Source organism: Pan troglodytes, chromosome 8 (assembly GCF_028858775.2).
Source record: "Pan troglodytes isolate AG18354 chromosome 8, NHGRI_mPanTro3-v2.0_pri, whole genome shotgun sequence".
NCBI lineage: Eukaryota > Metazoa > Chordata > Mammalia > Primates > Hominidae > Pan > Pan troglodytes.
The window spans coordinates 15,316,955-15,461,133 of record NC_072406.2 but is presented as its reverse complement, the minus strand read 5'-3'; the positions used below and the strand labels follow the sequence as shown (position 1 = coordinate 15,461,133).

The 144,179-nt window shown below is 39.7% G+C and overlaps 1 protein-coding gene and 1 long non-coding RNA gene across 2 annotated transcripts; one reads left to right on the top strand and one right to left on the bottom strand.

The window, feature by feature from the left end:
- Positions 1 to 42,770: 42,770 nt before the first annotated feature.
- Positions 42,771 to 109,262, bottom strand: LOC134807122 (uncharacterized). Its single transcript, XR_010146768.1, has 3 exons — positions 109,126 to 109,262; positions 50,374 to 50,490; positions 42,771 to 43,759 (listed from the first exon to the last, which is right to left on the bottom strand). It is a non-coding gene; the product is annotated as an uncharacterized LOC134807122 (long non-coding RNA).
- LOC134807121 (uncharacterized) lies at positions 108,966 to 114,943 on the top strand. Its single transcript, XM_063781299.1, has 2 exons — positions 108,966 to 109,620; positions 109,810 to 114,943. Exons 1-2 carry the CDS (start codon positions 109,168 to 109,170, stop codon positions 110,410 to 110,412), a joined length of 1,056 nt encoding a protein of 351 aa, XP_063637369.1. The 5' UTR covers positions 108,966 to 109,167; the 3' UTR covers positions 110,413 to 114,943.
- Positions 114,944 to 144,179: the final 29,236 nt, after the last annotated feature.

Below are 144,179 nucleotides of genomic sequence, written 5' to 3'. Positions count from 1 at the left end.
ATGATTAAGTGGAAAGAAATATTTTTCCTTCTTTTGTTCTTTCATCTTTTTTTTTTACTTCATTCACATAATACAGTTAGTGTTCATCACATTAGTCTAATTTGTCAACTTTGTCCTTGCTTTCAATGTGTCATATTGAGATAGCATAGAGTTTGGTTTTGTTTGTTGAGTTAATCTCTAATTTTTCTTCTGTTGGAAGCATTTATATCATTTAAGGTTTTTTGGTGTTTTCTTGCTGTTTGTATTGTTTTCCATTTGCTGCTAATGAGACAGATTGTGTTTGCTTTTCTTTCCTTTAGTGAATTTAAGGCATACAGGTAATTTTTTATATCATTTATTGATTTTTAAAATTATATGCTATATATTCTACTTTCAAGTGCAAGGAAACAGAGAAATTGGATCACAGAATTCTCTTCCCTTCTCTTCATCCCAACCAATCCCTAAGGGAATGAACGTGACATAAATTTTAGAACCAATAGAATCAAAGAATGGAGCACTGAGGGTTCAATGCCATTGATCTCCAAAGTTCAAAACACAGGCAACAATCAAATAAGAGTGTGGAGCTGGCAGACCTGGCTCACGACCTGCTGTGAGCTCACAGAGCCGAGGTCCTTAACCAAACAGGTTCCAACAATTACTGTGGTTCTCCTCATCGTATTCCTGTTTCTATTGGTCTAGTAGGAGGAGCTGCTGAGAAAAAGCAGGCAAAATTGATTTAAAAACACAAGTTGCTGACTAGGGACATACTCCTGAGTAGCGGCATGGGCCGTGGCTGTAGACATGTAACAGAACTTCAAAAGTCAGAAATATACTATTTTTAATTCGTCAAGTTCTGTAACATGGTTTTCTTTCTATGGGTATAATTTTGCCCTTTTTCACCTTAGAACTTGATTTAAATGTGTTGAATGCTCACACAGGGGAATACCTTTTTTGTTCGCCACAACTTCTTCACTCCTGACTGCTTTTATTCTTCACTTCGTTTGTCAGTGTGTCTTAAGTTTTTTGCTGGTCAAAGGAGCCTTGTTTATTGCTTTAATACTAAAATACATGGATGGGTTTAACTGCTCTACCTTTTAAGGATGTGTAGCTATTGGTTTAGTTTAGCAACAATTGCTGCTGTAGAGAACAGGGAGTCTCCCTGAAGTGTCTCTAGAAACGGGTTTTTGGCCGGGCTTGGTGGCTCACGCCTGTAATCCCAGGACTTTGTGAGGCCAAGGCGGGTTGATCACGAGGTCAGGAGATCGAGACCATCCTGGCTAACACGATGAAACCCCGTCTCTACTAAAAATACAAAAAAAATTAACCCAGCGTGGTGGTGGGCGCCTGTAGTCCCAGCTATTCGGGAGGCTGAGGTAGGAGAATGGCATGAACCTGGGAGGTGGAGCTTGCACTGAGCTGAGATCGCGCCACTGCACTCCAGCCTGGGCGACAGAGTGAGACTCCGTCTCAAAAAAAAAAAAAAAAAAAAAAAGAAAGAAAGAAATGGGGTTAGAATGGCCAACAGAATGTTATTCCTTGTAGGTGAGTATTTTTTTTTCCTTTACTTCCAGGAATTCTACATAAATCCATGTTTATTTATAAGTTCAGCTCATTCTGCCCCTCCCAGCTGAAGCTTGGGAATGGGAAGTTGACATCTGAGTGTGCAGCCTTGGGCTGTGTGGGGCTGATGCTACACATGGCAGGGGGTAAGCTGTGGCTATGACATGTCACCACCTTCCCACTGGAAGGTTAGTTACAAATATCTGGATTTCCATTGCCATTGGATCTGCAAGTGCAAGAAACTCTTCAACCTCTGTAATTTGGTTTCTTGCAATTTCTATCTCATTATGAAAAACTAAAATAATACCATGGTATGATGTAGTCCAATGAAAATAAGAATTTCTGAGTTTGTCACATCCTACAGTAACCAGCTAATTCTCCTCTACTGTCTTTTCTAGTAATTATGCAGGCATCTCAATTTTGACTAGATTGTAACCATATGAAGATTAAAACACACTTCTTATTTTCTTTCAGGCTGTCCCTGACAGCCTAATACCTGTCAGGGACTCAGAAAATATTTGTTTGAAAATGACAGGATAGTCCTGTTTTATAATTCTGAAAGTTTAAGTGACACGTTTTAGTACACCGTATGTTATCGTACAGTCATTATTGATCACTCACTATTTGGAGTAATTTGTCAATTAAGGTCAGTGGATAATCTTAATGTTTACAGTAAAAAGCATCTCCACATTTTCAGAGGTGAATCAGTGGAGGCTAAATCGGCCTCTAAGCAGATTTTCGCCTTTGTGATGTCTTCATTAATAGGATCAGAAGAACGGAACTCAGAAACAAGCTGACCACCGAATTTACTGCTAGGAGCAAGGAGCTAGTGAGTGCCCTTTGCGGAGTTGATTAGGATCTTGATTACAGCAAATGCATGGTCTTTCAAGCATGAAGAGTAATTACACTATCTCATTATAAGTAGATGCTCCCCGAAGGCAGGGGAATCTCACATTTCTTTATGCTTTGCACTTATAGAATTTGAATTAGTGGTAGGCATTTGGTAAACATAATTTTTTTTTTGAGACGGAATCTCGCTCTATTGTCCAGGCTGGAGCAACTCTCGGCTCACTGTAACCTCCGTCTCCCATGTTCAAGCGATTCTCCTGCCTCAGCCTCCTGAGTAGCTGGGATTACAGGTGCATGCCACCATGCCAGGTTAATTTTTGTATTTTTAGTAGAGATGGGGTTTTGCCATGTTGACCAGGCTGGTCTTGACCTCCTGACCTCAGGTGATAAAAAAGTGTTTGGACTAACCTTCAAATAATAATTGAGAGTGTGATAAGTCTTTATAATAATTAGATTACTGTGTTGCTTATTTGAAATATTATTTTGTGTTTTGGAAGTTTGCCACTATACTTTTTCAATTTCTTGAAATTGACCCACTGCTGGGAAGTACCCGTTGAAGAAAAAGCATAAAAAAAAGGTGTGCTGATTATCTCCTACCTTCTCTGGGATCTACATTTTTAAATCTGTAAATAATTTTTAATCTCAATGTGCATTTCTCATCTGTTACTAATGTGTTAGTTCTGACTGAATAATAATATATTTACTTAATAACATTAAATTTCCTAAATATATTTTTCTTTGAAATAGATACATTATTTCAAATTTAATCATGACTCAAGTTTTAAAGTTTTGTCTTAAAGGAAACAATCAATATTCAATATTTTCTATTCAGTCCTTTAAATAAAATATCACCGTATATATATTAACTCCAACCTTTTCACTCTGCAGGCATGCATAACACCTCATTGTGTGTGGGGTCTCTGTAACACGTAGACCTATATGGATGTGTCTCCAGGAATTTATCTGCATAAAGAATGGAAGGCTCTTCTAGGAAAACACTCTTCAGAAAGCATGAGAAAGAGATTGCAATGTAGAATGGTTTGAAGATCATGAGCCAGTCTTCTGAGAGAATGGGCACTGGATTTGTGCGCATTGTGTCTTCCCTCAGATTCATCCTCAAACCCAGCTCTTGACAAATACTGGATCCTACATAGAGACAGGCTGTCTTCACAACATGAAAGGATGGCTTCATTAAAGGTCCTAGAGAGCCCTGTAAATGCAGAACAGTGGTGCTTTGAGACCCACTTGGCACCGTACAAAGTAGCTATGAGGGCAGAATTCTCCAGGTGTTAGTGGGAAATGAGTGTAATTTTGTTTTGTGTTGCTTTAAAGGAATACCTGAGGCTGGGTAATTTATAAAGAAAAGAGGTTTATTTGGCTCACAGTTCTGCAGGCTGTACAGGAAGCATGGCGCCAGCATCTGATTCTGGTGAGGGCCTCAGGAAGCTTCCAACCATGGTGAAAGGAAGAGGGGAGCTGCATGTACAGAGATCATGTGGCCAGAGAGGAGCTGAGATGGTGGGGAAGGCACCAGGCTCTTTTTAATCAATGAGCTCTCAGGGGAACCAATAGAGCAAGAACTCTCTCATCACGGCCAGGATGGCACCAAGCCATTCAAGAGGGATCCACCCCCGTAACCTGAACATGTCCCACTAGGCCCCAACTTCAACCTTGGGGACACAATTTCAACATGAGGTTTAGGGGACAAACATCCAAACTATAGCAGGCTCCAAAGCTTTTAAAGCTTCAGTGATCCCAGCAAGCCTTGGGTGGCTGAAGGCTTCAGTTCATGAGTGGCAGCCCTTCTGTGTTCTTGAGAAGAGGGCAGGCTCTGGTGTGGTCTTGGGGGCTGATAGAGGAAACTCACCTGGTTTCAAGGGGGTGGAGGCCTCAGGTGTAGACCACACATTGTGGGGCAGAGTCGGAGAGAAGTCACCTGCAGGGTGCTGCTTTGTTGGTGAGATGTCATGCTTGTAAGCCTGAAGATAACACCTCCCACCTCCATAAAACCCAGATATTTTGGGGGAGAGCTTTGCCCCCAAATGGAAGTTGATTTTTGATTATTTTAATTTTAAAACTATACTGAATAATATGGTTTGGCTGTGTCCCCACCCAAATCTCATCTGGAATTGTAGTTCCTATAATCCCCACATGTTATGGGAGGGACTCAGTGGAAGGTAATTGAATCAGGGTGCAGTTATTTCCATGCTGTTCTGGTGGTAGTGAGTGAGTTCTCATGAGATTTGATGGTTTTATAAGGGGCCTCCCCCTCTTCAATCTGCACGTCTCCTTGCTGCTGCCATGTGAAGAAGGACATGTTTGCTTCCACTTCTACCATGACTGTAAGTTTCCAGAGGCCTCTCCAGTCCTCTGGAACTGTGAGTCAATTAAACCTCTTTCCATTATAAATTACCCAGTCTCAGGTATTTCTTTATTAGCAGCATGAGAACAGACTAATACACTGAGAGATCTGTATGTTAATATTGTCACCTGTGCTGTCTATCAAATGTTCTAAAATTGCAGACCTTGTAGTCTATTCCAAGCCATGCCATCAGTCAGTGAGATATTTCAAGACAATTTTCCTTTGATGTAATACTTTGGAAGAAATTATTTAGTGCTCCCTCAATAAACAAACAAACAAAAATAAATAAATAAATAAAAATCAGTAGAAACTATGAAAACACCAGGAAAATGAAGCCCCTGGATGACAGTTGTGCCTCTGACATGTGATGGACCAGAGGAGTGAGCCAGGGACCTACGGAGAAGCCGATAGAATTGACTCAATAAAACAGAAGTGGAAAAATATTGGTGATGTCATCAATCAAACAGTCCCTTTGCCAAGTTCAACAAATGCTACAGAAACTTTATGATTACAATATAAAGGAAAAAATATCTCAAGAGAAATTTAGTTTATGTGAACAGGGACTAAGTGGGCACAGTTTTGAGAAAATGATGGATTTTCAAATGCTGGGAACATTTACCCTGGAGTTTGCAGGGTTCTTGACAAAGAATTCATGGACAAAGGAGTAATGGTCCCAGCATGGAACTAGACCTTGCGCTGAACGATACTCATGTAATTACCATACTATAATGCACTCTTACATTTTTAACCGTTGAGACTTAAAAGATAAAACTAAAATGTATTATATTTGTTATCAATAAAACAATGCAAAATTAATATGAAAATGTATATAAAGAATATGTTTGACAATACGGGGACAAAATCATAATTGGCAGAAAAAAAGATAATCAAAAAAAACCAACTAAGCCAAATCAAATTGAGGAAAAAGGGCTCAAAAATAACATAACTGAATTTAATTCTTATATTTTATAGCAAGATATCTATCTATCTATTTATTATCTATCTATCTATCTATAGTGGTATGTGTTCATTATTTACTGTTGGGAGAAAATTCTGGAGAAACAGAGTTAGAAACACTTGAAGTGTTGGCCCCAGCACAACAGCAAAGGGAATGAGGTGCTGTTCTATTGCCTTCATAGCATTTTTTCTATATTATTTTATTTTTTAGCACGATAAAAAAATAAAACATGACAACCTGTTGGTACAATCTGTTCCCTGTTTTTTTTTTTTTTAATGATCTTGGCTGTCCAGAAACAACAATAAGGAGACAGTTCCTTCGTCACCCCGACTTTCCACGCAACGAGTATAGACATGGAGCCATGAAGAGAAACCTCCCAGCACCTGGACTTGGGGCACCCGCACCGAGACGGGGACCATGCACCCTGTCTGACTGACTCTGCTCCAAGTAGGTCAGGGCCTGGGGCACCTCACTTCACTTTTCTGAGCCTGATTTATTCTTATTATGAATAAAACTCAGAGTTTAATGAGATTTGTGGTTTCCAAAATATTTTTGCATGCAGAAACATTTCTTTAAAAGGAATTATGAAGCCTACAGGCTGTTTTTCACTGATGCTGCTACCCACCACAGTGATGAGCGCAAGCCTTACAATAAAAGTAATTGTTAAATTTAATTTAGCTCATGGTTTATGTGTTAAACAAATATTACATCTTTTTTATGTACAGGTCATTTTCTTATTGAACATAATAAACAGTAAACAAAATATTTTACAGAAATTGCTATTGTACCTGGGAAGCTCTGTTCAGATAGAGAGTTTTTTTTCCTTCCTATAAGTGATTCAACTGCTGAAAAAACTAGCTACAAATTTATTGAAGACATGTTTTAAATAGCATCACATAAAAGGCGTGATGGACATCAGACTTGGTAACTGTAATTAAAATTGTTGTTCATATATTTATTTTCTAAAGTGTGTATATTTTTATTAAAATGTAGATTATTAATTTCATCTGTGTAGGTCATATTCATCTGAATTATTAAGCTATATATAGTTTCATTCAGCTATGGACTGTTATACTGGATCTTACTAATAGCCAGTTAATAGGAGAACGTGAAAATTACATTACAAACAAGTTAATGAGAAAGTGAGAATTCTGCTACAGAGATAGCTCTGAATGTTTGGAAGCACTGAATAGTTGTAACGACTTTACTTTATTCTTCAAGTGTAGGAAATTATCTCTCATGTATTCCTTCTTTTTTCTTTAAACAACAAATAAAACCAGTTACTCTTCAAACATCTTCGTATTCCAGGAACCCTCTATTTACCATACATAAAGAACTGCTTTAGGTGATTGTCCCAGTTACCGTGACTGTATGTTTTCAAATCAAGCTACATATAATTAATAATAAATTACACACCTACAGTAGGTATGTTTTCTCACATGATGCACAACTGGTTTAAAGCTATTTTAAATTCTATGTTATATATATAATATGTGTATATAATATATATATAACTATCTTCAAAACTAAGTTGACAATGTACCACTTTAATTTCCTTAATTTCTGGCCTGTCATCATTTTTGCTTGTCTACCATTATCCCAGGAGTTTGCCTCTGTCTTTCCTTCTTGGTTTTGCACAGACTTTTTTCCTTTGTTTGAGTCATGTCTAATTTCTACCTCTGGATGACCTATCTAAATGGCAATGGCATTCCTTACATAGCTGGATAAGCCTTCTTCCTGTACAATGTCAATTCTTCAAATAATCAACAGTAATTCCAAGTTGTAGAAAGCTGGTAGCTTTACCAAAGTTTGTTACCTTATGGAAGGGCAACCTCTGAAACATGTGGGCAGCAGAGAGATGGAAATTGATCTTCACTGTCATCTTGGGTGTGAGACAAGTGAGTGGGAGGGTAGGAGCTCCTGGTTCAGCAGATGATGGTTTCTTAATCACCGATTTTGAAAGGTTGGAGCTCTTTATAATTTCACACCCTTGTCTCACCTCCCAACACATATGTCATTTACTACTTTCTCTGCTACCATAGATTCAATTTTTTTCACTCATATCCGAATACCGATTACTTTTCTTCTAATGAGTGGGAATATTTAAGCAAGAATATGATATTATGCCAATTAAATTTTACTTTATTCTGTTGAAACCACTCTCACATAGAAAGAAAGAAGGAAAGAAAGAAAGAAGGAAGGAAAGAAGGAAGAAAGAAAGAAAGAAAAGAAAGAGAAAGAGAGAGGGAGGGAGGGAAGGAAGGAAGGAGGGAAGGAAGGAAGGAAGGAGGGAGGGAAGGAAGGAAGGAAGCAGGGAAGGAAGGAAGGAGGGAAGGAAGGAAGGAAGGAGGGAAGGAAGGAAGGAGGAAAGGAAGGAAGGAATGAAGGAGGGAGGGAAGGAGGGAAGGAAGCAAGGAAGGAGGGAAGGAAGGAGGGAAGGAAGGAAGGAGGGAAGGAAGGAAGGAGGGAAGGAGGGAAGGAAGGAGGGAAGGAAGGAGGGAAGGAAGGAAGGAGGGAAGGAAGGAAGGAGGGAAGGAAGGAAGGAGGGAAGGAAGGAGGGAAGGAAGGAGGGAAGGAAGGAAGGAAAGAGGGAAGGAAGGAAGGAGGGAAGGAAGGAAGGAGGGAAGGAAGGAAGGAGGGAAGGAAGGAAGGAGGGAAGGAAGGAAGGAGGGAAGGAAGGAAACACAATAGCAAAAAGGTAACATCTCGTTACCTAACTTTCAGAATTTCCATCGTCACCTCATCAATTTTCTTCCCTAACTGAAGTTAAATAATTCAAAATTTCCCTCTCTTTTATATTTTAAAACATTTGGCTACTCTCTTTATTACTCTGTAATCTTTGAAGGCATCATGAAATAAATAATATTTCCCACTGGCTTTTGAACCAACGAGCATGAACCTGTGATGGAGAGAAAGCTTTACCATGTTCTAAATGTATTCAAAAGGGTTTATCAAATACCTTCTGGATGGACCACACTTCATGTGACTGGCACAAGAGTTAAATATGTATTCTGAACTGGTGCTACCTGGAATTTTAGTATTTTACTCTCCTTAAGTGTATTCTTGTGAAATTCTAAAAATTATCCAGGGTAGTCTATACACATTTTCAATCTTTAACATAATCTCGTAAATAGAAGATGCACATATAAGTAACAATAAATGCTAATGCTCGGCACTGTGGCTCACGCCTGTAATCCCAGCACTTTGGGAGGCTGAGGCAGGTGGATTACCTGAGGTCAGGAGTTTGAAACCAGCCTGGCCAACATAGTGAAACCCCATCACTACGAGAAATACAAAAAAATTAGGTGGGCATGGTGGCGTGCATCTGTAATCCCAGCTACTCAGGAGGCTGAGGCAGGAGAATCGCTTGAACCCAGCAGGTGGAGGTTGCAGTGAGCCGAGATTGCACCATTGCACTCCAGTCTGGGTGACAGAGAAAGACTCTGTCTCTCAAAAATAAATAAATAACAATAAATAAGTAAAATAAAATAAAATAAATGCTAATAAAAAGAGTAAATGATTTTCTTAGCCGAAGACAATGTCATCTTTTGGAAAAATGGCAAACTCTGAAAAGCAAAGAGGAGTGCACAGGACGAGGAGAAACTGTACACAAATATGGCATCATGTCTGGCTGTAGCCATGTGTAGAGATGATCAGAAGTCAGCACAGTGAAATTCTCTGGGGATTAGGTGGAGGCATCTCAAATGAGGTAAGTCCTAGGGGTCATTTTCGGTCAGTTATAACAGAGCAAAATGGGGCAGTACCCCAGAGAGAAAAATAGACTCCACCATTCCTAGATACCTTATCTTATTGCTGTATTTTTATATTGGGAGATGTCTTTCCATGTCATCTTTCTGCCAAAAATGCCTTAAACAGGTTTTATAGTATATCCGGATGTTGATAAGGCCGCCATAAAAATCACTCAGACTATCTCCAGCATGTTACCCCCTCTCCCACCAGTTTGTTCTGATTGGAGATCAAAATCCATTGTCATTTGAAGTTGTGGTCTCTTCAAGGAAAATGTCCTATTTCTGTGGCTGCTTTCAATATTTATTTCCCTTTTTTTGCTTTTGGTTTTCAGAAGTTTAATTATGATGTGTTTATCACGGGATCTGGGGGTTTATCCCCCCTGGGGTTCACTTAGCCTCTTGAATTGCAGGAGCATATGTTTCTCCAAATTGGAAATGGCTTCAGGCATTATGTTTTCTAATACTTTTTAGTCTCCTTTTCTGTCAGAAATTCCCATTATATAAATGTTAGCTATTCTGTTACTTTTCTTTAAATTGACACAAAGGTCCTAGATACTGTTCATTTTTGTGGTCGTTGTTCTCCTTTCTCTGCCATGCAGCTTATTTGATAACTTATCTCAATGTGTCCTCAGAGTCGCTGATTCCATCTTTGTCGTCTCTGCTCTACTAGCGAGACCATCTAGTGAGGCAATTTTCTGCTTTTTAGGTTTTTTTGTTTGCTTTTTTCCTTTTAATTTTGGTTAATGTAACTTTCAGTTCTATATGATTTCATCGTGGGTTTTTCTGGTTATAATTTCTATGTTTTGCTGAGATTTTCTATTTTTTAGTGTATGTTAAGTAGACACATCTTCTGTTTTGGCAGGTGCTGCTCTCTGGAGGTGCAGGAGCAGGTCCCGTTGGGCGAGTGTGTGTAGCTTCCCACTGGGGCCCTGACACCTCCCTCCCATGGTGGGCCTTGACTCCTAGCGTCTCCTTGCCAGGCATGAAACTCAGCCTCCCTCAGCCGGGTTGACTCCTTCCCAGGGAAAGTGGGCAGTGACATGGTTGCCTCGAGTGGGTGGAGGCTCAGCCTCTCACTGTACCCTGCTGTGATCGGGGTGGTACAGTCAAGTGCAACCAGCCCTGCCCGCTGCCGAGGGGTGTGGATGTTCGGAGTTCGCTGGACCCATCTGCAACCTGCTGCTATACCCACCTTGGTAGGGACTCAGAGCTCCCTGCCTTGCCCACCCCCCAGGTGTGACTGTGCTGCCACTACCTGCTGTAGCAAGCAGGGATGGCTGGGAGAACCGCTCCCTGCTGGGCACCCTTGACACGGAGTCGGGTTGTTGTTCTGTTGCAGTCTGGCTGAAGCGGGCTGGGCATTGTCTTCCTTCGGGAGGTGGTCCTTTTCCCCGTGACCTGCCTGGGAGCAGGCGCTCCTTGGAGCTCTTTTGGTCCATGCCTGTTGAAAGTTCTGGGTGGAGGCTTCTGAAGCACCTTGTCCAGGATACGTGAGAAGCCCCCAGAAGCCCAGGGACCCATTGCAGCTGGTTCCTCAGCCCCAAGACCCCCGGGTGCCTCCTGCTTCCACCCTTCAGGGGCCCGCATGTGTGCTGTGCTGGTGCTTGTCCTGCGTGTATGGAGGGCCCAACAGGAGTGGGGCTGCTCCGTCTTGGCTGCAAACCAAAGTCGGCTGATTTTACCTGTAGTCATGATTTATACGGAGACACCATAGTCAAAAAAAGTGTTTTCTCCTCAGGTTTCCTATCAATACAATTAAAATGAAACAAAAATAAATGTCACACTAGAGAAAGGGATTTCTCTAGAGAAGGGCATTTCTCTAGTGGGAAATAGGGAAGCTGATCTAGGGAAGGCTGAAAGAAGATTCAAAGAAGATCCAATGTGCAACTGGGCTCCTTTTGACGTGTAGTTTTGTTTTCACACTATATTTTCAATGTCATACTTTTAAATCTGAAAATATTATTCTGTGAAAATCATCTCTTCTTTTATTTTGACCTTTATTAAAATGAGGCAGCAATCTATTGCTTAAAAGGTGGTTACAGAGCATCAAATAACCCTAAATAACCCAATTTTTGTGCCTTCTCTGAGAACCTACGAGACAAGACAGCTCATGTAAACACTCAGCTATCAATTGTGTAAGCTCCCTGGGAAAGCCCCTGTCCCCATGCTGACCATGGTCTCTAGGAAGGTCCTGATTTTGGCTCCATGGAGCCAAGTCTTCATGGACCACTGTGGGCTGCCATGTCATGTTTTACCTAGAAGTCATGAAAATAGATCGACATACATAAAAATGTGGTTGGTGCTATTATTTCTCAGTGTAATCTGAGCCGCAGATCTCCAGTTCAGATTTGAAAGAGCAATTCCTCTTGTGATTATTCTGAATTCCTTTAAGTCACTGTTCTCGAAGAACGAGTGATGGGTAGGAGGAACTTTCAACTTGAAAACACACATAGAAGCTAAATTAGACAAACATTTGTATTTTAGAATTGAAGATGATTTACGTAGAATTGCAGTTTCAAATATAGATAATACAGAAATGGCTTCTAGATGCTATTTTCCATTAAATAATGACAATTTTTTCCTACCTTTGAATGGGAAAAACAGATATATGCTGATAATCTTTAAAAAGACAATATGCCTTATCACCAATGAAATAAAAAGAGTATGCTTATATTAAAATAGTTCCTCTACCACACAAATATAGCATTTCCCAATAATTTATTTTATGCCACTAAAAACTATTTTTTTTGGATTAAAAGCATTCTGCAATTCAAAATTGAAACTTACTGTTTGATACAATGCTTTTTTCATCAACTCTTAAAAATAGCTCTTAAAATAAAAAGCAACTTTGACATACGTTCTCAAGTCAATAAAGGAATTTTTTTCTTCTCCTTTTATTTGTGTTCAGAGACTATGTCCTGAATTAAAAAATCTTAGTTAATGAGAATGCAAATAACCCCTATTTCATGTGTCTCTTTCAGCTGTTGTTATGTGTTTGGAATCTAGCTTCTCACACTAAGGAAGCCCTGTCGTAGTTCTCATTTTAGCTGTTCTTCATGCTCTGTTCAATCTTTTCCTGAGCAGGTTCATCCCAGGATACTGTGCAATTCAGTTCAGCAAGTATTTACTGAACAGAGATGCACCATTGCGAGGGGTACGGAACTGAGGACTGTCTTCAGAAACGCTAGGGAAATACTGGGGACATGCACACTAAATCTGACTTGATATTAGAGAGATTTTGGAGAAAGTTTAAAATTGAGCTGGGCTTTGAAGGATGGTTGGAGTTGAGGTAAATGGAAGTGCAAATCAGTGTATTCAAGATAGAAGGTAATACAGGAGAAAGACAAAGTGTGGTAAATCCTGGATCAAAAATCATTTTCAGTGGAATAGAGATGAATAGCAAGTAGTCTCAAAATACAAGCTTGCGAGGTTGAGCTTGTGTACAGACGACTTCAAATAGAAGAATAATGACTCTGTAATTTATTTAATGGACACTGAAGAATTATGAAAGCTTTGTGAAAGATAGAAACAGATGTTATTTCAAAGTATCATCTGAGACATGTTTTAAATAAAACCACAGTGATTATTGGGCACTGACTCAGCTCTCACCCACACCAACAATAGAAAACCAGAAATGCTAGTCAAATTCAAGATCATGTCTTTCAAACTGTAAGTAGATAACTAGAAATCAGTAAAATGAAAAACAATAAGAAGTGACTATTTTAAGCATTTTACTTTTACAAAAGAAATATTTCAAAATCAATTTGTTAATTTCTGCCAAAAAAAATTCTTTTAGGATTTTTATTGGAATTGCCTTGGGTTTACAGATCAACTCAGGGAGAACTGAATTGTTAATAATGTGAATTTTTTCAATTAATGAATGGTTCATCTATTAATTTAGGTCTTTTAAAAGTACTTTCATAAATACTTTATGGTTTTCCATATGCAAATCCACAAATATTTTCTTAGAAATGACCCTCGATATTTTATGTTTTTAAATTATTATAAGTGTTATTCTTTAAATTTTAATTTCCACTGATTCTTTGCTGACATATAGGAGCACATTATTTCTAAACATTGACCTTGTATCCAGTGATTATTTATATTCATCGAGATTTTTATATGGGTGATCATGTGTTCTGCAAATAAGAACAATTTTAAAACATTTTAAATCTGTATTCCTATTTTTAATTTTAATCTTATTACATTGACTAAAAGCACCTGTACAATGTTGAATAGAAACCGTGAGAGCAGGAATGTGCGTTTTCTCCGTCTTTCAGGGGAAAGCATTCGGTCCTTCCCCGTTAGGGGTGATGGTAGCTGCTGGTTTCTCATGGATGCAGGGCAAGGGGCCAGGTTGTCTTTCTGGTATGTGGATGTTCACTTTCTCCAGAAACATTTGTTGGAAAGTTTATCCCCTTCCCACGGATTCATCTTGGTCTTATTGTTGAAAATGAAGTAACCCTGTATGCATGACTTTAAAATGAGTATTGATTTCAGCTTGTCAAGGAAATTTATCATTTCTGAAATAGTGCTTTTCTATTCCAATAATTCATTTGCATGCCCCTTTTGAAAATAATTTCTATAACTATGTTGACAGTCCCCATATGTTTATGCAACACTGTTTCCATTGGATCTCTGACATATTAACCCTCGGTTTTACAGTTCTGATTTCACAGTTCTAGCATCTGGGCCATTCCTACATATGTGGCTACTGATTGATTTTTATCTTAAAAATTAGCAGCTTTTATTCTTTCTGTGTGTGGGAAGATCGCTTGATATTTAATTGAATTCTGGACATTGTGTATGGAAGAACAGTAAAAACTGTGGAAAATAGCCTTTGGGCCTAGAAGAGCGAGCCCCGCTTCCTATCAGGCCTTCAGTGGGAGGCAGGGCTGTGCCAATCCAATGGGCATTGTATTAGTCCATTTTCACACTGCTGCTAAAGTTGCTGGGCCCAGAGGTTTCCTACCAAGCCCTCAGGTCAGAGTAAATACCTGAGACTGGGTAATTTATAAAGAAAAAGAGGTTTAATAAACTCGCAGTTCCACGTGGCTGGGGAGGCCTCACAATCATGGCGGAAAGCAAAAGGAACGCCTTCTTTTTCTTTTTTGAGACTGAGTCTCGCTCTGTCACCCAGGCTGGAGTGCAGCGGTGCAATCTCAGCTGACTGCAACCTCCTCCTTCCAGATTCAAGCAATTATCATGCCTCAGCCTCCCGAGTAGCTGGGATTACAGGCATGCAGCACCACGCATGGCTAATCTTTTGTATTTTTAGTACAGATGGGGTTTCACCGTGTTGGCAAGGCTGATCTCGAATTCCTGACCTCATGCAATCTGTCTGCCTCGGCCTCCCAAGTGCTGGGATTACAGGTGTGAGCCACCACACCTGGCCGAAAGTCACGTCTTACATGGCGACAGGCAAGAGGGAGAATGAGACCAAGTGAAAGGGGATTCCCCTTATAAAACCAGCAGATCTGGTGAGACTTAGTCACTACCACGAGAAGAGTATGCGGGAAACTGCCGCCATGATTCAATTATCTCCCACCGGGTCCCTCTCACAATATGTGGGAATTATAGGAGCCACAATTCATGATGAGATTTGGGTGGGGACACAGTCAAACCACATGAGGCATTGAGCGGGAGCGGGGTTGGGTTTTACTGTTGCAGGCACTTCATCCTTGCAGGGCAGTCCTGTTACTCCCCTTGTGTGTGAGTGGCTCTCACCTCATGCTCATCCTTGAGCCTGGGATGTGGAAAGGTTATTCTCATGCTTCCTCTTCTGCCTTCAGCTCACTGTGGTGGCTGTGCTGCCCACCATGGGGTCTGTCTGCACCCACTCCTGAGCTGTGTGTGCACTGGCCCATGCAGGAGCTGTCCCTGCTCTCCTGACACAGCCTTGGCCGCAGGTGGCCTCGAGCTCCTGGGTCTCAGGGCAGAGCCTCCTCAGCATCTCTGTCCCTTGTTCCATCACAGCCAGACTTCCACTGTGTCTGAGGCTGGTCGTGGGCAGCCTTGTTCCTTTGGCTGGGCTCAGAGGATTCGTTTTGTGTGGTGGTTGTCAGGAAAGTGAGGAAAAGCTGGCTGGTGCCATGGTGGGCACTTGTTGGGATCCCATGAAGATGGCCTGTGCCCACGAGGAGCAGAGAGCAGCCACATCTGCCAGCCAGCCCCGAGGCTCCTGGCCGTAACTGCCTTTACCATTCCCCAGGCTCTCAGCGAAGTCTGCTCCATGGAGAGCTGTGGAGTGGTGCTGGTCTGAACCCATGGACAACAGGGAGGCCCAAGACCAGAGCGTGCTGAGGCTGGAGGTTCAGTCTTTCTTCTCCTCCAAGAGATCCGTCCTTCACTTCTGCTGCCCCCACATGGAACCTTTTCTGTTAAAGAAGCCAAAGTTTCCTCAAATATGACCATGGAGCATTTTGGATAAACATAAAGTGTGGCTGGAAAGTCAGAGTCCACAGGGCCCCTGAGCGTTGGCCCAAAGAGGTGGAAGAGGGCCGCCCTCGGTGGCTCAGGCCTCTAATCCCAGCACTTTGGGAGGCCAAGGCGGGCAGATCACGAGGTCAGGAGATCGAGACCATCCTGGCTAACATGGTGAAACCCCGTCTCTACTAAAAATACAAAAAATTAGCCGGGCATGGTGGTGGGCGCCTGTAATCCCAGCTACTCGGGAGGCTGAGGCAGGAGAATGGCGTGAACCAGGGAGGCGGAGCTTGCAGTGAGCCGAGATCGCGCCACTGCACTCCAGCCTGGGCTACAGAGCAAGACTCCGTCAAAAAAAAAAAAAAAAAAAAAAAGGGGGTGGAAGAGGTGCCCTGGCAGGAAAGTCACAGTGTAGGCATATGAGGCAGGAAATTCACATGGAAAATGCAAGGCACAGCACTGCCTATTGCTGTCCTCTGGTCATTTGTGTCTTTGCTGGCTGTGCTCCTGTGCTGAGACAATAGAACCCAGGATTGGGGAAGAAGGTGGATTTCTTGGAGGGAAGAGTTACCGTTCAGAGGTTGAGCCCTCACAATGGAGATCAGGAGTAAAAACAGAGTAAAAGATGTCATCTCTCTCTTTTTTCATCTGAAGAAGCTCAGGATATGTTTTTGCATGACAATGATTATTCTTCCACGATTTTGCAGAGTTCTCCTCCTGCACTCTGTCTATCTTTACCGGAGAATGAAACACTGTCGGTGAGTCTCTGTTGCCTGGAAATATCAGCCATGATCTGGGGAAATACTGGATATCCACATGTGTAATGACACGTTACTTCAAAACTGGAGATGAAGTCAGGATGCAGTTTTGTTAAAAACATAAGGTTACACGGACGCAGCAAAAAGTCCGGCAAGAAGCTAACAAATAGTGATGCTGTTGTTTGTACTTTCCGTACTTCGTGTATTTCCTACAGTGAATATGAATTACCTTTCTAATCAGAAAAACAAACAGCTGCAAAAGCAAGCTGACTGATCATCTCTGTGTTTTTACACCATGAGGTTTAAAGTGAGTTAATCTCATATTAGTCCTCATTGTTTATTAATGATGAATCACATTTATCTGATATCTCTTTCACAGGAACATGTTTGCATTTTTAAAAGGAATTTCTGCTGTCTCTCTTCTTAACCTAAGATCCTGGTTGAAATTTCAGTGTAAGAAGTGTTTGGCTCAATCATCACATTTTTTGTTTTTGTTTTTTTACAGGACTTCTTTAAAGAACAGTAGTTATTATTCTCTCATTTGATGGTTATAGATTTGAAAGCACAAACAGCAGAAGCAGCATTGAAAATGAGATTTAGATTTTCCAACTTTTAGCTCCATCTTGCCAACTCTTAGGAGTGTCAGCCCTCATCAATTTTGTTATGATTTAAGAATCACAGAACAATCTAGCTGTCCCTTCCAACAAACATAATCCCCAAATGCCTGCAGTCTTTCTTTATCATTAGCTCTCCCCATTAAAGATGTAGACACTGTCAGTGTTTTCTGCTTAACACAGCCATCAACTGAGCAGGGAAATGAATGTGGCTGCCTTTATAAATCTGCCTGTCTAGATGTGGGCCTGGCTCTCATCCTTCTTCCTAAACTAGGAGCAACGCAGAGCTCGCTGCAACCTACAGAAGCAGGATCTGGAAGAAAGGGAGGGCAGACATATTAACTGCTGCCTACCTCTCTCCGTATCAGTGCTCTAGAGAAAACCCAAGCTGAACTTTAGCTCATTCTTAGGGCAGAATTCCCAGAATTACAGAAGCCGTGTGGAGAGGTAATTGAATATACTTAGATTTAGGTCTTAATTACCTTTTGGATGGGAGGTTATCTTTAGCATGGTATTTTGATAATACAGGTTGACCAATTATTTTCTGTGATCTGCCACCATGTTAAGGAAATACAGACTGTAATTTTGAGATAAGTGAGTCCTGTGGGTATAATGTTCTAAAAGTGTACCAGTGATGGTGGGGTTTTAGTTATATTTTCACCGGTATTGAAGCACTCCCAGATGACTGGCTTTGAACAATGCCTTGCTCATCTTTTGCTTCTGTGTCTGTTGGATGTAAGAGACAGTCATGTGATGTGGGAGGATAGGGAAGGCTTTAGCACTTAACTGTAGGAAAACTGTGCATTAAAGCCTTTAGCACTTAAATTTATGGGAACTGTACTTGAAAACATTTTTTTAAGAAACGAAAATTGAACTAATACCACCCATCTTTAGTTATACACACAGAGCATTAAGGTGGAAATAGAATGCATATAGAAGACATTCACAGGCTGGAAAAACACAAAAAAAATGCTCCTGCAAGCAAGCGTTAAAAGCCAAGGCTGCGCCCCGAAGTGCCCAGGTCTCCTGCCGCACTCCCCTCGGATGGTGAGAGTGTCCACCCTTACAGCTATGCGATGCATCAGACACCCAGTGTGTCCTTGCGAGGCTCAGCAGACCAGAAAGGAGGCCCTCCCAGGCCTCAGAGAGTCCAGAACCATGTCTAGGACATTCTTTGGCCAGGCAAGAAACCTCTATCATGGGAACAATGCAGGAGAATTGTCACACTTCGGATGAAAGTAGAAACACAATCATGTTAGCCTGCTGACAGTTTCCAACACAGTGCTTCATGCACTGGGCTGTTGAGGTCCAGGCCACATTCTCCTTTCCTCTGTCCCTGCAGTTCACCTTTCTGCCTGACTCAGCACTCTCTGGTCACTGGGTTTGGCTGCTGGAGTCTGTGATGCACCCTGTCAGGGTGGGAGGATCAAAGAGTCATGGTGTGAAGTCAGGTCCTGTGACCCAGCAGAGTGACAGTCTGGCACATACCCTTCCCTCAAGAAGTGAGTGGAGATTATATTAGTCCGTTCTCACACTGCTAAGACATACCTGAGACTGAGTCATATATAAAGAAGAGGTTTAATGGACTCAGTTCCACATGGCTGGGGAAGCCTCACAATCAAGGTGAAAGGTGAAGGAGGAGCAAAGGAAGGTCTTCCATGGCAGCAGGCAAGAGAGTGTGTGCAGGGGAACTGCCTTTTATAAAACCATCAGATCTCGTGAGACTCGCTCATTATCAAGAGAACAGCACAGTAAAGGCCCACCCCCATAATTCAATTACCTCCCACAGGGTTCCTCCCCCAACACATGGGCATTATGGGAGCTACAATTCAAGATGAGATTTGGGTGGGGACACAGCCAAACCAGATCAGAGGCGATGGCTTCTCACATGACCCTTGCTTCACCCTGAGCGGGGACCTCTAAGGAGAAGTTGTGCCCTGATGGGGGCAGGTGCTCCACCTTCTGCAGGGGTGTACCTTGGCTTTCGGTGCTCCAGAAACGTCACCAGGGATTATATTTTATGGCACATTCAATGCACGGGTTTTGTGTAGTTTCATCTGTGATCTGATTCCCTTTCCTCTTTTAGTGATTTTGGGGAATGTTTACTGTCTCAGGTCCTCACCATGTTTGGATTTGTTTGATAAGCGTAATGAAGCTTTACGTGTATGGCCCTGAAATAACAAACTGTTGCCGAATCACGTTTCTTCCAGGATTGTTTCACTGGAAGGAGATTCTGTCACCTGTTCCATGATCTCCACGACTGGGTCTTGAGATGGATGAGGTGAAGTAACAGGTGAGGGACAGCCTCCCATAAAAGATGACTTTATGCTGAGTGTTGAAGGATGAGTAGAGGTTGGAAAGGTAAAGAAGGAAGCATCGGACATGGAAAATCCTCCAGTGAAAGGAAGAATATCTTGCAGTGAGTTCTGGAGGTGGGAGATGGTCCCGAAGTGGCACGTGAGTGTCAGATTCAGAAAGCTTTTCCCATCTCCTTAGGAATTGGCAGATGGTCCTGAAGAGGCATGCAAGGGTCAGATCCGGAAAGATTTTCCCACCTCCTTAGGAATTGGGAGATGGTTCTGAAGAGGTATACGAGGGTCAGATTCAGAAAGGTTTGCCCGCCTCCTTAGGAATTGGGAGATGGTCCTGAAGAGGCATACGAGGGTCAGATCTGGAAAGATTTGCCTGCCTCATTAGGAATTGGGAGATGGTCCTGAAGAGGCATGCAAGGGTCAGATTCAGAAAAGTTTGCCTGCCTCCTTAGGAATTGGGAGATGGTCCTGAAGAGGCATACGAGGGTCAGATCCAGAAAGGTTTGCCCACCTCCTTAGGAATTTGGACTTCCACCTGAAGGCATGCATTCTGTATTGTAATTTGTTTCTTCAGTGTTCCTCGCTCCAACAAGATACAGAATTCCCTGAGAGGATGGGAGGTTTCTGCTTTATTTCTGTACTAATTGCAGGTAGTGGAGAGCTGGCACACATTAACTTGCCAGTTTTTCTGTTATTTAAACAAATATTTGTTTGATTCAAAGGGCTCAGCAATAAGATTATTAGTTCTTCATATAAACACTGTAAATATGGGGTGAACAAGAACTTGCAGGGGAATGGGTTTCCCCCAAACACTAATCTACAGTAGTTTTCAGAGATGTTGTAACAATCTCAAATTTGATGGGCAAACATTGAGATTTTAAGACAAAATCTATGTTAGGTTTTTGTGTTAGGTATTAAAATGTCTTTATTCATTGCTTTCACTTACTACCTATATAACTTATGTTACATTTCTGGAGAACGTGAACCATAAAAGTTCTGATTATTCTAAAATTTGCATTTTTCATTTGTTCATTTGCTCCAGGCACTATTGAGGTTCTATCAGCTCACTGCTTGACTATGATATGTGTGTACAACTGAACATCTTCCTGGTGTGCAGCTGGAAAAACAACAGGCAGGGAATCCCCAAATGTAGTTTTCTTGTTGACTGATGTTAAAAAAAATGAGAGATAAACAAAAGTCAGAGTAAGCTGTATAAATCTGTTTTCATACCTTAGAATGTTCCATCTCAACCTAAAGAATCTTTAGAATTCCCATTCATCATACATTTATACCTTTTATAAAATATTTATTATATTTCATACAAGGCAAAATAACTTCAAGTTAAATTTATTTATTTGAAAAAAATTTATTACATACATCACAAAACCCCAGGTTACTTTAAAATCTAAATGGATAATGGAAATGAAACTGACTCAATATGGTTATTTTAACAGAACCATCTGTTCTTCTTTTACTATTTTTACCGTGTTTCCTCACTTAGAAATGTTTTCTGGGTTGGAAGAATGTTGTGCATCGGTTCATTTCACGTTCTTGCTCCTGACTTCCATGCAATCACTGATGTGCTATTCCAGGTAAAGCGTATCCACCTCCACGAACACTGTCTGTGGGTGTAAAGCTTCTGGGCTTTGGTGATTATCAGACAATCCAATTTGGTCGTGAATCCACTGAGCTCACTGTTCATACAGAATGACTTTTCTTGCAAAATGAAAACTCTCCCAAAATTATGTTCATAAGAAAAATTTAGAATCCCCAGGACTTTCACTGGAAAGACCCCAAGAGATTATCTGTCAGTTGTCCCAATTAATCAAGGAATTCCCACAACAGCCTTAGGAAACCAGCTACTTCTAGACAATGACTTTGGGTGACACCCTGTTTATTTGTCAATAGTTTTAACTATTCATCACAGGGTCTTCACTATTGACCACTGAATTTGATAATGTTACAAAAGTGTGGTTTCTCCTTTAAAATTCACCAGAAGCAACAGAGAATATACTTGGCAGAACATAACTGTAGGAATTTAGTCCTTGGAATTAACTTTTTGCACAAGGTTATGCAAATAACTTCACAAAATGAAGCGTTTGCCTATGGGAAAAAGATGTTTTCATAGGAATTACTTGAAAGAAAAAGGGCTTCCAAGAGCAAGTTTTTCCATCTTCTTCCATTCTCCTCTTCCCTCCCCGCAAATACACACACATCACAGGGTGGGACCCAGATTTGAAATTATTTTCTCTTCTCTTGTTGTGTATTTACATATTGCCAACACTGTTCACACAAACAGTATGTAAAGAATTAAAAAGGACCAGGCGCAGTGGCTCACGCCTGTAATCCCAGCACTTTGGGAGGCTGAGGCAGGCGAATCACCTGAGGTCAGGAGTTTGAGACCAGCCTGGCCAACATGGTGAAACCTCATCTCTACTAAAAATATTAAAAAATTAGCCAGGCATGGTGGTGGGCTCCTGTAATCCCGGCTATTCCTGAGGCTGAGGCAGGAGAGTTGCTTGAACCAAGGAGACAGAGGTTGCAGCGAGCTGACACGGTGCCACTGCACTCCAGCCTGGGCGACAGAGTGAGACTGGCTCAAAACAACAACAACTACAACAACATCAGAAACAATACTTGCAGCTTATTGTCTGTGCTTTTCTTCAGTTTTTAATCAAGAGAGAAAGCTATTCATTTCTTCTAAGACTTCAAATCATGGCCATCATTCTCTACATTCTATGCAGAATATGAACACTGCAAGACTAAGAGTTTTAGTATGAATTTGATATCCAAGAAAGCAGAAAATATAAAGTATTAAATAGAGGCAGGGAGACCAACAATTATAATATTCCAAATATACTGTGTGAATTTATACCAAGGTCTTGACTTAAGTCAAAATCTTTAAAGAAATTATGTATTTTAAGACATTTTATTTCAAATTAAGTTTTGAAAACACAAGGGAACATACAAGTGAAATTCTAAGAAATAATCAAGCATCACTTAAATATGATAATAATCCTGCTAGTATTGATTATGATGATCTCACCCGCAGAGAGATTGCTGGGTTCTAGCTACTCCTCTATGGAGGAAATTTTGTGCTATAAAAAAATGAAGCTAACTATAAGTTACATAATCTTTTATTTACAAAGAGTTGTGGGGTTTTTTTTGGCTTTGTAAAATGTAGTTTGTTCAGGAAAGTAAATAACAAAGGTTTATCTTGTATTTTTAATGGTGAAGTGTCCATAATGTAGGGATGGTTCCAGGTATTTAAACCCTGATGGGTCTAGGGAGAATTAAATTATCCTTATGGATTACAGCCCAGAAAAATAACGCAAGGAGAAAAAACAGAAGAGGAGAAATAAACATGAGAATAGTCCTAGACAAAAGGAAAGAAGTGACCAGGCCTGGCACAGTGGCTGACGCCTGTAATCCCAGCACTTTAGGAGGCTGAGGTGGGTGGATCACTTGAGGTCAGGAGTTTGAGACCAGCCTGGCTAACATGGTGAAACCCTGTCTCTACTAAAAATAAAAAAATTAGCTGGGTGTGGTGGCACGCACCTGTAATCCCAGCTACTCAGGAGGCTGAGACAGGAGAATCACTTGAACCCAGGAGGCCAGTTGCAGTGAGCCGAGCTCATGCCACTGCACTCCAGCTTGGGCAAAAGAGTGGCACTCCATCTCAAAAAAAAATAAATAAATAAAAATAAAAATAAATAAAATAGAAGCGACCAAAGCTGGGGCTGTTCTTCAGGAAAACAATTTATCCAGAATAGTTTTTGTGTATTTTGGATGTCTCTTACTTTTCATTTAATAAAAGCTTATTTATCATATTAAATTGAGACAGTTTGGTTTTTAAGATGAAGTGTTTACTAACGTGGGAAACATTTTCAACATAAGGGCTCCTCCATCATGGTCCACTTGAGTCTTCTGGAACATAATTTGGTACCCATAGGCCATCTATTCTTTTAAAAAAGCCATATAAACAAACTTTTCACTTTCTTTTAAACTTGCCATGAGAGTTTTCACTTAAGAACACGCTATTGCATGGTTTAAAAAATCATTTTGTTCTGGTCAATTGTAATGGAATTTGTCTACAAAAATGTAGGCAAGTTGAAGTGGGATTGTTTCCGAAGGAAATTGCTGGATTTCTCTGCATCTATCATGAGCTTGATTCTCTTCTTTTATAGGAACCTTCATAGGAAAAAGCATATTTCACTACCCCCATCAGCTTTGCATTTCATGTGTGTGTCATAGTGTGACTGAGGTGACTGACTCCACAAATAGCATCAAAAGTACATAATGGAACGATTCTCTTCAATGCCAAAATTGTGTGGCTTGCAAAATTTCTAAGTCATTTTCTAGCTTGCTTATTGATCATCAAAGATAAAAGAACACTCAACTTAATGTTATTATGGATGTCTTTTACTTTATTTTATTTCTTCCACAGACTTCAAAGAATGTAGCCTTTTAAGTTTTGCATAGACGTGTATATACACACATATACACACATACATATACATATACAATATATGTAAAATCAATTTTAGATGGAAATCAGAATAGTTCAGACTTGGGACTTTAGCATCCCTGATAAACTTTTATAAAACAGAATCATATAGCCATTTCACGTCGACATAAGTAATGACAAGATAATTAGAATAGAAGTATCTAAAGGAGCTCCTTTTCTTTTGAATGGGAGAATTCTGAGTAGTAACTTACTAAAGCGTTTGGCTAAACATCTATATGCAGGTAGAAAAATCCATACATGGATGTAGAATTATTAATAATACTGATTATAACTTATAAAAGCTGATACATATAGAGTATATATAATACGTCAAGCATTCCCAATGTCTCTTCAAAATGATCACCTAAGTCACACATCATTAAGTCCCCCTTAGAAATAAAGGTTGTGAGACTTAGGATGAGTAAGTCCAATGCTTTACTGTGTAGCTACTAAGTGGTACATCTGGGATTCCAACCATGGTGTGTTTAACTAGAAATCCCATATTCCTTTCTTGCTGATGAAAATAAGAAATCTTCTAGATGGACTGTGGAAAAAGAGAAGCAATCTGAGATAGCAAGAACCTATTCCACAAAAGAGAATAGAACAAGGAGAGAAGGCACCACATTCCTAGTTTAATTCTCACTCCTTCTCAGGGGATGATATGACTCCTAACCCTAAATGTGCATGTTGGCCATTTCTTCTGCAATTTTCCACTTGTCTACGAATATTAATAAACTAATTTACAGTCGTTTTAGTAACCGATGAGTAATTTACATGTTAGAATTTGTTTTTTAAAAGCCACTATAATGGCAATAATAACAAAGAAAACAAGCATTGGCCTTTGGACGGGGAGACAGATGGTAGCAGCAGTTTCTCTGACTCTCTTCTACTTGTTATTTGACAATGAATAAACCTCCATAAGCATTCCACTGCTAGAATATATGGCTCCTGGTGTAGGGAGATGCACACAAAAGACTCAGCACTGTGTTTGGCATGGAGGAAGTGTTCAATCAAGGTTAGCTGGATGCAAACATTTCCACATCAGACAAGCTAACCAATTATCCACTATTGGAGAAATATTGAATGCCTAGCATCAGGCAGTCCTCTTGATTTGGACATCGGAATTTTATGAATGCATCTCTGAGGTTGCATCATCTTTTGATTTTTTTACATGCTATGAGCTTACAATATGATTTATTGTTCCTATCAAAACTTCTAGAGAACTCTGGCACATAAATTGCTGTTTGACTGAGTCTTCCCTGACTCTACATGTGTAGTGTTTTTAGTTTCTGTCTAAATTATGGATTTCATTTTAGTTTTTCTATTGTCAGTTGAAATGCTTATTACACAAAGAACACATATGCCAATGCATTTTCCTTGAGAAAAACAGCAGACAATGTCCTATGTGCCCTCCATTCCCCATTGTGCCCCCACGTACACTGACATGGACTCCTGTTCCTTCCCATTGCTTCTTCTGGTTGGGTATTCTCTGCCCATCTTGTACAGGGTCTCACATAAAGATGACCTCCCAGAGAATTTATGGAAATTACCTCTTTAAAATTAAGAATCATACACTGGCTTGTGTGTTGTTTTGCTTTTTGGATTTGCTTTAACTAATAGACTAATTTTTAGAGATGTCTGAGATTTACAAAACAATTGAGCAGAAAATATAGAGTTCCCACTTACTCCTTAACCTCCCCACCTCATCTTCACACAGGTTCCCCTATTCATCACATCTTCAATGCAGTGCATTTGTTACCATTGATGAGCCAGTGTTGACACATTGTAGTAAAGTCCATATTGTACATTAGCGTTCACTTATGTGCTGTACACTCTATAGGTTTTGACAAGTATGTACTGACATGTTCTCAGTATTGTACAGAAGAGTTTCACAATCCTAAAAATCCTCTGTGCTCTGTTTATCCATTCTTTGCCCTTCCCCAACTTTCCTGGCAACCTCTAATCTTTTTACTACCTCTATAGTTTTTCATTTTCCAGAATGTCATATTGTTGGAAATTGACTGTATGCCTTTTCAGATACACTTCTTCCACTTAGTAATGTACATGTATATATATTTATATATTTATTTAATATATAAATTTATATAATATATATTTATTTAATATATAAATTTATATAACATATATTTATATATTTAATATATAAATTTATATAATATATATTTATATATTATATAAATTTATATAATATATATTTATATATTATATAAATTTATATAATATATATTTATATATTATATAAATTTATATAATATATATTTATATATTATATAAATTTATATAATATATATTTATATATTTAATATATAAATTTATATAATATATATTTATATATTTAATATATAAATTTATATAATATATATTTATATATTATATAAATTTATATAATATATATTTATATATTATATAAATTTATATAATATATATTTATATATTATATAAATTTATATAATATATATTTATATATTATATAAATTTATATAATATATATTTATATATTATATAAATTTATATAATATATATTTATATATTATATATATTTATATATAATATATATTTATATTATATATATTTATATATAATATATATTTATATAATATATATTTATATATTATATAAATATATATAATATATATTTATATATTATATAAATTTATATAATATATATTTATATATTTAATATATAAATTCATATAATATATATTTATATATTTAATATATAAATTTATATAATATATATTTATATATTTAATATATAAATTTATATAATATATATTTATATATTATATAAATTTATATAATATATATTTATATATTTAATATATAAATTTATATAATATATATTTATATATTTAATATATAAATTTATATATATATATTTATATATTTAATATATAAATTTATATAATATACATTTTATTTATATAATGTATATTTAAGGTTCTTCCATGTCTTTTCATGGCTTGATAGCTTATTTCTTTTTTGCTGAATAATATTCCACTGTAATATTATTTTTAGTATTACAAAACCCTACAGTTTGTTTATCCATTCACCTACTGAATGGCATCTTGGTTGCTTCCAAATTTGAACAATTATTAATAAAGCTGTTGTAAACATTTGAATGCAGGTTTTGTTGTACACATAAGTCTTCAGCTCCTTTGGGTAAGTAACAAGCACTGTGATTCCTGGTCTGACCAGGAATTCTAACATATCATGTCTCAGTCTTCTTTTGAGGCTTACTGTGTCTCTTCAACTTGTGGTTGTGTGTGTGTGTTTGTCTTTTAGTATGCCTTAGAAATTTGTTAAAGCTGAGTAAACATTAAATGTGCAATGTGTCTCCCTCCTAACTCCTCACCTCCACTTCAGCAAGGCTCTCTAAAATAGTAGGAGAACATGACTGACAAAATGGCATGTCTCAGACATTATTTAAGAAGAATTCTCTAGGGAAACCCAAAGGCAATGGAGGAGCCATAAACAAGGACATCATAGGGAATTTTAGCCTCTAACACATACAGCTATAGCAAGAAGTAAGCACAGCCTCGCCCCTAGTCAGATTAACACAAAACCTCGTGCTAAAGGCCTGTTTACCTCAGTTCTTGTTACCAAGTACAACTTATTCAGCTTTTAAAAATTTCTAAGGCATATTAAATACTAAATTTTCATGAAGGGAAATTATTTTATTAGAGTTTAGCAGACTGGAGATTTACAAAAGTCTAACTGATACCAAGAAAGGAAAACACATTTTCATGTTCTAAATAGATCTGCTGATCTGTTTGTCTGTTCCAAACAAATACTACCCCCTTTAATTAAAAAAAATTTTCTTATACTGTACTGTTATATCTGCTAGGATGAATCTCAACTATTTGTTATATTTGTTGTATATTATGGTGTCTGTGCACATTTATTCCTCTATATTAATTTTAGAAGCAGCTTGTCAAATCCCTTAATGATAAGGGCTTGATTGGGAGTAAATGACGAAACATTTTGGATTTTAAAAAATCAAGAAAATGGATATTTTACAAAATTGAATCTTTCATTGAAGGTGGCATGTATTTCCAGGTACTCAGCTTTGTTTTTAACCTTCCTAAACTTAGATTGTTTTCGGAATCTGGTATCCATGTTTCATGGCCAAAAACTAACAAATTTCTACTACATTTGCTTCTTTAAATGTTCTAAGTCTTTTACAAAAATGTTCTTTCTTCATGAGACAATATTGCTATAAATATATATTTTCCAAGAATCACTTATCAAATAATAAATAATTACTTACATGTTGTAATAATAAACTAGACTTTTATTCTTGTCATTACTTATTGAACCTCACACAGTGCTTCTTGCTACAGCCTTTCCTTTAGTAATATTCTCAGAGAAGGTCTGAGTTATTTAAGCATCTTTATCATTTTGCTCTCAATTTAAGTGATAATTATTTTCAGTATGGGAAATGAATCCCAAATTTCTCCCCATACAGATATCTTTTATACTTTTAATCAGAATACTTAAAATTATTAAGATAATACAATATTCAAAATATTTAACATACTTCTTATAACTATCATATTTGATCTAAAAACCAATCTTACAATAATTTTATCAAGGTTGTCTGAACGCAGAGCAGGCTTGGATCAAAGACTTCACTGTAGCCCTCCCCTGGAAACCTACACTCCACTTAAAAATGTTTTATTCACTGAAATTCTGGCCAACTGTGTTCTAACATAGAATACTTCGCTTAAATATAGGCAGATTTTTCCCCAGTTGCCTATAAAGGTACAATACATTTTTATACAGAAAACAAATAATGTACTCAATGTCTACAGAATTTTCTTGTACTTCAGTATAGACATTCTACTAAAAAGTAAGGTGACTTTAGGATAGGTTGATTATTTTCCTGCGATACAGTAATGATTATTTGTTGCTTTTTCCCCATGCCTCTTAATATAGTTTCAGAAATATTCTGATCAAAGTTAATTTAAAGTTCTAAATGATCATTCATTTAAAGTTCTAAATTATCATTCTCATCATTTAGAGTTCATGTGGTCAACTCTACTTCTGCCCTTTGAAAATGAGAATATATATATATTTGTTTTCCATTTTACACATGATTTTAAATTGATCATTAAAATTATTTTTCTAGTATTATCTGTATCTTTTTAGTGTTATAAGAATATATTAAATCTACATTAATTTAAATTATTATTTTTTCTCTATCTCTTCATCTAAGCTGGAATTCAGTATCCCTTTAATAACGTAAGGTCTGGCCGGGCGCGGTGGCTCACCCCTGTGGTCCCAGCATCTTGGGAGGCCGAGGCGGGCGAATCACCTGAGGTTGGGGGTTCGAGACCAGCCTGACCATCATGGGGAAACCCCGTCTCTACTAAAAAATGCAAAAATTAGCCAAGTGTGGTGGCGGGCGCCTGTAATCCCAGCTACTTGGGAGGCTGAAGCAGGAGAATCACTTGAACCCTGGAGGCAGAGGTTGTGGTGAGCCGAGATCATACCACTGCACTCCAGCCTGGGCAACAAGAGCAAAACTCCGTCTCAAAAAAAAATTAATAAAAAATAATAATAATGTAAGGTCTACTGTGAAAAACCTAAAGAACATTCTTCTACATAAAGATGAGAGCAGGATAGTATTGATAATCATATGTTGTTTATTTTTACCAATATTTCATTTTTTTTACAACAACCTCTTGGAATAACCATGAAAAAAACCAGCTATCTATCTATCATCTATCTATCTATCTATCTATCTATCTATCTATCTATCTATCATCTATCTATAAAGGTGAGGTAGAGAAGTTAACCAGCTTGATTCAGGTCATATAAAGCTTAGAGCATGACATCATGAACTCAAATCCATGCCACACCTACAATATTGTTTTATTGTTTGGGTAACTAAAAGAATATTGGTTGTAGAAAAAGATACATAAACTTCATATTCTATTAAGCAATTTTTCCCATTCAGTTAAGTTATATAAACCCCAATAAATGGAATCACTTTTTCCTTTCTTTTTCTTTTTATTGTCTCTTTAAAAGCTTTAGTTCCTTTTTAAAAATCACACTTGGGTCATTATCAATGCTTTTTGCAAGCATCAGCTCTTTCTGGGTTTTAATTTGATGTACTTCATTAGTCTTTCTGACACACCTTACAGGTTTGCACCACTCTCTGAAACTGCCCTTGATTGAGTAACCTCCTTGTTCACTTTTCTGACTTATTCTTCTAAAACCTGAGCTCTCCAGTGATTTGGGAGATTTACCCTGACTGGTGACTTGAAGTTTCTTCTTCTTATCTTCTTTGCTAGAATAACTTCTTGTTAAAAAATCAGAACTCATTGTGTTTCCTCTCTTCTTCCTGAATCCTATTGGCTTTTATACATTTTAGGAGCAGAATTGAACTAAAGAATAAAAACATGTATTTTTCATGGGAAATTTTCTCTTGGTCCTTTTATTGACTTTGAAAATGGAAAGGAAAGAATGAGAAAGAAAAGAAAAGAATAGCAAAATAAAGAAAAAATTCTTTTTAAAAAGCCCATAGTTAATGATTATGAATCTACTATACATTTCTTATTAAGTTCTCTTTAAGCTCTACTGTAGATACATGATCCCATTTTGGTTTTTCATATGTGAGTCAATAGACCATAACATTAAATGTGTAATTTTCCCCAGAGTAGTGGAAAGCTCAATTCCGTATTACCAGTATTATTTTGCAATCAGACTTCTAGATTTAAGTAGCACCGGGGTGAAATTATGATGTAAGATTTAGCAAGCAGAAGTGAAGTGCAGGGCACCAACTTTTGTTCCAAATGGAAGGAAGTTTGGAGGTCTAAGTACAATTATTATATTCTGTCTGGATTAAATTCCTATGTCTAGTTACCAGCTTTTAAAATAGAAAGATCACCGTGATTGTAGCAGCAGTTTAATTACCAGGGACCGAGGTACAGCAAACACAACATCATGTTTCATGCCTACATCTCAGTAATTCCAAATGCAGTGAGCTTGGGATGAATGAATGAAGTGATCAGTGTTCTCTCCTTCTCATCCTGCAGTTATCCTGCCCATTCCTAAGCATCTAATTTCCAATATTCAATTCCTTTGTGTTTAAAATCTTAGTTTCTACGATCTGCCCTGAACACTGGCATTCAATGAGTTTTCAAACTCAGCAATGATTACTACTTATTTCTAGAAACTCTGTTTTGTTATTTTGAAATTCATCCTTTTCCCAAATGTTCTGTTCTTTTCTTAGGAATTCTTTTTATATTGACATACACAGTCATTTTTAAGAGGTATTTTGTTGTATTACCACCTAAAATAGTTGTATGTATTTTATAGGTAGCATGCTCTTTCATTTCTGCTGCTGTTTTCTCTGGCTTACCTTCTGGGTGTGCTGAGATGGAGAGCGGCGGAGTGGACAGTGACACGCGTCTCTACCGCACCTAATCCTGTTGAATCTCTCCCGCACCTAATCCTGTTGAGTCTCTCCATCAGTGGCACGTCCTTGTGGCCCTCAGGAGGTCACGGGTGAGTTCTGCAGGCCCACTCAGGAGCCTCTCACTGCACAATTCCGTAACTGGTGGGTCTGCTCGGGCGCCATGGCTCCCAGTTCCCCTCAGCTCCAGCCTCCCCTCTGTGGTTGGAAGCTCACTCACTACAGGCTCCTTCGTTTCATGCTGGTTCCAGCAACGTGGTTCAGGTCTCCTGGTTCATGGGATATCTCTGCTTGGTCATGTGGAAACAGCCCAGGTCACTCCGTGACTGTCCCATTGACATCTTGCTCCAGCTCTGGAGTCTGTCTGCTCACACCGGCACCAGGAGCGAGTCAGCGAAACTGAGAGGCCAGCAGATGTTGACAATGGCAGGAGACCCTGGACTTCTCATTGTGCAGACGTGGTGACTTTTCTGGAATTCCACTTGCGTGTTTTTTTGTTTTGTTTTGTTTTTGAGGCGGAGTCTCGCAATTTCGCCCAGGCCGGACTGCAGTGGCGCGATCTCGGCTCACTGCAAGCTCCGCCTCCCGGGTTCGGCCATTTTCCTTCCTCAGCCTCCCGAGGAGCTGGGACTACAGGCTCCCGCCACCACGCCCGGCTAATTGTTTGTATTTTCAGTAGAGACGGGGTTTCACCGTGTTCGCCAGGATGGTCTTGATCTCCTGACCTTGTGATCCGCCTGCCTCGGCTTCCCAAAGTGCTGGGATTACAGGCGTGAGCCACCGCGCCCGTGTTTTGAGGAGGAAGGTCAGAGCAAGGCGCCTCCCCGGACAGAAGAAGTGCGAGACGCAGCCCCTCCCGCAGCAGGTGTGCAGCTCTGCCCGGGTTCTCCCTCCCTCTGCTCCGCTGCGCACAGCGGCTGTGGTGGGAGGACGCCCAGGCCACTCTCATTAAACGCTTTAGCACTGTTTAGAATTGTCGTTACAGAATGACTTTTACCCTCTGTTTTGCACTTTGTAGTTGTTTTCTTAGGGTTCATCTTCACCGAGTTAGGTGGTTTTTCCATGTAAATCCCATGGGAATTTAGGTAATTTACCTATTTAGAATTTAGAATTTGCCTGTATGCAAATCAAAGGGCGGGTTATGAGAACCCAGGCAGGTTTTGCATTTTGCATCTGTTTTGTTAGGTGCATTGCCCACTGCTAATTTTTTATATTAATAGGAGTCTTGCCTCACAACGATACATATTTAGAATTCTCCCCTTGAGGGAATTTCAAGACTGTGATTTTCTTAAAAGCAGTTTACTATTTTTTTATTTATTTTCTCTCAGAGCCTAGGCAGTCAGACACACTTTCTTGTTGGACTCCTGTATTGATATGGAGATGCGTTTTTCCCTGTCAACATTTTGCTGAAAGTATAGCCTTCTATAGTCCTGGGTTAATACAGGTACTGCAGGACAGCCCAGCCCTCAGATTGAGGCTTAGTCCTGAGTGTTCTTGGCTTAGCCCCAAAAAGAATTCAAAGGCGAGGCAATGGTGTTCAACAGGAGCTTTGACTGATGCGGCTGTGCTCAGCCTCAGCGGAGGTCCCACTCCTGGCAGAGCAGGGCTGCCCCACAGGCAGTTTGTCCAGAGAGCAGCTCAGAGGTGGGTCTGCACTCATATTTATGCCCACTTTTACCTATACTCAAATCAAAGGGCGGGCTATGAGCAATGTCTAGGACCCCAGTAGTAGAGTTGTGTCCATGGAAGTGGGTGATAACTTTCCGGTGTTGCCATGGCAATGGTAAAATGACATGGCACCCTGGTGGTGTGTTTTACAGAAAGCTGCTTCATCTGGGACCTGTTCTAGCCAGTCCTCAATTTGGTCCAGTGTCCCAGCCCCACCTCCAGAGTCAAGTCCTGCCTCCTACCTCATAGGGTCTTGGGCTTCAGTTCCAATCCCACCACCACATCTTCAGGAATATCAATATATATGGAGTGGCTCTTCTGTGCCAAGCATAGTTCTCCCTCTGGCCCCAGGGCTCTGTTCTTGTCCCTCAGGGAATAAAACACCAGCCCTTGAATTTATATTCCCAGCAATCTACCCTGTCCATCCAGGTAACTTTCCCTCTCAGAGCATCTGCAGCATTTTACCTTTACTTATGAAACATTAGGGATTTCTTCCTTTGTCTTTTGTGCTCATCTGAACATTAAAAATGTTTTATCTGGGGGTATTTAAAAGCTACAGGAAGATTTCAGGTAACTTAGCTTGGCATTTTATGATCCAGAAATCATTATTTCTTTGCAATTACATTCTCATAAGCATATTTTAAGTGAAAGATGGGCATCCATGATGTAATTAGCAAATGTTAATGTGGTAAATTCTTATTAATTTTGATTTCTAAATTCCGATATAGAGTTAACTCAGAAATTCAAACTCGGAGGTTATTGCTGTTTTTCCATGTGTGAATAAAGATTTTACTCTGAGAATTAATGATATAAACAAGACTATATTAATACACTTACCTAAATAAAGAAAACAACTGTTTGTAGAAGCACTTAGAAAGCTCTATTTATGTAAAAATAGTGGTGTGTTAATTACTTATCATTCTTATCTCTTTATTAAAGCTTGTCTAAAAATTAGGAATTAGGAAAACCTTTTATTTTATCATGTCTTTATTTTATATATGATAATATTACAGATCTTTGAAAAATTATCTAACTCACATGTTCAATGATTCTATTCTCTTCAATTAATCTGAATTTATAGGTTATTATTCTAAGAAAATTAAAATACAAACTCTTAATTATACATATACAGACACGTATATCTATGTATATAAATACATTTTTTACATAAGAAAGATTTTTTTCTCCATCCTAAATTGTATTTAAAAAGAAATATTTTGAATCACAAGCTATGTTCTCCCTAAGGGTCCCTTCCTCCTCCTGACTCTCTCTCTCTACCGCCCATCCTTTGTCACCCGTTATCTCCCTAAATTCAGTTGGGAACATTTCAGAAAGCTATTAACTAACTTTTTAAACTTTGATATTATGTAATATTGATTGAGTTAAATAAGATTTATGCAGAACTTTCTATAGGATTTTAGATTCCTGACCCCAGCATTAATTTGAAGTTCCTTATCATTGAAAGAGCCTCGGTATTGATATGGAAATAGGAACGCCAAGTTCCGATGTCTTCTGCCTCCTGCTGTCCTTCTTTCAAAAGCCTGACCATGGCCGCAGTTCTGCTTTGCAAGCAAAGATAAAGTTTGTCCAAGGTCACACGGAAGCATGTGGCCTGGTTTGCACCTTAGCAGTTACAGCTCACTGATTCATTGATAAGGTGAAATATATTATTAGTAAAATAAGAACCAAGACTACCTCTCCCACTCCCACAAACAAAGTATATGATTAGTGTAATATTTTTTTAATTTGTTGCAAAACAGAATTTTAATTTTAGTAGTACCAGTAAATATTTCAATACCTCCATTTTGTGGATGAGAAAAAAAGTTTTGTGAAGTAGAATGATCTCATCAATTTATAGTGATAGAATTCATGGAACTGAGGTCACTGCACTCCTAAATGAATGTTCAATCTTGTTATTCTGGCTCAATGAGTGAATATGTTCAGACATTCACTCCATTCAAGATATGAAAAAAAAAAAACATACACAAGCATCTCTCTCCTGAAATATTTAAATTCTAGCTAGAATATACTTACATAAAATAACTAATAATATACACCTGTATTTGTTGGAATCTTTGGTGCAAGTATGATTATGGAAGTTTTCAGCAAGAAGATGGGAGTTTTGATATGCTTACATTAACAAGTGATGGGGAAAGGGAAATGGAGCTAGAAATTCAGGAGCTGGAAAACTGAAGTATTAAAAGATGTATCAGCTACTGCACCACAGTGAAGAGCCAGGCTTTAACATTGTTGCAGATTCCAGACACTCAGACTTACGTCCTAGAACATAGAGAGAATTGGCAGCTCATCACTGCAATCCTATTTACTGTTTCTTTATACCGAATGCTTTGCTGCAGTTTTCTGGAATCCAAGCTCTTTCTAATGACAAATTTATACAAATGCTACTGTTGTTAGACACACTGAATAAAAAGAAATGTTTCTAAAATTCTAACCACCACCACCACGACACACACACACACAGAGATAATAATTGAATTGCTGGTTCAGGAAGGCCGATTGAACTATGTTTAAACATAAACCTAACACAAGGAAAAGAAGGTAAGCATCAAACATATGTAGGATGTAAACCAATTTCTGTAGATGAAGATGTTGGTAAAGGATTCTAGACTGAAGCCACGCCTCTCAAAGTATTCATGGAGAAAGAGTACTTTTGTTTTGTTTCAATGTATGTTTTATTTCATTTTTGCATTACAATCTCTTGCAGATCAATACTTTTGTATAATATAATAAAATGGAAATAGTGGAAAAATAAAATGACATAAAAACTCAGGAACAGCATTTTTACTATTACATCCAATAGACATAAAATTACTCTGTGAAATTGCTATAGAAAATTCTCAGTTGTTTCCCTGAATATCTGGTCTCATCCCATCCTAGAGCAATAACTCACGGTTTGTGAACCTGTGGACCTTATTTGAGCATCACCGGTTGCAAGTATGTGGAGGAGGAGAAGATGCAAAAAGAGAAATTGTTTACTTGCAGAGACACAGAGCGCCTGGGACTCAGGAATGCCAGGGAAGACAGGGTGTGTGGCTCACAGTGCTCCCAAATTGATAAAACTATAGAAGCCCACCATCCTTTCCTTCCTTGCTTTCAAAATGCCCCCTACAAAACCTACTGTACATCACAGTGACCTGGCAAGCCAACAAAAAAATGACTTACGATCCCTGCACATTTTCTAGGAAGGCAGGGAGGCTGCTGATACACGGTTCTAAGGGTTCCTTCCAAAATCATTAGCACACCTACTATTTATTATAAGCACATAGCAGCTGGGCATGGGGAGACTCCAACATCCAGAGAAGCTGAGATTTTTTTTCTGTTATTGTTGATTATTCTGGTTGGAGATTTATTAATTTTGTTGATCTTTTCAAAGAATCAGCTTTTGTTTTCATTGATTTTCAATATTATACTTTTTTCCCATCTTATTTTTGCTCTAATTTGTATATTCGTTTTCTTCTGCTTAATTCAGAGTTGCAGTTCTCTTCTTTCTCTAGTTCCATAGAGTGGATGTTTAGTTTCTTGATTTTAGGCCTTTCTTCTCTTCAAATATGTGCATTTAATTTCATAAATTTTCCTCTAAGCAGTGCTTTAACTGTATTCCACTAATTTCGATATGTAGTACTTTCATTTTTATGTAGACTAGATATTTCTAGAATTTACCTTGAGATTTTTCTTGACCTAAGTATTACTTAGTAGCGTGTTGTTTAGTTTCCTAATATTTAAATATTTTATGTCTTTATTTCTGTTACTGATCTCTAGGTTAATTTTATTATAATTTGAGCATATACTTTGTAAGCTTTATATTATTTTAAATTTGTTTAGTTGAGTGCTGTGACTCATAACGTGGTCTATCTATCTTGATATATGTTCCATGTGAGCTTGGAAGGATGTGTATTATGTTTTGGTGGATGAAATATTCTATAAATGTCAATTAGATAAAGTTAATTTAAGTGAGGTTATTGGTGATAGATTCCTTCAGGTTTTGTTCTTCTGAGAAAAAAAATCATGTTTTATTTTTCAAGGGTAATTTCAATGGACATAAAATTCTAGTTCGAAGTTTTTATTTTCTTTCAATACTTAACTATTTAAACATCTCACATCACTGTATTTTTGTTTGCATGATATCTGATGAAAAGTCCACTATAGTTCTTATCAAAGTTTGTTCTCCATCTATGAAACACTTACCAGTTCAGGAATGTACACTGTAGGTGCTGTTCTAAAGCAAAACTATATTATCACTATTCCCTTTAGGATATGAATATTTTATTTGGAAACCATCATGAGATGGCAAGAAAATTGATAAAATTGGTAAGGATATGTCTTCAAATACAGACATAAGTGGAAATCAAACTGACTCAAGACTCTATCTGTCACACGTAATGAAATGTTACAAATGTTGAGAATGTCGAAACCCTCACATGTGAGGCTAGATCAGCTGACCAGACTGATTTTGCCTTGTCAGATCCTGAGCAGGGAACCCAGTTGAACCCCTGGGTATCTGAACTCTGTGGCTTAGTAAGTGGCTGCTGCTTTAAGTGGTAAGTGTGTGGTGATGTGTGATGCAGCAATGGACGCAAACACAGTTTGTTGAAACCACATTCCTCCTACTGTTTCCAGTTGTATCAAGGCAAGCTATACCTGGGACAATACACTTCATGCTAACTCACAATTTTGACAAATTGATCTTCTTATATATCAGTATTGGAATATTTTTAATATAATCATGGTAATTTAATTTCATCCAAAATATTAATAGTGTAAAATATCTATTTTTCTGAATTTATAGTTTTGTGATTAAATAATGATTAATTCATATTTTGGGAATTTTGATTTTATAAGTCAGACAGAAGATGGGCAGAATTTGGTCTTCCTACTGACTACCTGTAAAACTTAGTATTTGATAACTAAATTTAATTTGATACTTTAAAATTAAACAACATGATAAAAAGATTAAATAGTTTAATAGGAAACACAGCTTTCTGAAGGTGCTAAATTTATAAGAATAATGTCTTCTTGGCACAATTCTTATGCTAATTAAATATGACAATATATCTGCCAAAGCATAATGCAAAATGTATTTATAATAATACTATTAAAACATACATTTTATGTTGCAATAAACATGAGAGTTTAAGTTGTAATAAATTAAAGAGTCTAAATTGTAATATGTTCAAAAGTAATAACAGTTTTGTTTTTAAGCATTCTATAGTTAACAGTATTGGCTAATCCAACCTGAAACTCTCTTATTGAATAAACATTGTCAAGCTCATTAGATAATATGCAAAGCAGAACTCAGACTGTTAGATTATGCATTTGATGTCCCTTTAATGTAAATTGGATGGTCACATGCAACTACTTTCATCTATACTGTATGTCAAATATGGTATTCCCTTGAGGTCACGTCAGTCAAATAAGTCAAATCATATACTTCAATTAAAATATTTTTTCAACTTTCATATTATTTTGTGACACTTAATGTTCAATTACAAGGCCGGGCGCGGTGGCTCACGCCTGTAATCCCAGCACTTTGGGAGGCCAAGGTGGGTGGATCACAAGGTCAGGTGTTCAAGACCATCCTGGTTAACACAGTGAAACCCTGTCTCTACTAAAAATACAAAAAATTAGCCAGGCGTGGTGGCGGGTGCCTGTAGTCCCAGCTACTCGGGAGACTGAGGCAGGAGAATGGCGTGAACCTGGGAGGTGGAGCTTGCAGTGAGCCGAGATTAGGCCACTGCACTCCTGCCTGGGTGAGAATGAGACTCCGTCTCAAAAAAAAAAACACAAATATATATATACATATATATATATATGTATATATATATTCAATTACAAATTTTAAATTATTTATTTTTATAATGTGGAGCCATTTTATACTCCATAATATCTGGAAGTTCCTTGTCAAATGATTTTAAGTGGTGTTGGGAATAATCTAAATTTGAAGCAAAGGCAGTATGTATATAAACATCTATAAAACACTCTGGACCTCCACAGCGCATGCTCTCACACACTCAGAGTAATGAGTTTAGGAATTCTTGCTGTAATATATCAGTGGTGAGATCAGGCTCCTTTCTGCACTGTGACACTGGAAGGTCTATAATAACTATTGAATAAAATACAGAGCTGGTTATTTGGTGTTAATAGGATTCTACTTTTGGGAAACATGCTGGGAGATTTAGAATAGGCTACAAAGAAAGGCAGATTGATACAAATTGGATTTAGCTACTAGTTACATATGAATTTATGGGAACAATAAAGCAGGTTAAGTTATTTTTGACAGGTTTAGAGGATTGAAACAAGGAAGAGCCAAGGCAAAGGCTTATAAAACACTAACTTAGTGGCCCAGGAATCACAAACAGCAACAGAAAAATGGGAACTTACTAAAGAAAATGGTGGTCTCTTGGGGTATTGCATTTTTCTAAAAGACATCTGAATAAGGAGTTTCGCAAACTGGCATTCCAGGAAAATTAACATTTTACATGAAAGAAACTCTACACACATTTTTACATGAAGGAAACTGTATTTGTTTCACTGTCGTTTTTATTCTTGCTTAATTCACTGACTACATAATTATATTTGATAATCAGTTTTAAAAAGATGCACATATGATTTTGGCATCATCTGAGCAAAACTACATCTTTTAATCTAAATTCTTATGGAAATTGAAGAATTAAGAACTACTAAAAAAGGAAACACATTAACTAAGGGTCTACTGTGCTCTTATCAGTTTGCATAACTTGTCTTAGGGAAACAAGCAAAACTCACATATCATCCTTAGTTTACGGATGCAGAAACTCAAGCTCAGAGAATGAGTGACTCACATAATTACTTATTTTCAGAAAGAGAATTCAAATCCGGTTTGGTCGGCTCACAAATTTCCTGGCTTTTCCACTAGAATGAACAACAAAAAAAACTTTTTGTGACTTAATTTTGTAAGTTGTTTACACAAAAATAAAATTAAGAATATAAAGTCATCGTTAAGAAAGTCAATCATTTTTAATTACCACAGACAAAGCCTCGTGAAGGATTCCAGCCTTAGCAGTGAGGCTGACCATCCCATCCTGCTGAAGAGGGCAGGGCGTTCACGCTGGTAGTTATGGAGCACCCATAAGATAACTTTTATGAATGTATCCCCTTGCTTTCTTTTTTTTTTTTTTCTAGATCAAATTTTCTAGCACTGGCAACACAGTCCAGCCTTATAGTTGGCAATTTCTTTGTGACGCCAAGTTCTGGAGTCAAAAATCACTGAACATATAATGCCATCAGACAGAATAAACTAGAGTCACTGCCCAGACTACCTCTAATTCCAGAAAATTCATTTAAAATGTTCTATTGATTGAGTTTATTTTCTAGAGTACACAATTTGCATAAATAACATGCCCGCCCTCCTTAAGTGGGTTTCATCATTCCTTATGGATTAGGAATCAGGAATCAGAATGGAAGTAAATTTCCCAAAGTTCAAACCATTACTCGGTAATGTTGTTGGGGATTATAGCCAAATGTGTCTCTTTTTTTTTTTTTTTAGACTGAGTCTCACTCTGTCGCCCAGGCAGGAGTGCAGCGCTGCGCTATCTCGGCTTACTGCTGGCACGCGATCTCGGCTTACTGCAAGCTGTCTCCTGCTCAGTCTCCTGGGTTCACACCATTCTCCTGCCTCAGCCTCCCGAGTAGCTGGGACTACAGGTGCCCACCACCACGCCCAGGTATTTTTTTTTTTTTTTTGTATTTTTAGTAGAGATGGGGTTTCACTGTGTTAGCCAGGATGGTCTCGATCTCCTGACCTCGTGATCCACCCACCTCGGCCTCCCAAAGTGCTGGGATTAAAGGCATGAGCCACCGCGCCCGGCCAAATGTGTCTCATTTTCAAAGGGATTTTCCAGTGCTCCGTGCTGTTTCCTAAAGGTCACTCTAAACATTAATCAGTTGTTTTATGTTGGAGCTCTTCAAGTAAATATCGAGAGCCTCTGTAGATTCAAACCCATTTCCTGGCACTTTTCCAATGGCCAGTAGGTACCTTAGGCTGCGTGAGAGGATTAATCAATGTTCATCTTCAAATGCTTCAAAACAGCTTGGTGATCTCAAAAAATACAGACCTCTGATAGCTAAATGCATGCTCTATTATTCAATAACTGACAGCCATAGCCACATCTCTGCCTTATTTTTTTAAAGCAAGTTGCATGAAAAAGACATTGTTTGAATTGAATTCATACAGCACCAAACATTTTAATATTTTGTTTTCCACTTTTTATTATTATTATTATTATACTTTAAGTTTTAGGATACATGTGCACAATGTGCAGGTTTGTTACATATGTATACATGTACCATGATGGTGTGCTGCACCCATTAACTCGTCTTTTAGCATTAGGTAGCATGCATTAAAAAAATGATATTCTCATTTTATGAAAACTGCAAGTAATGGAAATAGCCCGTGATATGAAAAGACTACAAACATAAGATCCCACCACATAAATTTTAGATAACAAAAGTTTTTCTGGAAAAGAAATTTGAATAGAATTGTGCCACATCAATTGCATGTGTTAATAATTGGTAAAATCAATATAAAAAAATAATGTGTATATTGGGAAAATAATTCTTCATTGCTAAGTTTGAATCAAAAATATTCTGACCTGGCCAGGGATGCTGAGACCTGTTTGTAGCTATTTTTTATAATATACCAGAGAAATAGATATTTGCGATTGCTAGTGGTTGCTAGGGAAGAAAAATACCTTTTAGCTCAATGGTGTGAAATTGAATTCTCCATCCACTTCTTTTGCTGTACTAGGCTATTGGAGTTTGGAAGTGTCTTCCCTATCCAGTGTGTAAATTAAAATAATGCCTTTATTTTTAAGCCACATCACGGTTAATATACATGGTATTTTCTTCCACAGTTAAGGCATTTAAATCTCCTCTTCCTCTCCCCATTTATTCAAGACGTTGAGCAGCGTAGAAGGTTGACTTCCATGACAGATTCCACAGAGACACTGCCACTGGAGCGCTTCATTCCAGAGCATTGAGACCACCCAGGGTCTGCTTGTAGCTTTTTTGGCTTAGGATGGCACACTGCACTGGAAGTCACAGCTGTTTTCCTTATGAAACTCTGTGATAGATGATGCGAATGACCCCAATTTCTCACCCTCGCTCCCACTTGCACATTCTTGCTCAGGCCAAGATTTGTGACATTGTATCCAAGGAGCTGTTAGGAGAGATAAAGGAAGTGGAGGCCTTGAAACGCACTTGAGAAATCCTCCTGTCTCTGTTGACCTTTCCCGCGATTCCAAGAATATATTTGGGTTATCAAGGTGGACGACAGAGTCAATTTCTCCACTCTCCCAGCTCTGGCCCTTCTAGACTGGCTCCCAGGCAGCCCCTGACATGCAGAGGTGCAGATGGGTGCACAGAACAACCCGCAACTCACTGCAGGGGCGTCGGTCTCCAGCCAGACCAGCCCCTCACTGGCCCACTCAGCCACCCACAGGCTGTGAGTTCAGACCACCATTCACTTTAGTATGCCTCTGATGCCTTTTGACGGTTGTTGTGAAGAATTACTGTGTGAAGAACCGATGCTCGGTACACTTTGCAGTTTTATTACCACATACGTGACCAATATATTTTTTTCTAACTGTGAATAGTAATCAATTGAATGCTTATAAACACTTTCTGCAAAAGTTAAGAGCTGGGATTAAAATGCGTTAGAAGTAGCATAGTTAATAAAGTGTTGCTTTTTGAAGTGCTCTGTGTGTGTGCACATGTATAAGTGTGTCATTTGCATTGCTAGTTAAGATGAGCTTCCCACGGTGGGTCACAGTCAAAAAGCTGGAAACAACCAGCTGAACCAGCGGGACTCTATGGATGGACTCTGTTGACCGTGTTGCAGGCAGGTGCTTTTTGGGGTGACAGGATAACATGGGGAGATGGAGACGCAGGGAAACAAATGAATTGAGGGCCCCTGGAGCTGCGATCACAGGCTCTTCCATCCTGGGTCAGTGGGACCATCTCTGAGCGCAAAGGACAGCAAAACCTTCAGGAATAATGATTCTATAAATTCAAAGCTACATAGTTTATAGGTTTTTCTAATCAGAAAAGACATCTAGGAAATTGGAATGAAAGTGCTCATAAAATGACCTTACTTTTTTTGACAAGTAAATCTAAGGTCGGTCTATTGATAGAAAATAATTAAAAGGCCAATGACACCCAAGAGTGAAATCTGAGTAAGTGTCCCATGTTTTCAGGATATGCATTCAGAATTAGTTTTGATTCCAGAACACAAGACATATGTCCAGGTAACTGAGGAGGGGAAGGCGGCTATGAGTAATTGGCCTAAGCTACTTCACAGACTCTAAATAAAACGTCAGATACAGAACAGTCAGCTTCTACATTACACGTAGATCAGAAATCTGCACGTCGGCGATCACGCTCTGGCAGTTCTTCAACCCAGTAGCCTGAGCTGGGCTATTTCTTACCCATCCTGTGGTCTCTGGTCTCTCACTGCCCATCCCGCTCCAGAGCATGACTGTCAATGGGACATTTTGTCCCTGGTCAGCAGTGTCAAGATCTGAGGAAAGGAAAAGGAGCCAGTGATCGCTATCATATAATTAAATACATTAAACCAAATAAATAGAGCTCAAATCATAATGAAAAGAAAATTGATAGGAGAGGCAAAAGTTGCTTGAAATATTTGACAAGGCGGTACAATGACCATAACTTACGTTAACGTAGTGCTTGAAAGTTTACAGAAACCTTGCGTGTAAAGTAAATAGATGTAAGTGCACAACTGAGTGGAATAACATGGTGCATGACACTTCTTCTATGTGTGATTTTGTTGCTCTCATTTTACAAGTGAGGCAAATACAGCTGAGATAATTTTATTGCGTTGTGTGATAACTAAGAAGCTGGGATTCCAAATGAGAGTCTCTTTAGTTGCCAATACAGTTGCCACTACAGTGAAAGTCTCTATATGCCTCATACATACTAAATGGTTGTCCTTTTCAAAGACATTGGAGACTGATTGATAAACTCTCAGTTCTAGGCATTTCTTTTCTGTAAGGCTAACAAAAAAAAACACAGGCAAAATATGGCCATTTATGTCTCGACATACGCTGTGAATGGTCTTGTCAAAAAGGAAAGAAAATATTTATGAAAGGTGATTCTTAATAATTGGAAAATGTTAGGTGCATATACATTTAAAACACCCGTATGATTTCTATTCATAAAAATGACTAAAACAATTAACTCTGATTAGGTTATAAGCTTTGAGACTTGGCCTTTGAAGGCTGTTGAAAGCTTTCATTTATGCAAAGACTCATTTATCCTGTGTTTCCAAATTCAGACTCACTAACATTACCCTGATATATCAATAATCTTTTCCTTCATGAGGCTGTGTAACAAACAGCCAGGAATCTTCAGTGCTAAACAACATCAAGCATGAATTGTGCTTGCGTCCGGGGACAGCGGCTGGGGGAGCCCTGCTGAATGTGTGGAGTTCCCTCACCGGCCAGAGTGTCAGCTGGCTGTTGGCCCATTGAGGAGGGCATTCCCTACAAGACCATGTGGATGCTCGCACCTGTCATTCTCCAAGGCTGGGCATTTTCCCGTAGTGATGGCAGGACAGGGTGCGAGAGAGAGCAAGTGAAACACCAAGGCCCCCAGCCAAGGCTTGGACCGGCTCACTGCTATTTATATCACATTCATCATCCAACGACAGACAGGGTGAGCCAGTTTCAAAGAACTGGAAAACAGAATCCACATCCTCAGAGGAAATGTGGGGTTATCTGGCATTGTGGTTCCACGTTAGGGTAAGGAATGAGGTCTTCAGTGTCGTCGTCCACTCCTTTGATATCGGAATGGGAAGAGCATTCTGCTCGCACTGTGGCCCATGTAGACCCAAACGTGGGGCCCTACATTTCCTTTAAGCATAACATTTTTAAAAAAGGAAATAAATTGTGAGGGTTAAACATGATTGAATTCCCAGGTTTCATAGTTAAAATGGTACACTTAGTCTATTTTCTGATTATGAAAACTATACATATTCATTATAAAATATTTGGGAAAATGTTTAGTTTCTAAAGATCCTAAAGGGTATGGTTAGGAATATAAACAAAAGATACACTAAAAAATGTTCTATGCATGATTAAAGAGTAATCTAAGAATTTTAAGTTGTACATTAAAGTTAATATTTAGAAGAGATAGATTATTTGCCTAAATTCTGACAAATATTCCTTAAAATATACAAATATGCAATCTGACAACTCATTTGCCATAAGAAGTCTGAATGTACATATATGCTATGGTTAAAACTTCTATGGGGAAATCAGATCATGGAATTATGTGGGAAGTTAAAAGTGCTTCCTACAATCAACCATTCTGCTACAAGTGTAGTCCGTTCTTTGATGGAGATCACAATCATATAATTTAGTAACACAGTTGGCAGTGCCGAGTTTCATAATTTACTTATGAAAAGGAATAGTGCCTACGAAAAGGAACCAGAAAAATAACCTGATACTATTCTTGGCATAGCTTTTTCAATAGGTAGAAGCATTTTTAGAAAGGTGGCATGAGATTAGTACATTCATAATATAGAACAAGCTACAGAACATCATGAAGATTTTGGGCTTTGTTGTTGCCATTTTTTTTTTTCAATTTCGATAAGGCTACATTTGACGCCATATGCATGATGATTACAATACTGGCTCTGATAATACCTGGTGATTTTCAAGGATTTTTTAAAGCCCATTTTGAGCCTTCCTGTTTATTGTTTCTTCTTCATTGGAGGAAGATATTAAATATGTGAAACACATCTGCAAATGGTACTTGAAAAATGAAATGAAATGCCTTTGTGCTTCTTGCAGCCCATTCTACAATTTATTTTAACTTCACAGTTAAAAAGTGTATATTTTTTATTTTCTACCTATCTAGTTATAGCCTAATTGAAAAAAAAAAGATGAAAACCTGATTGTTTACTAAGTTTACAGAAAATGTAAATGAACTGATTTCTTTGGACAGAAAAAGAAACACATTCAGTAGACAAACTTTAGGTGAATGGAAATTAGTCCTGATCTATTTTGACATAGCTCTTTATTTTTCATGTATAACACAGCTTGCCTTCATGGGCAGGAAGGTGGATGGGGAAGCCGCACGTGCCTGGCGTAGTGTAGATCTAACAGCGGTCGTGTTACGAAGATTAAATGAGTTAATGTTTGGAAACCTGTTGGGACAGAGCTGGCAAACGGTGAATGTGTTGCATGCATCAACTGTGATGATGCATTCCAGTGTAAATAAAAGATTGAAGATGATTTTTAATACATATATTAAGACTCTGGTTTTCAGGTTAATATTTTATCAGTTATATTCTTTACCATGGGGTTTTATTCCTACAAAATGATGTTGGCCTTTTTATAATTTTGGGGCCCTTGGGGTTGAATTAAAATCCTTCATTGGTAGCTGGAATAGACTAGTTGCTTCAATATTGCTATTTCTCAAGCTTCCCTAGCTATGTTGTTGGCCACGTGACCTTGTGGTCCCTCAAATTAAACCGTCACAGTCTCCTCTTTGTTCTAGAATTTGGCCCCGTAAAATGGCTTGTTTTGGCCGAGACCACCCAGCAGAGTGGAGATGTCCCCATTCCAGATCTGGGCCTCTGAAGGCTGTGCATTTGCCTTAGGATCTGTAATTGGCTGGGGACGGTTGCCCACACCTGCAATCCCAGCACTTTGGGAGGCCAAGTTGGGCAGATCACTTGGGTAGATCAGTCTCCTCTGCCATTTCCCAGTAGCCTGCGAAGGCCTTCTGGAGCAGAAGAGATGAGAAGAATGGAAAAGGACTTGGCTGCCCATCTTTAAGGTCAGTCTAGGTCAAAAGCCAGCCCAACCTAGACATGTGAGCCCAGCCCAGACCAGGAGGACCACTCAACCTTGCCAGTCACTGACCCTCCAACTCATGCACTAAGTAAAGGCTTATTGTTTAAGACCACTGAATCTTGGGATGGTTTGCAGTGAAGCATCATCAAGGCAAATGTGGAGCTAAAAACAGTAGCACAATAAAGAGTAAATATATTTATAACAACCAGTGGTCCTGATGTAAAATGTTATTAGCATTGTTTAGTTAAGGACATAGAAATGAGAACATTCTAGTATATAAGAAGCATGCATAGTGCTTTATGCAGATAAGTTAAAAAACAGACAAGTCTAGACAGGTGTTATAAGCATTCAGGAAGTCAAACCTGACTTTCTGTGTGTGATTAGGTAAGAAGATTTAACACACGATTAAGCAGGAAGATGTGCATGGGTAGGAACTTACGAAGCACATTAAATTGCTTTATTCTCCTTTGATATTTTAGAGCATCATATTCTCAGGAGAAGTGCTGCAAGTTCCCTTTTAGGAATACATATGAGATCTGCTTTGTCAAGATTCAAGGATGAAAAGAGAAGAAGAAAAAAGTATCATAGTCGATTTTTCTTTTATATATATGTGTGTATATATATATATATATGTATCATAGTCGATTTTTCTAAAATTTTTCATAGTTCATTTATTCATTCCAAGACAGGAAAAAAAGAAAAATGAAAAAGAGCAAAAGACTAATGACTTCTTAGCCCCGCATTTTCCACTTGATTGATAAACCAAATTTTCTATTTGAGTTAATTCTGCAAAATGTTAACTCAATAACACTGCAGCCTGATTTAGATAAGACTAGTCATTCAAGGAAAGTCCAACCAACTGACCATTTCTTCTAGTGAATCTCCCATTATTTGGATTCTAATCTTTTAGAAACCCCATTCTGAAGTAGAATTTATGCTTCTCGATGAACCAGCCAGTCAGTGAGATTCACTTTTGTTTTTTAGGCTAGGGAAGAATTTCTTACCTATAAGTGCCACTTGCTGACAGGCAACATTAATTAAGATAAGCATGAATTAAAGGCAATTAAATGTTGTCTGACCAGCTGTATTACAGAACAAGCCAGTGAAGTATTTTTTTTATTTAGTAGAAATTCAGAATCCATATCATTTCCTTCTGCTCATGTAACTGTAAATCTTAGGAGGGTAGAATGATCTTCCTGTCCTGATACTGTCTGCAGATGAGCTCCATGTAGCCTGCATAGCCCTAATCATAATACGAGCCTTTGACACCAATGAAAGGTGGAGGACCCAGGAACCTCCCCTTGTGTAAGTTTTGACACCATTGAAAGGTGGAGGACCCAGGAACCTCCCCTTGTGTAAGTTTTCAACACCAAGTGGTAGCAAACTCACTTTTTCCAATTATAAATTAAGTAAGCATCTTTTAATTAAAGTTTCACACCTTATGCTAAGGGAATTGTTGTATTTTATTAATGTTTCTGAAGTTACAACCCTTCATTGAGAAACTCAGATGTGAGTACGTCAAATAAATCCTATTTCACATGGGAAACATAAAAAAGGATAACACTCTGGCCCCGGCAAGAATGAAGAAAACTAATTGTTAAAATGATACAATTACAGGATTTGTTTTTGCTTTTGAGATGGAGTCTCTGTCATCCAGGTTGGAGTGCAGTGATGCGATCTTGGCTCACTGCAACCTCTGTCTCCCAGGTTCAAGTGATTCTCCACCCTCAACCTCTTGAGTAGCTGGGACTACAGGTGTGTGTGTGCCACAACACCAGCTAATTTTTTATATTTTTAGTAGAGATGGGGTTTCACCATGTTGGCCAGGCTGGTCTTGAACTCCTGACCTCAAGTGATCTGCCCAACTTGGCCTCCCAAAGTGCTGGGATTACAGGCGTGAGCAACCGTCCCCAGCCAACTACAGTATTTTTATAATTGATATCCTGATACAAAATGATCTATTAATCTGCTATTTATGGTGTTGGTATTAAGGTTCATGATTGAAGAAAGGAAGTCTGAAAATGCTAAAAATCAATGAGGAGTTGGCTGATAGTTCACTACCCGATTTCTTCTTTCCTAAGTGGCAGCTATAGTAACAATGCCCAACTCCTGGGCCTTCCTTTTCCTATCTTTTTTGCTATACCACTCATGTATTGGTCAAAGTGGTTTATTACAATACCATGTTCATCTAAGAGTGGGGCACTAGGACGGTTGTCCACCTGCACATTTATGATTTGGCCAAGGGTTTTCCAGCACTTTTCTATATTCTAGTATTAAGAGCAAATGTTTTGCTTAGATTCAGGATTAATTGTTTGAACACAAAAGGATTCATAGGCAAGGCTATGAGCTTTCCCTTTCATCACATTATTTGCCATGGTTTCTGATTGTCCCACTTTACTGATACCAAAGTTAAATCAGTGTGCTCAGCCTCATATTCCTAGTGGAAAGTTTCACATCAAAGTTTTGATTAATGGTGATGCTCAAATAAGGTCCACAGGTTCACAAAGTTTTGATTAATGGTTTTAGCAGCTGTTTTTGATAGTTTCTTTTAAAAAAGATTTCATCGGGGATTGTAAAATTGTGATGTTCTAATATTGTTGGTCCTTCTATAATTAATTGGAATTTGTCTATAATGAAGGATTTCTTTCCCATCAACTATTTGAATGCACTAAAGTAATAGCTCAGAGAAGGCAGGATACCTACTAGCTTTTCTCTCTATTTGTCAACTGTAAGAATAACGATTCAGTACCCTTGGGTCCACCACAACATCTTATAACTCATATAAACTAAAAATGCATGTGCAAAATTATATTAAATTTTTATTTTTTGCTAAATTGTTTGCTAAGCCTCTAAAGCATTTTTTGAATTTCTTCTATCTTCTTCCTACTTAATGATTTCATTTTCACATGAATGAGTATATTCAAGATTTTTCTATGTGATTATATTTTATAAAGAACCAGACTTTTTTATTATTTTCTTACAACTTTAACTTAACATTTTCTAATATATTATTTGTTTTTAAATTTTTATTTTCCTTTTTTCTTATGCAACTTTTACATAAACTTTTTAATTTTAGAACAATTTTTAAGAAAAAAAAACCAGTAGATTCCTATATACCCCACGTTCTCTTTTCTTACATTAGTATGATAATTCTTCACATCAGTATGGTACTTTTGATATAAATAATAAATCAATACTGACATGTTATTGTTAACTAAAGTGCATACTGCATTGAGATTACTTTGTTGCACACCTAAGGGCCTTTTTCTACTCCAGGATCCTATCTATAACTGTGATGCTGTCTTAGGCTCACCTTGTCTGAGACAGATTCTCAAACTTGTCTTTGGTGACCTTGTCATATTTGAGGAGTACCGTCCAGGTGTTTAATACACTGTCCCTCACCTGGTGTTCGTCTGCTGTTTTTCTTATACTAGATTGGGGTTGGAGAGAAAAACTAGAGAGTTAAAATACCATTTTTTTAAACTCATATCAACAGTACAGACTATAAATATTGTGTTTTGCTTGACTTGTTTTTCTGTTGCTGTTGTTTTGAGAACTTCCTTATTTTCTGGCACTACAAGATGCTCTGGAATTATCTTATATTTTTTCTGCTTCAGTCCTAGAATCTACCATTTCTTGAAAGTGTGCTGGTTCATTTTATTGGAGAATGGTCTTAGAAACCAAGATGGGTGTTAAGTGTGTTTGCTGCTACTGGGGTATTGTTGCCACTGGGTACTTTGGTTTTTATTTAACATATTTTTGAACTTAAGAAATATGAGGTGAAGGCTTAGATTGTTTTTATTGCATAAAAATATTTGAAGCTAGAACATATTTCAATGAGTTTCCTATTGCTGTGTAACAAATTACCGTAACCTTACGTCTTAAAACAGCATAAACTTTATTGTCTTACCGTTTTAGAGCTCAGAAGTCCTAAATAGGTATCACTGGGATGAAATCAGAGTATCAGCAAGGCTGTGTTCCTCCTGCAGGTGATAGGCAAGAATCTGTTGACATGCATTTTCCAGCTTCTGTTAGGTTGGTGCAAAAGTAATTGAGCTTCTTGATGCATTAAAAAGGCAAGAAGTGCAATCGCTTTTGTACCAAACTGATAGAAGTCACCTGTATTCGTAGACTTGCAGCCCCTTTTTCAATCTTCAAAGCCAGCCATGTCTGTTCAAGTCCTTCTCAAGATCCCATCTCTCTGGTTCTGTCTTTTGGTTTTCTCTTCCACTTTAAGGACCCTGTTCCTGACATTAGGCCCACCTGGATGATACAGAACTATTTCCCCTTCTTACTGTCAGAGGCTTAACAAACAGTTTCATCTGCAACCCGGATTTCCCTTTGCCACGTTTCCTAACCTAGGAGTAGGTTTTAAGAATTCTTTCGATAAACATATTTTTGGTAGCCATAACATGCCTGCCATAACTATGTTGGGTATATATTGATATATAGAGATTTTTTTCATTGTTTTTCAAATACTTTGATATTATTTTTCTGATTTCTTTGACCAAACAATTATTTTGGATCTTTTTAAAAACTTGCTTGTATTTGTAGAAAACTCACTTATTAAAGAGCTGCAATTAATTTCCAGATTTATTAAAATATGATCAGCAAAAATTGATTTTTCAGTTTGTAAACATTTGGATTGATTTTATTAGAGCCTAGTATAGAATGAATTATTGGTGGTTGCCTTAAACATACTTTCTACCTAGGAACAACTTTTAATAGCTTTAAAAATATTTTTATTGTTTATTCGTATTACTCCTGTTTTGTCTGCGTGATGATTATTTGTGTGGATATCCAGCGAACTCACATGAAGCTTAGGATAAGCTCAAAATAATTGTGCCAGAAGAAAGATAGGCAGGCATCAGTGAGCAACTCTGCTGCTACACTAAATCCCTGATTTTAGGTTTGTGGATTGCGACAAAATGCAGTTATGTTATTATTATATTAACAAGCTCATAAAAGTTTTGGTGTTACCTTTAAATAATATGTCTTGTATGATGAATTAGATACTGAATAGAGAAATAACTGACTTGAGGGGCAAATGCATCTCATTCGGGATTGAGAGAGCTGCTGTATGCCTATGTGCTTATTTTCAGTGGCATAACATCAGCAGTATTTTCCTTAAACGTGCCTACTCCTACCAAAGCTCAGAGACAGAATAATACAAGAAATGTTGTTTCTAAAAATTGGCATTAATATTTATGATAAATAATTAGTCAAAGTTAGTACTTTTTTTTTTTTTTGAGACGGAGTCTTGCTCTGTCGCCCAGGCTGGAGTGCAGCGGCATGCTTTTGGTTCACTGTAACCTCCACCTGCCGGGTTCAAGCAATTCTCCCACCTCAGCCTCCTAAGAAGCTGAGACTACAGGTGCACACCACCACATCCAGCTAATTTTTATATTTTTAGTAGAAATGGGGTTTCACCATGTTGACCAAGCTGATCTCAAACTCCCGACCTCAGCTGATCCTCCTGCCTTGCCCACCCAAAGTGCTGGGATTATGGACGTGAGCCACCACTCCCAGCCCAGTACATTTTTATAAATGTACTTAAAGGAAAAATCTCTTTTGATTCTAATTTTATTTCACAGACATTGATATTAGAGGTTATTTCATTATTTTGTTGGCATTCCTATCTTTTGGGACATATTTCTATTTTTGGAAATAAAAAAGGAATACAGTTAATGGAGTTACAGATTCAAGATAATAAAGTTTCCAGAGAACTGAAATATACTCATATTTATAATTTACACAGATAATATGTGACTAAAATACTAAAGCACATATGCTAAATGTTTTTTTCTATGTCGTTGATTGCCTTTTAAAAAGTTAGGACTGTATACCTTAATTACCTTGGCATTTTTTTGTTAACTAAATACACACAGAAATAAAAAAAATAGGGCCAAAGGAAGAAAAAGAATAAGAGAGAAGGAAGGAGGCTTAGTTCAGACATCTTATTTCACTGAAAGCAGTTGCTGCTGTTTCATATGATAATATCCATCAACTTCTATAACTTTTTTTTGCCAAAAAGTCTTGATGAAAGTTGAGTTTACTTTCATCTTAGGGTATAAAGTCTGTGTGGCATATTTGTTTTTTTAAAAAACTACCGAAAAGTATCCCTGTTTCTTTTTTTAAAACTAATATTAGGGGCTAAATACTCATGTTATTATTCTCACTCAAACCTAAGCACAGACCCACACACATGTGTGCACACACACCCCACTGTTAATGATTTCTGGCCATGTTCTTTCACTTCCCTGTATACATAACCAATAAATAGAATGCACAGTGCACCTTTGTGTTACATTATGAGCCTGGGCTAATTTGATTGAAAAATGGTCCATTTCCTATATAACTTAATTTTGTTTAAGTAAGGATATTATTTCATAAAAATCAGTGACTAGTAAGGCTTAAACTCTGGAAAGGGTTAAAATATTCAGGGAAAAAATTAATTGACATTTTATTTGAAGAGAAAAAATTAAACAACAGTTTACATTAATATGCTCATGTGTTTTTAATGAATCAACATTCAAATATTAAAACAAGAACTCTCAAAATTTCTCGTAATACACATTCATTGCTATCACTGTAACAAAACATTTGGCAGATGGATGAATATATAATTTCATGATTTTTTTTCAAATTAAACATTATTGGGCAACTAATCATCTCTAACTTCAGCATAATTTTAAATTATTGCTATTTATTGAAGAGTTCTGAATTTTCTCTTATTTTATATATAGCTTCATATAGTGAAAAATAAGTTCAACCTGTTGAAAAGAAAGAAATAAAATTGTCTTTGCTCACAGATGAAATGACTAAGTAGAAAATCTGAAAGAATTGACAAAAATCTTCTGAAACTAAATAAGCAATTATAACAAGGTTGCAGGATACAAGGTTAAAGTACAAGTCAATCCTTTTTACCAGCAATGAACAAGTGAAATTTGAAATAAAAAAAGCACTAATACTTAATTAACACCCCTCCAAAATGAAATATTTATGTATAAATCTATCAAAATATGTACAAGATCTATGTTAGGAAAACTACAAAACTCAGATGAAATATATTAAAGAATAACTAAATAAATGGAACAATATTCAATGTTCATGGATAGGATGACTCAATGTTGTCAAGATGTCAGTTTTTCCCAACCTAATATATAGATTCATCATAATCCCAAACAAAATCTCAGCAAGTTATTTTGTAGATATTACCAAACTCATTCTAAATATTACAGAGAGAGTCGTAAAAGATCCAGAATAGCCAGGACATCACTGAAAGAGAAGAACAAAGTTGAAAGCTAACACTATCTGACTTCAAGGCTTACTAAAAGGCTCTGATAATCAAGACAGTGTGGCATTGGTAAATAACAGAAAAAGAGATAATTAAAACAGAATATAGTGTAGAAACAAGTAGAAACTCAACCAACCAAATAAATAAAACAATGAAATTCAAGACATTGGTGTCTGGCAAGGAAGGACAGTAATTCTTGAGATACTAGAAATAAACTAGCTGGCCCAGGAAGAGCACAACATCTCCCAGCTAGGAGACAAATGACCTGGGAATCCAGAGAAGCCACAGAACCCAGAGTTTGCAGGCAATGTACTGAGGAGGAGAGTTCTGCAGAGAGAGAATGACGTACATCTAAAGGGAACCCACTTTGAGCTGAGTGCCAATCACACACGCATATGAGAAGACACCAGACTCCAGAGAAAGAACCTGGGAGGCTAAGGCAGACTTGTTCACTCTCAACAACATGTTTAGCCTCTTACACCCTAATCTCCTAAAAAATACTTAATAAAATCACAGGTAAGAAATGATGCCTAACTCATTTAGCCAAGATTTTAAGATGAATTAATCATTACTTAAGAAATTTGATATTTGAAATTAGCATTATGTTGATACATGGCATTAAAAAAGCTCTGATTGGCCTTTAATTTACATCAAAAGTTAGCTTTTCTTTTGCAATATGTTATTGTAAATTTAATAAGAAGTCACCAAACATAACTTTTACCTCAGTGAATTAATAAACATACATAATTTCTTTCTTTGAGGATAATATTTTGTGCAGTGTTACTGGTACTTATGAAATCATGAAATACTTCTCTAAGTTTTTCATTTTATTTGCAACATCGTAGTTATCTATTTCTATTAATCTATACATTTGTGAGGGAAGGCAAAAACTTCTATAGAATATTATTTTCCTCAAGCTTCAAACAAAATTCCTATAAGAAAAAATAATAAAAGACATTACATCCAACACAGTATTAGTGTACTTAAGAGGCAGGCCTGCCAATAAACATTAGCTGGTTAAATAAACACACTAAACAGCCACTATTTTGTCATTACAAAGATATATCGACCAGCATTGCCTTTTAGGGGTTATAGAGAATAGAACTGAACTACTAAAAATGGAAATTTTTTCTTCAACATATTGCTGCTTAAATGGGGAATATTTTGATGTCTCTAAGGCTTTTCTGGATAATTTTATTAGTTTATGACTCTAATAATTCAAGGCCACAGAATAGCTTTAGAGTAAGTTAGAGTATGCCATCTTTCCTATGATTACCACATCTTTATGTCATGCAGGTTGTTGTCCCTTGACCTAATAAAAATCATGTCACATTATTTAGTAGCGTTTTCTATTATTTGATAGCATCTGCTAACAAATACATAATAAAGTAATGTACAAATAAAGTTCAATAATAAAGTCACCATAAATTGTTATGCAATTTTCTTTACTGACTTTTTTTTAATACAAGCATATTGATAAAGGATTTCTTGGCACTTCTCTGGTCTCTTGTGTATTAAATGGCTAGCACAGTGTTTAATTAAATGTGCCCAGGGCTATGAAAGCAAGATTGCTATAACAGCAACACATTCATGACAAAATCAAAAGATGGCAACATTCACACCAGAGGCGGCAATACTGAGCCCTGTTAATTTTCTTTATCCTTAGGTTGAAACATTTATTTAGGTCAAGAGAAGCATATGATTTTATGTATATCATTTAATAATTTAAAAAATTGATTATAACTCTTAAATTTCTTTTATACCTATGTCTTTATTCAAATGACTTTCCATTTTGGAGCTTCTCTGAATGTCATAGAGATTCTGTGGTGAAGATAATTTTGTTTAGCAAGCATGCCTGATATTCTTTTATGTTTTTAAAATCACAATGGAAATACACTATGTCTAATTTGATCTTCCTATTATTTAGTTACAAATAATACTATTTGTAGCATTAATTATCACGCCTTCAATGACTGCATTACTAATTATAACCTATGACTTGTAGGTTTTGTAGCTTTGAGAACTTAAAATTCTATGTGCAGATTCTAGGAAAAAGAATTTTAAGAAGACTGGAGAAGTACTAGTCTCTGTTTAACCAGACATAACTTTTAAAAAACTTAAAATACATTTCATGCTTTTAGCTGATTTTTGAATGTGAGAGTTAATTCTCTTTGATATCTGTAAAGTTTAAGAACTCCTAGTTCACAGGAAGATCTAGAAAATTATTCTTGAGCGAAGACAGACGATGTCAGCATCATATACACAGAGCATTCCCTTCAGAGCAAAATGAGGGGGCTGTTACTTATCTATAATTGTCATAGAGATATGCAAAATATTAATAAAACTTCTCATATGTAATTAGCTCAATCCCTATCCAACTGGCTTCTCCTCGTTTCTCTCTCAACCCAGCACGACCATAGCATTCAAATAAGCAAATCCGGTTGCTGCCCTATTTCTCTGGATGAAATGGCTTCAATGAAGCCTGGCATGGAGGCCTTTCTGAAATGACAAGTGGCTCCACAGGGCTGATCAGCTTGAGGGCAGCATGCCGTGGGAGGCGGTCAGTGCATCCAGCCTCAATGGCATTGGACTCCACTAATGGTCTCTAAGGTCCTCTCAGGAAGAGCACACATTCCTGACTATCCAGACCTAGGTCATGGGAATGAGCCATCAAGCCAAATCATTCCCACTGGGCTCACTTCCCTCTCCATACGAGCCACTGCCTCACCATCCACTCTTCACATATGAGTGGGAACCGCTGTGGGCCTGTCCAGGTGTTCACAGGTGGCCCAGGTACAATGCGGGGAGCCCCAGACAGGGACTGCATTGGCAAGGATTGGCAAGGAGCCCAGGCAGAAACTGTGAGAACAGAAATCTGGGCAAATCCACATAGACAGCAGCATCTGAATCAGTGCCAGAAAAGTGGACATACATTTCTTCCCAGCTCAGCAGGCATCCTGCTGTCCATGATCATGGTATATGATCCGAATTCTTCAACACCGCCAATCCAGTGAGTGTGGAATGCAATTTCTATCTGATCTCCCTTTGCACACACCCCATTGCTGCCTACATGGTGCCTTTAACAGGATAAGATTGCTGGGCTTCTTCGTTTCCTGTAAAAATTTGGTCATCAGTTTTTGTCCATTTGCCAGTGAACTCTTTTGCATGTCATCTTTCAGTTTGTCATTTGTCTTTTCATTTTTGATGTCATTTATTAATAAATAGTAGTTCATTTATTCTTTAATTAACAAATGTTATTGACTACTTGCTACGTCCCCTCACTGTACTAAGTGTCTACCACTTAGTAAATGCATTACACTAAACAGTCAAAAGCCTGTGCTCTTAAAGAACTTACATTCTTTTGAGGCTACACCAACAATAAAAAGACAGAGAAGTGGCCAGATATGGTGGCTCACGCCTGTAATCCCAGCACTTTGGGAGGCCGAGGCAGGCGGATCAACTGAGGTCAGGAGTTTGAGACCAGCCTGGCCAATATGGCGAAACCCCATCTCTACTGAAAAAAAATACAAAAAAATTAGCCAAGCATGGTGGTAAGCACCTGTAATCCCAGCTACTCAAGAGGCTGAGGCAGGAGAATCGCTGGTGTTTGTCAAGGAGTGGTCAAATTCTGGATATGTTTCCAAGGTAAAGACCACAGCTTTTGCTGAAAGAGATTGGATGCACTACTATATAAGATCAATAAAAAAATCAAAGATGAGGCTGGATTTGGGTCCCAATTTATTTTTTGTAATTGAGAATTTAACATTCTGAAGTTCTATGGAGAGAGATGTCTTAATCTATGGCTTATTTTAATGGCTGTATCTCACTGATGATGGCTTTGTGTGCGTGTGCTTGTTGACTCTCCAGCTCCTATTGGTTTCTTTTCCATCTGTGCTAATCCAGCACATCTAAATTGAAGAGTCTTCTCCAGAGATAATGTGTGATTCCTATTGCGGGAAGCCAAGGGTGGTCATGAATTGATACCACGGCCGTCCATGTGCCGAATGCCTACATGTGCCCGTCCCAGCACCCTCTCCATTCTCTCACCAGGGGAATTGCTATGGCAACCTGCTTTTTGCCTTTGTCACCTAGCAACACCTCATCTCGGCTTCCTGACTGCACTCTTGGATTCTGTGCCCAAGGTGTCTTCGACACTAAGGTTTGGGGCTCATCCATGTTCAACTTGAAAGGGTGTGGGATGTAACATCTCATGATCAAAACCTTGACACTTGGGAGCTAGGATCCACTGGATGAATTCATTTATCTTCTATCCTTTGGGCAGAAGATTTTGATCCACCATTTATCAGCACCTTAATGGGCCCTAGATGATTGGCATTCAGTTCCTGATGGTGGTGGCCATTTCAATAACATTATTTACCTAGTATTTCCTGTTTCTGGAATTTTTTCTTAAATTATACCACTTGGATGAAAACCTTTGTTTTACCCCTGCTTTCTGGAAGGTACTTCAGCTAAAAGATTTCACCTCCAGTTTCCTAGACATAATGTGGGAATGTCAGACTCAGCTCTTCCATGCATGCTCAAAGACCTAGTCTATTGATCATATTGATTATGTTGGCATTGGCCTTCAGTGCAGTGCCACCTGTTGGGTTTGGTTGCTATTTTGTGGCCTCCACTCTTGTTTTGATCATTAGCTTCTTTATTCATTTTTGTAGGTAGAAATTTTCAGAGATTACATTTCTTGTGAGTTTACCAATATATTGATAAAGTATGTTTTATTGATAATCAATTAGTGTTATGGTGGGAATATCTTCTAAATTATCTAGTCTACCATACTAGTTGTATGTCTTTAGTGAGCGATTAAATCTTTGTGCTTTAATTTACTCAACTGTAAAATAAAGGCATTAATTACATTCACTTTCTGGTACTAGTTTGAGAATTAATTGTGTTTGTATATGTAAAGCCCTTAAATGGTGATTGACATATAGTAAATAATAAATAAGTATGAGCTATCCTTGTTGTCATTCTTATTATTGTTAAGCATTGATGGAATGAATGATGGGTATGGAGTAGACTTCATATTTGCAGTGATCAAAGATTTTCAGTGGAAGTGTTGTTAAGAAGTTTAATAGCAGCAGGAAGAAAAGGGAATGGTAAAAAATGTGTTAAAAGATACAAGTAAAGTTATGCAAAATGCTGCTCCTTTAAATATATGTAAAGATAGTTATAGTAACTGAATGAATTTAAGTAGGACAAACAAAGAATTAAAACAAAAAAAATAGAAGGTGCATTTGAAAGCAAACTGTATTATTTAGAGGTTCTTGGCAGTTTTTGGAAACATTTGATCTGATATACATTAGGCTATCAAATAATCTCTTAAAAAACTTTTAAGTTCAGAAGTACATGTGCAGATTTATTACATAGGTAAACATGGGTTATGGGGGTTCGTAGTACAGATTATTTCATCACCCAGGTATTAAGCCTAAGACCCATTAGTTATTTTTCCTGAACTTCTCCCTCCTTCCACCTTTCACTCTCCAATAGGCCACAGTGTGTGTGAAGCTGTGCTAAACACTAGCTCTGAACATTTCCAGGAAGAAATTTCTCAGGGGAAGATGTCTAAGCTTTCCTTTGGTAAGGACGGTGACAGCAGCTCCTGGAGGCAAGGGTCTTTTTTCTGTCTGCGTATAACTCCAACACTAGGAGCAGTGCTGGGCCCAGAGCAGGTGTGCACGGGTGATGTTGAATCAATGAGCAAACTCCAACACTAGAAGCAGTGCTTGGTCCAGAGCAGTTGTGCAAGGGTGATGTTGAATCAATGAGCAAACTAAAGAGGAAATCCCATGACTTTGTGAGTGCCGTGAAATTTATTTATTGGTTTACTTGAACCAATGAGTACTGTGCTAATCCACCAGTGTATTGATATTCGGTCTCTTAAGGAACTCTCCAACACTGTCTCTCACTCTCTCTGTTTCTCTCTCTGACTTTCTCTCTGCCCCCTCTTTATCTTTGTTCCTCTCTCTCTCTCTTCCTCTCTCTCCCTGTCTCTTCATTTCTCTGTTTCTCTCTCCCTGTTTTTCTCTCTCTCTGCCTCTCTTTCTTTCTCTTTCTCTGTCTCTGTCTTTCTTTCCCTTTCTCTGTTTCTGTCTCTGTCTCTCTGTCTTCATCTGGGTTTGTGAGCCATCCATTACCACACAGCAGACATTGCTCCTCCAATCTCATTCTGTCTGGTCACTTCAGAAAGTTTCAGCACAATTCTGAGCCATCTGATCAAAGGACAGGGGGCTAGTCGATCATATTACTTCTAATTTTATTCAGTCTTGCTTCTTACGGATCGAGAGGCACTTTAGAGAGAAATCTGAGTTATCACTGGATATTTAATTTCCTCCTGCCTACTGGTTGTGAATTATAGTGTTTGGTTTATTTCAGATCAAATGGGAAACCTTGTTCCACTGACTGAATTCAAGATGTTTACATTTTCATTTAACATAAAACTCTGATCAAGTATTAAGTTAGTAAAAATATATGTCAGGTGCTTTTTTTAATTGTGCAGTCAAAATAATTTTCCTGATGATTTCATTTGCAACAACTTATTTGCTATTCCGCAGACTCTCCCTGTGTTTGGGCATGACAGGAATAGAGACGGCCGTAAGTCACAGAAGAGTCAGGAAAGTCGTCTTCAACCTTAGCATTTTCCACACAGAGGGCAAGTCCATAATCAAAATCCCCTGCCGCCCTAATGGATTCATTCTTATCAAATTTGCAGATAAACTTTATGACCACAACTTTCTGCTTATCTCTTCCATTGTAATTCTTTGTGCTATATTTATGAGTGACATTTGAATAGCTAAGGATTTTCTTTGAAATTATTTTTCCATTAAGATCAGCAATCACTTGCAAACTGAATTCATTAAAACTTATTTTGAAAGAGAGTGGTTATATTAATGCAAAAATACTGACAAGAGTGGAGTGTGATTGAACCTGAGTGCTTCTAGATTCCTTTGGAGAATTTTCAATAAAATTTATTTCAGTTAGTTTCAGATTCAAAATCAAACCTGAATTGAAATGCTAATCACTAATTTTACTTCTTCGGGGTTAAAGTAATTACATGAAAAATATAGACAATCAACATGAAAGATGATTTATCCATTTGAGAAGGGCATGAAAGTGTATGCAATTTTGTTTTCTTGACCCTGTATTTCACAGATTTAATTTTTTATGTGAATAATAAAATTATGTAGGTATTTTGTTAAAATATGCCAATACTCTTTTTATTTATTTTACTTTCTCTTCATTATTTCTGCTTAAGAAAGCAACACAAGCTTGTAGCTGGAATTACAAGAGATTATATTTTGTTAAAATGCTCATCTATTTTGTTATTTATTTGTTAGGACATGCAGATTGATTTCCTGGTGTTAATAATAAAACTTGGTGGACTATTTTATTAGCATATTCACTTTTTTAGGTACAGAATTTGGTATAATTTTAACTCATTGCTTTAAATAAGAAGAACACTTTATGTTTTTAAATGTGTCCTTTAAAGAGTAAATAAATATATGATTGCTTCTAAATGTATTTCTATGTGAACCCTACATGTTCTAAAATTTGAAACTTACTTATCTCTTTGTAAGTAGTCATTTTTCAGAGGTAGTCAAGTTTGCTAAAATAGCTCCAGGTCTCTAGAGCATATGGCTAAATTCTATCATACAATCCATAGAGAAATGCCTTGCTTTGGCAATGGGTTTTTCAGTTCCAGAAAACCCAAAATCTCTGTTCAATAGATGCAATTTATGAAATGTCATGGATGGGGTCATATGAGCAGTGGCATAAGCAAAGAATTCCTTTCACATGATCAGCAGGCTGAAAGGTTAATGCCTGACAGATACCACATGGAAGAAAGCTATTACAAAGTGCTTTTCAATCAATGAGATGTTATTATGAGCCATAGATCCAATTTCTTTTGATCAATGGGTGTTTTTACTACATTTACTAAGAGATATTCTATGGAATTCTTATAGGATATTCTTCCCCAGGCTAAAGGTCATGCTTCCCATTTTATTCAGATTCTATCATAATGTCTAGTTTTACTCCTATTAAAATATACTTTTTACTTTTCATAATTTTTTATCTAAAGATTTATTGAACACTATGCTTTAAGAAATTATTTGAATACCAACTATGTGCTAGGAAGTGAACTAGGATGGGGCATTAAAATTCCAAACTCTCGAAGACGTTACAGAATTATGGAGAAACAAACATTCTTATCCAGCGTCATTCTATACCACACTTTGATTATCTTTTCTCTGGAAGTGAGTAATTCATTCTTCTGGGACAAGGGTGGGTGCAATCTACAGGAAGCCAGGAGACGTGGACGGCCAGGAATACCTCAAGAGAAGGCAAACTTTGCCAGATTTTGTCAGGTTTAAAATCAGCCAAAACATCCCACACAGGGCACCCCTATGAATGATAGAAAAGTGTACATTTTATTTATCTTGGTTTCCCAGGTCTGCAAGATTGATATCCTTTATGGTCTCCTGATAATGCATCATTGACTAAGCTTCAAATACATAAAATAATCTTGAAGTTATTAATTTACTCTTCAAACTGTTATTAAGCTATCACTTTGGACAGGATGTTATTATGAGTATTGGGGATACATCAATAATTTTAGCTTGGTCTTCGCCTTGAAGGCTTTTAAGATCCATGGGGCAAACAGACAATGACAGTTAGTTACATACAAAGGGATAAGTTGAATATCCGCTTTGTCTTTATTGAAATACATAAAATGTATGTGAATGCACATCATACTATAATTCAATAAGGATATTTAAATATAATAATAAAGCAGATCATGTGCTTATAGGTAAAATAAGAGGAACATAGCTCAGGATATACTCTCCACACCATACAGACACACAGAGCCATAAAGGCCACCGATATAAACACACGGGTGATTTTACCATCAAGAAATTCTTTGTTAATTCCTTTTATTTTTATTTATTTATTTATTTATTTATTTATTTATTTATTTATTTTGAGACAGAGTCTCTCTCTGTCACCCAGGCTGGAGTGCAGTGGTGTGATCTCGGCTCACTGCAGCCTCTGCCTCCCAGGTTCACATGATTCTTGTTTCTCAGCCTCCCAAGTAGCTGGGACTACAGGCATGAGCCAATATGCCCGGCTTATTTTTGTAATTTAGTAGAGACAGGTTTTCACCATGTTGGCCAGGCTAGTCTTAAACTTCTGACCTCAGGTGGTCCACCTGCCTCAGCCTCCCAAAGTACTGGGATTACAAGCGTGAGTCACCACCCCATGCCTGTTAATTCTTTTTAATGTAATGTATAATTATTATCAATGCCATTATTATCTTTAGTTTCTTGAAATGCATCAATGTCTTTGCAAAAATCAAACTTAGAGACACTCTGCAGCTCCAGCATTATTAGATTATGACACGTGGGTTTCAATATGGAAAACAATTAAAAGAAAAAATATAAAACTAATTGATTATAACATCTGATCATGTAACATGTAACAGCTATTGACCAAAAATCAACAGCAAACTGAGAAACAGCCCACTGCCAATAGCACAGGAAGATCCTAAAAATAATTGTATCCTAAAGTTACTAAAATGATTATCTTAAATACTCTCCACTAGCAGTGGACAGCTGAGGTCGAACTATCCCCGTCTTCCTTCGGTTTTTTTGCAGACATTCTGTGAGGGTTTGGCTTGTGTGAAACTCTAATTCATGGAGTTACTGGCATCTCATGCCCATCTTCATGCATGCCTCGTCTTTAAATCTCCTCCAACTGCTGTTGAAGATTCATTTTGAAGTAGTTGCCATTTCTCATCTCCAAAATGATGGTATCAAGAAGATTATGTTTTCTATAAAATTTAAATAGAGGAAATGCAAAGGACAATAGATTTTGCGGGTCTGAAAAGGAAAAACAAGTCTGGCATATCAAACTGAATTAAAATATGAAGGCACAGAAGAAAAATAAGTGGGGTTTGCTGTATTCTATTGAAGAGTTATCAAAAAGGCATTATAAACATTTTCCCAAGATTATTCATTCATAAAGCAAAGCCAAGGCAACCTATCTATATAAGTTAGTTCTGACATTAGAATAATAAAATAGAATATGTGGCAGAAGTCAGATCACAGCGACTGTGCACACCATTCCAATAAGAATACATTTGAATAGGTTTTCTTATGTGGGCCAGGGGAAGCCCCTGAAAGGTTTGAAATAGAGGATTGAGGCTCTCTCCTCGCTCTCACTCACACACTCTGTCTGTTTCTGTCTTTTTCTCTCTCTGCCTCCTCCCCTTTCTGGCCAGTGAGCTCTATGGCAATCTAGGAATTGGTAATTAGGGCCTGAAATGAGGTGGGGGTGGCGCACGTTAGCTTTCCTGTGCATCATCCTTAAGGTATATGTGGAAGATGAAAGTGGAGGCCGGGCGCGGTGGCTCACGCCTGTAATCCCAGCACTTTCGGAGGTTGAGGAGGGTGGATCACGAGGTCAGGAGATCTAGACCATGCTGTCTAACACGGTGAAACCCCGTCTTTACTAAAAATACAAAAAATTAGCCCGGCGTGGTGGCGGGCACCTGTAGTCCCAGCTACTCCGGAGGCTGAGGCAGGAGAATGGCGTGAACCTGGGAGGCGGAGCTTGCAGGGAGCCGAGATAGCGCCACTGCAGTCCGGCCTGGGTGAAAGAGGGAGACTCCGTCAAAAAAAAAAAAAAAAAAAAAGTGGAAATAGTTGGTTTCCTTATTGAATAAGCGAGAATTGGTGTGGCTGGGAAAGTTTAGACAAGTCAATACCATCATCTGAACCCAAATTTGTCAAGTAATAAAATGCTAAGTGAAATAAGTACATTTTTAAGTCAGGAAGATATTTTGCCACCAGAACTAGCACTTGTGTTTCCCATTGAAGTAGCCGTGATTTTTTGGATTTCTGGGACAATTTAAAGGACCCCAGAGATAACTGAGCAGAAATCTGTAAGGAGATTTCATTGGATGGGTATCTTCCAGCATGCCATGTAAAATATTAATGAAAAATAACAGAGATTTATCAGATATTGATAGTACAGTCTTAGCTGTTACTCCCCAAAAATGTTTTCCTCACAACACCACTGCAATCCATTTAACAAAAAAATAGATATACTGTCCAATATTTTCAAGAATCATTGTATCTGTGTTTCTGTGTGTGTGTGTGTGTGTGTTTTGACAGAGTCTGGCTCTGATGCCCAGGCTGGAGTGCAGTAGCACAATCTCGGCTCACTGTAACCTCCACCTCCCAGGTTCAAGTGATTCTCCTGCCTCAGCCTCCAGAGTAGCTGGAATTACAGGCACTCACCACCATGCCCAGCTAATTTTTGTATTTTCAGTAGAGATGGGATTTCACCATGTTGGCCAGGCTGGTCTGGAACTCCTGAGGTCAAGCGATCTGCCCACCTTGGCCTTCCAAAGCGCTGGCATTACAGGCTTGAACCACCACGCCTGACCTGTATCTCTTTGCTGGTCCCAAATTTTGCCCCATGATCAATAGTTAGACCACTGTACTTTGAAGATCCTGTATAATGAAATGCAACATGTCAGCTTATTGGAATCATGCAGTAATAGTGATCATGTTTGAAGAAAAATAATTGGCAAGTTTGCACATGTACTGTGATGGTTGCCTAGAGTAGCTCTTACAACCAACTCATCGGAAGAGCTGGTGAGCTTCTGATTCTGCTTAGAATGTAAGCTGGAATGAGTGTTGTTCCCACACTAACCACAAGAAAATAGTAGAATAACTTACAAAAACATAACGTTTTTCAACCATCAGAGAGCCAAGTTCTCAATGAAACCAAGCAGCCTGAATTCCAGGAAGAAATAAGACACTGAATGTGCACAGATCCCACACATGGTGGAGCACAGGACACAGATATGCCACCACACAGGGAGGAAGAAGTCATAAAATGTACAACTAATCAGCAGATGCCCAGCCTAGGCTGGGGTAAAGCATAAAACCCCTGGAAATTCAGACAAAAGCAAGTTTGCATTTATTTGTACATTATCTCAAATGGACCCCACCAGGAACTCACAAGAGTGATTGGAGGCAGCACAGTGGATTGGAGAGGGTCTCCTAGAGGTGCAGGTGCAGAGAAGGCAGGAAAGGCATGAACACGGCCTGGATTCATCTCTCATTTGGAACAAAGATTTTAGGCTGCTGAGAGAAAGACTATGAATCCTGTAGCTCACCGAACACAGCGGACCATTGTTACTAAGGAAAAAATGAAAGTCATAACTCTCCACCCACGGTGAAGGGACTGGAAGTCATCTCAACCTCAGCTTCCTATAGCAGTGCCCTCAGAGGTCGCCTACTACATGGGGAACAGCAGGAACCACTCTCCTAAAAAAGCCCCACAGATAGAGGAACCGCGGGGCTGCCACGGTGAGAAGCGGCAAGAGCATTGGGAAAGTACCATTGAGGAGACCCAGAGGCGCAGCCAACTTAAAGGGACAGCTGGACTAGGGAGCTGGAGAGCACGCTGGACACCCGACTCCGGCCGAGCACACACTTGCTAGGCAGAGGTGCTCCACTGCGGGAGGAGGGCAGCAATGGAGAGGCCCTGTGTGGTGAAACAGCTTAAAGGAAAGGTCGGACAAAACATTCAAAAAATACAAACACAGCAAAGTCACCCAAGTAACCTCTCAGGGTGAGGTGACTGTATCATGCCCCAGTTTCATACTGAGTACATAGCAGTATGAGAGAAAGTTGAAGTCTTTCGTGCTCTGGCAATTAGCATAGAAATCAGACAATATGAACTAGGCTTAACTACCACCTGGGCTGACTTCAACCCACACCAGTGACCTGGTAGAAGGGGTATCATCATTCCCAAATGTGCATGCTATTTATTAATATTATGGATTTTGGTGTGCTATGATATCCAGAATGCAATAAAAAATTATAACATACACCTAACAGGGACAGAAAGGGGCAAAAATCAAGTAGGTGAGATTCAGAGCAGACTCAACTGCTACAACAATTTTATTGTAATTTTTAAAAGTAACCAAATGATTATGTTAAAGGCTTTAACAAAAATGGTGAATAATATGAATGTATAGTTGGAGGATGTTACTATATAAAGGGAAATGTAAGCATGAGTTGAATAGAAAGGTAGGTGAAGAGTATATGCTTTCACAGATGAAGAATCCCCTCAATGAACTCATCAGTAGAATGGACACAGCAAGGAGAAAATCAGTGAACTTGAAAATAGGTCAATAAAAATTAGAGCAATTGAAACAAAATAATTAAAGAATGGTGTAAAAATACTAAGCCTCCAAGGTCTGTGATAAAATATAAAGTGAGCTAAAGTGCCTTTGGAGTCTAAAAAGAGAGATAAAATGAAATATAAGAAATATTTGTGAAGTTAATAGCCAATAATTTTTCAAAAATAATGGAAGACATCAAACCACAAAACCAAGAGGTAAAGTCCAACCCAAATAAATACAATACAATACAACACACACACACGCACACACACACAAACACACAAACACACACGCACACACAGAGAAAGACAGAGAGAGACAGAGAGAGAAATGATACTCAAACTGTTGAAAACGGAGAGTACAGATAAAATTTAAGAAGCAGCCAAAAAATCACATGTAGAATTGAGAGATAAGATTTACAAATATAAGAATTTAATATATAACAATTACAGCTTGCTTCTCATTAAAATTTATGCAACTGAAAAGAAAATGGCGTAACACCTCTGGAAGACTGAAAAGGAGATTCTCTAGATGGAATTCAACACCTCTGAATATGTTTTCAAATCCCATGGTGGAATAAAGGTGCTTCCAGATGAAGAAAATCTGACAGAATTCGCTGGAGCATGTCTGTGCTACAAGTAAATTAAAGAAAGTTTTTTAGGCTGAAGAATTATGATCCCTTAAAGAACCAGAAATAAAACAATGAAAGCAAATACACCAGAATTGATGTAAACAAAGAAAAATGTACAAGATACATGTTTCTCCAAATGTTATGGCTGTAGATCAAAGTCAGCCCACCAGCACCAGTGCCCCTAAACTCTCCACATCTCCAGACCACAGTTAAGTAACAGAATCCTCAAAGTCCCAGAGAGAACACTGGGTTTGTAATGAGAGTCCTGCGTATAAAGTCCTCCCCAGTGTAAAACCCCTGGCGCAGTCTAACCCTGTTTGCTCAGATGTACTATGTAAAATCACCATCTCACCTGCTTGTTGTGAAGATCAAATGCTAGAATACTGAAAGCTTCAAGTTGCTTTCTGAAGGTAATTGCCATTATAATTAAGTCAAGAAAAGCCCCATAAGCACTGCAGAGGACTTGTTGAAGAGCCGTGCCAGACATGGGTTATTGAACAACAACAAAAAAGAAATCAGAGTTTTACTTCTCAGAACAATGATACTTCTAGAGTTATCATAATAAAGAAAATCCAAAGTTAAATTCTGCTGATTCTTCTATGTTAGACAGCAAAGATGTAAAAATACATTTTAGAATTGAAATTCATGCAAGCTTAGAGGGTAAAAAGACCTAGGTTCAAATGTTATTCTCACAACCTACCAACTGTGTCTGTCGCTTTGGAAAATACTTGAGCACTAAGTCTGAGTTTGCATCCCCTCACCATGGGGTTAAGACAAGTGAAATACTCTGTACCTGGCTAGACACCCCATACCACATCCTGACTGCTGACAGCAGGAGGTTGTGAATTTATCTACTACAAAAGCAGGCACCACATTGCTGAAGCACAGGAAATGCTTAATTACTGTCTATCAAAGGGACTGAGAGATTGCTGTTAAATATCGTTTAAAGTAGTTAAACTTAGCAGTAAGCTTTATTTCAGGAAAACGTGGCATCGTGTTCCTAAGTGATGCTAAATCCTGAAGGTCCCAAAAACCACAGTTAGAACTGGCCAGGTAATGAAGTCTGCCTATTTGGCAAAATAAATTCATAATCCATGGTAGAATTTCTGGAAGCTCTTTGTGTAATGAGGCATTGGTAGATAAGTCACTCTGTGTCTTGTTTTCTCTTTTGTTCAAGCTTTCCTGGAAATGCAGTTATTAGGTGATCCAGTGGTTTAGTCTCTCTCCTTACAATGGCTATTCTGATGCCTACCTGCTACAAGGTTGATATTTTTAGGATACTTGCAGAGAGGAAATCTTGACTCTTTTTTCAGTGGAGAGTGAGCTTGGAAGATGCCATTTCTCTGGTTGTAAAAGACTGCAGCGATTCTAAATACGTGCTGTGAAACCCAAATGAAAATCCCTCTGATAGAATCCGAAGAAAGTGTCGTTGCAGTTGGCAGCTTTACTAGTGTTTCTTTTAGAAATTTGTTTAGCAATTAAAAACAATTTTTTAAGGCCGGGAGTGGTGCCTCACGCCTGTAATCCCAGCACTTTGGGAGGCCGAGACGGGCGGATCATGAGGTCAGGAGATCGAGACCATCCTGGCTAACACGGTGAAACCCCATCTCTACTAAAAATACAAAAAATTAGCCGGGCGTGGTGGCGGGCGCCCGTAGTCTCAGCTACTCGGAAGTCTGAGGCAAGAGAATGGCTAAACCCGGGAGGCGGAGCTTGCAGTGAGCCAAGATCGCACCACTGCACTCCAGCCTGGGGGACACAGCGAGACTCCGTCTCAAAAAACAAAAAACAAACAAACAAAAAAAACCCCCAAATTTTAAAATGATAAAGCTCAGTTTCATTCCACTTAGTTTTTGTGTAACTTCTTTGGCCTCACTGTACAATCACGATGTTTTATTTACTGTTAATCCCTACTTTGTTAACAACTTACATACGTGTGTGTGCACACGGGTGTGTGTGTACATATTAAAAACCTAAGACCCAGATAAATTGTGATCATATATACACTTCCCTGATAATGTAGTCTCTATCGGAATTTTACTTGGACTGTCTTATGCTTATTAATAATCATGATTAGTCAACAGTCACTTTTACTTTGTGTCTGTAAAAAGTGGGTTCCCTTTTATCACCTACCTGGTGTCAGAGGACCAAAACTGTTGGGAGAGGTTTTGATCACTTCACCCAGTGTTGGGAGGGGCACCCACTCTGGGGTTAGGAAGGACACCCCCTTCATCTTTGGAGTGAGTCAGTGCTTCTGCTGTTTCCCTCAAATGCTCCCAGGCCCGCTGTTCATTGGAAGGCCCTCCTAGAGAGCATCAGGAGCCATGGGGCACATCTCTCTGTGCCCAGAAGACCGGTGGTGCTTGCTTCTTTTGTGTCCCCTCTCTTCTGCAAATCTCTATAAGAAATGCCTTATAAAAATTGTCCTGATTTTTTTTTTTTGATGGAGTTTCACTCTGTTGCCCAGGCTGGAGTGCAGTGGTGTTATCTCAGCTCACTATAACCTCCGCCTCCCGGGTTCCAGCAGTTCTCCTGCCTCAGCCTCCCAAGTAGCTGGGACTATAGGTGCATGCCACCACGCTCGGCTAATTTTTGCATTCTTTTTAGTAGAGATGGGGTTTCACCATATTGGCCAGGCTGGTCTCGAACTCCTGACCTCATGATCCACCTGCCTCAGCCTCCCAAAGTGCTGAGATTACAGGCCTCAGCCACCGCGCCTGGCCCTGATTTTTACATTTGCTCAAGGAACAGTTGAAAAGATGCTGAAGTATTTGACCTTGGAAAACTGACAATACAAAAGTAAAGACAATCTGACCTTGGGATCACTGCAGTAATGAAAGCCCAAAGGTTCTGCTGATTTTAAATCAGGGCTTTGTGCCTCTGGCAACTCCTCTCAGTCATTTTAGTATTAGAGATTCTGCGAGTAAATCCACAGCTGGTTGCTGGGAGAAGGGCACTCTGTCTTCTGTTACTTAAACTCTTATCGTGTCGGGAACTCGATTTGCCTCCAAATGTATTTTACTTCATGGGGGGCACCTAAGGAATACTTGCTGAGCTTCCCAGGGGTCCACCACAAACATTTCAGTCTCCTGAATAATTCACTGTGGTTAAAGTTCCCATGAAACAATCACAATGTTTGGAAATATATTTCCATTTTTAGCTGTGACATTTTCTTCTTTAGCTTTTTCTATAATTTCTGTTTTCTATAATTTTGTAGCTGTAAGATGAGAGACCATCTATAGTTTATTTGTAGTTTTTTATAGTTTTTCTTCATGATTGTGCAGATTTAAACTCTATTATTCTTTGATTTTAACCTTCCTTGGAAATCTTCTAAGCCTCTTCTTATGTGGCAGCCCTTCTTGCTGTTTTGATTTTTTCAATTATTTCTTTTCTTTTCTTTCTTTTTCTTTTCTTTTCTTTTCTTTTTTTTTTTTTGAGACAGAGTCTCACTCTGTCGCCCAGGCTGGAGTGCAGTGGCGCAATCTCGGCTCACTGCAACCTCCTCCTCCCAGGTTCAAGCAATTCTCTGCCTCAGCCTCCCAAGTAGCTGGGATTACAGGTGCCTGCCACCATGCCTGGTTAATTTTTGTATGTTTTTTTTTTTTTTTTTTTGAGATGGAGTCTTGCTCTGTCGCCCAGGCTGGAGTGCAGTGGCATGATCTTGGCTCACTGCGAGCACCATCTCCCGGGTTCATGCCATTCTCCTGCCTCAGCCTCCCCAGCAGCTGGGACTACAGGTGCCTGCCACCATGCCCAGCTAATTTTTTTGTATTTTTTTTTAGTAGAGATGGTTTCACTGTGTTAGCCAGTATGGTCTCGATCTCCTGACCTCGTGATCAGCCCGCCTTGGCCTCTCAAAGTGCTGGGATTACAGGTGTGAGCCACCGTGCCCAGCCTAATGTTTGTATTTTTAGAAGAGACATGGTTTCACCATCTTGGTCAGGCTGGTCTCAAACTCCTGACCTCAGGTGATCCACCCGCCTCGGCCTCCCAAACTGTTGGGGTTACAGGTGTGAGCCACTGCGCCTGGCCAATTATTTCTCTTTTTAATCATCTCATGTTTTCTATGAATTGGCATAATCACATAGCCTTAAATAGGCACGACCCCCAGGACAACCTCAACTATTTATTTAACTCCAATTATGTATCACGGTCCACATCAGTTGGGGATGCAGTGATGAGAAAGAGAGAGAGGCTTTCTTCTTTGTGCAGATCATGTGGGTCAGAAATGCCTATTGTCCTGGAGACGCGGCAGGTGTCAAGGCTATTTGCTCATGTGAAATGTGGGATGCCTCGGAATTCAGGGGAACCTGTGGGATAAATGGGGACTGCTATGACCGCAGCGCCATGATGGTACCAATGTGACCATCGTCTATCTCACCGCTACAGTGAGATAAACAAGGAAGAAGGGGAAACTGTGTCGTGTTCCCATTCTTCCAAGCACAGGAGCGATTGATTAGACATAGCTGAATGCCCTAGAATAAGCAGGGCTCATCTGCTCTAAAGAGGTTAACTTTAAGTCATGGCACTCCTAATCCACTGCTTCTCCTCTTGACCCTGGATGAGAAGTCTCACGTGTCTACACACAATGCCTCGCCTGGTCCATTCTTTGTTGTCGCTGCTTGGAGGGACCAGGGACTGGGAAGGATAGCTGCTCACTTCTCTGGCCCCCAAAGGTGACAATCAGAGGCAGGGGGGCTCACTGCTGCCTATAGTCAGAGAGAGGAACAAAACAGGAGTCAGTCCTTCCTGCTCTCAGAAGCTGCGGGCTAGTGGAGAAGAGTGCCACAAAGAATTAAGGAAACTTCAAATCAATGCACCCTCCTGCTCTTCCGCCGGATTCCAAAGCCCACCTCCTCCATGAAGCCTGCTTTGATTTCTCTAATCACTCTATGCCACCTCTGAACCTTCTAATTCTTGCTTATATCACTTTTACAGAATTTACCATACTGTCTTATATTCTTGTGTTATGTCTTCTATTAGTCTAGAAACTCTGTTCTTATGTCTTCTATTCATCTAAAAACCCATGGAATATAGGAATCTGTATTACTCATTTTTTCATTTATTGCAATATCTACTTAATGTGCTTTTATAGTCAGGAACCTAATTATCTATGCAACTGTCTGTCTATCTAGCTATCTATCTGTGTGTATACCCATCTAAAGAAGACATTTCTCTACATATATTTATTGCAACTTGTCTTTTTTTTTTTTTTTTTTTTTTTGAGATGGAGTCTTGCTCTGTCACCTGGGCTGGAGTGCAGTGGCATGATCTCAGGTGACTGCAACCTCCTCCTCCCAGGTTCAAGCGATTCTCCTGCCTCAGCCTCCTGACTATCCAGGACTACAGGCATGTGCCACCACACCTGGCTAATTTCTGTATTTTTAGTGGGGACAGGGTTTCACCACGTTGGCCAGGTTGGTTTTGAACCCGTGACCTCAGGCGATCTGCCCTGATCTTAGCACTTGGCCTCCCAAAGTGCTGGGATTACAGGCTGAACCACCGTGCCCAACCTATTTATTGCAACTTTCCTGATGATAGTTCTGTAATTTCCATTTTTAAGGCAAAGCTACACATCAGACTGTTATCAGCAGGAAACTTCCTAATCTTTTTTTCAAATGCGGACAAATCACCATTTTCAACTTTAAGGAAATATTTACATTTAAGGAATATTTACATTTAAGGAATGTTTACATTCCTTATTAAGGAATATTTACATTTAAGGAATGTTTACATTCCTTATTAAGGAATATTTACATTTAAGGAATGTTTACATTCCTTATTAAGGAATATTTACATTTAAGGAATGTTTACATTCCTTATTAAGGAATATTTACATTTAAGGAATGTTTACATTCCTTATTAAGGAATATTTACATTTAAGGAATGTTTACATTCCTTATTAAGGAATATTTACATTTAAGGAATGTTTACATTCCTTATTAAGGAATATTTACATTTAAGGAATGTTTACATTCCTTATTAAGGAATATTTACATTTAAGGAATGTTTACATTCCTTATTAAGGAATATTTACATTTAAGGAATGTTTACATTCCTTATTAATGAATATTTACATTTAAGGGAATATTTTTCCTTAAATGTAGAGCTGTTATGATTTACTGATATAATTTTATTTAAAAATTATTTTAAACTATTAATAGATGCAAATGAATATTCATGATGTAGGCAGCATATAAAGGACACGCAGAGGCTCTGTACCCACTGTGTGGCTTAAGGGATACAGAACTGGAAAAATGGAATTTCCTTTGTAGGCTTTTCCTTCTGCACCTGCTACCATCTCTTCCCTGAATGGGAGCCCCAATTCCCACTCTTGTGTTGGTTGTTCTCTGGTTTTCTCCTCTAGTTTTACTATGCACATCTATTTTCCTAAGCAATTCACTGTGTAGCTACTCATATTCTTCATATCATGTAATGAAATCACATTGTGGAGGATCTTTGGGAATGTTTTTGTTTGCTCTTTTTCCAATCGAGTGTCTATTGTTTTATTTTCTTCTTGATCTACTTATAGAAAAATTTGTGTTAAATATTTCATTATGTTAGACTTGTCTATTTTTATTAACAGTAGGTTGAGCCATATGTAATTACTGTTCCTGGAGGTCAAAAGCATTGGATATCTCCAGTTTCATACAGTTAAGCATAATTATCTTGTCAATTCTAGGTATTTCTGTTCCAAGGCTGTGTTAAAAGCCCAGGAGTCAATAACTGTTAGGTTTTCTGAAGAACTGAAACTCTTACCATGTGAGAGCTCTTTTAACCCTAGCCAAGGTTCTGCCTTGAAGTCTCTTTTTGAGATATTAAAAAGGCCACAAAATGCCCTTGGCCCTTTCAGCAGAGGTGTTACTCCAGACCCTGACCTCCTGCCTTCCCTTCTTGGATTTCAGTCACCTCTGGTGACAACACATACGTTGGCCTGCCCTCTACTCCTAAGGACCTGGATTCACCTTCACTGTTTTATTTATAGTTACATCACAGGTTCAGCATCTCGCACGACTCTTTTCTTTTCTTTTCTTTTTTGAGATGGAGTCTCTCTCTGCCACCCTGCCCAGAATGCAGTGGCATGATCTCGGCTCACTACAACCTCTGCCTCCCCGGTTCAAGCAATTCTCCTGCCTCAGCCTCATGAGTAGCTGGGATTACAGGTGTGCGCCACCACAACTGGCTAATTTTTATATTTTTAGTAGAGACAAGGTTTCACCGTGTTGCCCAGGCTGGTCTCGAACTCCTGACCTCAGGTGATCCACCTGCCTCGGTATCCCAAAGTGCTGGGATTACAGGCATGAGCCACTGCATAGGCCCCGTGGCTTTCTGCTCTCCTTTCGGATTTATTTATTAAATCTTCTTCAATATTTCTCCTAAACTAATTTGGAAAGTAGCCGCTTTAGTTCTTATTTTATTCGTGTTCATCTGCATATTTTGGTTTGAAATTTGATGCAAGGAAATTAAGAACGCTTCTACTCCATGACATCTTCCCAACCTGGAAAAAATTCACAGGGGGTGTGTTTTTCATCCTAAAGGAGCTTCTCGACCTTGAAGAACACATTGGCAATGTCTGTTTAAGTTCCCAAAACTGTGGCCTCTGCCGGACATGCCTCTTGCACCTCACACTCAGCTACTGTGATGTCGCTTTTGCTATGTCGGAAACGGAGTTTAGAAGTTCCTTTCATTAGGGGATAGTGACGGCAAAAACAGTTTTTTTGTTTGTTTCATTGATTTCCTGAGAAGCCTTGATTTTTGCCCTCACTCCTGAAACAAATTTTCTCACGGCACACGGTCCCAGGCTGACATTTATTATTCCACCAATGTATTGAAGATGCTCACTGGTTCAGGGCTTCCATTATTGTCATTGAAAAACCAACTTCAGCACAAATTTATTTCATTTGTAGGTCATCTATCTATCTAGCCGCTTTTATGACGTGTTGCTTTGCTTTAGTTATGGTATTCTTTCGTTTCTCTATGATGCTGTGGATTTTTTTTTTTTTTTTTTTGTATATTTAAGTTGGGGTCTTTTTGTAATTCCTGACTTTGAAAAGCAATTTCTTTTACCAATTTATACACACACACACACACACACACACTGCAACACACACACAGGTATTAGTGCTTTATGTTTTGTTTATTTTGTCTTTCTTTTCTTTTTATGACTCCAATTCTATGCATGATAATTTCTTTCAAATGAGAATTTTTGCAATTAATTTCTCAATGTTTTCCCAATGTCATCCCTCTATGTTGAATTTTGGATGTTTTTGTAATTTACTTCCAGTTTAAATATTCTCTCTTCAAATACCTCTAATCTGTGGTTAGATTCATGTAATAATATTTTAATATTAATTTTTTAAAATTTATATATATTTTATTTGATACATTACTTTTTTCAAATCTACCTGATGATTTTTGATGGACTCACAGCCTTTGCTGATATTTAAGACTTTCTTTTCGTTAAACATTTTAGCATCCATTTTATATTCTGCCAGTGTTATAATATTTGGAGGCTTTTCAGTTTTGATTCCGTTTTTTATTGTTCCTTCTGGCTCTTGCTCCTAGTATGCTGTTTTTGTTTGGTTACCTTGACTATTAACTATGAACTTGCACTGTTTATGGAAGTTTTTCTCGGAGAAGTGATTGAGGTTAAATGTGGAATCTTGTAGGGAAAATCACAGTTGATTCTGCAATTTCACTGTGCATATTGCCAATTGGGTTTTCTGAATTAAATTTCCAGGTGAGTTTTCATTTTACCCACCCAGGTATGGAGTAGGCAAGTGGCAGACCCATGTGCAGCTCCACTGTGCGTGCAAGCTCTCGGCATGAGAGAGCAACCTCTCCACCCAGTGATAAAATTGATTTACACACATTTCTTTCCTCTTTTCCCAGAGAGTGGTAAGTCTTAGTTCACCATGACCCTTACATGTGTTTCCCTGGGTTCCAGTTTATTATAAGGTGTCCTATCCAATGTATCATTTTTAGGGGCTGGTAGACTTAATCTCTTGTCTCTAGCTTCCTTCAAAGCTCTGAAAAAGGTTAAATTCACTTGTGTTTGGAAAATATCTTCAGGGTAAAAGACAAGTCAGAGCTTTGTTCATCTCTTTTCCTCCTGTTCTTACTCAGTGTTGACCTCTGCAGAATCTTCTTGGTATTAAAAAAATTATTGGTGCAATAAAAATAATATTAAAGTGTATTTTATTAATATTCTGTCCATTTAGTTTCCAATTGGAGGGTCAGTTTCCATACTGAGTTGGCTATGCAGCTGGAAACAGAATTCCTGCATTGCCACTGCAGCTGGTCGTAGAGAAGGCTGCAAGGCACCTGCCCCATCCCTGTCAGGCTGAGGATTTATTTGCCAAGCTGCTGTGACTGTAGCCAGAAGAAGCTCAGCTTTCAGCCACCTTCAGGGATTGCTTGGCTGAAGAAAGTCAGCTGCTCCCAGACAGACTCCATCAACTGCTTGTGGATGCAGGGGTAACCTAGGCCGTCCAGCCTCTGCATCTTGCAGGCTCTCCGGAAGCACTGGTGGAGAAGGCATCAGAGGCCAACTTTTCTCCTGCAACGTTGCTCCCTTCCAGCTTCTTCCCTTCCAGAATGGCTATGCCCAGAGCACACCCTGGGGAGCACAGTGCAGGCCAATCTCCATATCAGAGAAGCTGCACACAGGGCTGCAGCTTTGTGAGACCCTCCACCACATTGAAAAACTCAAAAAACTTGATGGCATCCATTAACACCTCATTTTCTAGCTAAATAATAATAATAAAAAAGATATCTGCCTACTCTTTCCTCCTGTTCACAGCCAGAAAGTTTCTTCTTTATCTCACCCTTGGCTTGATTTACACCAACAATTTCTAATTTGTGCAAAAATACTCATATTCTCACTCCATATTGGCTAAGGTATATTTTAAAATCTTCGTTGCTTTCTTTGCATGAATTTGTTTTTATAGAAGGCTTTTTTCGAAGGACACAACTTCTAAAATATGGTGTCACTCACTTCAGAGTCAGAGTGGTAAGCTGTTTCATCTCCAACCAATTTCGCTCATAAAAGAGATTGTCCCAGCTGAGCATGGTGGCTCATACCTGTAATCCCAGCACTTTGAGATGCTGAGGTGGGCTGTGGTCTCACTTGAGACTAGGAGCTCAAGATCAACCTGGCCAACATGGTGAAACTCTGTCTCTACTAAAAATATAAAAATTAGCTGGGCATTGTGGTGTGTACCTGTAATCCCAGCTACTCCAGAGGCTTAGGTGGAAGGATGGCTTGAACCCCAGAGATGGACGTTTCAGTGAGCTGATTTCGCACCACTGCACTCCAGCCTGGGTGACATAGCAAGACTCCATGTCAAAAAAAAAAAAAGAGTGATTATCTGTGCTCACAATGCAATTCTCCACAAGACTGGGGCAGGAGGCTGTGGCCATCTGGGTCCCACTGCTGCCCCCACCCTCCCCCAGAAGCTGGTTACCCCGTCTAGCAAAATGGCAGCCTCCTTGCAATTGCAAAGACATCAACACATCCGCTAATACTTCAGCACAATCAGCAGCAGTTTTGCAAATAATCGAGCAGTATTTATTAATCCTGCACATGCCTCACACTACTCTTGAGACACCTTTGTAGTATCATCATTAATTAGGATAATCAAATTTCTCTTTCATCTTCATTCTGTGATTACTAAGCCATTTTGTCAGGCACACACAATTCATTCATTATTATGAAAAAATTTATTTCTTATAAACTTCAAACAACATCTTCCTTATCTTCAATAGCACATAGTCTATTAGGAAACAGATACCATTTTCCACACTGAATAAGTATAATTCAGAAGGACATTTCTAAATAATACCTCATCTGGTTTTATGTTCAGTCTATCCTATTTCAATGCTTCATTTGACTGGAATCTACAAAGTGATATAATTCATCTTTAAAGTTAGGATAATTTTCCTCTTCTCCTTTGGAAAGTCCTTTTGATGGATATATTCTTGTCTGAAAGTCACTTGGCACTTTTGAAAAATTCAGTGTTGGTTAAGTCTTAGTTAACATTACATATGCATATTTTTCTTATTAAGAAATTAGTGATAATGAGTGTGAACGATTAGACTAAAGGGAAAAACTGCCTCTGATAAGGAGATCCCTTTCACCTTATTTAAATTTTAATTATAAAGTTAATTTTACAGTTTTAATATTTTATTGTGAATCACCTATTTTTTTTTGTTTAATATGGTTTAGTGCCTCGTAATTTGCGGACCTTGGATGAGAATCACCCTGAGGAATTTTTTTTTTTTTTGAGACGGAGTCTCACTCTGTCCCCCAGGCTGGAGTGCAGTAGCACGATCTCGGCTCACTGGAAGCTCCGCCTCCTGGGTTCACGCCATTCTCCTGCCTCAGCCTCCCGAGTAGCTGGGACTACAGGCCCCTGCCACCACGACCGGCTAATTATTTGTAGTTTTAGTAGAGACAGGGTTTCACCGTGTTAGCCAGGGTGGAGCCCTCATAATGGGATTAGTGCTCTTATAAAGAGACTCCCGAAAGGAATTTGCCCTCTTTCCCCTACGTGAGGAGTCAGTAAGAAGTGAGCAGGCTGGCCCGGGCATGGTGGCTCACGCCTGTAATCCCAGCACTTTTGGAGGCTGAGGTGGGTGGATTGCCTGAGGTCAGGAATTCGAGACCAGTCTGGCCAACATGGTGAAACCCCATCTCTATTAAAAATACATAAAAAAAAAATTAGATGGGCGTGGTGACATACACCTGCAATTCCAGCCTACTTGGGAGGTGGAGGCAGGGAAATTACTTGAACCAGGGAGGTAGAGGTTGCAGGGAGCCGAGATCACACCGCTGCAGTCCAGCCTGGGTGACAGAGCAAGACTCTGTCTCAAAAAAAAAAAAAAAAAAGAAGAAGTGGTCTCTGTGTTAGGTATTTGGAATAAGAGGCAGCAGTTAAGGCTGCCTGTTGTAACTCACCCTGACTGAGTTCAGGTCTCGGTTCTGTTTCTCTCTGGTGGAGTGACTGCAAACAGGTTACTTATCCTAAGCATCTCTTTTGGTATTTCCAAATTGGAGTTAATACCTGCATCACCTTCACTCAGTGGTTGGGAGAATTAAATGGTTATGGATCAATATGAGCTGTCCTTGTAGCAGTGGCCAGCATATAGTATGCTCAGTAAATGTTAGCTATTATTACCATCAAATGTAAACGTATCCATTTCACAGATGCCTGTATGAATGAGGAAAGAAATGAAAGATAAGAGGTTGCTGCCACTGAGAGAGAACAGAAGAGACAGATGCAGAAGAGATAGTAAAGTGGCCTGCAATTTTGTAGAAGCCCTTGGTTGAAATATATTTGTGGCATTATGAAGTGAGTCTTTTTATAGCACCAGTTTTCCAGTAATTTGCATAACATTAACTGTAATTATTACCGCTATTACTATTACAATGACTATTATTGTTTGGCTCTCTTCTAAACTAAATGAGTATCTGTTCTGGGAGGGCCTGACAGTTCCGATTACTGAGTTAACAGCTGGACCAGTGTTTGAAATTCTAGCATATACAAAAATAACAAGGTGTTATTTTAATGTATACTGCTTGGAGCTAATAGGTGGATGCTGTGGGGAGTCCAGTTTTCTTTGCTACGTCAAGGAACTTATCACGCATATTGTGAAAGGAAAAGCCGTGACAGGCACTGTCCAAAAGCACTTCTGTAGGAGAAATGCCTGCACCTGTCCGTCCCCCAGCAACAGGTGGTGACCGAACCCGTGAAATGTGGCTGGTGGGGCTGAAAACCTGGGTTTTTAATTGTATTTAATTTTAATTAATTCCACTCAGATTTAAATGGCCACAAGTTGCCTGTGGACGCAGGATTTGCCAGCACAGCTATGGTGCATGAAATCTGCTGTAGGAAGTCGATGCTCGAACGGTTTCCACGGAGCAAGTGAAGCTGAATGAGGGGCACAGAGGTGGGTTGTCATGCGAGGAAACTCCTGCTGGGAGGGGTCAGCTGGGAACAACCAAATGTCATCTTGGTGAATCCAGGCTTCCTTCTTACGGATGTCCTCTGAAAATATCGCCTTTCTCTGTCACATTTATAGGAGTATTTGGCTTGTATTTATTTACTTTGATGGAATGGATTTTAAAATGCCAGTTACAAGAAATGAGACACCGTTATCGACAATTTGATAGAACTCAATTTTTTTTTTCTTTTAAGAGATGGAGTCTCGTGCCCAGGCTGGAGTACAGTGGCTTGATCTTGGCTCACTGCAACCTGCGCCTCCCGGATTCAAGTAATTCTCCTGCCTCAGCCTCCCAAGTAGCTGGGATTATAGCCGCGCTGCCACATGGAGCTAATTTCTGTTTTTCTATTTTAGTAGAGACTGGGTTTCACCATGTTGCCCAGGCTGGTCTCAAACTTCTGAGCTCAGGCAATCTGCCTGACTTGGCCTCCCAAAGTGCTAGGATGACAGGCGTGAGCCATGTGCCCGGCCACGATTGTATTTGCATGTACATGTAATTGCAATTTGAGGGATTCAAAACACCTGAGAAATCCAACTTAGTCACTAGTTTAGTCTCTTCAAAGCGATGTTGTTCTTCTGCAAATATTGTCAATAAGTAATACTATACTAAGGTGTGGCTTAGCCATCCATTTTAATCAGGCCTCCTTTTACATATCCGAGGATGTTTCTGCCCTGATTACTTCATTTCCTAACTCTTCTGCCTCTGGAAAAACACGTCTGCAGTTTCCTCACCAGAACAGGTTTGTTCGGATGTTTAGATGGTTGTGTTGGCTTTGGACTTTTTATTAAAGTCTCATGAATTTCTTCCTCATGCCAAGATGAGCAACAAAGGTGGAAGTCTTTTTAACAAATTGAAAGACAGATGAACGAGAATGACATGGGAGGAAATGTTCCTCCATGTGACTGGGGCAGAGGGGGCTAGAGAGGGCATGGGGTACCTCCCACTGGAAGTATACTTGGGATTTGAACACATGTTCCAAGAGCAGTGGGGAACCCCTGGCATCTGTCCAGCATGGGGCGTCATCCTTACATTTCACTGGAGGCTGTTGAGCTTGAATTGACAGTGGGTCCTGCCTGCCCCGTGTGGGGCTTCTCCTCATAGTGTCAAAACATGAAGACCCTTGATCCACTGAAGCCGCCTTTCGCGCCATGGGGGGATGAAAGAAGGAGTGTCAGGGACTCCGGAGGGTGCTGTGGAAATGCTGGAACCTGGACACTGAACTACACTAAAAGGAAATGAAGACAGGAAAAATCTGAGCTTCAAAGCTGGCAGCTTGTAAACCACAGAGCAGGGATTTGAATACTTGGGTAAGACAGGTCTACACACTGCCTTCTGTGGCTCGGCCTCCTGAGAGGCTATTCTAGAATTCATGGCCTCCTGCAAGCACCATTAGGAGTGACTTTTGCACCCACACCAGCATTTTTTTTTTTTTTTGGCCTGAAAGCACCATCCTGTCACACTCTAGAAGCGTATTGTAAACAGTACATGCGAGGCAGGAGCTGCTTTCTTCAGTGGAAAAACCCAGGCTTGCTTCTTCATCTTCCGCTATATTTCTCTCAATCAAACTTCTGCAGCCTCCCCTGCCTTTCTTGTGCCCTTGAAATAACCTGCCACGGCATGAGCAGCACCTGGTTCCTTTAGGAAATTGATTATTCTTTGATTTCACACTCTCTTAGCTTCCTTTCTAGTTAGTGTGATACTGGTTGAATATTCCTGCCTTCCTGGCTTTTTTGTTTCATAATTCTCATTTGCACCGAGTTACAATAGTGAGACATTGTTCAGTAATATCTGGAAGTCTTTTGCAACAAGCTCCTTTTGATAATAGAATGCAAGGAAAATGGCAACTAAAATGTCCTTATTTAAAGTGGGTATTTTCTACTTTTGGTATTTGGTACAAGAATTTGATGCCAGAATGAGAACAATAAAATTACATGGAAAATTGTTATTATGAATCATTGAATATTTAATGAGTTAAGGAAATAAAACTGTCAAACACCAGAGCTGGGATGAGAAGCTGTGAAGGGAAATTGATAAAACCGGAAACCTGAAACGCTGCAATTCTGCTGAACGCCGCAGCAGCGGGCACAGCCCCTGAGTTTCTGCGGGTTCTCACCCTTACAAGAGAATGCCGCACTGCATGCGGTCTGGTGACTTTGTTGGAAACAGCTTCACTAAAGAGAGGAATAAGACCTTCCCTCTTAAGGTTTTTGTTGGCTCTTCTTGTGAACTTGGGTTTGGTGTTCAAGCTTAATAGCAGGGAATTAATTTTTTTATTAATTTTTATTGCATCCTTTGCTACAATCAAAGCTATGTGAAGGGCACTGACATGATCCACCGCATGTCACGGCATCTTCTCTTCCTTTCAGAGCCGAATGCCCTGCATCTTACAGAAAGTATATTCTAAATTCTTCGTTTCTGATAATCCAATGTCCTTTCCTATATTTGGCTGTGTAACTAGTGTTGAAGGGACTTCACTTCTCTCAGAATTTCAGCCTAAGTCACCAAAGTTGAAGACAATGTGTATCATTAATTTGTATCATTACCCTGGGAGTGTAAAGAGAGTGAAATGCTTTCCACTAAGAATTGGCCCTCATCTGTCTCCTGCCCAGATCAAATGATGACCGGGATCCCAGGAGCTGGAGCGGCTGTCTTTGTCAATTCAAGTGCTATAAGAGAATACTGTAGATGGGGGTTACAAATCTAAATGTAGCTGTCCGAGCTCAGGATGCTGGACGTCCGAGATCAAGGTGCCAGTGGGTTCCGTGTCTGATGAGAGCCAACTTCTGGGTTTGCCACCTTCTCACCTGGACGTCCGAGATGAAGCTGCTGGTGGTTCCGTGTCTGATCCAGGCCTGCACCTGGGTTTGCCACCTTCTCACCTGGACGTCCGAGATGAAGCTGCTGGTGGTTCCGTGTCTGATCCAGGCCTGCACCTGGGTTTGCCACCTTCTCACCTGGACGTCCGAGATGAAGCTGCTGGTGGTTCCGTGTCTGATCCAGGCCTGCACCTGGGTTTGCCACCTTCTCACCTGGACGTCCGAGATGAAGCTGCTGGTGGTTCCGTGTCTGATCCAGGCCTGCACCTGGGTTTGCCACCTTCTCACCTGGAAGTCCGAGATGAAGCTGCTGGTGGTTCCGTGTCTGATCTTCTCACCTGGAGGGGAGCAGGAAGTGTACTCTCTCCCGGTGTCCCTGCTTAGAAGGACACTGAGCCTATCACAGGGCGCCACCCCATGACCTCGTCACTTCCCAAAGGCCCTACCTCCTCATGCCATCCCATTAGGGGTTGGGGTTCCAACACATGGATTTGGGGGGACACAGACCTGCAGTCCATAGCATTCATCATCCAGTAATGAGCTGCTGGCCGAGGCAGAGTGTGCTTCTTCCCTTCCCCTAGCATCGGAGCTAAGTGAGGGGTCACCCAGCCAAAGATTCCAGGTGCCAGGTAGAAGGAGAGCCCGGAGCTGCCTCCGTAGCTGAAGGCAGCTGAGTTGTAGAAGCCCTCAGGGGTGTGAGTCCTGGAGCCATGGACTTTCCATCCTTGCAGTGGGGCAGGAGGTGGGGGAGATCTTGTGGAAGTGGAGGTGGGGGCAACAGGGACGGGGGACAATAGGCGGGGTCCCCTGCTGCTCCTGGTGCTTTAGGATGCAGGATTCCGAGGGAGCGTGGGTGCTGCAGCAGCAGCGGGGCCAGCCTCGGCTCCACTCTCCCTCCCTGGGGAGCAAGGTGGCTGGTAGTGGCTTCCCAGCAAGTCATAGTAAGTAGTTGAGGTGCAGGTGCCCACGGGGTTCTTAAAAGCAACTTCCACTCAATGAGGCCTCCTGTGCTGAGGTCCCTGGGGTCTTGAGAAGAGCCTGCGTCATTCCCAGCACGTGAGCCTGAGCGTGGGTCTCAGATGGGGTGGGGCACCAGTCTGGTGGACTCTGATCTCCAGGAGGGCCCAGGATCTTCCTCTGTCAGGTACTTCACCACAGCGCAGCCTGGTCACCCGCTGTAGGAAGTGATTCTCATTCCTGTCCCCATGACTGTGGGTGGGGCTATAGCTATTTTTAACAGGTAGAGAAGACTGGGAGTGAGCTATGGGACCCTGGAGGCTAAGTCATGAAGGCAGTACAGTATTCACTCTTTCTGCCAGGCTGCTCTTACTTGGAGCTCAGATCCCCCCATCCGCAGAAGGAGTCTGAGGACCTCCAGGACCCAGCTGTAGGGAAGCCCAGCTCCACAGAGAGGCCGCAGGAAGCATGGGGAACCATCCCCATCTTGAAGAGACGCTGAGCCTGGGAGTGATGAAGGCTCCAGGGACCCCAGCTCTGCATCAAAGTCACCCTCAGTCACCGAGTCTTCCCGGCCGAGGTCCGAGACAAAGCAGAGACCACTCTCACTGTGACTGTCCTGATGCCTCCCTTGCTGCGTGGACACCTGGACACCAACTCCTGCCTTCAGGTCATGAGGTCTGGGGGAGCTCCTTGTAGAGCTAGAGTCACCTTGTTAAGGCCTTTACTCCATTTCTGCTAAACGCCCTCTTCTCCTCCCTGACTTGGTAGAATTAAAAGCAGCAACAGAAAACTGTAAGTGTGGGAGTGAAATGGCAGAGCAAACCAGGAGCAGGCCTCCCCCTCCGCAGGTCTTCAACAGATTCAGAGCCGAACTGGGGATGAGAGAGTGGGGAGGAAATAGGAGATGCTTTGGCTGGCTTTGAGAGTGATATTTTAAATGATTTAAATTACTAAAGTAGGACTCACATTTTTACTGAAAGGTGATCAGAAAGCTGTAAGTTTTATCCCAGATGAACTCAGGGAACAGGAAGAGAAATTACTAAAGTAGGACTCACATTTTTACTGAAAGGTGATCAGAAAGCTGTAAATTTTATCCCAGATGAACTCAGGGAACAGGAAGAGAAGATACAAAAAGCCACTTTGCCAACAGGCTACTTTCTGAATGCATCCCACGGAACTCATAGAACTGGATACACTTCAGGCTGTTTTAGTTTCCTAGTGTGTTTAGTTTCCTAACCTACTTTTATCAGTTAGGTTAGCCCAGGTTCTGATGCATTAACATACAAACCCACACATCTTAGTGGATTAAAGAACTAAGCTGTATGTTTCATCGCTACTGCAAATGCACGGCAAGCTAGCTGGGGGCTGTGTTTATTGGAGTTTCTCAAGAACCCAAGCTGTCAGCGCAGCTACCACCTTAGACACTGAAGGTCACTTTGCCAGAAGGAAATAGACCTCTGGAGAGCTTCACACCAGCAACTAAATGCTTCATGCTCAAAATGACATGCAATTATTTCTGCTCACAATTTGTTAGGTAAGATTAATCACGTGGCACCTCCCAATCGCAAGAGATCACAGAGTGCAATTATGGCATGGCCAGGAAGGCCAAAATTTATAAATACTTGGTGAGCCACAGTGACCACCATAGCTATTCTAGGTTGGAGAGTTACAGCAAAAATAAAGAAAGCATATTTTATGGTGATTCTGAGCAAAGTGATGAGGCTTAAATGGAAAAGAAGAATGACAATTGTTTTAAATGCTAAAATAAGAAAGTTGGAACCTGGAAGAATACTCAGGGAGTTGCAGTGATTCAGGAAAATCAAAAACACACTGAGGAAAAGGAGTAAGTGTTGACATCAGTCCTGGGGGCAAAGCGAGGTGGGGGAGGAGGGGACAAAGGAGAGGGATAGACTTAAAACCTGTTACTGGTACAAAGTTGTCTATGATTATTGATACTTTGCATATCCACTGTTAGAATAATTTATTTTATTTAAAAAACATAGCTCAATACATTGTAATGATAGTGGGAAAATACCAGTTGAATTCTTTTGCCACATTCTCCTAACGGTGAAAGAGTATGTGTCTATACAATGGAAGATCAGGTTTTGGGAGTGATATTTTCATTTAGAGCACAGTTAGTGTCTGCTTATGAAAATGGGACTGAATCTATGGTGTGTTAGTTGTGAGGAGTCAAATTCATTACTTTTCAAATATATATATTTTTTAGCAAGATCACTTCTTCAAGAAAATCTAGCCCACAGAAAAGCAGAAGACTTGGCAAAGAACTCACCTGGATAAGGTGTGGATGTGAGTGTCACCCGGATAAGGTGTGGAGGTGGGTGTCGCCCGGATAAGGTGTGGACGTGGGTGTCGCCCGGATAAGGTGTGGGCGTGGGTGTCGCCCGGGTAAGGTGTGGGCGTGGGTGTCGCCCGGGTAAGGTGTGGGCGTGGGTGTCGCCCGGGTAAGGTGTGGGCGTGGGTGTCGCCCGGGTAAGGTGTGGGCGTGGGTGTCGCCCGGGTAAGGTGTGGGCGTGGGTGTCGCCCGGGTAAGGTGTGGGTGTGGGTGTCGCCCGGGTAAGGTGTGGGTGTGGGTGTCGCCCGGGTAAGGTGTGGACGTGGGTGTTGCCTGGATAAGGTGTGGGTGTGGGTGTGGGTATCGCCTGGATAAGGTGTGGGTGTGGACGTGGGTGTTGCCTGGATAAGGTGTGGGTGTGGGTATCGCCTGGATAAGGTGTGGGTGTCACCCGGATAAGGTGTGGATGTGGGTGTCCCCTGGATAAGGTGTGGATGTGGGTGTTGGGGAGTACGGGTGGGGTTCTGCATCACCCTTTAGTGCTAATTCTGCCTCCAGTTTCCCCTGCGCTTGGGCATCCCGGGCAGTTCCCTAGAGGTCAGGTTGAAAATTGCCAGACACCTTTTATACAGGGGAAAGCTGATGCCAAGAAATATTAAGTATTTTACTCAAGGCCAGACAGGTAATTAGTGGCTGATCTTGGACTATTGATTTCCAGCCCAGGGATTTTTTTCCCTAATCAAATATTAATAATAACTAGAGAATTGTTCTTTACTTTTCTATTATTATTATACTTAAGCAAAGATTTTTCCTTCAGCCCCTTTGACATAGTTAAATAACTAATGACTTAATTCCAGATGTAAAATCTTGGGGAGCATTCTTGGTGTCTCTAGCGGCTTCCTGACACTCACCAGCAATTCCTTCAGGTGGCTTTTGATGTTTTCTGGCTTCATTACCTCTTTGCTATCTGCTGATTTGATGAAAGGGCCACGGAGAGAGAATGACTTAGCAAGTTTTCTGACAGAGCTGGAGATTTCTTTTCTAACACCTTCCTAGTACATTCTGCTCCTCCGATTATGCCAGCTCCTTTATTCAGGCATCCGTCCTTGTCTCGCCCAATCAATGGAATTTCTCAATCAACGTTAGCAGGCTCACATCATTCGTTTCCATTGTGAGACTGCCTCCTGATTTCCATACTCATCTTCCCTCCATGGTGCTGAATGTTTCATGCATCGTCCACGGCTCTGTCCTGGGACACAGTCATGCAGTCCATTCTATTCTGCAGATCATTCTTCTGGAAACTTCTCAGAGCCTCACTTGCAGCTTTGTCCTCTGTTGAAATGAATTCCGCTTTTCTGATAACTTTGAAACACTTACAATAAGCAGTCATCATTGATCTTCCTCAAAATAAATTTTCTATATGGATTTTTTTTGACTGTGCACTACTTAAGATGCAATTATTCGATTGACCATACATGAATAGACTTTACCAATGGCACTAAAGAGTTTCTGAAGACACTATTCGAACTTTAGGAAGGTATAGTTGATGACCGAGACAGTCATATATTTTCCCTGATCTCAGCCCTGTGCCTTCTTTGATGAGCCCTTACATTCTCAGACATTGGGCAGCATTAAACCCTGAATGGAAGAATTATCTCAGGCCTATTCAAGTGGTTTAGTGGAGGTGAACTTATGATCCAGAACCTGATAATTTTGTCTAAGGACAACAGCCCCCATGGCCTAGGAGAACCAAGTTCTCTGTTTACGTGAACTGCTAGAAGCCACTTCTAAGTCAAGTGATGCCATGATGGTGCGATGAGGGTGATTTTAATGAGAAATTATATCTTGCTGACTCTTTCAGCAACCTTGGTATTTTAAAGGTCATTTGTATTTTCTTTTCTGGTAGAATTATCAGATCATTCCCACATGACAGACAGGTAGATAAAACACTTCTGCCAACAATGCATACAATACATCAGGGTAACTTTTCCTATACCTGTTGGCCATGTATATGTCTTCTTTAGAGAAATGTCTATTCAAGCCCTTTGCCTGTTTTCAAGTCCAGTTTATTATTATTATCATTATTATTATGTTGCTATTGAGTTTTAGGAGACCCTTGTATGTTTGGATATTAGGTAACTGGATATTAAGCTCTTCAAAGCTGACAGAATGAGTGAGGTCCTCCCAGGCCCCACCGTTGCTAAGGAAACCTCTGCCCCTGGCAACCACCATTATCCAAGCACCGGACAAGAGATCTAAGAGTGGGCGTCACTAATTTGCTTTCAGCCCTAGAGTGTGATCTGTGATGAGCTGCAATATATCCAACAAGTGTTTAAGCTCTGCCATGGCTGGTACGCATCTATCTGCACATGTAGGTTAAGCTGAAAAGCATACAGCATAGTTTAACTCATGCCCCAAATCTTAATTATTAATATATTTAATATTCTAGTTAAAACTGAATTACCCAGAGCTGCGTCTCACTTCATGAACACGCACATGAAGTGATGAAAGCATCCTTAATCATCAACTTCAATTTGTCTAGATTTGAATTTTTAAGGACTTTTTTTGGTAGCAGCACATTTCTTCTCCTCCCCCCCCTCTTCTTCTTCTTCTTCCTCCTCTTCCTCTTCCACATGAAAACTCAAGTAGAAGCTGGAGATGTAAGGTCACGACATCTGACACTGATTGGTTAAAAGCAGAGATTGGGCTCAGAGTCCTGCGGCCGACACCTCCTCACCATGTTCCACCCTTTTCTGCAGCAGTTCCTAAGGTACTCTGAGAACTTTCACGTGCCCAGGAAACCAGTTTCCAAAATCTTTGCTCTCGATCACAAACTGCTTAGGTGACTTAATGTGTGCCTGCAGTGAATCATGATTAAATCACGTGACTCTTGAAATAACGAAGCAGAAGAGAGCAATTCCAATCTCCCATTCTCTCATGTGGGCTACAAAATTTTGGGCTACATTAGTCTTAAAAAGCATATATTTAGCACCTGCTGTGTATGAGAAAGAGTGTCAGGGCTGTGGACACAATGTGAACAGGAGAGACACAGTCTCTGTTCTAAGAGGTCTTATAGTCCAGTGGAAGATTAGTGTGATATGAGGAAAATCAATTTAAAAATGTATTTTTTAAATGAGTGTTATGAAGGAATAAAATCGGGGTAAAAATAAAACCATAGACTAAGAGGTTAGGAAAAGCCAGGACATGAAAGCTAAACAGAGACTTACAGGAAGAGAAAGAACTGGTCGGCCGTTGGGGGTGGGGAGGATGGGCCTGGGGTAAGGGGGCCTCTCAGAGGAGAGCAAGCACTGGTGCCACTGAGAGGGAGGAGCCCTGCTGTGTTTGAGAAGCTGTGGGGGTGTCCTGATTGCGGCTGTGATTTGCATTTCCCTGACGATGAGTGATGTTGTGCAGCTTTTCTTATACCTGCTGGACATGTGTATGTCTTCTTTGGAGAAATGTCTGTTCAGGCCATTTGCCCATTTTCAAGTAAGATGATGACGATGATAATGATGATGATGATGATTCTGCTATTGAGTTTTAGGAGATCCTCATGTGTTGGGACATTGTCCCTTTATCAGCTGTATGGTTTGCAAGTATTTTCTGCCATTTTGTAGGTTAGCTTTTCACTCTATGAATTGTTTTCTCTGCTGTGCAGAAACTTTGTAGTTTGATGTAGTTTTACTTTGCTTTTGCATTTGTTTTTGTTGCCTGTGCTTTTGATATCATATTCAAGAAATTGTCAAGACCAATGTCATGACACTTTTCTCCTACATTTTTCTAGGAATAATGGCTATTATCAGAAAACAAAAGATAACAAATGTCGATGAGGAGGATGAAGAAAAATCGGAACGTTGTGCACAAAATGACTCAGCCACTGTGAAAAACAGTAAGGCAGTGCCTCAAAAAATTAAAAATAGAGCTATTATACGATTCAGCAATCTCACTTCATTTCTGGGGGTGTATCCAGAAGAACTGAAGTCAGGATCTTGAAGAAATATCTGTTCTTCTTTATTTATTGCGGCATAATCTATAATAGCCAAGATATGGAAACAACTTAAGTGTCCATTGATGGATGAAGAAAATGCAGTGTCTGTGTGTATGTGTGTGTGTGTGTGTATGCGATGGAATATTATTCAGCTTTAAAAAAGAAGGGAATCCTGCCATGTGGGACAACATGGATGAACCTGCAAGATGTGACTCAGCAAGACACAGAAAGATAAATACTGCATAATCTCACTTATATGAGGTTTCTAAAGAAGTTAGATTCAGAGAGTAGCACGGTGCTTGGCAGTGACTGAGAGGAGGTGGACTGAGGCATTTCTGTTCAAAGGTATAAAGTTTCAGGAATAGAAGATGCATAAGTTCTAGAGATCTGCTGTGCACCATGCCCGCAGCTAATAATACTGTACACTTAAAGATCCGTTAATAGGGCAGACTTCAAGTTTAGTGTTCTTACCAGAATACAAGAAGCAGGATAAGGAAGGAGGCAGAGGGAGGGACAATGGAAAGAAGGAGGGGGATGGGAGGGGGAGGAGGAAGATGGGAGAAGGAGGAGGAAGAGAGGAGGAGATAGGCAGTGTGTGTGGAGTTTCCTGAACAAAGAGTGCAGGATCGAAGATAAATTTAGAGAGACTGACAAGGATGGAGTCTCAGGCAGCTAGAATGGAAAGGTTTCAGGTATGGGAATGTTGCTGTTTAATGTATTCTTAAAAGATGTGCTCTGATTCTGCAAGGTAAATAGATTACATGATGGGAACCATCAAAAATAAAAGTAGGGGAGCCAGAAGTGCATCGTTTTAACCAGCAGAGCAGTGGCCATCTGATGTGGCCTGTCTTAGGGAGGGATTCTACCTCTAGACTTGTAGACATGGTGCAGAGACAAGAGAACTTTGCTTTCTCCTCTCTGGAAAACTAAATGTTAACAAACTTAAGTTGAATAAATAAAAAAAAATTACGCTTTCAGAAAGCATATGGGAGGGAAGACACCTGTGAGAAAGCCCTGTGACACCAGCCAGAGTATTATTTCAGGAAACATTGTTTGTCATACGATGGAGAAGGGCATGGCCTCTTTGATGCAGAAGCAGAAAACCAAGGCGAGAGATGAGGAGGAGGAGGAACAACAAAAGGTTTGAAGAGAAAAAAATGTTGTAACAATTAATGTTAGCAGAAATCACATTGCAGTGTAAGAGAAAATAAATGATGTAACTTCTAATCTCATGCTTCATCCACAGAATTAATGTCACTATGACTGTTAAATGGCATCTGTTTTTGAGTTATTATTTTGATGATAGTATTTTTTGAGTTCTGTTAAAGAAAAAAATTATTTCAACACTTGTTAGAACAGTAAGGAAACCTTCATTCAAGACTGCCTGAAAAATCAATATAATAGTAAAATTAACATAAGGAGAAGTTGGTTCATTAAAATACATCATGAGGTTTTCCATGACTATTAAAGTTGAATTTTAGGATGGACTCTGGGTTTTCTAGTGACTGAAACAAAGAGGAAAATATTGTCCCAGAAAGGCTTCCATTTTCCATAGGATGAAAGTAAAGATTTTCTAAGCATGAAGGCCCTACTTACTATCTGTAATAATTAATATTACGGCTGCATATTCTTCTTTACATACATTTGTAAAATAAAAGCTAATTCAAGCTTAAAAGCAATGATGCTGATTTAATATCATTGAGTCTTTCTTGATTATTATATAACAGGCTGAATCTATAGTTTCTCCTTCTATTAAGGGGTTCTATTTCTTATCAAATATAATATGATTTAGCTAAAAAAGGAAATAAAAATTCAACTTGGATCGATGTTAAAAAATTTATATTTTAAATCATTTCTAATTATAACATATTATGAAGACAAAAAATTCATCCTCGTTCTTCTTTTTATCATAAGTCTATCACATAACAAATCAGATGTGTTCATGTCTCTTTGTTTCAGCAACCCAGAAACTCAGAATCATTTGAAATGCCACTTCAATAGTCACAAATGTTTTTAGGTGTATCTCTTTTTGCAACTGAGAAAAATGATTTTTCCTCTTTAGCTGCGTGATGTGATGGATTACACTGACTATTTTCAAATTTTAAACTAGGCTCACATGGCAAGTAAATGCTACTTTTTTAAGGTTTCTAATTATTTTTATGCATTGTTGGGTTCATTTTGCTAATATATTTCTGATTATTTGCATCTATGGTCAAGAGTGATGCCGGTGTGGATTTAGCTTTTCTTGCATTGTGTAACTGATTTTGACATCAGGATAATGCTTGCCTCATAGAATAAGTTAGAACGTGTTCCATCTGTTTTCCCAAATTTCTGGAAGAAATTGTTCAGTACTGGAATTATTTCTATATTAAATCTTTGGTAGAATTCACCAGTAAAGCCATCTGGGCCTGGTGTTTTCTTTTTTGGAAGATTATTAATTATTAATTCAATTCATTAATATATATTGGTCTATTCACATTGTCTGTTTCTCTTTGGGTGAGTTTTGGTTGATTGTCGTTCAAGGAATTGGCCTATTTTATGTAAGTTATCAAAATTGTGGGCAGAAAATTGTTTGTGGTCTACCTTTATTTTCCTTTTAAGGGCCATGAGATCAGTAGTGATGGCCCCATTTTCATTTTTACGTTGGTAATTTACCATTGGTAATTCTCCCTCTTTTCTTGTGAGTCTAGGTAGAGGTTCATTGATTTTAATGATCTTTTCAAACAACCAGTTTTTTTTTTTTTTCTGAGACAGGATCTCGTTCTTTCACCCAGGCTGGAGTGCAGTGTCAAGATCACAGCTCAATGATGCCTCAAACTCTTGACCTCTAGTGATCCCCTGTCTCGGCCTCCCAAAGCACAGGGGTTGCAGGTTCGAGTCACCATGCCTGGCCTTCCAGCTTTTGTTTTCTTTGATTTTCTGTATTGTTTTTCTACTTTCAATTTTATTGGCTTCTGTTATAATTTTTGTTACTTTTTCTTCCAAGTACCTTAGCTTTAAATTGGTCTTCTTTCCTTAGTTCCCTAAGGTTGAACCTTAGGTTATTGATTTTAGATCTTTGTTATTTTCTAATGTATACATTTCATACTAAACATTTTCTTCTGATCACTGCCACACATTTATGTAAGTTTTTCTTTAATAATTTAGATCACATATATTTTAATTTATCTTGAGACTTCTGCTTTGACCCATAGGAGTTACTCTGTTTAGTTTCTAAATATTTAGGAATTTTCCAGTTATCTCACTGTTATTGACTTCTACTTTAATTCCATTCTGGTCTGAAAATACATCTTACATGAGTTTTTTAAATTGTTTGTTTTATGTCCCAGAATATGGCTTATCTTGGTGAATATTCCAGGTGGTCCTGAGAAGAGTGTGTATTCTGCTGTGGTTGGATGAAGTCACCATAATGTCCCATTACTTGATGGTGCTGCTGAGTTCTCATCTGTGTCTTTCCTGAATTCCTGCCTGTGGGCTCTGCCCATCTCTGATAGTGGACTGCCACAGTCTCCAGCTATTGTAGTGGATCCATCTATTTCTTGTTGTAGTTCTTTGAGATTTTGCCTTATGCATTTTGGTGCTCTGTGCTTAGGTGCCTACAATTTAAGGATTTTTATGTCTTTTTGAAAAGTTGACCCCTTTATTATTATGTAGTGCTGTGCTTTATCCATGTTCATTTTCCTTGCTCTGAAGTTGGCTCTGTGTGAAATTAACATAGTTCCTCCAGCTTTCTTTTGATTAGAGTTACGATGGTATATCTTTATCACTTTACTGTTAACTGATATAATTCTTTATATTCCAGTGGAAGTCTTTTAGATAGCATATCATTTAGTCCTTTTTTATTTTTTATTTTATTTATTTATTTTATTATTATTATTATTATTATTTATTTAAGTTTTAGGGTACATGTGCACATTGTGCAGGTTAGTTACATATGTATACATGTGCCATGCTGGTGCGCTGCACCCACTAACTCGTCATCTAGCATTAAGTATATCTCCCAATGCTATCCCTCCCCCCTCCCCCCACCCCACCACAGTCCCCAGAGTGTGATATTCCCCTTCCTGTGTCCATGTGATCTCATTGTTCAATTCCCACCTATGAGTGAGAATATGCGGTGTTTGGTTTTTTGTTCTTGCGATAGTTTACTGAGAATGATGATTTCCAATTTCATCCATGTCCCTACAAAGGACATGAACTCATCATTTTTTATGGCTGCATAGTATTCCATGGTGTATATGTGCCACATTTTCTTAATCCAGTCTATCATTGTTGGACATTTGGGTTGGTTCCAAGTCTTTGCTATTGTGAATAATGCCGCAATAAACATACGTGTGCATGTGTCTTTATAGCAGCATGATTTATAGTCCTTTGGGTATATACCCAGTAATGGGATGGCTGGGTCAAATGGTATTTCTAGTTCTAAATCCCTGAGGAATCACCAAACTGACTTCCACAATGGTTGAACTAGTTTACGGTCCCACCAACAGTGTAAAAGTGTTCCTATTTCTCCACATCCTCTCCAGCACCTGTTGTTTCCTGACTTTTTAATGATTGCCATTCTAACTGGTGTGAGATGGTATCTCATAGTGGTTTTGATTTGCATTTCTCTGATGGCCAGTGATGATGAGCATTTTTTCATGTGTTTTTTGGCTGCATAAATGTCTTCTTTTGAGAAGTGTCTGTTCATGTCCTTCGCCCACTTTTTGATGGGGTTGTTTGTTTTTTTCTTGTAAATTTGTTGGAGTTCATTGTAGATTCTGGATATTAGCCCTTTGTCAGATGAGTAGGTTGCAAAAATTTTCTCCCATTTTGTAGGTTGCCTGTTCACTCTGATGGTAGTTTCTTTTGCTGTGCAGAAGCTCTTTAGTTTAATTAGATCCCATTTGTCAATTTTGGCTTTTGTTGCCATTGCTTTTGGTGTTTTGGACATGAAGTCCTCGCCCATGCCTATGTCCTGAATGGTAATGCCTAGGTTTTCTTCTAGGGTTTTTATGGTTTTAGGTCTAACGTTTAAATCTTTAATCCATCTTGAACTGATTTTTGTATAAGGTGTAAGGAAGGGATCCAGTTTCAGCTTTCTACATATGGCTAGCCAGTTTTCCCAGCACCATTTATTAAATAGGGAATCCTTTCCCCATTTCTTGTTTTTCTCAGGTTTGTCAAAGATCAGACAGTTGTAGGTATGTGGCGTTATTTCTGAGGGCTCTGTTCTGTTCCATTGATCTATATCTCTGTTTTGGTACCAGTACCATGTTGTTTTGGTTACTGTAGCCTTGTAGTATAGTGACCCTTCATGCTAAACACTCTCAATAAATTAGGCATTGATGGGACATATTTCAAAATAATAAGAGCTATCTATGACAAACCCACAGCCAATATCATACTGAATGGGCAAAAACTGGAAGCATTCCCTTTGAAAACTGGCACAAGACAGGGATGCCCTCTCTCACCACTCCTATTCAACATAGTGTTGGAAGTTCTGGCCAGGGCAATTAGGCAGGAGAAGGAAATAAAGGGTATTCAATTAGGAAAAGAGGAAGTCAAATTGTCCCTGTTTGCAGATGACATGATTGTATATCTAGAAAACCCCATTGTCTCAGCCCAAAATCTCCTTAAGCTGATAAGCAACTTCAGCAAAGTCTCAGGATACAAAATCAATGTACAAAAATCACAAGCATTCTCATACACCAACAACAGACAAACAGAGAGCCAAATCATGAGTGAACTCCCATTCACAATCACTTCAAAGAGAATAAAATACCTAGGAATCCAACTTACAAGGGATGTGAAGGACCTCTTCAAGGAGAACTACAAACCATTGCTCAAGGAAATAAAAGAGGATACAAACAAATGGAAGAACATTCCATGCTCATGGGTAGGAAGAATCAAAATCGTGAAAATGGCCATACTGCCCAAGGTAATTTACAGATTCAATGCCATCCCCATCAAGCTACCAATGACTTTCTTCATAGAATTGGAAAAAACTACTTTAAAGTTCATATGGAACCAAAAAAGAGCCCGCATCACCAAGTCAATCCTAAGCGAAAAGAACAAAGCTGGAGGCATCACACTACCTGACTTCAAACTATACTGGTCCTTTTTTAAATTCACTTTGACAATTTGTGTCTTTTAATCAAAATTCATTGTCTGAGTCAAGAGGTTCAGCTGTGCCCCTGTGTCATGCCCTGCTCACAGTGTGTGTATATTCATTACCTCATGGATTTTTTAATGCTACAAGATGTTTGGGCTAATCACCACACCTTCACCACACCCATGACCACCACACCTGCACCACACCTGCCACCTGCACACCTCCTTAAAATACCTGCACCACAACTGCCACCTCCACGCCAACTCAAAACACCTGCACTACAGATGCCACCTCCATATCTGCTACCACCACAGCTCTTCAATACGCCTGTACACCTGTCACCTCCACACCTCCTCAAAACACCTGCACCACACCTGCCACCTACACGCCTCCTCAAAACACCTGTACCACACCTACCACCTCCACACCTCCTACTACCACAGCTCTTCAGTACACCTGTACCACACCAGCCACCTCCACACCTACAACCCCCACTCCTCCTCAATACACCTGCACCACACCTACTACTTTGTCTGCATATAAAAGGCAACTAATAATGTTCTGAGAGACATGAATAATCAAGGAACTCCCACATGTCCCTTCTTATTTGTGTAGCTTCTTTGTATGACCCAACCATTTGTGCTGAAGAGAATGACCTAGGATGAAAAGAAAAAAATGGTGAAACCCAAAGGTCTTCTAACAGGCAGAGGTGCCATGGCAAGATGTGTGGACATCACCCTTCCAGCTCCTTCCTTTCCTCCTCTTGCATTTTTCAGAGATAAATATTTGACTCTCTCTCTCAATGCATTGATCTGGGATTGAAAGTGAAGTTTATGTAACAGACAGCATGATCTTCACTTCTGTTTCAGTTTTATGTTCAGCTATGTTTCTCTGGTTTAATTGTTGTAATATCCCAAATTAGAACAAAAGTTCTGGTTTAATTTTTATAATATCCCAAATTAGAACAAGAGGACAGAATCTCTATCTTGGAAAAAGCTGTGCTTATGTGTGTGTGAGCACATTTGCTTATGTCATTTTCTTCACAAAGCAGGCAGAAAAAGAGGAAGAATTACATAGATATCTTATAAAACCCAGTGCTTGGTTTTTTTCTATGACAATAATTTTCTTGTCCTGTTATGTAAAAAAGAAACCCTTACTTTCCCAATGGTACTACTAGGTACTATGCACTAATTAAGGTTCATACATATTTAAACTATTCTCAGAGATTTTCTTTCAAAAATCAGTTAACTATGTTTGTAAAAGAGCTCCTAAATAGGAAAAAAATTTCTTTCATTGGAACAGGTTAACCTGCATTCACAATACAAATCCAACATTTACTGCGTGCCTTTAACCAAGTTACTTAATTAATCTGAGCCTTATTTTTTAAATATTTAAAATAAGAAAAACATTTCTCATCTTGAAAATTCTTGTATGAATTAGAGATAATAAATAGAAAAACTTTAGTGCTTATGGTAGCAAATGTGACGTACATAATCAATGGTTGTTATTACCATTGATGCTAATAGCATTGATAAAATGCTTCAAATCAATATACTTAAAAGGCTATTGAATGGTGATTTAAAGAGAAGTCATCATATTTGATTGATGTTATAGAGTGCCCAAGAGACCTTCAATTTTGTTATTGTAATTGTTTTAATAATACCACCAAATTGATCTGACAATATTGACTATGGTATTAGAAAGATTTGATTTTAACATAAAATTGTTGTCTGTTCCTCATGATGTATGGCCAGAAGCTCATGGGTGACTAAGAACATTCTTACTGGGTTTTAGTTTGTGTTTTGCATTTTTTGGTAAGTTCTCCTCTGCCTGAATTTCTCTCATTGACTTTTTTTTCTGTTTTAAAATATTATACATTTTCATCATGTAAATTTGAAAACTAATAAAAATAATTTTAGATCAATAACCTTATTTTTGGAATATAATTCCTTTCAGTGTTGTAATATGTCCTGAGATTTATGTGCTTAGTTTCTCTGAGATTCACCTTGGCCTCTTCCTGTTTTCCTGGATGCATTCTCATCTCTGGGCAGCGTCATCATTACCCAGAGCTGCAGAGAACAAGCATCTTAGGGTTGACTCGGAAGAATATTTTTTCTAGCTTGATTTTTTAAATGATAGGTAGATAGAGAATACACACACACACACACACACACACAATATATATATGTATATATGTATTAATATATATGAATGTATATATGTATCTTGATACAGTTTTACTCTGTGTCCCCACCCATATCTCACCTTGAACTGCAATCCCCATAATCCCCACATGTCAAGGGCAGGACCAGGTGGAGGTAATTGGATCATGGGGGTGGTTTCCCCATTGCTGGTCTTGTAAGAGTGAGCTAGTCTCATGAGATCTGATGGTTTGATAAGCATTTGTCATTTCCCCTGCTTGTACTCACTCCTTCCTGCTGCCGTGTGAAGAAGGTGCCTGCCACTCCTTTGCCTTCTGCCATGATTGTAAGTTTCCTGAGGCCTCCCCAGCCATGCGGAACTGTGAGTCAATTAAACCTCTTTTCTTTATAAATTACCCAGTCTCAGGTATTTCTTCATAGCAGTGTGAGAAAGGGCTGATACATATCTCCTCTGACTATTCCACAGGCATCTCAAAACTAATGTAGCATCTCTATCAGTGTGAGTTTTTAGATGAATTTCCTCAGAGGTTAATTTATTTCATTGAATATTACAGGGTTCCATCTCCCCTTTTCTTAGCTTTTCTTGCAGAGTATGAACTCTTTAAAAGTTTAATTATGGGACATTTTGATTGAAACATTAAGTAGCAGATTAAAATGAGCTTATGTTTAAATCTCCATTCACCTTACCTGGCTGTTGCTACCATCACTCTCGTTAGATCCATTAGAGAAACAAAATGGATTTTTTGTGTGTATCTGTTTTAAGCTGTCACAATTTCTTTGCTGCCTTGGAATAGCGATGGGTGTATTCTGCCTTTTTTTTTTTTTCTCCAAAACCCCAGGTACACACATTTTATCACAGCATAGTGCTCACTTCTACAGAGATAGGCTTGCACTCAAACATTCTAGCATCAAATACGGGCGTTTGCAGGGTAAGCCCTGGTTCTGTGCACTGTCAGCCAGTTTTCAGGAGACAGCAGATCACAATGGATCAAGTTACAGAAGAACTGTACCTCCTCTTCCAAGTCCCAGCTCCAGATTACAGAACCACTGTCGTGTCTCCCACGTGAGGGGAAGTGGTTTGAATGGTTGCTGGTGGCCTTCACTTGCGTGCTTGTCAGCCGCAACCTTTCCTCCACCCTGAGATGTTCGATTTTCCTTCCCTTTCTTCTGCTTTTCCAGTTCCCCACAAGGACCTCTCTGCATAGTTGGACCTTCAAACCCTTTTTAAGTACACGCCTGTGTTTCCGTTTTTACTTACACATGCCCAGAACTACACCTCTTTTCTCTTTAATATGTCCTCCTTCACCTGCTCCTTACTGCTCACCGTGGTACACCGAAGGCCTGATGGAAGAGTCTGTGGTCATCTCCTATGGCTCAGCTGTTCTGTATCGCTCACCCTGGCACACCAAGGGCCTCATGGAAGGGTTCACGGTCATCTCATATAGCTCAGCTTTCTCCCAACTCTGCACACGAAATCACTCACTAATTCATGTTAAATATCTCCTCAGAATGTTTTTACATAACTCTAATCAGTGTTCAGACCATGGTTCCAGTACATCGTATGTGGAATCTCTTAATAGCTCCCTTACTAATTTTCCAATCTTCTAGATCTATTTTCCCCTTATTATTTTCCTTCAAGTAAAAATCTTTCTAATGTTCAGTCTGCTTATATCCCGTCTGATATGGGGTAAATTCTGTCCCACCAAATTTAAATGTTGAAGCCCTAACTCCCAATGTGGCTGTATTTGGAGATGAGGCCTTTAAGGAGGTGATGAAGGCTCATTGAGATATTAAGGGTGGGGCCCTCGCTAGGCCTATAGAACTGGTGCCCTTATAAGACGAGGCATTGGATCTCTCTCTCTGTCTCTCTCTTTGTACACATAGAGAAGAAACAGGTACAGCCAGGTGTGTGTGAGTGAATATGACACAGTGAGTATGTGGCCCTCTGTAAGCCAGACAGCAAGACCTCACCAGGAACCAACTCTGATGACACCTGGGTCCTGGAGTTCTAGCTTCCAGGATTGAGAAATATGCTTTTGAGTTTAAGTTGTGCATCTGTGGTATTCTGTACAGCAATTTCCAAGTTCACTATGGGTCAGTGAGTCATCATTCCTGAGGTTGGCTCAGCATATTTTGTAAGTGCCAGAAGGTCTCCAAACAGCAATTAAACAATTCTCTCCTACAGCTGAGGGAAGACTGCTGAAAATAAGGCTCAAGATGTGGTTATAGGAGCCGTGGCTATATAAGGAAGCTCCATTGACAGCTGTCCTGCTGTGAGTCTTCTATCTCATAGGGAATGAATAGAACCCTGAAATAAGGGATGGATGATACCCTCAAACTCCCGGATTCCCCTGGACCCTCTGAGTCAGCAGATGTAGCCCAAACCTCTGCCGCAGAGACACAGCCTTTCTTTCCCTGGAGACTCTGCAGTGGCTGTTTAAATGGTGGATTACAATCATCAGTCCAAGATTCACTCCACTCTCCCTTTTCATCTGAGCCAGCACACAGGACGAAGCCTCCGAATGAGACCCAAGTATTGTCCTGATGGGCGTCCAGAAGAGGTGTTATGTGGCTCTCTGCTTTCTAGTGGGAATTCAGGAGTGGCTAATGATTTATGGGACCAAGGATGATCGTTGGTACTTTGCACACAACAAACCCATTGGAAACCCTGCTAAGATTGCCAGAGGCCAAAACCGCGACCTGCTAACCTCTGATTTGGCAGCTTCGCATAAGAGCACAGTATGAAAATACTGGAAACATGTTTAGATGATAAAGACAATGCCAGAGTCAAGCCTAAGAGTTATCAGTGGGGTCCACAGTGACCGACAAAGCAAACAAAAGAAGTGACATGTGGAGATCTCTAGAAAAATGGCAGAATTAAAAAAATAATGTAATGTTCCCATTATCTAACTTCAGTAATTATCAATATTCACAAATCTTGTTTCTTCTTTTATAACACGTTCATTGTTTTTTATTTATTTTAATATGTTAAAGCAAACTTCAGCCATCATTTCTTCCATAATTATTTAGTATTTCTAATAGATTAGTGCTTTTTAAAATAAGCATAACTACAATACTATCCTCACACTTAAAGTAAATAATTTTTTAATATTCTATATCAAAACAATTTTCACTTGGTTAGCATGTTTCTTAAATATCTTTCTTGTATGAAGTTCATTTTTTACTTATGCTCTGAAAAAAATTTCCAGTTGTTCTATTTTCATTGTAATCAACTAATGATCAGTGGTTTAAAGTGTTGTCAGTCTGACCCATCTATTACAGAGTTTCCATCTATCTTTTACCTAATTGTTTAAGCAACTCTGGATGATTGCAAATTTTATATATAAATAATAATATATTTTATTATCTGTATACTTGCAAATTTGTTGTAAGCTAATATATATAATATATATAACTATACGTATTTGTTATAAGCTAATTTATTATATATAACAAATTAGTTTATAACAAATTTGCAAGTACCCAAATTATTAGCTAATATATATTATATAGAAACACAACATATATAACGTTACATATAACATTATATATAACATTATATTGTTAAAGCAAACTTCAGCCATAATTATATTAGCTAAGCTAATATAATTACTTATTCTTTTATTTGCTGAGGTAATACTGTTCTGCAATCTCTGCTAATATGACTGCTTATTCTTTTATTTGCTGAGGTAACCCTGTTCTGCAATCTCCGCTAATATAATTGTTTATTCTTTTATTCTTTTATTTGCTGAGGTAACCCTGTTCTGCAATCTCAAGTTGGGCGCTTTGTAAGACATAAACAGACTTGCTAGTCTTGCTTTCAATGATGTTCTGCATGGGTGGGTCTTTTCTTAGTGCCCTGGAATAGTCAGTTTGGTTTCAAAATTGAGGATGAAACACACAGCATTGTAAAGACAAAATCTGATGCCACCTATGCCCTTAAGCATAAAGAGTCAAACGAACTGGAGGTCCCACAATCAATGTATCTCCCTCGGCAAACACAGAATCAAGGTCTAGGGAAGAAGACAGTAGCAGAGGAGGGAGAAAACCTGAGATGTCCCCGGGAGCATCCAAAATAAGAGTGAGAGGCTTTCCTCCCCTTCAGAGGGATGATGGAGGAGGGGGCCCTGTCCTAGCTGCTCACACTACAGCAGGCCCAAGGCAAGGGGACCTGGCATCTCACTCCCTGGCTTGGCAACCATCAGTGTGGAAACATCCAGGCTCCTTTTTACTGACCAATTCACAGGAAGTACTGCCACTTGGGTAAGGTGGTATCACAGGGCATGCTACCAGGCACAAAAGAGAGATTTACTTAACAATTTGGGGGGCAGTGATTAGAGAAAAATTTCAGAGCTACTTTGTGTAAAACATACCCAGTCAGGATAATTCGGCAAACCTTCCCACTAGAATGACCCATATCTAGATATGCTCAAGGGAGCTGGGGGCCCACGGCTCAGATTATCTGATGTTTGTGCCCCTCAAAAACAGAGTTCTTGTGGGAGAGCTTAGCTGGAGTAAGAATGACCTGTATGCTTCATATACATATATCTTCAAATTTCATATGAAGGCATTACAGGCTTATTTTTTAGTTGATCACAGCACAGAAGAGAATATTTGGTCTAATCTTTCAAGAAATAAGAATACAGAAAAAGAGGGATTAAGTTTGGCAGACATAAATGTTAACATCTTTGAAAAAAGTAACATGTCCCATAGAAAAATTTCAAATTTTGTATATTTTACAGTATATGTTCTCTACTGCAAAACAGCAGCATATATAGCATGAATGTTTACTTTTATGTATTTAGTTATTTATTTACCATGACAGGGTCTTGCTCTGTCACTCAGACGAAAGTACACTGGTACAATCCCAGCTCACTGCAGCCTCAACCTCCTGGGCTCAAGCAGTCCTCCCACCTCAGCCTCCTGAGTAGCTTGGACCACAGGCACGTGACCACACCTAACTAATTTATTGTTATTATTATTATTTTGTAGAAAAAGGGTTTCTCTACGTTGCTCAGGCTGGTTTTGAACTCCTGGCCTCAAGCAATCCTCCTGCCCCCAAAGTGTTGGATTTCAGGCATGAGCCACTGCACCTAGCTAGCATGTACATTTATTACCCTAAATGCTAAGGAACTATATAACAACTTCAAGCATTCTTGTTGAGCAATGAGAAATTCTATCTAAGAAGCCATCTGTTTTTAAGGCTGAGTGCTTAGAAATTATTCTAAAATAGTCAAGTTACATTTCCATCACAAGTAAGTACAGACTTATAATCATATCTTCTTAATGACTGAAGTACTTGAGGTTCATAGAGTAATTGCTCAGAAACTCCATTTCATTGTAGAGACAGCATAGATATTTAGGTTGATTTTTCCGTAAAGGATACAGGTATTTTTTGTCTGAATTTCTGATCAGGCTTACTTATGATTTGGTGAGCTACCTACAACTTCAGGGAGAATTTGGATTGATTAATAATTAGGCTTTCCCTGTGTTACAGCCCAAGTTGTTGGATAGGGAGCCCACCATCCCAGGTTTAGTATAAAGTGCCTGGCTGGGAAGGACAGATTCTTACTTAATGGCCTGGGAGGAGCAATGATGACACGGTGTGGTTTTCATGGATGTCACAAATAGAAAAATTACTTCTCAGTTCTCCTATCAGTCAATTTTTTGGTTCTTTGTTCAGCATAAAATGAAAGGCCCACTGTTGGGGATGGTGTGGTCCATTTAGAATATTTTTAGTATAATAAAGGGAAAATGTAGCTGCTTTTGGTAGTGAGTTATTTGTGATCTCTTCTCCTTAGTTCCCCTCTAGATATGAAATAAAATTAGAGTAATGGACATAATTAACTCTGAGTCTCATCTCAGAAGGATAATTTATTACCAGGTTAAAACCCCTTGAACCAGAACTCTAAGTGATTTGTAGTGATTATTATACAACACTTCCACAATTTTGCTGACCTAGTTTTCTTTTTAAAAAAGAAGGAGAGAAACTAAATTATGGAACAAAAATGAGCCTTACCTATTTCACTGATTGAACTGGTTTTGTCAGCCTATTTTTTTAAAGCACCTTAAAATCATTGCATTCTTAACTCATCGGCTATGTCAAGGTAACTAAGATTTTAGTACCACTGGTCTTTGAGATGGTGTTCAGAATGCCATGACAAAGTAGGTCAACCAGTTGTATTATCTGCTCCACCAGGCCCCTGGTTCTGCAGTGCAACCTGAATCTTTTCTCAAGGAGGCTGTACTCAGGTCAAGAGGTGAAAAGCCAGAAAACAAATTTAGAAATGATATGAAATTCAGAACAAAATGTCCACGCCTTATAACACCTATAATAATAAAATAAAATTAAATTAAAATTATGATCGACCTATTAGTTTTCAAAGCATAGTGCTCAATATCCAAGCAAGGCTAAGGTGAGAACGCCTTAATAGCACGACAGCAAGTTGGGGTAACCAGATTGATTTCTGAGAAATTCAGTAACAGCACATTTTTAAATGGCAATATGGAACCAAGAATAAGGTCAATCCAAACCACATATGGAGAGAAATGGACAGACAGCTGGCATGAGTTCTATGCACCGTGAGTTCAATAAAAATGTGCACTATGAGGAGACTGTGGAAAAGCCTTATGAAGGCAGCATTCTAGCGTCATGGTTTATTTCTGTGCCTTGAAGCAGCCTGGAATGTGTTATAGAAAAAGTGGGGCTGGGCCCAAGATTTCAGTCTTCTGCGGGACCTCGTCCATTTACAATCGAGGACAGTCTTTTACTATTCTGTGTGCGCTGCTCCTGCCAATTTCCGTTCACGTCAGGGACAGGTGAGGGTACTCATTCTAATTTCCATGATTGGAATTGTTTGTATTCTGTGTCAATTACTATTTGGAGAACTCTAGAATTAAAAGCTGCAAATTGAAGTCCCTCTTCCCCCTTTAACATAATTGACTCTAATTATATAACTAATTTGAATTTTATTGCAAAAGTTTTCAGTGTAACTATTCAGAAGAGAATGATTATCAGCAAAGACAGAGAGGGAGAATGATAATAAAAATTCATCAGGGCGTCTTTAAGAATATTTTTTTCAAGCTCCTTTTCTGCAAAAAAGAGGAAATAATTTAGCTAATCTAGCTTCTATTTCTTGCTCTTCACAGGATGTTAATGCTCTAACAGGAGTTGGAAGGGAAATAAGAGAACTGGATTTGCCGCATTCCTAAATGTGATTGTATTTCTATTTCTTCTCAGCTTTGCCCTATTTCAGAGGTGAAGACAATTCTTTGCTTAAATTACTTTCCGTTCAGATCAATAGCAAACTGATAAGCAGGTGCCCGAGAGGCCCTGGATAGAGGAATGACTGCTGACAAATCAGGATCTCCAGCTTAATGACCTGCTGGGTTAAACATACAGAGAATCTGATCTATTCTGGCATATGGGATCTTTAACACCAAAGTGAAAGCTTTACTTTGAACCACACGGGGAGCACACAGCCACGGAATATACCAATAAACCATTTGCATAATTATTTTGCTCAAACCTTTTGCAGGCAGAACCCTGCAGCCTCAGCGGGGTCCTCTTCTTGGATATGTGCGAGGGATGTGCTTCCCAGACAGGTGGTGCTTGAGGGCAGAGCGCTAATGTCCATGTCTCACCTGTGTACTGTTCAGTGTTCAGAGGGTCTACTGTTCAGAGGGTCCACCTGTGTACTGTTCAGAGGGTCCACTTGTGTACTGTTCAGAGGGTCCACTTGTGTACTGTTCAGAGGGTCTACTGTTTAGAGGGCCCATCTGCGTGCTGTTCAGAGGGTCTGCCAACCTGTTTCCAGGGTGTGTCCTGTTCAGAGGTCTACTTTTCAGAGGGTCTGCCTGTGTCCTGTTCAGAGGGTCTGCCAACCTATCGCCAAGGTGTGTCCTGTTCAGATGGTCTGCCAACCTGTCCCCAGGGTGTGTCCTGGTCAGAGGGTCTGCCAACCTGTCCCCAGGGTGTGTCCTGGTCAGAGGGTCTGCCAACCTGTCCCCAGGCTGTGTCCTGTTCAGAGTGTCTGCCAACCTGCCCCCAGGGAATCTTGCCTAGTGTTTTGCAATCCTCATGCTGAGAATGAGTAACGAGCCCTTTTCTGTGCTTGCAGTGGAGTTATAGATTATTTTCTATATCCCTTAGCAGTGAATGCCTGAGCTACCATTCCTCTAAGGAATTGGTTTAATGCACACTACCAAAATGTGTTTTCCCATCCCTTGTATGATAGCTATTGTGTTATTTTCAACTGAAATACGTATTTTGCCTAAAATAAAGAATTGCTTTATTCTTATCTTATAAGCTCTGACATTTTCACTAGGAAAAGTTTTTTTGTTTTTTTTTTTTACTTAGTAATCTAATCTTTTCTTATCCTTGACACAGTCACGGAAAAATAAGTAACCCATATTTATTTCTCAGATCATCCATATAAATATTCTGGGCAAATAAATATTTTGCGGCATGCATCAAGAAACATTTTCCCAGGCATATTTGGTTTTTATTTGTTTTCCCAAATGTATAAAAATATTTTAATGAAGTGATTCTAATCACCTTCATATAACCACTGACATACAGACCTTCAGATAGCATTTACCTATTGTTTATTTAGATATTTGTTTTCCAATGCTTTTTTAACAGGGTTTTATGTGTCTTGCTTATAGGTGACAACGACAGAAAACCAGGCCTAGCAAGCAGTTTATCATGATTGAGATCTTTTGTAGTTGAAAAAAAAACTAATAAAAAACAAAAAATTAGGAAGGCATTTTAGGTATCATGAAATTTTGAAACGCATCATTCTATCTTCACCTCTAAAGATTTTGTTGGTAGTTAGGCAAATTATATATGCGCGTATTTATACATACACACACGTCAGGCAAATGCATTAGTCTGACAGTATTCTTAAGCTTGTCTTTCTTTTTCTTCTTTTTGGCATTGAAAACCCAAGTTTCTCTAAAATTATTGAAGCAGGGTCTCTGAGTAAGGATCCTTTCCAAAATATATACTCATTTAAAAAAATTTCATTCTGTTTACATTAATAAAAAGCAAAAGTTTCAATTACTGAAAGTATTTGAAAATTACCATTCTGAGGCAAGACCACTGTTTTTCTTTTAATACATAGGGTGTGGTTAAGCAGAAAGAGCGCACGAAGCATTCATTCAGCCCTCACCAAAACCCTTTGCACAACGTGGAAAGGGTCCAACCAGGACACTTGATTTCTAGTCGCAGATTCTTAGATTCCTTATTAGTAAAATACATATAATATTTTTTATTTTTCAGAAACATTGGCCAATTGAGGGTGGTGAAATACTATGTCATACACATAGAAGGCGCTTCGTAATGGGCACTTCTTTTTCATTATTACTTCACCACTGATTAAGGACCACACGTATATAAGCCTTTCTCAGGACGTAACACAGGCAACACGGAAAGAGCTGGCTTGCGAGCTCCCTGCTTAACAGAAGGCTCAGTTGCCCAAGTGACGAAGGCATTGTGGGGCACGAACCAGGCTTTGGTGAATTTATCTCATTATACACCAGGAGTTATAATTTAAAAACCAATATCATATAAAGAAGAAAAAAGATATGGTGAGATACAATACCATTAACACTTCTTCAGAAACGGATTTTAAAGCAGAACTTCCATGACTGTGAAATCCAACCGGGTGCACGACCATGAGGAAGGATGGCGAGGGAGGAAACCGCGCTTTGTTCTTGAGGTGAGCCGGGTGCGCGACCATGAGGAAGGATGGCGAGGGAGGAAACCGCGCTTTGTTCTTGAGGTGAGCCGGGTGCGCGACCATGAGGAAGGATGGCGAGGGAGGAAACCGCGCTTTGTTGGTGAGGTGAAACGGGTGCGCGACCGTGAGGAAGGGTGGCGAGGGAGGAAACCGCGCTTTGTTGGTGAGGTGAGCCGGGTGCGCGACCACGAGGAAGGATGGCGAGGGAGGAAACCGCGCTTTGTTGGTGAGGTGAAACGGGTGCGCGACCGTGAGGAAGGGTGGCGAGGGAGGAAACCGCGCTTTGTTGGTGAGGTGAGCCGGGTGCGCGACCACGAGGAAGGATGGCGAGGGAGGAAACCGCGCTTTGTTGGTGAGGTGAAACGGGTGCGCGACCGTGAGGAAGGGTGGCGAGGGAGGAAACCGCGCTTTGTTGGTGAGGTGAGCCGGGTGCGCGACCACGAGGAAGGATGGCGAGGGAGGAAACCGCGCTTTGTTGGTGAGGTGAGCCGGGTGCGCGACCACGAGGAAGGATGGCGAGGGAGGAAACCGCGCTTTGTTGGTGAGGTGAAACGGGTGCGCGACCACGAGGAAGGATGGCGAGGGAGGAAACCGCGCTTTGTTGGTGAGGTGAAACGGGTGCGCGACCACGAGGAAGGATGGCGAGGGAGGAAACCGCGCTTTGTTCTTGAGGTGAAACGGGTGCGCGACCACGAGGAAGGATGGCGAGGGAGGAAACCGCGCTTTGTTCTTGAGGTGAAACGGGTGCGCGACCACGAGGAAGGATGGCGAGGGAGGAAACCGCGCTTTGTTCTTGAGGTGAAACGGGTGCGCGACCATGAGGAAGGATGGCGAGGGAGGAAACCGCGCTTTGTTCTTGAGGTGAAACGGGTGCGCGACCATGAGGAAGGATGGCGAGGGAAGAAACCGCGCTTTGTTCTTGAGGTGAAACGGGTGCGCGACCATGAGGAAGGATGGCGAGGGAGGAAACCGCGCTTTGTTGGTGAGGTGAAACGGGTGCGCGACCATGAGGAAGGATGGCGAGGGAGGAAACCGCGCTTTGTTGGTGAGGTGAAACGTGTGCGCGACCACGAGGAAGGATGGCGAGGGAGGAAACCGCGCTTTGTTCTTGAGGTGAGCCGGGTGCGCGACCATGAGGAAGGTTGGTGAGGGAGGAAACCGCGCTTTGATGATGAGGTGAACCGCGTGCACGATCCCGAGGAAGAAGGGCGAAGGAGGAAACCGCGCTTTGTTGGTGAGGTGAGCCGGGTGCGCGACTGTGAGGAAGGATGGCGAGGGAGGAAACCGCGCTGTGTTGGTGAGGTGAAACGGGTGCACGATCCCGAGGAAGTATTGCCAGGGAGGAAACCGCGCTTTGTTGTTGAAGTGAAACGGGTGCGCGACCACGAGGAAGGATGGTGAGGGAGGAAACCGCGCTTTGTTGGTGAGGTGAGCTGGGTGCGCGATCACGAGGAAGGATCGCGAGGGAGGAAACCGCGCTTTGTTGTTGAGGTGAAACGGGTGCGCGACCATGAGGAAGTCTGGCGAGGGAGGAAACCGCGCTTTGTTGGTGAGGTGAAACGGGAAAAGGCGGTTTGTTGGTGAGGTGAAACGGGTGCACGATCCCGAGGAAGTATTGCCAGGGAGGAAACCGCGCTTTGTTGGTGAGGTGAGCCGGGTACGCGACCACGAGGAAGGATGGCGAGGGAGGAAACCGCGCTGTGTTGGTGAGGTGAGCTTCACATTCAGCGACCCGTTAGAATTCGTTCTGATGAGCAGGATTCTTTCACAGCGTTACATGAAGAGTGGGGCGATTGTACTTTGTGTTTCCTTTAGTTCCAGAGAAGAGTGATTTTTTTTGTATTTGAAATAAGTAAAGATTATATTACGTTGAAATGAGCATAATTCAGAAAAGAAGGCACTGAATTTATACTTAAATCATGGTCTGGGGCCTAAAATGCTTGCTCAAATAACGTAGCTCCAGTGCGTTTGAGGGTGTATACGTTTGAGAGAGAGTGTGTGTGTGTTTGAGCCTGTGTGTTTTAGTGTGTGTGTGAGAGTGTGTGTGTTTGAGCCTGTGTATTTTACTGTGTGTTTGTGTGTGTGTGTGTGTGTGAGCCTGTGTGTTTTAGTGTGTGAGTGTGTTTGAGCTTGGGTGGGTATGTATATTTGGGCGTGTGTTTGAGCTTGTGTGTCTGAGTGTGCGTGTGTGTGAGCATGTGTGTGTTTGAGTGTGTGTGTTTGAGAGTGTGTGTGTTTGAGCAAATGTGTGTCTGAGCCTGTGTGAGTGTGTGTGTGTGTAAGCCTGTGTGCGTCTGAACGTGTGTGCACTGGAGGTGGTTCCCTGAGTTTACAATCTCTCATTGGCTTATACTGTTAAACAGACAAGCAGCTACAGATTTTGTTTGTTCTTACATTTAGTATTTATTCCAGGCAACTGTGTCTAGTTTTCCCTTTGTTGTTGGTTACCTTTGCTGGACTCTGCTGTGACACACCAGACGTGCTAGCTGAGGAAGTGGGGTCAGAAGCAATATTCCTGAACTTTGGGGTCACCTCTCACCCACTGTTCTTCCCGGTGCTACCATAGCGTTTGCTCCACGAACCCTGAAGTCACTGATGGACATCACGCATTCCACTTTCAAGGATTCCTGTAAGCTTATGAAGAAGGACAAGGCAATATCATGGAATGTTGAAATACATATAGGTGATCTGACAAAATAGGGTCCTTTACAAGTTACCTTAGAGAAGGGAAAAATGTACAAGAGCATGTCACACATCTTTTTGGCTTAGCTCAGTCTGCAGAAAAAATTAAATTTCCTTTCCTATGACTTTTGTTGTAATCTATCCTTAGAGGAGAAATACACCTGAAAGCCAAGGGAAAGACCGCGGGTGTTGGAATCCACGTGACTTCCACGGTATTGAACGGAGCTGCCGGGCTAAGAACTTCCATTTCTTTTCTCAGGGAACTCCCATCTTATTTAAGGCACAGAATAAGGAGTTCCATTAACTTTAGACAGCTTGTTTTAAATCAAAAATTAAGAAAAAAATGATTGAAAACAAAGCCCTAAACTGGAACACATGAATTTTAAAATATATTTAAATTGTGACCATTGTGTTTAAACTGTGGTAGGGCTTGATTTTCCAAATCTCAGAATAAAATTTCTTAGCAAATTCCTTATAATGTCCTAAAAATAACCCATTAAAATCACATGTAGATCTGGTTGCCCCTGGCATTGGTCTGTGAGTTTTTGAATTCAGAGTCAGAAAACCTGGGTTTGAGTCTTAGCTGTAAGGTTACTGACTATGCAAGCTTTGTTAACGCGTTTAACCCTCTGTTCATCTTTTTCGTCAACTGTGGACGAGGGATTAGTACAGCAATTGAGTCACAATCTGATAAGATGTGTGAAGAGACTATGCGAGTGTCACGTGCTGTGCCCATCTCTCTTTCTTTTGCCCTGGACTGGTCCTTAGCCAGATGCTTGATTACATGTTAGATTTATTGGCTTGCTTTTCCATTGCCCCCCGTCCTTCCCCTAAACAAGTATAATGCTGCCATTGCTACTCATCCCTGCACCTTGCACAAATCTCTCTCTATCCTTGCAATGTGGATTTCAGTACCAATGACAGTGAGTGAAATTTCTCAGGTTGTTTATCTTTCCTGTACTTCTTAATTGTTGCACTACATTAATTAGAAAATAGAGGGCGAAATGATGGTCCTGGACCTGGTATCACAGGCTTAGGTTGAAACAACAGAACAAACACTACTGTGAAGTCATCCAGTCCAAGCTCTCGTATTTAGGTAGGAGAATATTGACTCTATCATTAACTCAGAGTTATTAAGTTAAATTGAATTAAAACGTTGTAAAATTCTTTAGGAACTCACTGCCTTCCTTTATCGGTGTTTTCACTATTTTCTGACTCAGAAGAAATATAAATGAGTGACCATGGTCCCTGCTCATTTACAAACTTGCAGAATTTTTTTTAAAGCACCAGGATGCAATAAAATCAATGTTTTGTGTACTGCTTAATTGTAACATCTAAATGAGCATTTAATGTACTGTGTTCTCCTACTTATTAATCAAATCAGTATAGATTAGGTTATTTGTGTTTTTTGCAGTTAATGAAAATGTCAAAAGAACCTTCAAACGTGAATGAAAATCCTTCCACTTCCTGTGCTGTGGAGAATTCCACTTACCACTCTGAAACCAGTGATTCTCAGAAGACCCTCTTTTATTCCTCTGACCTTTCAGATAGCCGGTGGCTGCCCTTTTAATGTATACTTTTCCAAGATACTGTTATTATTCTCCTTATTTTTTTTTCTTACCAACTTCTGTCATTCCTGTTCGGTAAAGTGCCCTTGTGTGATTTAATGTCTGGCAGTGGCCTGTGGAAACCTTTCGAGTCAAACTATCATTTTTTTTTCCTTGGCAATCTCCTATTCTTCAGGTTTTAAGCAATGACTAGTTTTTACATTTTCAGCACCTTATATATTTAATAGTGGATTAAAAATCCTGATGTGACTTTTGCTTTTGTCATCATGCATCTGTGGTTAATGGGCCTAATTTGTTTTGTATTGCAGTAATCTTTATAAGGAGGTTAGAAAAATTGTGCGGAGAAAACAATTGTAAAACAATGAAGCAGGAAGCCCTCTCCCCACATCTTTCATAGTGTGAAAATGCTAAGAAATGTTAGAAGCGAATTAGCCCTTAAATTGTCTCCTCATCCAGTCCCTCCTACTGCGTTATGGAGAGAGGACACATTTCCAAGACAAAAATGCTTCCGCTGAGGACTGTTTCTATACAAAAACTCACCAGCTTCCACGCAGTGTCTTGTCTTATCACTTCTGAACAGACCTTGGTGTTTGAAAGGGTTTAGAAATTTGCTTAACTCGCCATTTCCTGACATAATGAGGAAATCAGTGTGTCTTGCCTTTCAAAATGCGTGTGAGTTCAGAATAATTCAACAAGAGTATGCGATGATAAGCAGAAATGAGACTGCAAGAATGTGCTCATCAACTCAGAATCAGTGATAACTGACAGATAAAACAATGTTAATTGACTAAGGGAGACCCTACAACATTCTGTATCTAGAGGAACAAACTTTGGCATTTTGTTAAAGGTTGATTTGGCAATTTTGAGTGATATTCTAGGAAACACAGGTCTGCTTTGATGCCACTAAGACTTTGAGTAGGGACACCAATGACTTTCAGATAAACATATGCCCCTTTCCCTGTTTCCATCGTCTTCTACTTATTCGAATAGTTTAAGCAGGCAAGCTGTCTGCTGATAGGGTGCAAAAGAACAGACCTCTGTGACCTTCCAGGAACCTTAAATCATCTCTCTGCAGCGGGGAACCAAGGGGTCAGTGAGTGGAATTAACGCCAAGTGTGCGCTTGTGGCTCAGAGCCACTTCCCTTTGGGGCGAGTATATTCTCAGCATCCAAAAGAGTTCCCACCCTGGGCTGTTGTATGGATGAAAATCCGTCTTGGATTTTCTAATCCTCAAAAACTTGTTTCAGTGCACATATTTAAGATGAAATAAACACGATTGAAGAAATAAATCCATTCCTTAATTTTAAAAACTTATTGGCCGGGTGTGGTGGCTCATGCCCATAGTTCTAGCACATTGGGAGGCCGAGGCAGGTGGATCACCTGAGGTCAAGGGATCGAGACCAGCCTGGCCAACATGGAGAAACCCCGTCTCTACTAAAAATACAAAAAAAAAAAAAAAATTGGTGGGCGTGGTGGCATACGCCTGTAGTCCCAGCTACTTGGGAGGCTTAGGCAGGAGAATTGCTTGAGCCCAGGAGGCGGAGGTTGCAGTGAGCCGAGATGGTGCCACTGCACTCCAGCCTGGCGACAGAGCAAGACTCCATCTCAAAAAAAGAAAAAAAAAAGTAATATGTTTTCTCAGCCCCCGACCCCTGCACAATTCTCCTGTCAGCTTCCAGCCTTTCTCCAGGTCTCTCACACCTGCCACCTCTAAGCCCACAACTCCAACACAGCCTTCCTAAATACACTTCCTAATGTAGGACAGTCTTACATTTACCAAAAAGGTGAAAGGACAGAGAGTTTCCGTGAATCTCACATTCAGCTGTTTCTACCGTGAGTATCCTTCTTTGGTATAGCACATTTCTTACAATTACTGAATAGTGTTGTTTTCTACAAAGATGAATACTTTGTTATTTATTATTAACGAAATATCTGTGGTATTCAGATTTTCTGAGTTATAGCTTCATCTTCCCTCTCTCTTCCACATTATAGTTAATCATCTTGGCTCTCTAGCATCCTCTTGGCTGTGGCAGTGTGTGTGTGTGTATGTGTGTGTGTGTGTGTGTATATATATATATATATATACACATTCTACAAAACACCTGACCAATGCTTCTAAAACTATTAAGGTCATGGAAGACAAGAAAAGTAAAAAAAAATCTAATACATATTATATATTATAATCTAGTCTAATATATATATAACCCAATATATATTTGTTTTACTTTTTTTGTCTTCCATGACCTTAACAGTTTTGAGGAGGGTTGGTCAGGTGTTTTGTAGAATGTCCCCTCAGCTGGGAGTGTTCTGATGTTTTTAGACTAAGGTTAGATGTTTTGGGGAAGAATAGAGTCCAACATATTCATTAGTCTGACTGGTGTTGAGTTCTAGTTCTTGAATATTGTAGTCCCAAAGAATAATCTCCTAGTCCCAGAATTTTGGGGTACAGAAGCCAATAGATGGTCATCACATAAAAGGAAAGCCGCAGCCGGGCACACTGGCTACACCTCAAATCCCCACACTTTGGCAGGCCAAGGTGCGTGGATCACCTGAAGTCAGGAGTTTGAGACCAGCCTGGCCAACATGGTGAAACCCCATCTCTACTAAAAGTACAAAAATCAGCCGGGCGTGATGGTGGGCGCCTGTAATCCCAGCTACTAGGGAGGCTGAGACAGGAGAATTGCTTGAACCCGGGAGGCGGAGGTTGCAGTGAACCCAAATCGTGCCACTGCACTCCAGCCTGGGCAACAAGAGCAAAACTCCATCTCAAAAAAAAAAAAAAAAAAAGGAAAGCCACATCTCAGCACATCCCACACTGACACTGAGGTGGGCAAAGGCCTGACAGAGGCACCCCAGTCAGACGCCCCCAGGCTTCCTACTCCTGGGTTCACGTTCTGTGTAGTCCCCTGTGCTGTGTGCAGCCTGAGGTTGTGAATATCATGGAATGTCACTGTCATGAGTAGGCTACTATTCAGTTCATCAAAAGGGAGATTGTCCTAGTCTCACCAATCTCATCGGTGAGTCTCTGGATGGGACTGCACCCTTCCTGAAAAAGGAATTGGAAACAAGGGGGTCACACGGAGGAGCCCATGTGGCACGGAGCTGGGTGTCCTCTGAGAGCTGACATGGGACCGTTGCTGAGCCAGCGAGAGGGCAGTGGCCTCGGCCCCACAGATGAAAGGCAGTGATTCTGCCGACAACCAGCTGAACGTGAATGCGACCACCTAGCTCCAGAAAGAAACAGGCCGGCTGACACCTTGACTGCAGCCAGGCGAGACAAGAGCACAGGGCCCAGCTCGATCATGGACAGAACTGTGGGAAAGTATATTGCATGTAGCCTAAGCTTCTACAATGGTGGTAATTGGTTACACAGCAATAGAAAACAAACACAGACATACAGAGGCATCCCAGTCACACTCCCCATTTAGGGGAAGCTCTACAGGAAAACTGAAGTAGGGAATTGGATACACACCATCTGTGTCCTTTTTCACAAGGTGGGGGTTTAACCGGCTAGATTTGAATCCAAGAAAGTAATAAAAAATGGGTGGGCTTGGGTTTGGTCCAGAAAAATATCTGTCTTTGCTTCGTTTCCATGTATTTAAAACATACATCGGGTTTTGTCTACGCTATGTTGATGTTTTTGAGGGCAGAAATTACTGTCTTTCTTGGTAGTATAATAAAATGGAAGGAAAGCTTTCATTCAGATTTCAGTTTGGAGACCAGGTCAGCTGAACTTTGGGTCAGAGTTGCAGTTTGGCTCAGTTTCCTTGGGTATATTCAATTCCTTAACAGCAAAATTCATTAAAATTCCTAAAAAAATGGATTATCTTTTCCGTATCTGTGAAGTATCATGAGGGTTGTTTGGATTTAAGGTGAGAGAAACGTGAGGAAAGCAGACGCCCTTCCTCTGAGTCACCTGGTAAAGGGGCCCCCACAGATCTGTGATGAGAATATGGAAGCCACTGTCTTCAGCTCCTATCCCTGGCCACTGTCACAAAATAAGCCCGCTAAAGGGTGTAAGCGAAGGCATCCAGGGGAAGGCGTGGGGAAGGGTAAATGAATATCAGCCTTCCAGGAGGGCACTGGATGGACCTCATGGAAGTGAGAACTGCACTGAGTCATCGGTAAAAAGATTGATGACTTCTTTAATGCAGTCACATGCTTGCCAAAGACTCAGAAAATTAAAGTTACTCATCCAGCACTTTGCTGAGAAAGTAGTAATTTTATAATTTTAATTCACTGGGTAAGTTTTTGACTCAATGTTACTTCAGAAGGGTCATTTATATGATATCAAAGAAAAGTGTACTTTGCAAAAACCCTCTCAAAATAGAAGCATTTTTTACCAGAAGTGTCAGGGGTCATTTGAAAATGCACTCAGTAAATATACCAAACATTTTGACAAAGAAAATACGTTTGCATTTTTTTTGTGTGTGTAGATGTAACCTGTGTGGGTATTTCCAAGCTTGTAATTAGAAAGATTTGTCACAACATAAATTGCAGGATCTAACTATGGGTACTTCCATACTTAATTGTGACCTTATACATGTCCTGTTACTTATTCTAGGAAGTAAAAATAGAACATATATTCCAAAAATAACAAATAGCAGGCAAAATTGCAGATATACTCTTGAAATCACTCAACTGTGAAAATGGTTGACAAGCCAATGAATATAGTTTAAAGACCCAAGAAACCAATTATAATAATTTTTCAGTAGCTTTTTGAACTATTTAGTATCTGTGAGCAACAAAACACAGCATATATCAATGAGAAAATTGAAACGTTTCTGCTTTAACACTTTAGTTGTTTGTATTTCTCACATTAAAACTGGAGGCAGAAATGCTTGTTTCTGACTTACATACAACTTTCAGTTTCCACAGTTATTGTAATACTCTCATATGAAAAGAAAAATATGGCATATAAGAACATTTATATTTTCATTAACGATATTATCAATATGAATAGACAGAGTCCTGTCTGTCTGATTGGTTCAATGTGCCAATCTTCACCTCAAGAATAAGAACATAAACATTGCTGGTCCCCCTTTTTGGCTTGGGTGGTCTAAGACCTCCCTGAGGCACACGGTGACACTTGGCATGGTTTTGACAAATTAGTTCATGGAAGAAACACCTTTCATGGAAAGTAAACAAGTGACAGCTAATGATAAATTTCTTTGGAGGTTTACACACACACACACACACACACACATGCTTATGGGAAATAATTGCACCGTGGGTATGTTTGTCTCTCTAAGATTACATCTATTTCCTGCTGCATGGTATTACACAGGAATTATTAACAGCAAGAGTTAACATTAGCCAGATATAAAAGCAACTGCCAGTCAGGGTGTCCATGGGCTGCCTCTGCCGTCCTCAATCTCACTGCCTCTGTCTTCACATGAGCCACTGGCACACGGGCAGACAGTGCACCCGGGGGACTCTCTTCCCTAACACTGTCCCTAATGCTGTAGCAGGGAGGCCATGGAAAACCACCCTGTCAATACCAATGGAGTGATCTCCATACCCACACCTAGATCCAGAGCCCTTCAACATCATCAGTGAGGACATTTCAATACCTTTAAGAACATGGGATGGCAACCAGGTCATTTCTTCATTTGTTCAACTTATAATTGTAGCATAGCTAGTACATTCCAAGCACTGCATAAGACACTATGGTTTTACATTTGAGTACGAAAAAGCTCTTGCTGCACAGAACTTACTGACTCCCTGATCTCAGAGAAAACCTGACCTTGATTACAAAACAGGGTCTTTTTTTTTAAATCTTTTGAAAAGTTCTCTACCCAGAAAAATCCACTTTGCACTCATGGTAAATCTAATCCTTATAGGATTCCTCTATTATTTTTATAATCTGTCTGGTGCTTTTTCATTTTCCTTCTTGGTCCTGCAAATATAGGAATCCTTAAGCATTCTAACTACATAGAAAATAAGGTTAAAAATAAAGGACCTCTTCAAGGAGAACTACAAACCACTGCTCAATGAAATAAAAGAGGATACAAACAAATGGAAGAACATTCCATGCTCATGGGTAGGAAGAATCAATATCGTGAAAATGGCCATACTGCCCAAGGTAATTTATAGATTCAATGCCATCCCTATCAAGCTACCAATGACTTTCTTCACAGAATTGGAAAAAACTACTTTAAAGTTCATATGGAACCAAAAAAGAGCCCGCATCGCCAAGTCAATCCTAAGCCAAAAGAACAAAGCCGGAGGCATCATGCTACCTGACTTCAAACTATACTACAAGGCTACAGTAACCAAAACAGCATGGTACTGGTACCAAAACAGAGATATAGATCAATGGAACAGAAGTGAGCCCTCAGAAATAATGCCGCATATCTACAACCATCTGATCTTTGACAAACCTGAGAAAAACAAGCAATGGGGAAAGGATTCCCTATTTAATAAATGGTGCTAGGAAAACTGGCTAGCCATATGTAGAAAGCTGAAACTGGATCCCTTCCTTACACCTTATACAAAAATTAATTCAAGATAGACTAAAGACTTATATGTTAGATCTAAAACCATAAAAACCCTAGAAGAAAACCTAGGCATTACCATTCAGGACATAGGCATGGGCAAGGACTTCATGTCTATAACACCAAAAGCAATGGCAACAAAAGCCAAAATTGACAAATGGGATCTAATTAAACTAAAGAGCTTCTGCACAGCAAAAGAAACTACCATCAGAGTGAACAGACAACCTACAGAATGGGAGAAAATTTTCACAACCTACTCATCTGACAAAGGGCTAATATCCAGAATCTACAATGAACTCCAACAAATTTACAAGAAAAAAACAAACAACCCCATCAAAAAGTGGGCGAAGGACATGAACAGACACTTCTCAAAAGAAGACATTCATGCAGCCAAAAAACACAGGAAAAAATGCTCATCATCACTGGCCATCAGAGAAATGCAAATCAAAACCACAATGAGATACCATCTCACACCAGTTAGAATGGCGATCATTAAAAAGTCAGGAAACAACAGGTGCTGGAGAGGATGTGGAGAAATAGGAACACTTTTACATTGTTGGTGGGACTGTAAACTAGTTCAACCATTGTGGAAGTCAGTGTGGCGATTCCTCAGGGATCCAGAACTAGAAATACCATTTGACCCAGCCATCCCATTACTGGGTATATACCTAAAGGATTATAAATCATGCTGCTATAAAGACACATGCACACATATGTTTATTGTGGCACTATTCACAATAGCAAAGACTTGGAACCAACCTAAATGTCCAACAACGATAGACTGGATTAAGAAAATGTGGCACATATACACCATGGAATACTATGCAGCCATAAAAATGAAGAGTTCATGTCCTTTGTAGGGACATGGATGAAACTGGAAACCATCATTCTCAGCAAACTGTCACAAGGACAAAAAACCAAACACCACATGTTCTCACTCATAGATGGGAATTGAACAATGAGAACACATGGACACAGGAAGGGGAACATCACACTCTGGGGACTGCTGTGGGGTGGGGTGCGGGGGGAGGGATAGCATTAGGAGATATACCTAATGCTAAATGCGGAGTTAATGGGTGCAGCACACCAACATGGCACATGTATACATATGTAACAAACCTGTACATTGTGCACATATACCCTAAAACTTAAAGTACAATAATAAAAAATAAATAAAAATAAAAATAAAAACACTGCAGTGAGCTATGATTGTGCTACTGCACTCCGGTCTGGACAACAACAGTGGGAGTATGTCTCTAAAATAAATAAATACAAACAAAATGTTAGTAATAAAAAATATATATATTTGTCACGGTGTTATTTTTAAAACTCTTACGATGATCAAATTGCAAAGATAGCTTGCTTATACATATAAAAATTCAAAATTAGGTTTCAATACCCCTTACATAAAAATCAATTCCAAGTAACTTAAACAATCAAATATGAATGAGAAACGTTAAAACTTTTAGAACATAGTATACAAGAACATTGTTTATCTTAGGAGACTTAACACTGGTTCCTAAACAAGATACAGCACACTTTCTTTTTGTCTTTGATAAATGACATTTTCTAATTTGATAGTTAAGCATCTCAATCTTGTCTTTATAATTTGTGCAGTTTACTGTCTGAATCTCAGAGGCCCCATGTCCTTTTCAACATCTGTTTTTTGGGTTGTTTCGTTTTCCAGCTCATGCTTATGCTGCCTTGTTTTCCTTAGTGTGTGTGTGTGAGTGTGTATACATGTGTGTGTTTGTGTATGCATGTGTGTGTGTGTGGGATTCCGTGTGTGATTGCATGTGTGTATGTGAGTGGGTGTGTGACTGTGTGTGCGCATGTGTGGTGGGTGTGAGTGTGTGAGTGTATGTGTATGAGAGTGTGTGTTTGCTTATGGCTATGCTGGTGAGTGGAGATTATGCGTGTGAGTGCATGTGTGTGTGTGAGTGGATGAGTCTGTGTGTGTGCGCATGTGCAGGTGTGTGTGTGTGACAGTGTGTGTGTGAGTTCATGTGTGTATGTGAGTAGGTGTGTGATTCTGTGTGTGTGTGTTCGAGAGAGAGTTTATATTAAGTCCTTGTTCAATTGTGCTTTATCTTTGGGAACACTGGGATTGTTGGTTGAACCACATTTCTCTCAAGTATTTGCCTTTACGTGTGTGAAGTGCAAACCCAGGATCATTTTAAAACAAGTTCGTATTTTGAGGTTTTCTTCATGGCACATTGGCTGTGTGTTTTCAGGTCTCAACTCTGCGTGAGACTGGACAGAGGAAGCCATGAAACATCAGGGCACAGCTGCTGGGGCTTCAGGTCTCCTGCTTCTGTCCACATGCGGCGCTGCCCCAGATCCCTGCAGTCCTATCCTGAGGAAGCTTATCCACACCGGGAACCTTCTTGGGGAAACCTCATCTCTGTTCATTTCTTACCCCTGGGGTTTCCTACCTTTTCCCCTCTCATTTATGAACATCTCAGTTAAGTATTTACAACATATCATTTAAAATATATATTCAACCCAGAATTATAATCAGTTTACTGTATTATTGTGCTTAGGAATTTTTTCCTCCACACTATGAGAAAGCCTTTGATCATTATTTTTTCTTGTTTTCCTTTTACAATTATATTTTCCTTATCTTTGCTTTTTTCTTTTCTTTTCTTTTTTTTTTTAAGATGGAATCTCACCCCTGTCATCCAGGCTGGAGTTCAGTAGTGCAGTCTTGGCTCACTGCAATCTCTGCAGTGACTCTTGTGCCTCAGCCTCCCAAGTAGCTGGGATTACAGGCGCATGCCACCACACCTGGCTAATTTTTTGTACTTTTAGTAGAGATGGGGTTTCACCATGTTGGCCAGGCTGGTCTCGAACTACTGACCTCAGGTGATTCACCCACCTCAGCCTCCCAAAGTGCTGGGATTACAAGCGCAGGCCACCGTGCCCGGCCCTCCTTCTCTTTGCTTTTAAATTGCCATTTATTCTCTGAGTTCTTTGAAAATTTCATTTTCTGCTTTCTTCACTCTTTGTACGTACAGAAATACAATTCAGAGTTGTTTTAAAAATGCAGTTCAATAAATATTTTCAAGGAGTGTGAGAGATGATGAATGTAGAAATGAGAGTGTGTCTGTTAACAGCAGTGTCATGTTTAGCTCTGCAAAAGAATAACTAAATACGATATGAACAAACCTTTGTTTTTAATACCAAATTACTGATGTATAGATGGTAAAACTGGAATACATTTCCACAGTCTTTAGTCTGGAATTTTCTCTATTAAAATCTGTATCCATATTATTTGATAATCTACAAATTCATATTTTTTTGCAGCAGGAGCGTAACTGTTTTCTATAAGGCATCGAGGTTTAAATGCTTGATGATGTAATGTCATGTTATTTGACAATTGTTAAAAGCAGCTGTAAGCAGCTTGTGGTGTGAATGACAGAACAGGAGACTTGCTTAGAGTGTTTATGGCCATGGGGACCCCAGCAGTGAAGGGTGAAAGTGTGGTGGCCAGTGGGGTGTGGTGGCTCTGAACGGCGTCAAAAGGCACACATGCTTTGCTGGAAATCAGAGAGCACTGTGGCTAATGTGGCTGCAAATCTCATCTCCGAATTAGACACACAGTTCCTGCTGCTCACTGTGCACCTTCACAGGCAAAGCGGTTTTCTGCAACATAGTTTGAGAGCGTCTACCTTACGAGCCACTCAGGAGCAATACTGAAAATTCAATCATTGAGCAGTTTCATTGTATACATTTGGAGAAACAGCATTTTGGAAGACAAATTAATTCTTTTCACTCTCAAGTTAAACTTAAGTAAGCTTACCTGAAAGTCTACTATTTGTGTTAGACTTTTGTTCTACACATAGAGACAGAGCTAAATATCTTGTATTGAGGTGAAACAGGAGCATTTGAAATATGGTTTCACGGGAAAGAAACATTCATATTTTTTTCCAGGACTCTGTAGTTATTGTGGTATCTACAGTTAATATGTCATCTGTAGTCTATTATTTACAGTTAATATGTTACCTGTAGGTAATATGTCATCTATGATGTACTAGATAACATAATATGGAAGACGGAGGTAATCATCACAGTCTTGGGATATGAAGCAAAGCCGTGGAATTACTGACATTGGCTAAGAATACTTTTCTGACTTTCTGATGTTCTAACTCTCCACTTCTCACCACGTGGAAAGCATATGTATTTTTTAAATTGACAATTATCATTTTAATCTCCATGAGGGGTTTAAAACCTTTGCTTGCACTGAATCAGTGTGACTTTAAGCAAAAGTCCATTTATTAAATCTTTTATTAGGCTTTTCATTATGCATGCTTGTAAAGATCTTAATAGAGATGTTAAGTAATGAAATTTTGCAAGTTTCTAAAATCTTCATAAATCTCCATAAATTGACTCTTTATGAGAAACCTGCTTTCATTGTGTCTGATTTTTATTCATATGCAACCAAAATGTTAATATACTTTAATTAGAGTTAATATGATTTATCTCTTCTCTCATTATGTAAGTTAATTTTCTTCTAAAGAAGTCCTGTTTTCAAATTCTCTCCAGCAGAGTAGAATTAAAGTAATTATAGTTTGGCTCAGGAAATTAGTCATGAAGTTTCATGAATGCTAAAATAAATTGGAGTTTTCACAGGATAGATTAGCCATATGCTTTACAGAAGGAAAAAGGAGAGAGGAAATGATTTCTGTTACTCTATTTCCTACTGAGGATGTCATCTCTGGAGGGATGGAAGGTGATTAAGCACAAGTTCTGATATTGCAAAACCCAGGGCAGATAAAATGGTCATTGTTTTTACCGCCTCCCATCGACAAAACCAGCTTAGAATGTACACATTTAGGATCCAGCATGAATCTAGCACTGAGCAACCAACTGTTCTGAACTCAACATCTGTTTCCGTAAAGTTTTTGGCTTCATTTGAGTGATGAGCTATAAAAACGTTCTAAGATTTACCAGAAATATTTTATGATATTATGTCTATTGTTGCAAGTATGGAATTTAAGATGGTTTTTCCCTAAGTTTTCAAACGATGCCATTTCACCTTATCCTCCTTCCTATTCCACCTTTGCAATATTACAAAACTATGTTCCCCAAGTAGGTTTCTTTCATTGTCATCATAAAAATCAAAATTAAATTTACAGTGATATTACTGTGTGCCTCTCTCTCACACATAAAAGAAATTTGTACTAAAACACCTTATAGGCTCTAAAATTTGTCCACAAATAATGGATTTCTTTGGTTCTAAAATTAAGAATCAGTATATATATATATATATTTTAATTGGACAACACTTTAATAGAAATATCCCTTGTTATTTAAAAAAAAGAAAAAGTATTTCTGGAAAGGACTTCTATTGTGGATACCATTTCTATCCTGGGCACACAAAGACTGTGGGCAAACAGAAAGCATTCATAGAAAAATAAACTGATAACAACATAAAGAAAGTAGAAATCCTGAGAAACAGAAAGCAAAATTCACTTCAATATTATACTGCTAATAGTAGCGTATCATAGGGAAGGCTATTTCCAGTATTTTCTTCGTGTATATTAATTTCTGTGTGTAATTTTTAATTCCTGTATATAGATGATGATTTTAAATGACTTAATTATGTCTTATGCTTCCTACATAAATCATAGTCCCTTACAGCTTTCTGATGTGTAATCAGTGAAAAAATCGTGCTGTGAGATCGTCCCCTTGGTCTTTCCCATGGACCGTTTATTGTCTCTTGTGATAGAGAATTAAGCATATCTAGTATTAGGGATTGCTGTGTTCATGAGCAGGTATTTGTGCGAGCTTCTTTTAGCCGAATGATGGATGCTTCTCATACATTGTGAATACTCAGTGATTGATGATAAACTGAGTATTTCACATCATGCTATTTATCATGCAGATTTCCTTATTAATATTTCTTAATCTACAAATTCATGGATGAGAAATTCTGCCTAGTGCTAATCATGCCCCATTATAGAATAAGTTATTAAACATCTCTAGAATGTAGCGTGTTAAGTATATTCAGAAACACGCCGTTCATTTTCATCTCTGAGATTTCAACATTTGCCCCTGTTTTTTAGAACATTAATACCAAGAAGGTCATAAAACATTGTGCTAAAGATAGTGGGTTCTGGAGTCTGCATTAGGTTTGCGGTTTGGTTAACTACCTGCTGGCTTTGCAGCTGAGAGTATGTTACATCCAAATTGTATTTTTCATCTACCAAGTGGATATAATAATATCTATGTTGCAGGATTGCTCTGAGCATTGTAGATAAAGTGCCTGCTCTAGTGCCTTGGACAGGGCAGGATCTCAGGATGGTGAATGTGTTCTCATTCACTCTTTCATTAACAATGTAGGCAACATAACATGGTGATTCTGCTGTGGGTTTTCCAGTGAGAAGATCTCAATTCAAGTCCAGTTTCTGCCTCTTGACATCCATGGAAAGCACTCAGCAGCTTTGTCCTAGAAACATGGTACAGGCCAAGAAGGTCAGCCAGAGATTTAACTTCAGGCTTTCTAGTAGCCACATGAAAACATGAAAAAAAATGGGTAAAGTTAATTTTATCAATTTTTTAAAATTTTCGCATGATGTATACATCATAATTTTAAAATGTAACCCATATAAAATATAATAAACTATTTTCCATTCTTTTCTTCATAGTCTTTAAAACCCAGGTTGGGTTAGGCACTTTCAGCACATTTTAACTTAGAGTTGGCTGCATTTCAGGGCTCAGACGCCACATGTTGCTCCTGGCTACTGTATTGAAGAGTGTAGACTTCCAAAAACACCTGGCATCTAGCAAATTTTTTTCTGAATATTATATTTCAGAATATGTTCGTATATAATAAATACTATAGTATCTACTTATAAAACCAAAGATGTTCATGACCAGCCTGGCCAGCATGGTGAAACCCTGTCTCTACTGAAAATACAAAAAATTAGCTGGGTGTGGTGGTGGGCAACTGTAATCCCAGCTACTCAGGAGGCTGAGGCACGAGAATCGCTTGAACCCAGGAGGCAGACGCTGCAGTGAGTCGAGACCACGCCGCTGCACTCCAGCCTGGGCAACAGAGTGAGACTCCGTCTCAAAAAAACAAAAACAAACAAACAAACAAAAAAACAAAGACAACAAGGTGTAGTAGATAATGCACTTAGCATAGCCTTTGGCATTCTGTTCATGTTCACTATGCTGTTATATACTGTTATTGCTTGTGAGAAACGCTGCAGGGCCCCGTGGTCACAAATAGGATGAAGATCCAGTCCTGGCTCTGGAGGAGGCTGATGGTAAACACGGACCTTTGGGAGTTTATTTAGATGTCGCTGGAGTAAATGACTGCACATGTAGCAGCAGCTTCTCCGATTTGCTCTTTTGGATTCATTCTCTTTACTTCTCTATCATGTTGTGAAGCCAGGGAGGCTGAATCCCACAGATTGTGTGTCTGGGCTCATGGTCGGCTGGAGTCATGATGGCTGAGCCAGTGGGAGGACCAACAGAAGCCAGGCAAGCCTGGGAAGTGAGGTGGCAGAGGCATCCCCACGCATCTTCTCTGTTTGGACACCATGTCTTGGGGTCACATGGCCAAAGCTCTCTCGGGGCAGTGACTTTTCTATGGTTCTACCTTATAGGCTGCAAGGAACCTCCTGCCCGCCCTGGGCTTCCATCCCTGAGAGTGGTGGCTGCGTCTCACCTTTGCCAGGCACTCATTCCTTGTTTCTCCCCCTAACCGTGCCCACCCCTCCACACAGTCCCTTCATCACAGCCTTTGCATTTGAGCCATTTAACCACTGATGGTGAACTTGGCTTCCTCCTCGCACTGTCATTGAATCAATAGCTAAGTCCACACCTTTTCCAAATTCCCAAACGCCAGGATTTGTATTTTTATTTTATTTTTTTATCTAGGAGGTTCCAAGCTTTGCATTTAACTTTTGACTACTCATTTTCACCTCACCCTTAGAAGACGAGCACGTTGTCAATGGGTGTGGAATTGCGTAAATTCCCCATTTAGAATAAAGCAGATGAAGCAGGTGTTCTGGAAGCGGCACAGGGAGCTCGGTCCTCTCAGAGTAAAATAAGGAGCATGGACTAACGTGCAGCTCACAGGTTCCACAAGTTCAGGAATTTTTGACTTCTACAGTTTGAGGGAGCGACTTACAGGTAAAACAGTCGACTTGGGAGACCTGGACTCACTTCCCAGTTTTCTCAGACGTGCTCCAAGGCTGTTCCCTGGAGATGTAACCCCCTTTTCTACACCTTTGTGCTTGAAATTCCAGGGCATGGTCCCTGAAATCCAGCATACACAATCACAGGCTCCTTGAACTCAAGACTTGGAAGCCTGCCCTGGAATGAGATCTTCACATAAATTCCACTCTTAGATCCCAGAAGTCTTTCAGTAACCAACCCTTTACCTATTCGTGTCTCCTTTTTTTTTCTTTTAATATTTTCCCTTAATGAGTTATATAGTAACTTGAAAAGATAACTAACCGTATTATTATCCTGTGGCTGCTTTAACAAATTAGCACAAACTGAGGGGTTAAAACAGCAAAAATTTATCTCCTCATTTTCTGGGAGCCAGAAATCCGAAATCAAGACGTTGCTGGACAACGCTCCTTCTGAAGGCCCTAGGCAGCATCACAGCCTGTCTCTGCTGGCTTCTGGGGTTTCTGAGGATCCTGGTGTTCTCTGGCTTGTAGATGTCTTGCTCTCGTCTCTGCCTCCATCCTCCATGGCCTCACTCCTGTGTGCTTGTCTTTTATCTTTTTCTTCTTCTTTTTTTTTGAAGACGGAGTTTTGCTCTTGTTGCCCAGGCTGGAGTGCAATGGCACCATCTTGGCTCATGGCAACATTTGCCTCTGGGGTTCAAGCGATTCTCCTGCCTCAGCCTCCTGAGTAGCTGGGATTACACGCATGTGCCACCACACCCGGCTATTTTGTATTTTTAGTAGAGACGGGGTTTCTCCGTGTTGATCAGGCTGATCTTGAACTCCTGACCTCAGGTGATGCACCTGCCTCGGCTTCCCAAAGTGCTGGTATTGCAGGCATGAGCTACCATGCCAGGCCATTGCCTTTTATCTTCTTAAAGGACACCAGCCCTTAGATTAAGCTTCATCTTATGCCAAGGACAAATATGCCTTAACTTAAATTAATCTGAAAAGACTCCGTTTCTGAATAAGGTCACGTTTACAAATTCTGGGTGAATATTTGAGGGACACTATTCAATGCAGCATAGTTACAAAATCATTTTTATCATAATATAGTTTCTTCTCAACTTTTTTGCTCTAAATTTTATGAAATTTGAAGCTTTCTGAGCTATTAACATGTCTGTTCAAATTATACAAAGTTTAGTGTGTCAATTTTTCATTTTTGGTAATCTTGTATTCTTTTCGTCTGCATACTCAGTGTGTACTATTGTGTTTAATAGCATTTTAAATATCTGTATTTTTCTTCAGGAGAACACATCAAAGATGAGATTTTCCTTTTAGGTTTGTCAGTTAATATCTTCTCTTTCGCCATAGTTTATTTATAGTTCCTGGCTTATGTAAGTAATAGGTTCAGTATTTTATAATGACACATGAGAACAGCTTATGAAATAAGATATAAACCATGGAAATATAATGTGCTATTTTTCTGTGGTTCTTTTAATAAACTGAATCAGACAGCAATCTGCTTGAAGATACAACTCACAGTTGAGAAATAAAATTTTTAAAGGAGGTAAGTTCCAAGAGAAAGAATGTAAATAATAAGCTTACTCTCAGGTTGAACTTGGGAAAAAAATATAAGAAATCTAATGACAAGTTTGATAATAAGTGGAGTGAACAAAGTGGAGATTTGAGAGGACCTATTTCTACAAATTACCACTTCATTGAATTGGAAAAATATTTTAAATGATATTTAAAATTTAAAAATATAGTACTACATATTTTTAGATAATTAAATTATATGGTATTATATATGAGATTATATTTAGTATTATATCATACATATAAATTAATATATATAATGCTACATTTTATAATACTTAACTAATATATATATGAATGCATTATGAATAACAATATACTATTAATATTCTATATGATATAATATATTTATATAAATATGTAGGTATATTTATGTAATGTATTTATAGTACTACTACATATTACCATAATTTAACTAGTACTATTACCAATACTAGTTATATTAGTATATTATAACTAATACTAATAGCTCAGTATTGTAATACTAATAGATGTGTTTATGTAGATATATTTATATATCTATATAAAAAACACAATGAATGTATTGGCTAGCATCACATGCTATGAAGAATAATGAATGAAGCAGAGAAATGGGATAGAGACCAACAGAAGAGATGCAGTGGCTTTTTCAACATAGTGGCCAAGTGATGACTCTGTCATGTTCAATATGGTGGCCAAGTGAAGCCTCTGTGTCATTTTCAATATGGTGGCCAAGTGAGGACTCTGTGTCATTTTCAATATGGTGGCCAAGTGAAGCCTCTGTGTCATTTTCAATCTGGTGGCCAAGTGAAGCCTCTGTGTCATTTTCAATATGGTGGCCAATTGAAGCCCCTGTGTCATTTTCAATCTGGTGGCCAAGCGAAGCCTCGTTGTGTAGGTAAGAGCTGTCCTACAGCAGGAGGGATGAAGGAGAGATGTCTGAGGGAAGGCCTTCTCAGAAAAAGGAAACAATAGACAGCAGGGGAAGATGAGTGTTTAGTGACAGGGATGTTAGGTTGTGAGCGTGGCCAGGGCAGAGCCAAGAATGAGGACAGTCACCTGAGACAACGCAAAGCCCGGAATGGCCATTTGGCCCCTCGCATGCAGGGCCTTCAGCCACTGAAAGGGCATTGGCTTTTAGGGAGTCAGGTGGGAAGCCACACAGGGTTTGAGCAGTGGTGTGGGTGACTCTTCTGCTCCTGTGCTGAGAATCCTGTGAGAAGTCAGCTGTGGAGGTGGGAGACCAGCAGGAAGGCTGCCATGAAAACATAGACGGAGAAGAATGAGATGTGCCTGAGTGTTGGGGCAATGGAAATTGTGAGAACTGGTCCCAGTCTGGGTAAGTTCTGATGGAAAAGTCAACACTATTTGGTGACAAGTTTTTTGAGGGATGCAAAAGAAATAGAATAGTGAGGAGGAATTCCTGTTGAGAATTAAGATAAGAGCATCAATGAAAATATAGTAAGTCAAGAGCTACACTCTTTCATGGAGACCAACAGATTGTACAAAAATGTGTGAAATGGGGTCACTTGCATAATGGGATGAAGTGGAAGTGACACAGGGACCCCCACAGATGGTGGGAGCAGGGGGAACAGAGAGTTTGATGATATAAGATAAGGAGCAGGAGACTGAAATTTCTGCTTCTGATCATGATGGAATAGTAGAGAGCCACCTTCTACCATAAACACACCTGCAAAACACATGAAATAACAGTGTTCAGACAGTGGAGCACAGACTGAGTGCTGGCCAGGGCGCGGGGAACGAGAACTCTCTTTAATTCTGCTGGAGTGGACAATTGAATAGGACCTTTGGAAAACTGTGGGTTCATTTGCTATAAATTTAAACATGTTCTTAACATACGGCACAGTCATCCCACTGTTAGATGGTTATTGAAGAGATGTGAAACTTATGTGCTCTCAAAAACCTGTGTACATGAATGTTTTTAGCAGCTTTATTGATAATGGCCAAATACTCAAAATAACCCAAATGTCTGTCACATCCACTGTGGCACATCCACACGGTGGAATCCTACTTGGCGATATAGAAGAATGAACTAGTGATCTGTGAAGCAGCATGGTTGGATCTTGAATGCATTTTGCTAAGTGAAAGAAAAACTAAAAAGTTGTATGTTTACAATCCATTTATGTGACATTAGGGAAAAGGCAGAATTATAAAAAAGAAAAGCAGACTACTTGAGGGAAGGCTTCACTACAAAGGAGCTGCACCAGGAAAATTTTGGGGAGATTAACGGAACTTTTCTACATAGTTCATTTTGTTTTTTTTAGAGACAGGGACTCACTGATGCCTAGGCTGGAATGCAGTGGTGCCATCATAGCTCACTGCAGCCTTGAACTTACTTATAGGCTCAAGTGATCCTCCTGCCTCAGCCTCCCAAGTCACTGGGACTACAGGCATTCACCACCACTCCTGGCTAATTAAAAAAAAAAAAACTGTAGAGACAGGATCTCTCGCTATGTTTCCTAGGCTGACCTTGAACTTCTGGCTTCCAATGATCCTCCTGCCTTGGCCTCCTAAAATACTGGGATTACAGGTTGTGAGCCACTGTGCCCAGCTTCTACATTTTGATTGTGCTGTTTACATAAATTTTATACATTGTCTAAACTCATATGAATATATGCTACAAAGATTGAATTTTCCTGTGTGTAAATTTTAAAAATGCTAAGTGAAATGATCAATTTCCTGGAAAAATATTATTTCCTAAAATGGACTCAAGGAATGGTAGGCTTGGATAGAAAAATAACTATAGAAGACATTTATGAATGCAAGTCAAAAACACACATCCAACTGAACAGATAAAAGGATATATGCCCAATTGATTATCGACAGAGGCATAAAGTAAATTCAGTGAAAGAAAACCTTTCAGCACATGGGTGCTGGAGCATTAGACAAAAATAGGCAAAATAAAAAATAAAAGAAAAGAACCTTGAGCTGAGTTTTGCACCTTTTACAAAAATCAACTCAAAATGAGTCATGGATTTAAATGTAACACCTGCAGCTATAACACTTTTAGGGAAAAGCACACACACAGAAGAAAACTTTGGGACCTCAGGCTATGCAAAGCTTGACACCGAAAGCATTATCTGTAAAAAAGAAGATTGATGATTTGGACCTCATCAAAATCAAAAGCTTTTTCCCTGAGAAAGATCTTGTGCAAAGGACAAAACGTCAAGCTGTAGACTAGGGAAAATACTTGCAAAATACCCATCTGACAAAGACCTTGGACGTAAGATTTATGAAGAACTCTAAGAACTCAAAGGTAAAACAGAAACATTCCAACTAGAAAATGGACAAAAGATATGAACAGACATTTCACTGAAAAGCATACACAGGTGGAGAGTAAGCACACAGAAAAATAGAGAAACACAAATTAAAATAACAATCAGATATCACTAAAGACCTGACATAATGGCTAAAATTTAAAAAATGGTGATGATTTTAAATGCTGGAGAAGATACTGATACATTGAGTCACTCATGTATTGCTGGGAGGAATGTGGAATGGTGAAGTATGCAGAATATATTTTGGCAGTTTCTTCTAAAACTAAACACGTACTTAACATATGACCCAGAAATCACTCTCACACTAAATCCTGCACTTGAATGTTCATAGCAACTCTATGTATAAGAGCTAGAAAATGAAAACACCAGAAATGTCCTTCAGGGGAAGGAGGGTTAAAACCAACTGTGGTACAAACATCTTGGGAGGATCTCAAGGAAGTTATGCTGAACAAAGAAAGCTGATCTCCAAATGTTGCATATCCTATGTTTCCATTTATATAATATTTGAAACTAGAAAATTGTGGAGATGCAGACAGATTAGTGGATGTCTGGGTTAGCAATGGGGTGGAGGGGGTGTGACCACAACGGGAACCTCCTGGTGATGGAGCCGTTCTGTGTACTGATTGTGGAGGTGGTGGCATGAATCTGCTCGTGGAGTAGCACTGCATAAATCTACACACACACCAAACCAGTGTGTATAAAACTAGTACAATCTGAGTAAGTGCCAAGGATTCTATCCATGTCAAGTTTCTGGTTCTGAGGCTGTATTATAGTTATGTATAATATCACCATTGTCTGTTGTGGAAAATTGAGTCAAAAAGACACGGAATTGACCAGGCGCAGTGGCTCATGCCTGTAATCCTAGTACTTTTGGAGGCCAAGGCGGGTGAATCATGAGATCAGGATTTCGAGAGCAGCCTGGCCAACATGGTGAAACCCCGTCTCTACTAAAAATACAAAAATTAACCAGGCATGGCAGCGGGTGCCTGTAATCCCAGCTACTTAGAAGGCTGAGGCAGGAGAATTGCTTGAAACCAGAAGGCGGAGGTTGCAGTGAGCCAAGATCAGGAGATTTCACTCCAGCTTGGGCAAAAGAGCAAAACTCCATCTCAAAAAAAAAAAAAAAAAAAAAAAAAGACATGGGATCTCCCTGTGCATTTTCTTTGCAACATTCTGTGAATTGAATCTATAATTATTTCAAAATAAAAAATTAAAAGAAATCTACTTGTAAACAAGTACTAATGAATTTTTGTGGGAATACCATCAAACTGCTCATAATAGTCAACCTAAGTCTCATTTTAGAACTTAATTTAAATTCAGGCTCCTGGAGTCTCTCTGAATCTGCTGTCCAATTCAGGGGTCCAATTGGGCTGTCCAATTCAGGAACCGTTCATTGCTCAATTAAACCCCTTTAAATTTAATTCGGCTGACGTTTTTCTTTTAACACTTCCTTCTTTGTTCCCTACCAAAACATCAGGAACGAATGCCACCTGAAATTGAGAATGGCTGCTTGGAAACATGCAATGACTTCTCATCACAGCAAACGCCCATGTGCAATGTGATGTGAGCAGGCAGATCTTAGCTATGTTATGGACGGCTGGGTGCCACAAACAGTGCTTCAAAAGCCAGCCGGGGCCACAGGCTGAAAGTCAGACCCAGTAAACATGGAACACAAAGGCAGCCACCTGCCAGCCCCTTGGAAGGCATCCCTGGTATTTGTGTGTTATTCACTAGGGAAGGCCTCCTGGTGTGAGCTGAAGATGCAGAGCTGAGTGAACCCTCTGCCCTGCACCCCTGAGGCCACTGGGAGCAGGTGCAGAGGGCATGCCATCTGGAGAGACAGACATTGGATAATGAATTGGGGACAGCCAAATAGTTCCAGGTCATATTCAGTGAGAGGCCTGCTGGGCCCTGGGCCTCAGGTTTCCAAGATGTTGAGTCTGAATAGCCCAGAGGCCCATAATTCTCTCTCTCCTTCTGGCTTTGTCTCACCCATGGCCAAGCAAGCCCTGGAAATTACTTCATGGTGTACCAGGAGCCTGGACACCTCATGGCCTTTTCAACACCCCCAGAGACGTCTGAAAAAAATCTTGCTAGATTCCCGTGCAGTGATTTTTCACTCTGCCGACCACTTACCTCCTAAGATTATCGTCAGCGTGGTTTATCATTTATCTCTGCCACGTGGCTGTATGTTAACTGTGGAGAGAATGACGACAATGGTCAGGTTATTGCTAAACAAGATAAATTGTTAAAAATTATAATTTTCCTTTAACACAGTTTTAACAGTGTGTTAACTAATAAGACACAATGGAAGGAAAAGAAAAGAGCAGTTGCCAAGGAAACAGTAGGTTTCTAAATGAGGATCGCAATGAATAGGCAGGTAAAATGCAAAACTGGCAATGAAATTAAGTTCTCTCCCTATTTCAAAACCGAGAGTACCATGTCCTGCAAAAAGAACGACGGGACCTATTTTCTCATCAGCCTCCGTCCCAGATGAAACAATGAGTCAGAGAAGATAGAATCTGTTCCTCCTGACTGAGCTTCGTAATTCCCAGTCATAACTTGGGCGGTGCCTGCGCAGTAAATTATATCGTTCACGATTATAAGTTTCACTCATTCTCTTGTGTTCCAACTTCGCACTGAGAAAAACACAGTGAAGCACAGACCTCAATCCAGGACCAGCCCCCCTCGTCTTCTGTCCATCGGCCCACAGGGGAAAAACCTTACGGCCTGCAGAACTGGAGTGCTCTCCATCTGTGAGCCACCTGGCCTTCCTCAAGTTCCTAAAACCCCAAACACTGACATATTCAAAACTACCCTTGAGATGTGTTTTCATTAAATGAGGTCTTAAATGAGACATCTGAGAATTGCCCGGCTGACTTCCTGACATAGAACACGGGTTTTGCCTTCTTCCTTCTTTTGGTTTATTTCAGGTTAAAAATAACAACATAACAATCAGCTTTCATTTGGTCACTTGAGGCCATGCCTTTATGGTGACTGATGGTCCAGGGAAGAGAGAGGGTGATGAACTGAAAGAAAAACGACACTAGGAAAAGGACAAACGAGAAGGAGAACAGAACAGAACAGAACAATGAGAAGGGCATGGGGTTTGTGGGAAGGGAACACGCAGGCAGGAGGGCCAGCAGGGAGAGCCAGGAGAGAAGAATGGCCTGAGCGCCACGTGAAGCCACGAAGAGGCAGATCTTGTGAGTCTCTGGTGCTCCAGGAATGTTCCTTACTAATGCTGGGAAACTTACAGCAAGCCAGAAAATTAGGAAATAAAAGTGTCATAGTATAAATTTAAAAAAAAAAGAAGAAAAAAAAAGCTCAGGTAATTAATTCTCTTGCCTGAGTGCAGAGAGTTCCAGTGTGGAGACAAGAGTCTGGGTCTAATCCAGGACCCATTCCTTTCTTACTGGGCCACTGCCCTTCTTCTTCCTGACCCCTTGGGAAGTCAGTGACCCTCCAACACCCACAGGCTGCTCCCCCACAGACTGATCCTCCCACGCCAATCTCCACTGCTTTCCACCCTCATAAACCATCTGCCTAGTTCTGTTTAACCCTAACTCTAACCCTGCTTGAGTATTAATTGGAGCCTCAGTTGCTACAGAAGAGTCTGGCCCCATGTCTCCAAAAACCTCTTTCTGCATCTTCCTGCACCCTAACTCGACCAGATGCCTTTGCTCTACCCACACAGGGCTCCTGGGTTCCCAAATCTACAATGTCATGGCTTGGCCCCTTTTCTACTCACAGTTACAGAGTTGATGGTGGAGTTCAAACTCTATTCCCACAGCACTCATATCGAGTGTCTGGGCAGCAGGGGCTGTATCTTTTACAAATATTTTTAAACATAATCCACACAGATCCCAAAGTACAGGAAGCTTTCTCAGTGGTCCATGCTGATTTTGATACAGTAAATGAAACTCTCAATGAGCTTAAGGGACGTAGGGTCCAGAATGCTGGGCCTGGATCTGGGTTTCTGTGTTTTGATGAATGGTTTAATAAGATCATGGACTGTGTAAAATCAAACCACCAAAACCCCCAAGCTTCGGTCACTCCAGGAATTAAGAACATGACACGTTGTTAGCTATGTGAAAACAAGGAAACAAAAAAACCGAAGCCGGGCACTCAGTGAAGTCACTTTGGGAATAAAGAACATTCAACATCACGGGGTGCTGGGTTTAGCAGCAAAGGTTGAAAGGTCAGCTACACAGGCCGGGCGCGGTGGCTCACGCCTGTAATCCCAGCACTTTGGGAGGCCGAGGCGGGCGGATCACAAGGTCAGGAGATCGAGACCATCCTGGCTAACACGGTGAAACCCCGTCTCTACTAAAAATACAAAAAATTAGCCGGGCGTGGTAGCGGGCGCCTGTAGTCCCAGCTACTCGGGAGGCTGAGGCAGGAGAATGGCGTGAACCCGGGAGGCGGAGCTTGCAGTGAGCCGAGATCGCGCCACTGCACTCCAGCCTGGGCGACTGAGCGAGACTCTGTCTCAAAAAAAAAAAAAAAAAAAAAGAAAGGTCAGCTACAATGATGGACTTTCAGTGGGTGGAAAATTACTTATTTTGACCTCATTACTCAGTTATGAAGTAGAAAACGATACCACGTCCCCCCGAGGGCACTCCTTCTGGCTGTATGATCCAGGTCAGATGTGGATCAAGTTTGACTTTTCATCTCCCCTTTCCAGACCACTCGATAACACTCCCGATCACCCATACAGTAGACTCAGGGGAAAGAGTGAAGCTACAAAAATATATTTGCTAGTTGTCTTATTGAATTGCTGCATGAAGTCATGGATCTGCCTGAGGTGGTATAGGAAGATACGGATGATGCAAAGAGGGCCCAGAAATAAACCCTGGGATACAATAATATTTACAGGGGAACCAGCAAAGCAGGTGGGAGGGGGAAGTCATTGGTGTAGGAAAACGCTGGGTTGTGCCATACCCTGGCAGCCAGGTGAGCGAAGAGCAGGTCTGAAACACTCAGCTCAGTGAAGATGCACACCCTGGCAGCCAGGTGAGGGAAGAGCAGGTATGACACACTGAGCAGTGGAGAGGCCAAATAACATGAAGACCAAAGGCGGATCGTTCTCTTTGGAAAGTGATATGGTTCGGCTGTGTCCCCACCCAAATCTCACCTTGAATTGTAATAATCCCCACGTGTCGTGAGAGGGACCTGATGGGAGGTCATTGAGTCACGGGAGCGGGTTTTTCCCATGCTGTTCTCGCGATGGTGAGTGTCACGAGGTCTGATGGTTTTATAAACGGGAGTTCCCTTGCACAAGCTCTCTTGCCTGCCACCCTGTAAGAGGTGACTTTGCTCTTCCTTGGTCTTCCACCATGATTGTGAGGCTTCCCTAGCCATGTGGAACTATGAGTCCATTAAATAGCTTTCCTTTAGAAATTATCCAGTCTAGGGTATGTCTTTATTAATAGCATGAGAGCAGACTAATACAGAAGGATAAAAACTATTGATGACTCCAAACACAGTGGATTCATAGAATTATGAGTGCAAAAATCTGATTAAGGTGAGGTCAAAGGAAATGGTGGGTGAAGAAGTAGGTATAGTGGCTAGAGCAACTAGATAATTCTTCTTTATAGTTATAATATAAAAACTATAATCTATAATCACAGGGGAAATGAGATGTGATGGTTTTTTGCTTGTGGCAACAGTATATATAGAATAATGGGTTCTGTCTCTTTCTGTATTCAGTCCCACCTCTCTCTCTCTCTCTCTCTCTCACACACACACACACATACACACACACACACCCCTCACCTGAATAATCTAACATGTGCAGACCCTGAGCCCTCATAACCACCCTGGAAGAGATTTGAAAAATCTTTGAGAGATTTGGACGTATTTGAACCTCTTGCTGGCATAAAGTGAAAGCTTTACCAAACAAATCAAGCAGAATCAGTTAGAAAATAACTTATGACCCAAAGAAGCAGTGAAAATAACACAAATGCAAACACATGTATGCGTATATACATACAGGACACGACTCAAATGGGTACAATTTAAATACACTTTCTTGTATCTCAGAATGGTTTTTGCTCCTGGCTTCCTTAATAATGATACTGTGATTGAATCAGTATCTTTGATGTTCACTACTACTTCTTTCCTTTTTTAATGTTTAATACTGTAACAATGTTCTATGAAGTTCTCTGGTTCTATCTTTCTCTGATGTCACTTTTATCCTTTGTCATTTTTATTTCATTCATTGTATTTCACTCATCTTCTCTTCTACTCTAGAAGGCCCAGGAAATAAGTTTCCATATTTAATTCAAATTTGTACCATCAATACTTAGTATAGTAATGATCATTTATTTAGTAGATACATTTTTAAATATTCTTTCTCTTTCTTGAAAATATTAAAGAAGCAAAACTTTTTTTAAAAGAACCTGTTACATAAACATTTACTAATTCAAATTCACTGAATTTAGCTAGCCAGATTTTACTGTTTTGATGTATCTAAAGTGGTCTTGATAATTAAATATTCTGTGCTATCCTATTCTTAATATCAAATCTATTGATAAAATTATGATACAATGCTTGATTGTCTCAGTGGATCATAGTAGAAGACTCATTTTTGATTAAAAATATTATTAATCACATTCTTCATTCCAAAACTAATTGTCTATAGAAAGGTATATGCACATCTTATGTATTTTGTGGTTTTGTTTCATTCTGATTTCTTTATTTTTAAATAAATTTTATTTTGCATAATTTAAGGTATAAAATGTGATGTTATGAGGAACATAAAGATATTAAAGTGGTTACTATTGTGAAGCAAATTAACATATTCATCATCTCACTTATTTACCCTTTGTGTGGTCCATGTGGCAAAGCAGCTACAATTTATTCATTTAGCACAAATTCTGAATAAATACAACAAAGTTCTTACTGAGAACCTTGCTAACTTAACTTAGTGAATTTGAATTAGTAAATAAATGAATTTGAATTAGTAAATATCTAACTAACGGATTATTAGATATTTTAACTAACGGATTATTTTAAAAAGTGTTTTACTTTTTTTTTAATGTTTCTAAGAAAGAGAAAAATGTTTATAAATGTGCCTACTACGAAAATGATGTTTACTATACTAAGTCTTGATGGTGAAATAGATTTGGTTTTACGTCTGAGGCTAGAAAAAAACTTTGTTTACTTCCTAAAAGGAAGGGTGCCTTCTTTTTCTGTAAGGTGACAGTGGTTTTCTTTTTGCTTCATTTGTGAGAAACCCAGAGACAAATTTAGAGCCTTATCATACCAAGTACATCCAGTTTATAGTTGGCTTATGTATAATTGCTCCAAAATACAAACCTTTGGTTTTAAGGCACTTTGAATTGATTCTGAAAAGGGGCAGGTCTGTATAAGTATAAGTAAAACGTGTTTAGATTGGACAGTTTCCCATATCTTATGAGATGATTTTCTTGGCTGACAAATGGAAGGCAGATCAAATAACATCCCAAGCAATTTATGGTCTGACATTAAAAGGATGCAATTGTTTTACAAGTGTGGATATGCATATGGAATTAGGAATAACATTAATTTTTCAGCATTTTCCAAATCCCAAATTCTCTTTATAAAGCAGGAGGAGAGGGTGCTTTGTTTTCTCAGTTAAAAAGATGTGAATGTGAGCACTGATGCTCATAATGAATTTCTAAATTTATTTCCAGACCTATCAGAACAATAGGACAGAAAGTTTTAGAATTGCCTGTAATCGTTTGAGTTGGCAGAAGCCGGAGGAACATAATGATATAGCACAGCCATCGTCTGCCTTTCCAGCTACGTGGGCAGAATTGGGGAGAGGTTTTATTGAGTAAAATGCAAGTCTGTGGTAATTTAGAGGGAGACTTTCTGATGGAATGGGATGCTTTAATCCCGAAATTTTTATGACAGGTTCTGGAAGGAGCTCATTCAGCACTACAGGAGACACCACCCAGGTCTGTCTGCCCTCAGAAGCCACTGTATTGTGAATGGCGACCAATTTTTTTAAAAAGCACATCAATGTTCCTGATCCTGAGTTATTAGAGTCTGATTATTAATGTATTTAAATAAATCTTATGGCCAGGTCTACGTGGGCATGAAAGGCAAACAGTTTCAAGGAATGATTTGAGGATCTTGTACTTATAAAATTATCTTTACCTCCCTGCTTGAGGAGGTTTCTTTACCCTCAATGCTTAGTGTTTACAGCAGAATATCAACTCCTTACTATTAGGGACTATTCTGCTTGGGCCACTCAACAGCTCCTCCCCAGCATCAGGAGAGGGCTCAGTTCATAGGAGACATCCACTTCTTATTTGTTGAGCAAGTTGTTTTCTGTTTTCTGGAAGCTCCTAGTTCAAATACAAACCTGCCATGTAGGAGGGATAAATATCAAACATAATAATTTATTAACACCTTGGTACCCCCAGGATTGAAGGAAATGTGCCCGAGAGAGTGTGGCTTCAGGGGCAGCAGTGACTATGCTTTGTCTGAGAAAGATTAACAGAGGAACACGAAAAGAATGCTTATCTCTCCACGTGACATAGAGCTGGATCTGGCCTTAATAATCAGTCTTCTGTATTTAAAGAATCATCTCTTCCTTCTGCCTCAACCTGCTTCTCAAAGTTGTCTAGTTCATTTGCAAGTCAAGTGTAATGTTCTCCCATCAACTCTAACTCAGGGCATCACTTTCTAAATATGTAGAGAACAAAGGCCATTGGCCACGGCAGCCACACCTGAAAACCCTCTCATCTGAACACAGCTGTCTCAATATGCTTTCAACACGACTGTGACAGTGACACACACAGCTCCTTCTTTGGAGTCACTTTGGCCACCACACACACAGATGTATTGTTACTTAGCATAGTTCTTGGGATTGTCAGCTCGACTCCTAGGAGAAATGTCTCTTCCAAAAGAGACTTAGTGCTGCCTCCTGTCACCAGGGAACACGTGCACTTATCTGCTCTAAGAACAACACAGAAAGATCATACACAAAATTCATTGATGTTGGACAGATGAAAGGCTAGAATGCTCAGCATCCAGCTTTGGGGATAACAAGGGCAGATGCAGGTGGCTCTGAAGCAACATCCGGCCTTCCCAGGGCAAGACAGATGGAGGGAGGCTGAGGCTGAGGGCACACTGGTACTGCATTGCACAGCAGCAGCAGAGTGGAACAGTTTAGACTCCAGGCTGCAATGCGAGACATGCCTGGTGCAGGGGCCACCTCCTTTATCCATCATCTGAAGGATCATGATAGTGACTTAGCATCTTAGAGCTTCAGGTACCTTATGTGTCAAATGGTGAGATAATGTTTACCTTGGAATATCCTTCTTCATAGAATTAAAGCTCATAAAACAGTTAACATTAGTCACTGAAGAAGTGGATAATATGACTTAAAAGTTGGAAAGCTACAGTGAATTGGTGCTGAGGTCATAAGCCTGGGTTCACATGTGAGTCTGCTGTGAATTAAGCCGAGGAATTTCAGTGTGTTCTGCTGTGAGTTAAGCCAAGGAATTTCAATGTGTTACTCAACTCCTCTTCCTTATGTCTTTTCAATTTCCTCAATGGCAAAATGGACAATAATCATATTCTGTATTTGAACATGTTAGGTAAGAAAAAGTTTTGCAAAATAGATATAAATGAGGACATATCTATATCTACATCTATATTTCTATCCATATGTCTCATCTCTATATCTCTTGCCATGTATTCATTGCCTGTAACGTGGATATTCCCCAGTGAATGGTAGCCCTCAATACAAGTGTCTTTCCAAAGATTTTTCTGAATTGTAATTTTTATTTGAACATGATATTTCTTGTATGTAATAATTTCCTTTTAACCCAATCATCACATATAAGAACATTTAATTCTGAATCTCTCATGTGTGAATTCTATAGTTATAAAATGATAGTATTATGACAAGAAAAGGATAGAAACTCTTTACACTTCTTTTGCTCATTCAGAGCATTTAACCAGCTCAAATAATATCAAACTTTATTTCAATTTCATCTGTGCCTATATGTGCTGGAAGACTGGTCCACAACTAACCTATTCCATTCATTTCAGCCATCTTCATAACTGATACTAATCTCCATAGTTAATTGGGTCTAATCAATGGCTGAGAAAATTTGATTTCTCAGCTCTTGGCTTGGCAGAAGGTACCTGCTGGAGGTAGAGAGAATGACAGCTTGGAATTAGTCCAGCAGAACAGAGATGATCTACTTGCTCCAGCAGAGAAAAGAAAATAAAAACAGAACCTCATAAGAAAAAAACAAATTCAAAAAAATAAAAACACTAACACTCTTGCTTTTATAGAAAATAAAATAGCAGCAGGAGGGGAAAAAGAGGAAATACAAACAAGTTATCAAGAGGAAAGGCAGCATTGCTGTGATAAATATATGATTACAACAGATGAATTATGTGGGGTTGATGCTCCTTACAAAACAGGTCTTCGATGGTAAAAAGCAAAACCAAAACAAAAGGTAAAAAACAAGCAAGGTTTTTTCCTTTTCTTTTTTTTATTTCACCAACAGAATAACAGAGTCCCAGGGGCAGTGAGGGAGCCAGGGATGAAGAGGTGAGTGGAAGTTGCATTATGTATGCATCTCTCCATGTGTGAAATATCCTTTTGACCAAGACTTTTCAGGAAGCTTCCTTGATTCCTGTAATTTGTAACACGTTGCTTAGTCGAGTTCCCCATGACAAACGTAAACCTGAGACACTAGCTCAGTGCAAATAACACATTCAAGAATGAGATCCAGGGAGCAAGGGGAACAGGCCAGGAAGGAGACTCAGGTAATGAGGGAGGGCTAGGACAGGGATGCTCCCCTAAGGGGCTATGTGTGACTACGTGCTCACTTCCATAGATGACCTGGCAGGTGCCTCAGGATGGTGCATGCATGAAAGAAGGGTAAACTATTTATCCAATGCCTCCCATCCCCCATTGGTCAAAGCTCTTTTGCTGAGCCAGAATTTCAGGTCTAAATATAAAATAATCCCCACAGGTGAACCACTCCTCAGGGTCATGATAGAGGCCCCAGGGTAGGGGCCGGTGGACTCAAGGTGAATGCTGCCTGGTTATCTATATGTGAACAGCTCAGCATCCCCGCAGAATTTGATACCTCAACCTTTGATGGAAGAAAAAGTGAGATTGACGAGATTTGAGAAAGCCATGGT

Coding starts and splice junctions, on each gene's coding strand:
- LOC134807121 (XM_063781299.1), top strand. CDS start 109,168: ATGACTGTGAAATCCAACCGGGTGCACGACCATGAGGAAGGATGGCGA. Junction 109,621..109,809: donor AACCGCGCTTTGTTGGTGAG/GTGAAACGGGTG, acceptor TTTGTTGGTGAG/GTGAAACGGGTGCGCGACCA.